Genomic DNA, 122,649 nt, shown 5'->3' with positions numbered 1-122,649 from the left:
GCTGACTGGCTACAGCCTTTTCAAGAGTTTTGGAGATAAAAGGGAGATTGGTTAAGTCGGCCGGGTCAAGACCCTTGGTGATGAGCAGACCGAGAGTGTGTCCTCGGTGTGTGAGGACATTGACAGATTGAAAGAGCCCAAGACAGTCCAGGAGCATGTTGAAGTCGATCACTGGGGGGGAGGAAGGCAAGTCAACATAAATTTTGAACTCACATAGGAGTAGGATTTTGTTAGTAGAAGTGCAGACAAAGGAGAGGAATTCTGAAAACTCGGCAATAAAAGCAATTATTCTTAGGTGGACGGCAGATAACAGCAAGGGTGAGGGACAGGGGAGAGGGGAGCTTGATGTTGAGAGGGGAGCTTGATTGCCTCATGTGATCCCATTCATGAACCATCATCTGTTTCATGTTTGTCCATAAGCTTTGAACCAACTTGCATCAGCAATATACAGAGATCCAACGTGTTTTAATTCCTTGCGATTATTTATGTTGAGCAGAGAGGATATCCCAGCACTTGTGATTAAATAAAAATGTCTTAGCTTGGTCAGGGATGCTGGAAGTGGACGTGCACAAAGCCCGGGCCAACAGTTTTCCTCACTCAGAACAATGTTCAAGTGCTTCCCTGGCCATCTCGATCACCAGATCTGAACCCCATTGAGCATTTGTGGGATGAGCTTGACCGACATGTGCCAATTAAGTCTCTAGGATGTGCTTGATTGTCGTCTGCCTTAACAACTAAGTTTTTTCACCAGTACATGTTCATTTTCATATATAAATAGAACACAATGGATTTAAAGCAGTTTTGGGTCAAATTCTGTCTATTAGCCCATGTAACTGACAACACAGGAAGTAATTACCCATATGTTATATATTGTTTGTTTAACTATTAAACTAATATTATCTGGTATGTATGTTAAACACATGTTTTATGAGGGGAATCTATTTGCAATTCACAATCATCACAAAGGTTCCCCTTCACAGCAATGCACAGCCTGCTTCTGAGTGACTGATTCAGTTGAAGACCTAGAGCAGAAGCAGTACATTAGAGTGTGCATTGAGATTACTTGGAGACAACTGTCTCCGTCGACTGTGTTTCAGGTTCTAGCAACAGAAGACAGTCTTCTTTACTTTGCTTGGACACTTGATGTGCCTTGTGGTTATTCCTTGAAATCAGAGGTTGGCACCCTGAGGCCTGTGGGACTCTATATATCAGTCCACCCTAGAGGGGTGATTAATTAGATAATGCAAAGACTGTTTAATGAATACAATGCAGTTTGATATCTATTACACTGATATAGGATGTTGTTAAAGAAGCCAGTTGTGTTTTATTTATTAAAACACAGCTGAGGATAGACTCATAATAGATCAGAAACATAGCAAGCTTGAATATTTGCAAACTCTTGTGGAATTGATTTCTGCTGAGTTGACACTAAATAGAATTTAAGACATGTTAATGTTCTACTATTATTATTATTATTATTATTATTATTATTATTATTTTATTATTATTATTATTATTATTATTATTATTATTATTATTATTATTTAAGTAATCCCTTGGGACCGATTTCTTTAATAATTATAATAATTATAAATTATTATTGATATGAATAATAATAATAATAATAATAATAATAATAATAAAGAACATTTATAGCCAAGGGTCCCATTAACTGAAACACAGAAACAAAAACCAATTCATGTCAACAAATTGTGAACAAGAACCTATTCTGAAGCACTGAACAAAAAGTGTGCGCCTACTGACACCTAGTGGACAGGAACAGTATAAAACATCTGACTTTAGTTTAATACTGAAAGTTTTAACACAGTTTAATTAAAGGGATGGGCAAAATGTTTAATCTTAAATAATTCTACACATTTTACTAGTTGTGGACTTATATTCATTATGTAAGAGAACTGTTAAATGTGTCACAATTAATGATGTAATTAGACCAATAAAGTAATTGAGAGCTCGGGTGGAACGAAAGCCAGAAGACACTGCGGCGCTCCAGGAAGTGAGTTTGACACCCTGCGGGCCTATTCACGACATGCTTTCAACCAGTAAAAAGTTTGGGCCCAAAAGACACAGCTGAGGGGAAATGACCTAGGAAGTGCAAGTGTAAACGATTTCCTGAGAGAAAGACGTGGTAACTGGGAACTTTCTTTAATGTAATGTAGTACTAGCTATCATGTTTTAAAATTAAAATGCACATTTGCTTTAAGTGCAGTGCAAAACAGGCAGCATTATTGTGTTAGCAACAAATACTGTAAGGAGTATGGGAAGCTGTGTTTAAATTAAAAAGCTTTCCTCATCCCTACATTGACAGAGAAGGTTTGAAGGTCACGCTGTCACATGATACACATAGAACGTGGAAGGCTCTTAGTCCAGCCATTACAACTCCAGACAAGATCAGGGTCAGCAAAATGCACATTTAGAAAATAAAAACAGCATGCAGCAACAAATCCCAAATATCATTAAAAAAAAGTAATTCAATTACATTTGAAGCTTCTTGCTCTTTAGGTTTTATTTGTTGGCTTTGATTGAGTTTATTATAAACCTGTTTTAGGATATGTTATTTTTAAAACAAAATTTATATGTGAGAAAAAACAATTGACATTAATTAATAGAGTACTACACAACTTGCTCCACCTGTATAATACTGGTATTCTCTAGCTACACAAGCTAGTGAGAACAAGGCAAAGAGATCCGTTGACATTATTAGCCCAAGTTCGTGTGACACAGTTGATGGTACAGTAACTGTTTTATAAAATTAAACTAACCACTATAGAAATTAACATTGCCTACGAGATCCTGGCATTATAGACCAAGTATATAGCCTATATTCATATAAAAAATAAAGGGTTAATTCTACTACTTTGAATATTGATCTGGCCTATGACAAGTGTAGCCAGCAGCTGCCAGATAAATGTATCTGTTCAGCCACTTTTCCTTTTGTAAACCCACACATTTCTCAGGATTATTGACGTTCTTTATCAAGCTATGTACTGCTAAAATGTGTGTACGTGCTGCCAGGCAGTCTTGACGTAAGATGAACTTGAAACAGGAACTATTCCGCTTTTGTTTTCAGTACCGCCGGGTCGACATTTATTGGCACCCCCGTCTCCTTTTGCACTTTTGGACTCGTAATCGCTATTATTTTCTTTAAGTTTAAAATGTTCCGTCTTTTAATATTACGTACCGGGAGTGTTTCGACATTGCAGCAAAGGCTATGCTGTTGTCGCTCGGATTTGAGTATTCACTTAAATTTAAAAAATACATCGTATTTTTCTAGAAGTTATTACCAGAATGCCAAGAAGGACTGCATAAACAATAATAATGTTTTCCAAAGTTATAAATGTAAAAGGTATTTGTCCACAACTCAGAAAACTGTTAGGATAGGGTGTGCATCTGGGTTTTGGGGCGACACGGCGACTTCAGGTAATTAATTATGCAACTGTCACTGCCTGTAAAGTCAGTAGTTAACACTTTTAGCTAATATTGTTTTTGAGATGAATTGCAAATTGCATTGTCATTCACAAAATTGATATTTTCAGTAGCATTTGCAATGCTTTACCCCAACAAACTGCTAAGCAGAACCTTTTAGTTTAACTGTACTAACAGTTTCTTCGACTCTGAGAGGGGACGATATTTATGCCAAAAATACATCTTGGTGGTGTCTAAAACCACCAACACGAAAGTGGATAAAAACTAATGACATTACTGTAATGTATGTTTTATATATTATATATATACTATATATTAATATATTATATATATTATATATATATATATATATATATATATATATATATTTTCACATTTTAATCACATTTTATTAATGCTAACATGGCTTTCACACAACAATACCAAAATCACACCAAAGCTTAAACGTTACTTTTACACAAGATTAAATAGAAACGTATGGTATTTGAGAACCTGTAGTTATAAAAATGCATCACAATAGTAAATTCCGTCGTTATATTCACGTTTTTAAAGCTCAATACTTGGAGAAGTTCTAGGACATCAAGGGTCAATTGCAACGAACTTGCGGAGTTACAGAGCTGCTTACTGAATTGCGTACCAGCTAGTAAATGTGGTTTTTCGTAAAGGTGTTTTTTTTTTTTTTTTTTTTTTTTTTTAACGAAAAACCTAAACATCATAATTATTCTATTTATTTTGATTTATTCATGCTTAAGTTTTAAATTGCCCCTTGCGTTTTTTAATCAAAGTGAGACCTCGACCCACCGCCAAACCTGTTTGGTGTATGCAGTCAAAACATTGAATACAATATTTATTTATTTAAAACAAAACAAAAAATGTATTGCACAGGATTGAAACCGGCACCCCCAGGGGCCGGTTTTTCCAAATTTTTAAAACAGTGATCGGGATTTTGTATTCCGATATATTTTGTTCCAGATTATCTTTTATCAGGATAGTTTTGATCAGTTTTTTTCAGAAAATGTCATTGCTGGATTACTAGTATCCACATTACACATAATTATGTTTAGGAAATTCGTTTTGTTTTTAAAGGAATGTCGATCACAAAATCTAGGATTACATAGTCCGGATCGCTTGATTCAGATTATATTTTGAAAAACCGGCCACAGCGCTAATCCGCTGTAGGGCCGAGACCCCTTAGTTACGAGTGTATCGATATTCATGTGTTGCGTCACCTACCAGGCCTGACCCCTACCCCATGCATTCTACATCCTACTAATATGTAGCATTGGCTACTAAAAGCATACTTTCACACAATTATACATATAGCCTGTTATATATAATAATTAAAAATATATTACTCATATATTAAATATTGCAGTTCCGTTCCATGTGGGTAATGCATAATTACCGTACGGCTTTAAATACATTTTCCATTATTTCACGATATTTGTAATAAATAATTTCAAACTTAATTGTAATATTTTGCCACTGGAAAAATTTTCCGCTGTGGAAGTGATTTGATCAATGTGGGAGTACCATTTTCTGTACTGTTATAATGTCACGAAACTCATTCCAACACTACATGAATATATTGCAATGCCAGTAATTATATCCCTTATATACAAAAAAAGAAAGAAAAATGCAAATAAATATGTCTTTCATATGTAAAATATAGGTACACGGTATGGGTTTGTGATTATGAATTGTTCAGTTACAAAAGTTGTCAATACATTTTGGGGTTTTTCAGATTTGTTCCTCTGGTACTATATACATCGTCAGTCTCGTACTTAGTATCCTCTAGAGGGCAGCAGCAATTGTTTTGGGTTCGTTGCAATTGAGATCATGTTTAGTACGCTGCTGTTGACTATCTTGGTATTAACTTGCGTACAAGTTTAGTACGCTGCTTTCAGTTCGTTGCAATTGACCCGGGTTGGTTTGGTATTATTATTATATAAGATAATTCTGTGCCCTGTAGAAAGCAGATCTTATCAAACCTGTTTCTCCACATTTTAGCTGTAAAGTGGGAAATACGACCCTGTATCAATGTTGTATCTGTTTATTTGATAGTGTATGATTGTTTGCGCCCATTGTTATATTATTTGAATAGTGAATGGAGGCTCTTATTCTGTTGTTTTTAGTCCCTCAGCTAGTGTTTGGTGGGAAGCTGGACTTCCTGGTGTTTGATTATCTATCAGAGATAACCATGTCACTACTCACAGCCTCAAAAGCCAAGTTTCCAGTAAGTAAATAACATGTAATGTGAAATAGTGTTCTATGATCAGTGTGCACTTTGTGTGCTGCCTATTTTTGTCTATGAGGATTGTAACATTCATAGGCAGTTTGGTGTAATGCTCAATAATACTAAACACTTTTTGTTGTTGCAGAACCTGGGGTATGCACCAGATTTTGTTCACACTGCAATGGCTCCATTCATTAAGGACATCCATAATAAAGGTATCAACATTGACATGATTCCACTGGAAAAGAATGACAGGGACAGTAGAAGGGAAAGCATCGATCCTTGTCATGTGTGGCAGGGTGGACCTCTAACCATTAAGACTGCTGCTGTTTTCTTCCCTATTGCCATTGCTTAGGAAAGCCACAAGATGGCGATTAGAAGACTGCCTTTGGAAGTACAAAACTGGGCAATGGACAGGGACTGTTTTGAGCTAGGAGTATCTGGTGATGCCTTACCGGGTACATTGTAAATTTGGATATTATAGGATTTGGATGTGCCCTTTCAGAAAAAATACTGAAGTTGTGGTATTTGCATAGGTTGTTCTGCCCCTGTGGCTAAAAGAAGGGTCTCCCTATGTTTAGGTATTCGTGTGGTCAGCAATGCTGGGGGGGTGAACCCTCACGCCTGTGCTGCTGCTCTGCAGGAGGTGGTGCGGAAAGCTGACCTCAACTTCAAGATCGCAGTTATAACTGGAGATGACCTGATGGCAAAGGTAGAGGAAGAATTATTGAATTTAATTATTGTTTCTGACTAAGTGATGGAAGTGATCGCTTTTTTTGGAATTACTGTTTTATTCATTATAGTTAATTTAAATTTAAAACTAAATGATCATTCAGTCGTTTCAAACCTCTGGTTTATAAGCTAACAATCTTCTAAAATTTGTAGTACACATGGTAAGAAAAGTGAACCCATTTTATTTAACATTCTTCCTTGTTTTTGGTGGCAATTGTTTATCTGTTTTAAATAAAAAAAAAAAAAAAAACATAAATGTTTGGGAATAAGAAAAGGCTGTTCAGCCCCTCAGGTTTTGTGATTTCTGGTACACCATTCCCCCCATACTAGGGAGATCTAATTCAATAGGTCCAGCGTTTTTTCATATGATTTTTTTTTTTTAATTTGTTTGATTATTAGAGGTTCTGTTAAGTAACACTGTCAGGTTGTTATTGATTGATAGTTATTGTGTAAACAAGAGACCACATTTTTGTGCCGAATAAATACAGTGGGGCTCTGTTTATCTGCGCTCTCGGGGGGATGGGGCGGCATAGGTCCATGGATGTGTGTCCACGGATAAATGAGGTGTCGTTGCGTGTGACTAGAATGAATGGATAGAAAAGAGAAACTAGTCAAAAAAATGAGTTTACTTTGACAGTGACACTCCTGGCATAAAACAAATTCTGTTACTGAAAAAAAAATACTTATAAAAAATAAATACTATAAATTACAAAATCATAAGACATTTTATGACGGGAATAAGCTATTAAGTCCATAAGAACTTACAATTTTCCTGTGAACAAAGCTGTGTGGCTAGCAGCTAGAAAAATCACAAGGTATTATCTCTATTTTATTCACACATTAATATTAAATAATGGTAGTTAAGTGTGGCTAGTTTTCAAACCAAAAATACAATTTTGTTATTATTATTATTTTGTTTTACCTTAAAAATAAACAAGGCAGCGTGTAATTTAAACTTCTTACAGTTCAACCAAATATGTACCAACAGAAGTGTTTTTTTTTCGTAAAAGCTATTTTTAAATAATTCACTGCTGCAAGTCCTTCTTTTAAACCAGTATTTTGTTTCATTGAGGCACACTGTGGTTGCTGGGCATCACTAATGGTGTGTTTACACTGGCAGTTTTTAGGACGGCTTTGGGAATTCTCAGGGTATTTTTTCTGCAGTGTAAACGCACATGGCTGACTCTCAGCTGTCCTAAAAACAGGCAACTAAAGGCTTGGCTCAGACGTGTGCAGATGCAGGTGGACGTCAAAGAAACAAAAGTGCAATATTTGAATATATAGGTGATACTTTTTATATATATTGTAGTGATCTCGGTTCTCACAGACAAGAGTATCACACAGGGTGAGGCAATCCACTCTGTTGGAGGGCGGGCGCGAACCCGGGACCTCTCGCACTAAAAGAGCCGGCTCTTTTGTACAGCGTTATTGGCACTATGCTTTAGTGCGAGATGTCCCGGGTTCAGGTTCACGCCCGCCCTCTGCTAGATGATATATATATATATATATATATATATAACATATATATATATATATATATATATATATATATATATATATATATATATATATACATATATACACACACACACACACACACACACACACACACACACACACACACACACACACACACACACACACACACACACACAGAGTACCAGTCAAAAGTTTGAGTACACTTGCTGGAAAATAGGAATTTTTTCACAATTGACAATGTTTTATGTCGTTTACATTTCTGTAGATACTTGAAAATGAAAACACGTTGCAATATACAAAACAAAACATAGAGTATCAAAGCAATGTTCAAGAAAATTGAAAATTGCCTCAAAATCTTGGATTCCTCAAAATAGCCACCCTTTGCCTTAATAACAGCCTCACAAACACGAGGCATTCGGTTAACAAGTTTCAGCACTAAATCGCCCGACATGTCTTCCCAGCTCTTCTGCAGCAATTCCCAGAGATGTAGGGCACTTGTGGGTAGCTTTGCTTTGATTCTTCTCTCCAGTTCGTATCATACAGGTTCTGTGGGATTGAGGTCCGGAGACTGGGCCAGGTCATTAGATTGAGTTGTCCTTCACTTTCCTTCTTCACCAGATAGTTCTTGCACAACTTTGAGGTGTGTTTCGGGTCATTTATCTTGCTGAAGAATGAAGGACTGCCCAACTAACCTTAATCCTGATGGAATGGCACGCCTCTGAAGTATGCTATGATAGCCATGCTGGTTGCGCTTGCCATGGACTTGGTAAAGATCACCAACTCTGTAACCAGCAAAGCAACCCCATGCTCCAAGCTAGACAATGGGAACCACACATGCAGAACTCATGCACTCACCCTCTCTGCGTCTTACAGATACTTGGCGGTTGGACATAAATATTTCAAATTTTGACTCATCGGTCCATAAGACCGACTTCCACTCCTCAAATGTCCAGTTTCTGTGTTTTTTGGCTCAGGCGAGTCTCTTCCTCTTATTCTGCACTCTTAACAATGGTTTCCTTGCAGCAAGTCTTCCAGTTAGGCCAGGTTCATACAATCTCCTCTGAACAGTTGATGTTGAAACATCTGTACTTTTAGTAGCAGTTAGCTGAGCTTGTATTTCAGGGGCAGTTAATCGTCAGTTTTGCAGACTTGTGACTCGAATGAACTTGTTCTCTGATTCCGAGGTCACCCTTGGCCTGCCTGACCTTGTTTGGTCCTCGTGAGTGCCAGTTTCTTCAAATTGTTTGATGTTCTTGGCCACAGCAATTACAGACACTTTCAAAGTTCTTGTGATTTGTCTTAAAGATTGACCTTCATTTCTTAAAGTAATTACAGACTGTCTTTTTTCTTTGCTTAACTGAGCGTATTTTGCCATTTTCTTCTCCCTTACATTCAGCAATGACAAACTTGTGCCTACGCTACCTATATTTATAGTAATCATGGACCCTCACTTGTTAACAATAATTGCTGACAAAAGGTTAATTCGGTAACATGCTAGTTAACTCAGAGAACATATAACAAAGACATTTTTATACTTAGGCCAGTGTTCTAACACCGTGTTATACGCATTTCGGACTTTTAACTGACTTGGGCTTCAGACTGATATCCCCTTGCTTTGGTTGACCATTTCATTGAAATTGACAAGATTTTATATTTTCATTTAAAAATTCAATTTTTGAATGTAATTCACTTATTATTATCAGTTTATATAAGTACACATCATATAATGAAATATTAAGTGTTTATAGACAAGTTTATACAGTTAAAAGCATAGATAATCATGAAAAACCTGATTTCAAGCAGGTGTACTCAAACTTTTGACTGGTACTATATACACACACACACACACACACACACACACACACATATATATATATATATATATATATATATATATATATATATATATATATATATATATATATATATATATATATATATACACACACACACACTGAGTGTACAAAACTTTAGGAACACCTGCTCTTTTCATGAAATAGACTGATGCGGTGAATCCAGGTGAATGATCCCTTATTGATATAACCTGTTAAATCCACTTAAATCAGTATCCATGAAGGGGAGACAGGTTAAAGAAGGATTTTTAAGCCTAGACACAATTGAGACAGGATTGTGTATGTGTGCCATTCAGAGGGTAAATGGGCAAGACAAAATATTTAAGTGCCTTTGAATGTGGTATGGTAGTATGTGTCAGGAGCGCCGGTTCGAGTGTGTCAAGAACTGCAGCGCTGCTGGGTTTTTCACGCTCCACAGTTTCCTGTGTGTATCAAGGTTGGTCCACCACCCAAAGGACATCCAGCCAGCGGCAGGCCAGCGGTTGAAAACAGCTCATTGATGAAAGATACCAAAGGAGGCTGACACGAATTGTGCAGAGCAACTGACGGGCTACAGTTAGTCAACTGACAGTCCAGTACAACATTGGTGCCGAAAGACCCATAAAAGAACGCACAACTCGTCAAACCTTGACACAAATGGGGTATGGCAGCTGACGACCTAGCAGAGTATCAGTTCTTTCAGCAGAACACAAGAAACTGCGGTTGCAGTGGGCTAAGGAACGAAAACACTGGACACTGGAGGATTGGGAAAACATTGCCTGGTCTGATGAATCCCAGTTCCTGCTGTTTCACGTTGATGAGAGGACTAGGGTATGTAGAAAACCACATGAGTACATGCATCCATCATGCTGCTTGTCAACATTGCAGGCTGGTGGTGGTGCTGTGATGGTGTGGGGTGTGTTTTCATGGCACACAGTGGAGCAACGTTTAAATGCCACAGGATATCTGAACATCATTGCCAGTCAGGTGCATTCCTTCATGGCAGCAGTGTATCCATCTGCTAATGGATTTTTTCAGCAGGATAATGCCCCATGCCACAAGACTAGGATTGTCCAGAAATGGTTCCACAAATATGACAGTGAATTCAGCTTACTGCAGTGGCCTGCCCAGTCACCAGATCTCAATTCAATTGAGCATCTGTGGAATGAGATGGAACAAGCTATTCGGAGTAGAGATCCACTACCCGCCAACTTGACACAACTGTAGGAAGCACTGGAGTCAACATGGGCCAGCATCCATATGGCAGGATTTTGACACCTTGTAGAGTCCATGCCCTGACGAATTGAGGCTGTTCTGAGGGCAAAAGGGGGTGCAACTCAATATTAGGAAGGTGTTCCTAATGTTTTGTATACTCAGTGTGTGTGTGTGTGTGTGTGTGTGTGTGTATATATATATATATATATATATATATATATATATATATATATATATATATATATATATATATATATATATATATATATATATAAAAAATACTTTCAAAAATACTTTTATACAAAAACTACCCTGGATTGTGTTTTTTCCAGTTATTTTATTGTGAACCACTTAATTATTGGTTTAGTTTCAAACATGCTTTAACACACCATCTTTTTGTTGTTTGTTTTTAATGTTATTTAAACACTTATTTTGATTGTACCCATGATTAGCTTAAAAACACAGAATAGTTTTTACAAATGTTTTTTGTTTGTTTGTTTGTTTGTTCTGACAACCGTGGCGTGAACTGGGGAGAGCAAGAAAGCAGAGCTTCCATAGCATTGTGGGGCGAAACTCAAATCCAGAGTCACTCCAACGGAAACACAAAATAAATACATATATTGAGAAATAGCGGCAGGTCTGGAGAAAGATGTTTGCATCCCCTTCTCTGCACTTTTTGATTATAGTTGATCTGTTACATAACTGTGTTTTTATTGTTATTATTATTATTATTATTATTATTATTATTATTATTATTATTATTTATTCATTTGCAGTAGTAGTATTTGTAACAAGGTTAATTTGAAAAAAAATGAAATTAAACTACATATTATATACAGTAAATGTTTCCTCTCCTGTATTCCTGTGGCTGTGTAGCCTATTTCAACTAAAAATAAAGGACTTATTCATCATAAAATTATGTATATACAGTGGTTTGCAGAAGTATTCACTCCCTACCAATAACGTCACATTTTGTTGAATTACAAATAACGTGTGCGCAGTTTTTCAAACAAACTTTTTTTTAATTCAAAGCTGTAGTGGTTAAATTGAACAGTGTTATATGAGGAGGTTAATTGTCAGCAAAACTTGCAAAGAAAATGTACAAAATTAAATTTACTGGTTGCATAAGTATTCAGCTCCTTAAGTCAGTACTTGGTAGAAGCACCTTTTGCAGAAACTACTGCTATGAGTCTTTTTAAATAGCTCTCTACTAGCTTTGCACAGTGGGATGGTGAAATTTTTGTCCATTCTTCATGGAAAAATTGCTCCAGTTCTGATAAGTTTGTTGGGTATTGTTGATGGACTGCAATTTTCAAGTTTCGCCATAAATTGTCGATTGGATTCAAATCAGGGCTTTGACTAGGCCACTCAAGAATGTTAATTTTCTTCTTGTTCAGCCACTCCTGTGTGGCTTTGGTGGAGTGGTTCGGGTCATTGTCCTGCTGAAATGTGAATTTCCTCTCCAAACTGAGCTGACTCAAACAGTTTCCTCAAAGAATCGCCTGTACTTTGCACCATCCATTATCCTCCCTATCCTGACAAGCTTCCCAGTCCCTGCTGAAGAGAAGCATCCCCATAACATGATGCTGCCAACACCATGCTTGACAGTTGGGATGGTGTTAACTGGGTGATGCGCAGTGTTGGGTTTGCGTCAATTTTTGTGTCATATACGTGCTTTAAGATGAAGCTTTTTGAGTATTGGCTTCTTTCTTGTCACCTGTCCATACAGGCCAGCTTTGTGTATGGACCGGCTTATTGTTGATGTGTGAACACTGACTCCCATCTCAGGCACACAACTTTGCAGATCTGTCAAGGTCATTGATGGTGACATACCAAACCAGTTTCCTGCTGGCCTGGCTGCTCAGTTTGGGAGGGTGACCTGATCTGGGTAGTGTTTGGGTAGTATGATGCATCTTCCACTTCTGAATGATGGACTTTATATACCTGAGGGAAATTATCTACACGTTAAGCCACTTTGAGTACGCACAGGCTTGAAACCATTTCACTAATTTTGTGATCTCTTAAACAAATCATTTGCACCTGGGCTGATTTAGGGATGCAGTTGCAAAGGAGTTGAATACTTATGCAACTGAGATTAATCTGTTTTTCTCTGTAAATCTTACTTAAATTTATATTCTATATGCATTTTTTGAACTATATCAATGTGGAGTAGTTTGTGTAGCTTCTACATGTGAAGTCTAATTTGAAAGCGTTGTGGAATACACTCAGGTCCCAACAAAATGTGAAAACTTTGCAGGGGGTTGAATACTTCTGCAAAACACTGTATATACAAGGTGAGATAATATTGGTGAAGAAACAGAGTAGTCATTTTGAAAAAAAGGGTCTTTATTATTACAGTAATAAACATCATGTATGGCAATTGTTATTTTAAAGCTTACTCCCGACTTTCTCTCCCGTTCTTTTGCCCTGAACACCCAACCCCGAGTGAGTAAAATTTGTAACTATATATACTGTTGTGCAGGGATTCAATTACTAATTAATTATTCACTTGAATCCCAGCACGTGAACTAATTTGAGCAACCCTTTGCTCACATACCAGTAAATACTTTAAATGTACGTGAAGTGATATTGCAATCCTCGTGCTACATAAACCCATTTATATCCCTGTGGCAGAGCAAAGCTCTGCCCTTTAGAAAATGGCAGGGATGAGGTTAAATTCCCCTACCTGCCTGGGTTCATTGTGTTCAGGTGGCTGGGGTTGATTAGATGATTAGTTTAATTAATGATCAATCAGCGCCCAGCCACCTGACATAAAAGGAGGCCTCTGCTTCTCATTTGAGAGGAGGGAGCTGAGGAAGCAGGTTGGTGGTTTTTTGTGGTTGAAATTTTGTTAATTCCAGTGAAGGCATTGCCCAGCCTGGAAACCTTTATTTTTGTGAGTGTATTTTTGCTCTATTTGTGTTTAAATTGCTTTGTTTTGGCCCTTGTGCCCTTTCATTTTTGTGTTTATAATAAAATAGTTATTTTTTTGAACTCCAGACTGTCTCTGGGCCTCTATCCACTCACCAGCCTGCCACATTTGGTGTCAAAAGTGGGATAGCGCCACCTCGAGGCTCAGAGCAGTATATATTTTTTTTTTGAAATTTTTGGTATTTTTTTTTTTTTTTTTTTTTAACATGGGAAAGAAGAGCAGACAGCGGCAAAGGCAGGACAAGCAGCAGCTGAAGAAATGTAAGCTGCTGCAGCCACCGCTGGAGGACCCGGCCAGCCTCTTCCCCTGGTGTTCCTGGTGTGGGAAGGAGGACCATCGTTGGCAGTCCTGCCCAGATGTGCCACCGGCAAACTGGTGTGGACGGTGTGAGGAGGATGGCCACAACTGGGCAGGATGCCCCTACAACCAGGTCCAGGAAGAGGTGCAGTGTTCACCCCGGGCATTAGGGGCCACCCCACTACCTCCAGCACCACCACCTTCACCACCGTCCCAGGAGATCTGGGACTGGTTGAGACCCCCTGAGGCAGACCTCCCCCACGATCTCCCCATAGTTATCAACACGCTGTGGCATCGAGATGGGGAGAGGTGGGAACAGTGGGAGGAACAACACCACCCAGTGTCCTTCCCAGAGGTTGCCCTCATGGCGGTTAATTACCTGGCAGTAGACATAGGAGATGCCCCGGTGACTCCAATAAAGAGGGGTGAACCGCCTTCCCGAGAGCCAGAGAGTGGTGAGCCGCCTTCCTGAGAGCCAGAGAGGGGTGAGGAGCTGCCGTCGCTCCCAGAGCCAGAGAGGGGTGAGGAGCTGCCGTCGCCCCCAGAGCCCGAGAGGGAGGAGGAGCCGCCGTCGCCCCCAGAGCCAGAGAGGGAGGAGGAGCCGCCGTCGCCCCCAGAGCCAGAGAGGGGAGGAGGAGCCGCCGTCGCCCCCAGAGCCAGAGAGGGAGGAGGAGCCGCCGTCGCTCCCAGAGCCAGAGAGGGAGGAGGAGCCGCCGTCGCCCCCAGAGCCCGAGAGGGAGGAGGAGCCGCCGTCGCCCCCAGAGCCCGAGAGGGAGGAGGAGCCGCCGTCGCCCCCAGAGCCCGAGAGGGAGGAGGAGCCGCCGTCGCTCCCAGAGCCCGAGAGGGAGGAGGAGCCGCCGTCGCCCCCAGAGCCCGAGAGGGAGGAGGAGCCGCCGTCGCCCCCAGAGCCCGAGAGGGAGGAGGAGCCGCCGAGCCCGTCGCCCCCAGAGCCCGAGAGGGAGGAGGAGCCGCCGTCGTCCCCAGAGCCCGAGAGGGAGGAGGAGCCGCCTTTTTGTTTTTTAGGCCTCCCGAGGGTCCGCTGCCGCCTTCTCCACTAGAGGGAGCCGGGCTGCCATCGCCGCCTCCGCCACCAGAGGGAGCCGGGCCGCCGTCGCCATACTACCTTGGAGATTCGGGGCCCCCTCAACCAAAGAAGGCTTGGGGGCTCCGACATCAACCCCGCCCACCACCACCCACCAAAACAGCCCACCCAAGGGACATAATTGGACTCTTGGGGGGGGGGGGGGGGGGGGAGGGGGGAGTTGGCCGATTGCGGCCGGTGTACGTTGTACATGGGGGGGGGTGTGTGGCAGAGCACAGCTTTGCCCTTTAGAAATTGGCAGGGATGGGGTTAAATTCCCCTACCTGCCTGGGTTCATTGTGTTCCGGTGGCTGGGGTTGATTAGATGATTAGTTTAATTAATGATCAATCAGCGCTCAGCCACCTGACATAAAAGGAGGCCTCTGCTTCTCATTTGAGAGGAGGGAGCTGAGGAAGCAGGTTGGTGGTTTTTTGTGGTTGAAATTTTGTTAAATCCAGTGAAGGCATTGCCCAGCCTGGAAACCATATTTTTGTAAGTGTTGTTTTGTTATCTTTCTATTTGTGTTTAAAGATCTTTATTTTGCCCTTGTGCGCTTTATTTTTGTGTTTATTTATAATAAAATTAGGATTTTTTGAACTGCAGTCTGTCTCTGGGCCTCTATCCACTCATCAGCCTGCCACAATCCCGTACAGCAATATCTATACACTAACATTAACACACCACATGGAACATATAACACAAAATACACACAGGGGCAGAGCACACTGCCACACTTAATCAAGGTGAAATCCTTCACATAACAATTGGGTCAGGAACAGCTATGTTGTGTCAAACATTGTCTAAACGAATAACCATTTTTCTTGTAGACTGCAAGATAAGTATATATTTTTTTAAGATGAGCCCCCACAATATGAACACGACACTGTATTGTTTGTTTGTAATACCATTCTGCCTCTTTGTGGTTTGGGGAGGGGAAAACTCATCATCCCTTCAGTGGTCGTTATGACGTCACCGAGCACGTATTATAATTTAGATGGTATGCACACGCATTCGGACCTAAGCCGGCTCAGGGCACAACCACTATGTGAAAAAATAATAAGAATCTGCGCAATCAACTGGACCTGAGTTTGCTTAGGTCCGAGGTGGTAGTGTAAATGCAGGATAAAGTAACTGCCCCAGGAGAACTAATTTTACAGAGTCCTTCTGTTCATACCAAGACAAGAATCCTCACATCTGTAGCACTGCTGTCTTCGGCGTCGGCTTCACAGGTTAGACTGAGGCATGTGTCTTTATATGTGTGTGTGTGTGCGTGTGTGTGTACATCGCTGGCATAAGTCTACTTTGGCAATAATATACTGTATTCCAGAGATAAAACTCGCCAGGGAGCCGTGGATGAACGAAGTGTGGATAAATGAGGTTCTACTGTATTCAGTGTAATTCTAATAACTTAAAATTTCTTAAGGCAGTTATTGTGAAAATACGATTATTGGCACACTCCTAGTCAACGTGGTGTGAGCAGGTTTAGACCCACACTTTCCTGACTAACACTGCACTCCAAATGACAGGCATTTTACTTGATGAGAAACTGGGGACCTCTTATGAAACATTCTTCTGATTATTCTGTGTTGGTTTCTTCCAGAAAGAATTGTTGAAAGAGACTGAAATTACTGATATGGAAAGCGGAAATCCGTTCCCAAATAACTTGCACAGTATGAATGCATATCTGGGGTAAGTCTGAATTAAAACTGTTTTGTAAGATATATTGTAGCAATGCAAGACTGTGGCAGCTGTGACAGTAATCTTTGTGAGAGCGATTGGGCAGCTTTTCAGAAAGACAGGGTTGCATTCAACCTGTAGTTGGTGTGGGTATGGCTTTGTTGTAAGCTAGGATTTATTCTGGGATATTTAACAGCAAATTCTTTATTGCATAACACAACACAGTTAATTACACAACACAAAAAAAGCTTTTCTTTTGTCTTCAAAAATTAAGGATCAATCAATTACAATCTGACAGTGGGATTTACAATAGAACCTGTCGTGATCAAATTAACTAAAACCGCTCATACTTTATCTGCAATTATTTGTGTTACTTTGTTTTAATCTGTTTGATATAAAATATTGATTTCATTTCCTGATTTTCACTTTGCTTGTTTCCATAGAAATGCATCCTCTCTGCAGTGAATTGTGGTATTGACAAAGAACTACTGCTAGTATGCATAACTCGGGCCGTGTGTTTTACATAACTTGTATAAATCTGTAAGTTAGTCCTACAGCCACAAGATGTCGATATAGCCTTCACAGTAAGCCACATACTGAGATATCATTAAACAATTATCCCACTACGTTGCCTTAATACGGGAGCGTCCTAGCCAATTAAAAAAAAGAATGAAAGTATATAAAGTCCTATGTTGGACTTTTTTTGTTTCAGTCTATAAGAAGCCCATAAGTGTTGCTTATCTTTGCATTAAAGACAAAAAAATCCATTCTCGGTTCTTGTGCATTGTATTTTGCTATTAAACATTAGCATCGTCGGTTGGTTAACCTGGTCTTCGTTCATGGATTGATGTTGCTGTGTGAAAATGTGTCCATATGAAGAAGCATTTCTTTCAGCCTCCACAAAATTGGTAACAACTGACAAATATATATATTTGCCTTTCTTGCTAAATTGGGAAATAGTTCTGGATTTTTCCAAAATTTGGTCAAGGAAATTCCACTACTGTTTTCTTTTGCTTATATCCTTCCATTTCTGATTTACAGTAAGCATCTTTTGATCATTTTAACTGGAGTGGTTACTTGGGCATCTTGAGGTTTCGTACTAAATTGCAGGTTAGTCATGCAGTTAGATAATTGATTCACAGATATTAGCTAAGGAGAGGTCGTGTGAAAAAACAGTAATTTGCTGGTTGGCAGTAAAAATGTCACTCAATGCAAAAATTAATTGCCATTGATTTGATACTCACTTGTAAAGATGAAGGCAAATGACAGAAAGGCAGCTGTTACTGTTGTGAAGTTAACATAAAAAACAAACACAAAAACATGTTAAAGGGAATTACTTGGATTTTCTGAGTATCTGCACAGCCTTGTCTTTTTACTTTTGATATGGTCAACTACATAGATAGGATCCAATTCATTTGGTTATATTGTGTTTTTAGTTCTGCCAGCTCAACAATATGAACAAGATGTTCTGTTCTAGAGTTTAGAAAGGCTCATTAAAACTCTGCTTTGGTCATGGGGTGGTGTGCCAATTTTAAGAAATAAAAATAACACTTAGTAATTCTAAGATATGTTTGAGAGTATAGGCATGGTCTAATAAAACCTAGGTTCATTTACAAAGATGTTTCGTATTATCCTAACCCAAGCTCAATTTGAAGGTACCAATATTATTAGATTTTTTTCTTGGAGTTCTTGCAAAAGTATAATGATCCTCACGTGGGCAAAGTGCTTTTTCAGAATCTACTGCTTTTCGACAGTGCAGTACATCTATTAAATGTGATCTTTCACTACTTAAGGGTGGCACATTTAGCTGATGGAGTGACTACCGGGTAGACTTTAAAAAACAAATACATTTATAGGTGTGATGGACTATTAATTTGTGTTATCTTTAAATGTCTTTAGTGCCATTCCTATCAAAAGAGCTTTGGACCTTGGGGCTGACATAGTCGTGACTGGTCGATGTGTGGATAGTGGAGTAGTGCTTGGACCACTCATGCATTCGGTATGCTGTCAGTACAGTCGAGACCTGCATGAATACCACATATTTGCTGCCTTGCCTCACAGCAAGCAATCTTCTCTAAAGTTCAAGTATGGTAGTTATATTGTTATGGTTAAATAAGGTTTCATGTTAAGACATGCCAGCAAACCATTTATATATATATATATATATATATTATATATATATATATATATATATATATATATATATATATATATATATATATATATAATATGTAGTTTTCATTTAAGACTGCACTAATGTGAAATATCAGATAATTTGTAATGCTTTACCTACACTCTGGTTTTGTTTTAATTATGTTGTTGTGTGCATGGTGTGATTTGTATTTTAAATGTTAGGATTTTAATGTTAACTGCATTTGGAATACTTCTGGTTAAATCGATTCTTTTGCAGTTAACAGCTGGTTGTGTTGAAACAAATCGGCTACATACATACCTGTAATTGCTTAAATAACCACGCTTTTTGCTGTTCTGTTTTGTGTAGATCTGCACAGCATTCCTTACCATACTCCTCCTTTCTTAAATTATTGAAATAAAACATCATGGTAAACTTTACTGTTAAGGCCATGTGCTCACAGTTGAGCTATAATTGTGATAACATTGTTATCCTCATGCCAGGAGCTTAGTCTGTTAGAATGATAACTCCTCATTAACAGGCCTGTGATGTTGGGTTCTCATTGCAGTTTGGCTGGAAGCAGAATGATTATGACCGCCTGGCGGCAGGAAGGTAAACAGTTCATTATTGATTCTATTTTTGGATATGCTTTCTCTTGAGAGCAAAATTTTTTCGGTGTTTCTAAAGGCCCAGTCACATGAGCAACTTTCACTGATGGCAGCAACAAAGACCTGGCTTGCCTTGTGTGACCGTAGTGAGTAACATGTTTCCCATGTTCCTGCTCTCAGTAGTAGCTAATATTATTTTTATAGTAGTGTAACATGGTATTAGAATAGGTGACGGAGACATAGTATTTAGATTTAGGATAAAAAAATAAAAAATAAAAAATTGAAATTGAAATAAAAATGACTTTTTATGGCATTCAAAGCATAACCACTATTTAAAAACAAACAAACAAACAAAAAAAACTACCTCCACATTTTATGCAATGGCTTGGTGTAGCAGGTCTCTGGAAAAGAAAATGTAATTAATTAAATTAAACCTAAATAGGTTGACAGCAGTCTTATCTCTTGTGTGACCACCACATTTCTAAGGCAGCATGTGTCTACAGTGCTCGTGTGAACAAAGCATACAAGTGAATAAAAAAGAACACATAGGATGAAGTATTATGGCAAGCAAAGAACATAATTGGTCTGAACAAAATGATCGAGGGAATTTGAGTATGACAGCAGTGGTATTGCTATATTACAGTACCACGAAGGATATTAAGACATACAAAATGTATCCGTATGTAAATGTATATGTGTCCTGAAGAAAAATACAACCCTAACAAATCCTAACAAAACAAGTCTGGCATTTAAATCCAACAATGCGCTTCTTTTATTATTCTTTTAACTGCACTTTAATGTTTTTTATATTGACTTAAAAAAAAAAACAACCCTGTCTTTTTATTTTGTTACTATATAATAGTGAAATACTGTATGTAGTCGCATGGGGTAGATCCATACATTCTGTAGCTTATCTAGTCCACATAGAGTGGTGCATTTTGGTGCAGTAGAACCTCAGTTATGAACACCACACTTGCAGTACAAACTGCCCAGTCAACCAAACACACCATCTCCTGGCTACTGTAAAAAGAGTATTTTTGGCTTTATTATTATAATATTATTCCTCATTGTAAAGGTGTAATCCTTTTGTTAAAACAGTACCCCTTAAATCTACTGTAAACACTCATTGCTTATGTCCCTTACTTCGTGTTTCTACCGTATTACCATAGAACAAGCTATGGGGAACACAATGACACAAGAACAAATTGTCCACAGAGGATCAGTTTAAGATCATTACACATGACTGTGTTAAATTAAATGCTGAATAAATGACCTTAGGTCTTAAACACACAGCTTTATATCATTGTTATTTATTTATGTATTTGTTTATTTATAGTCTTGCAGGTCACCTGATTGAGTGTGGAGCTCAGTGCACTGGAGGGATTTTCACAGATTGGTACAAGGTGCCAGACTGGTATGAGATTCTTTTGATATTGTACATAAAGACATGCAGTACCGCATACACCAGACCACTGCCCTCTAGTGGCACTGTGGGGGTGGGGGGTGGGGGTTAATAACATCATGTAACAAATTTTTATTTATTTTTTGTTCCTGGGTAGTAAGTGTTATTTCCTAATTGCTTATGCCTCAAAAGTATAGAAAATGGCTATTATTCCCCACAAACTTTGCTTTTGTGACCAGGACAGTGATATTTCAAAATATCACTATTTCCAATGGGAAAAAGGGCAAATGTGTGTCTTTTCGTTCACATAAAGTCAGAAAAAAACAACATATAAATCCAAATTAACATGTATTTATACTAAAGGAATACAAACATGACTACAGATTTAGAAGTGTAGTTTTTCGAGATTTACGATTATACTGTAAATACAGTATAATCGTAAATCTCGGAAAACTACTCACTTCTAAAACTACAGTATAATCGTAAATCTCGGAAAACTACTCACTTCTAAATCTTTTGTAGTCATGTTTGTATTACTGTAGTATAAATACATGTTAATTTGGATTCATATGTTGTTTTTTTCTGACTTTATGTGAACGAAAAGACACACATTTGCCCGTTTTCCCATTGGAAATAGTGATATTTTGAAATATCACTGTCCTGGTCACAAAAGCAAAGTTTGTGGGGAGTAATGCCATTTTCTCTACTTTTGAGGCATAAGCAATTAGGAAATAACACTTACTACCCAGGAACAAAAATTGTGTTACATAGTGTCATCTATGGCTGTGATGTTGAGCTAGATTAAAATCGATTTGGTAATTCACTTTTATGTTTGTCTATTTTTATTTTGTTTCCTTATAGTATTACTGAAGTAATAATTTACAAAGCCCTACATGTGCTTCCAGTTAAATGGAATGGCCTCAGGGGTTAGGAAGCTAATGTTTGGATCAGTGCTGCCTTTGTCCCCAGTACAACAACAGCAACATTGCACTCATATAGTGCCTTTCAAGGCCAGGTCTTCTCAACGTGCTGAACACATTTGAGCAGAGCAATATGTTTAAAAATGAATAGTTTAAAATTATTAAGGCACTTTTGTATTTGTTAGTTAGCTATGCACAACCTTAAGGCAATGTACCAAGAAAGGCCTTTTCAAAAACATATGTTTTAAACAAGATTTTAAAATAGGGACAGACTGCTTGTCTAACCAAAGATGGCAAGGAATTCCTAAAGCTACGGGCTGGGCAAGAGACTGTCCTTTTACCACTGGTACGCATTTTAAACCTGGGAAGTCACAACAGACTAATAGTTCCTTGATATATTAATGGAGCGAGAGCATATATGTAAGGAGTAGGATCCTAAAATCAGCTCTAAATCATACCAGAAGCCCTTGTGACAAGGTCAAAACCCGGGTGGTACGATTATATTTCCAAGGCTTAGTTAACACTTCCAGCAGCATTTTGAATAATCTGAACATGTGATAAAACTTTATAGGTAAACCAGCTCATTGCAGTATTCAATCCTAGAAGAAACAATAGCATGTATAAGTCTGTGTCAGGCAGAGCGAGACGGGACCTGAGCTTGGCTATATGTCTAAGATTAAAATAGATAACTTTAGCGATGTTCTGAACATCACTCAGGATAAAACGTAACAACAAAAAACATCAGTCTAAATAAAACTTGATGGCCACTGGTGCAATAAAACAATTCTGAACCAGTGGCCCTACCTCATTGACCCCTGAGCAAGTGCCTGAAACACTACCTCTGCCAAGAGTAACCAAGACCACCTATGTGGCGGGGGAGAGAGCCCCCCCCCCCCCCCAAACCCCTCTCTTGCTCTTACATCTCTTACCAAAGACCCCTAATAATCACCTCCTAACCTATAGTGGAGGATAACCTCTCAAGTGCGTACATCTGTGCATGTTGTGCCACATTTGACTTTTGAAAACATCTAGAATCTGAAGCGCGAAACTAATCTGTGTTCAATAATAAAATAACGTTGCTGAAGAGATTGATCATGGCGGATAAATGGTTAGAGCTGTTACACGACAGATTACTGTAACTTAAAAGTTAAAAACTAGAGAGAAGATGTGGTAGCTAAATGCACCAGCAGACACACTCACTCGCAGCAGACACAGAGTGTAATCCAATCACTCAGGCAGTCTGCATACAACAAGGGCTCTGCCCATTTCCAGATTGTTACGTGCCTGCATCCAAGCTTGCTTGACCACTGAATGCTTGTGATTACAAAAATACAGATTTCTAGTTTTATAAAGTGTCTTTCATTCTCTTAATTTGTTTTCTTAGGGACAATATAGGCTTTCCAATTGTTGAGTGCTCTTCTGATGGAACATTTATCTTGTCCAAGCCACCAAAGACGGGAGGTCTTGTGTCCTTTGGTACTGTAGCTGAGCAATTGGTGTACGAAATTGGAGACCCCTGTCATTACCTTCTGCCTGATGTCACATGTGACTTTTCTGAGGCAACTATTACTGAAGTTCCAGGTCAGTGGTTCTAAGTTCCTGGTGAATTGTACACGTCACATACCTATGCACTTCATAGATGTAATGGTCATACTGCACACGTCACATACCTATGCACTTCATAGATATAGTGATCATACTGTACAGGGACCTATGCACTTCATAGATATAGTGATCATACTGTACAGGTACCTATGCACTTCATAGATATAGTGGTCATACTGTACAGGTACCTATGCACTTCATAGATATAGTGATCATACTGTACAGGTACCCATGCACTTCATAGATATAGTGGTCATGCTGTACAGGTACCTATGCACTTCATAGATATAGTGGTCATACTGTACAGGTACCTATGCACTTCATAGATATAGTGGTCATACTGTACAGGTACCTATACACTTCATAGATATAGTGATCATACTGTACAGGTACCTATGCACTTCATAGATATAGTGGTCATGCTGTACAGGTACCTATGCACTTCATAGATATAGTGGTCATACTGTACAGGTACCTATGCACTTCATAGATATAGTGGTCATACTGTACAGGTACCTATACACTTCATAGATATAGTGATCATACTGTACAGGTACCTATGCACTTCATAGTTTTACATATCTAGAGAACCGCTTATGGAATTGTGATTATGACTTGGTAAAACATTCTTCAGCAACTTAGTTTTTATTATTTTACTGGAATGGAAATAAATATATATTTTTATAGGGTTTATTTGTACAATATCAGATATAATTTTCTAACTAGGTATATTCATAGAAAAACCTGAATGTGCTATGCAAGTGAGGACAAAGACATTTAGGTGTTAGAAAACAGCAGGAAATAATTTGTACAACAAGTTCAGGTCAAATGTAAATAGGCTATTAATCATGATTTAATAGCTATGACAATGTATGTAACCACCGTCCAAGTGACCTCTTATAGTATTATTTTTTCTGAGCAAAATAAACATTTTTTTCTGGGGTTTTTAACAACAAGCATTATGGGCCAAAAAAAATTATGGGCCAGACAATAACATATGCCGATAATGTTTTTTTTTTTTTTTTGGGGGGGGGGGGGAATAAAGTAAAGTAACCCAAGAAAAATGATCAAATATTTTCTATGGTTTTTTTTTGTGTGTGTTATTTGTATTTAAATTTTACCACAAACAATGTAACTAATTAAATGCATTTTTAAATTACATTTTATACGAGCAGGAAAGTTTTTAAAATTGTATTTATAACACTAACAATTTTAAACAATACAGCCTAACCTATACATTATTAGACTCATTGTCAATAAAAAATCATTTAAAAAGTACAGTTTGAGTATTATTAATACAGTATCTAATAGAAGTATACAGTATTTATCATAGAACTGTTAATTCCTTTATGACATTGAACTGGTGCAGGTCATTTCCAGTCATTAATTAAAGGATCAGTGCTTTGATGTTAAGTAACTACGCCGTGAGCCAGAAGCGAAATCAAGTTTTCACAATAAATCTCTTTTGTGCTACTAATTTGATTGTGCTTCTGTAGGGTTGCAAGAATCGAATTAGCCTACTTAACCATCCAGTTTGATAGATATCTTTTGTTTTTACAATTGCATCTGTTGACATTTACTACCTTCTTTTCAGGTATTAAGTATGGTTACATTTAATTTACCACATTGCTGACCCAAAGAAAAACGTTATTCAGATTGAAAAAACATAATCTGCCTTTTTTTTATGTTTTCCCCTTTTCTACAAAGAAGGTATTGCTTTTACACGCCAAGCAGCACCGCACAATAACTGCGGTATACAGTGACCTGCCTCGAGATACTGCAAGTTTACCGTGGTACCAGGGACATTTTCCATGGAACCCAGTGTACTTTTAAGTATATCACAACCACATTATATAGCCTTCATATACAGTACAATAAGCAGTGAAATACTAATGGGATATATGGAACAGTGCCTGACCTGCACCTGACCTGTCTTGCTAATGAACTCCAAGGCACATTTGAACTTGGAGTGAACTTTACCATGAAGTTCAAATATTTTCTCCTAGTAAAAGTACACCAGATGGAAAGTGTGCTTAACTCTGTTTGTAAACATCAGGGTCACTGCACTTGACATGTACACACCACTGTAGGAAATGATAAGATAGGTCTTCCAGTTGACAATATTTATTTTAGAGCCTTAAATATCATATTAAATAATGATTAAAGAAGGAAAACTTGCGCTTTAGATCTTTTACTGGTGCTTGTGTCTTTAGTCTTTATTGACTTTCTGAAGGAGTTATCTGTGTGGCTGATGATTTTTTTTAAAAAAACCTGTTAATGTTATACTTCAGGAATCATTACAAAAGTAAGCTACAGTACATTTGGTGATCTGAAATAGTCCTCAGTGGACAGTCATCCTCCAAAAAGAAAAAACACGCACACACACACACACACACAGTATCTGTCCCACTCAAAGTTCAAAGCCAGAGCATACTTTCCCAGGAATGAAACTTCAGCTACAGAAGCTGATATAGTACATGAGGCTTACGTTTAAACTTCAAATACCTGTTATATTCAGCATACAGAAATTCATTTTAGGGTATAGATTTTCAGCTTCGACAAGAAGAGCAGGAGCTGCTCTTCAGTTCTAATTGTCTGCCATATACTCACGTAATGTAGGTAAAATCAGCCAAAGTGTCTTTTAATAGTAGTAAACATCAGCACCAGCTAAGGCACAGTTGTGTTTTACCAGCAAAACTGAAGGAAACTTGTTTCCAAAATCGCAGACCACTGTATGTCTATGTAGACACTTTGGCCTATCTTGCCTAGGTTACATATCTCTATAGCAGGGAACTACAACAGAACAGAAGCTCCGTAACTCAGATGAAAACACTAATACAGACAAAACACACACACACTATTGAGGCTGTGAAATTAGAGCCAATCAAAATAATTGCAATCATTGTAAAAAGTTAATATGGGCCACAGAGAAACTTTATAGGGACACCCTTCCACTCTGCAAATAAGTTATAATTTAACGACCTGAAGTGTGACACAAACAACAGAGCATACTGTACTGTTAAACCCAGAGTTCAGCACCAAAATCAGTAACCAGGATCAGAAGAGCAGTATCGTTTGTTGTACGAGTTGTGGATCATGCTGCTGCAGAAACAGCCTGAGATTTCCTTGGATTTATTAACTTGGCTAGTGCCACCTATGCCGGCTTGTTGGGAAGTAATTTTCAAATCTGAAGTAGTGTCTGTAATTCTACGGTATGTGGATAAGCAAGTGTAAAATGCAGAAAAAGCTAAGGAGCTAAGTAGCTAAGCTACTTTTTTGACTCAACCTTTTATTTAACATCAGGTATCTGTCCCATATTATTGGTTGCTTCTGCAGTACAGAGCAGTCGAAATCAATTGAAACCATCAGTGCAAGTACATAATCGGTCCAACTTTTTACAAGAGCTTTCTGCCTGTATGTGATTGCAAGTAGCAATGTGATAAAGCACAATGGAGAACTTTGAGAGAGGTAGCGTTGCATCTAAAAACTGCAAAATGACAGGATGGTTTTTGCAGTTTCAGAATGCCACTTGGATATATGCTAGCCAATTTATTAACTGGAAGCCGTTTCCACGTTTTACAGATGTTGAAGGTGGAGCAGTAAAGGTTCAGGGTGCAAAAGGCTCCTCTCCCTCAAGTGACTATAAGGTATGTTTAAAATATACAATGCTGAACTGCTTAAAAAATAATGTACCGTAACACAGGCAACAGAGGTCTGGGCTTATATAGTGAGATTGCTACCTTGTAGCTTAGAGAAATGTTTACAGGTTTTCTTTTAGAAGTAAATTATTGTCTCCACATTTTTTTTTTTTTTGTGATTTTTGTTTCTTAGTAGCAGTAAATAATTACCCTTTTAAATTGCTTGCTATGTGATAAAAAGCACTTTTCCTTAATTTTCCTTTGAGGTGAACACACACTAGACATTTTCATACAAAATAATGTTCTTGACACAAGGATTTAAACTATTGAAGGAGACATTTTCCCTTACTTTGTGCCGCGCTGTTTAAACAAACTTCCACGAAGAAGCAGATATTTCATTAGTTTCTTGCAATGCTAATTTCTTGTGTCTATTTGAAGGTTTGCGCCACATATCTGGATGGATATAGAGCCACTGCTGTGTGTCCTGTGGGAGGACCAAGAGCTGTAGAGAAGGCAAGACGGACAGCGAAAAGCATTTTAAAAAGGTTCCCACTTGGCATTAATGCTATAATGTGTTATTTTTCCATTGTGAATTTTCCTCGCTTGGGGTCCTGAACACATTATATATATATATATGTATATATATATATATATATATATATATATATATATATATATATATATATATATATATATATATATATATATATATTTTTTTTGTTTGTTTGTTTTTTACTATTTATATATCTATGTATTTTACTATTTATAGGTATGTGTTTGGGTAAAATGAACATTTTTGTTTTATTCTATAAACCTCTGACAACATTTCTCCCAAATTCCAAATAAAAATATTGTCATTTAGAGCATTTATTTGCAGAAAATGACAACTGGTCAAAATAACAAAAAAGATGCAGTGTTGTCAGACCTCGAATAATGCAAAGAAAATAAGTTCATATTCATTTTTAAACAACACAATACTAATGTTTTAATTTAGGAAGAGTTCAGAAATCAATATTTGGTGGAATAACCCTGATTTCCAATCACGCTTTCATGCGTCTTGGCATGCTGTCCGCCAGTCTTTCACATTTTTGTTGGGTGACTTTATGCCACTCCTGGCGCAAAAATTCAAGCAGCTCGGCTTTGTTTGATGGCTTGTGACCATCCATCTTCCTCTTGATCACATTCCAGAGGTTTTCAATGGGGTTCAGATCTGGAGATTGGGCTGGCCATAACAGGGTCTTGATCTGGTGGTCCTCCATCCACACCTTGATTGACATGGCTGTGTGGCATGGAGCATTGTCCTGCTGGAAAAACCAATCCTCAGAGTTGGGGAACATTGTCAGAGCAGAAAGAAGCAAGTTTTCTTCCAGGACAACCTTGTACTTGGCTTGATTCATGCGCCCTTCACAAAGACAAATCTGCCCGATTCCAGCCTTGCTGAAGCACCCCCAGAGGAGTCCAATTTTCAGCTTTGCCCAACACCTGGTCGTCTAATGGTTAGACGGAGACCTGGAGAGGCCTACAAGCCACAGTGTCTCGCACCCACTGTGAAATGTGGTGGAGGATCGGTGATGATCTGGGGGTGCTTCAGCAAGGCTGGAATCGGGCAGCTTTGGCATGAATCAAGCCAAGTACAAGGTTGTCCTGGAAGAAAACTTGCTTCCTTCTGCTCTGACAATGTTCGCCAACTCTGAGGATTGGTTTTTCCAGCAGGACAATGCTCCATGCCACACAGCCAGGTCAATCAAGGTGTGGATGGAGGACCACCAGATCAAGACCCTGTCATGGCCAGCCCAATCTCCAGACCTGAACCCCATTGAAAACCTCTGGAATGTGATCAAGAGGAAGATGGATGGTCACAAGCCATCAAACAAAGCCGAGCTGCTTGAATTTTTGCGCCAGGAGTGGCATAAAGTCACCCAACATCAATGTGAAAGACTGGTGGAGAGCATGCCAAGACGCATGAAAGCTGTGATTGAAAATCAGGGTTATTCCACCAAATATTGATTTCTGAACTCTTCCTAAGTTAAAACATTAGTATTGTGTTGTTTAAAAATGAATATGAACTTATTTTCTTTGCATTATTCGAGGTCTGACAACACTGCATCTTTTTTGTTATTTTGACCAGTTGTCATTTTCTGCAAATAAATGCTCTAAATGACAATATTTTTATTTGGAATTTGGGAGAAATGTTGTCAGTAGTTTATAGAATAAAACAAAAATGTTCATTTTACCCAAACACATACCTATAAATAGTAAAACCAGAGAAACTGATAATTTTGCAGTGGTCTCAATTTTTTCCAGAGCTGTGTGTGTGTGTGTATGTATATATATATATATATATATATATATATATATATATATATATATATATATATATATATATATATATATATATATATATATAGACACACACATATACATACAGTGCCTATAGAAAATCTACACCCCTATTCAAAATTTTCACCTTTTTGTTGCCTTATAGCCTGGAATTAAAATAGTTTTTTTTTTCTACACATCCTACCCCACAACTTCCAAGTGAAAAAAAATATTCTAGAAAGTGGTAGAAAATTAATTAAAAATAAAATCTGAAATATCTAGGTCGGATAAGTGCCCATCCCCCTTGTAATAGCAATCCTAAATTAGCTCACAATCAAAATCACACACCAAGTGGCCTCCACCTGTGTTAAATTGTAGTGATTCACATGATTTCAGGATAAATTCAGCAGTTCCTGCCGTCCCTCCAAACTGGATGACCGAGCAAGGAGACTGGTCAGAGAGGCTACCAAGAGGCCAATGGCAACTTTGCAAGAGCTACCAAGACTGGTCAAAGTGTGCATGTGACAACAATATTATAAGCACTCCACAAATCTGGCCTGTATGGTAGGGTGGCAAGAAGGAAGCCATTACTCAAGAAAGCCACCTTGAATCCTGTTTGAAGTATGCAAAAAAACACTTGAGATTCTATAGCCATGTGGCAAAAAGTTTTGAGGTCTGATGAAACTAAAATTTAACTTTTTGGCCTAAATGTAAAGCATTATGTTTGGCGCAAAACCACAACAACGCATCACCCAAAGAACACCATCGCTACTGTGAAGCATGGTGGTGGCAGTATCATGTTATGGGGATGTTTCTCATCAGCAGGGACTGGGGCACTTGTCAGATAGAAGGGGAAATAAATGGAGCTAAGTACAGAGAAGCCCTTCAGGAAAACCTGCTTCCCTCTGCAAGAAAGCTGAAACTGGAACGGAAGTTCACCTTTCAGCATGACAATGACCCAAAGCACATTGCCAAAGCTACACTGGAGTGGCTAAGGAACAAAAAGGTAAATGTCCTTGAATGGCCCAGTCAGAGCCCTGACCTAAATCAAATTGAAAATTTGTGGCATAACTTGAAGATTGCTGTCCATCATAGCTCCCCAAGGAACTTGACAGAGCTTGAACAGTTTTGTAAAGAAGAATGGTCAGATATTGCCAAATCTAGGTGTGCAAAGTTGGTAGAGACCTATCCCAACAAACTCACAGCTGTAATTGCTGCCAAAGGTGCTTCTACCAAGTATTAACCCAGGGGGGTGGAGACTTGTCCAGTTATGGTCTTTCAGTTTTGTATTTTTATTATATCATTTTTTTTCTCAATAAAAACTTTTTCCCCTTACATTTGTGGAGTACGGTGTGTAGATGTGTAGGTGTAAAAAAATCCTCATTTAAATGCATGAAACTCTGAGGCACTGACACAACAAAATGTGAAAAAAGTTCAAGGGGGTGTAGACTTTCTGTAGGCACTGTATAAAAAGTGCGTGTTTATGTGGAAATTAATTTATAATTCTGAAAACTTTTACATTGTTAATGTGTAATTGTTTTACTTTTATTTACCCATAAATGCTAAAGTGAAGCCCTTTTCTAAGTGTTGTGCTTGAAATGTGTATTACCATATTTAACTACTTGTTAAAATGATTGTTGCATAGCAGAATGTTTTTCATTTTTCTGTTGAATTGTTCTGTGGTTTTGTTGGGGAATCAAGTTTTCAGTGGATTCATAGCATAAACTGTGGATTAGTTAATCAGCAGTATGTCTGCCCCGCACTCCCCTTCTCTTCAAAGCCACACAGCCACTTTTAGTTAGATTTGTAGAATTAATCCGTTAAAAGCTAAATGGGTGACATCACAGAAAGGTTTTAACGTATCATCATCCTGTTGTTAAGAACAAAGTGAAAAATAAACTAGGCACATCAGGAGGTAGCATTACACACACAAGATTATCCATATGCTCAACTGCAACAGTGCACAAGGAGTTATGCAGTGGTTGATTTTCTGATTTCTGTACGAATTTAATTAAGCTCATGTTGACACTGATCACATCTAGGCTCATTTTGGGCTGGTAACAATTGATTGCCAGTCATGCCTCTGTGACTAATCGGACCTGTTTTAAAGGTTTCAAAAAGGGCTAACCGTAACAGCGACATTCCCTTGTGGTGTAGCTGAAGGTTTTTGTTGTTTTCCCTATGTAGGACTCGCAGGATATTCAAGCAGCTTGGACTTGATGACTTCACTGCTGTAAATGTGCAGATTCTTGGTTCTGAGGATACCTACGGTCCACATGCTAAGAATATGGCTGGTGTACGTACTGTACCGTTAACATAATCCATAAGCCAATGATGACTTACCTTCTAATTTTAAATATGTTCTTACTGTTTGGATATTTCTGCAGAACGGTTGCCAAGATTGCTAGCCCACATCTCTTGTACTTGTGATTTGAATTTATGACACATGAACAATACAATGTGATTGTTATTACCTCTGTCTATTTATAATATCATGACAACAGGGACCACGAGAAGCAGTGATATGGCTGGCTGTACATCATAGCCAGAAACAGGCCTTGGAATTGTTTGCAAGGGAAATTGCTCCTGCTGGCACAGGAATGGGTGAGTTTGAAAATAATCAGTAAGGCTTGTACTCTACTGGTAGCTATCCATTGTAACAGGGGAGACAGAATTCAGTTATTGGTTCAACAAGTTTGTTCACTTCTCTGTTAGATTTGTATTGCCTATCAAATTATTTTTTTTAAGATAATTTTTTCTTATTGCAATTCAATTCAAGGAACATATATAAAAGTGAGGGTTAACGGTCACACACCCACACAAAATCCAGATCTTAATAACTCCTAGAAGTACATGTGGTAACAAGCTGTTTCAAACTAGTGGGAAACAGGGGATGATAGTCTATACTCGCTTTCAAAAATCATTCAAGTTGACATTTCTTATACGCTGTTTAATAACCTTGTCAGCTGAACTGTTACTACAGGCGTTGCCAGTAATTTGACAGTGGTGAACGTGTTATTTTATACTGCATCTTTAAAGTAGCCTGTTTAATTACTTCCATTTAGGAGAATGGATTTTCTCAGAACTTATTTTGTCATGCTCGTGAAAGGCTTTGGATAAAAAAAGTGGATTATGGCGCACATATTTTAAACTTGTTAATATTGGCAGTGGCGATTCTAGGACAGGAGGGCACAAAGGATGGCAACCTAATATTGTGATTTTAATTCGACTTTGTCTTGAGGTCAAGAAATGAAAACCTTTGTTACCATTTCCGGAATATAAGTAACAAATCCCATGTTGACAATGTTGTTTTTTTTTTTTTTTTTTTTGCTTATTACATTTTACATAAGGCAATACATTTTTAATTGGTGCATACTAGATTAAACTGGCTGGCAATTTCTTTGCATGTTCTCATAACTGCAACTGTCATAACTACCTGCCTATGAAATGCATTGCTCAAGTTTGCGTTGTGAAATAGCTTGTACAGTATGTTTTAAATTGTTTGGTCGATGGAGTTGAGAGGTCGTGGAATGGTCAAAGATAGTACATTATTTCAAAAGAATGTTATTCGTGACCTCCAGAGCACAATGCTGTGCCCACATTGGTAAACTTCTGACTTATAAACCTTAATGTGCAACAGCATTGCAAAACAGCTGATACCAAAATACTTACTATTCCTCTTAACATTTTTGTCAAAGAAAACTTCTGCTGTTAACCTAATTCCCTTTCAAGTATGAATTGTAACCATTACCGTGTGGGTATTTACCCCCGGGTGACCTAAAACCTGAATATTGATGTACCAAAGCTGCTCAGTGATCGTGTGATGCAGTCATGCCCCACTCCCGCAGGTACATAAAGACTGATCGCAAATCTCAGCGCCATTTTTCCTTTTCCTTGTTGTTTCTGACTGTATAATGTTTTGCAAATTATTGTGTTGTACACTTAATTATGCAATATTACATTAATGCTATATTAATATTTCTAATTACACGTATATTGTGCACTATAGCCTGTTGCTTGTTATGTCCAGCTGCGGCCTTGTGCCCCAGTTGAAGCCAGCAGCTTGAGTTGCTCCTTCCCAGGGATCCAGCAACGTAAATTGGCAGACTTTCTGCTCTCCCCCCAGGCTGTATAGCTCCTGCTGGAGTTTTTATTTCCATTTTGGCTTTTAGCTAAAATACAATGGGTTAGCACACATGTAAAGTAGTGAGCCTAAAGTGAACAGTTATAACTTAAGTGGCTCATGCTGACAGATTTATTCCATTCAAACAGTTGTAATTCATCAAGATGCATTTTTTGTGTTAGTGAATCAATAAATCAAATGAACACATCAATTGAATTTATTCACTAAACTGAATGAATCAAATGAATCCAGTCAGTAAAAAGAATTGAACTGCACATCACTAGTTTTCAGGCCAGAAAAAGAGGTTTAAATAGTGCACCTATCAGTGGTTAAAGCCTGGTGTCCAAACAAAATAATTATTGCTTGTTTTAATGTGCACAATACAGTTATCACTCTTTAGTAAATACGGGTTGAATGAAGCTCATCTGATTGTTCAGAGCGGGGTGCCTCCTTTAAAAACATCGTCATGCATTACCATACAAATCACATATTCATTCTGATTACCATAGTATGGCGCAATAAAATTAGTGTGGCCCATAGATTTGCACAATAATGAATAAAATTGCAATAGTAAATCATTAAAGTGCACAGTAATTGCAATTATCGTGCACCGTAAAGTTTAGCGCTGTTTTATAAATTAGGCCCAATAGGTTTATTTTATTTATGTAATTGCTATTACTGTGTGTTGTTGAGAGAGCTTTTTCTCGTGTGTGTTTCTGTTTTATTACAGACTACGCGCAGGCACAGCAGCACTGCGCAGGACCAAGAATCTTGCTTCGGTTGTGATTGATTGCAATCTCTTCCACAATATCTTCATGCTGTTTTGGTGACAGCTTTAGCTTCACCATTACAAAGGCTGTTATTGCCATGAAGCTAAATGATCGTTCTCCAATTTTGATTGGAGATAACAAGCAGTCTAGAGTCGGAGGACATCAGCTTATGGGCAGGGACATAGCAGGTCAGCAGGTTGAGGAGGTACTCTGGTGTGATGAAGGGAATTGTAGGTGAACAGGAGAGTTTTGAAAGTAATCCTGAACTTTACAGGTAGCCAGTGCATCTGGGCAAGACAGTTATGTGATCACGTGTTTTACATCTGGTAAGGATCCTGGCAGCAGCATTCTGAACTAGCTTCAGTCAGTTTATGGTGCGTACTGGGAGACCACCATATAGAGAGTTGCAGTAGTTGAGTCGAGAGGAGACAAATGCATGAAGGCAGCTGCAGACAATTTCCGAGGTTTGGGGCAGCTATATTGAGATTCTTAAGTTGATTCTACTAGGAGTTCAGATTTGCTAGTGTTCTGCTGAAGAAAACTGGCAGATATGCAGGCCTCGATGTCTTGAACGTAAGCCGAGAGCTGGACCATGGCAGAAGGGCATCCAGGATCAACATTTAAGTAGAGTTGGGTGTCGTCAGCATAGAAGTGAAACATGAGACTGTGTTGGCGGATGAGGTGACCTAAGGGAAGCATGTAGATGTCGAAGAGAAAGATCCCAAGAACAGATTCTTGGGGGGACACCAGAAGTGACTGGGTTTGCGACACAACTGCATCCAGCATAGAAAACAGACTGCAAGCGTCTGGATAGGTAAGAGGACATCCAGGAGAGACAGGTTGCAGAGATCCCAGCATACTTCTGAAGGCGGTCAAGAAGAATGGTATGATCTATGGTGTCAAAAGTAGCTGTTAGGTCAGAAGATCATTCACAATCCGGAGTAGAGCAGTTTTAGTACTGTGATGTGGTCGGAAGCCAGACTGTAGAGATTCAAGCAGATTGTTATCCATGATTTGTCCCTTAAATTTGATGCTTGGAACAATATTAATCATACTGGCGCTGGCCTACCCCTCCCAGGCGTTCCACTCTTGAAATGCACATTGCCAAAATCTAGAAAACTATAGTACAATGATGGTATGATGTCATCAAAATTCTAAAAAAAGAACATTCAATTCAGGGTGACATACTTTTAACAGACTCATTGCTGTCAGCAATCACACAGTGCTTGGAAGCAGTCAAAAAGACAAACCAAATGCTTTGGTATATAGCCAGAAGGGTAGAATACAAATACAAGGAGGTTATAATGAGGAGATAGACTTAGGAAAGAGGGGAGGAGGCACTTTTTTACACAGAGTGATGATTGTAGTTATGTTGTTGAGGCAGAATCACTTGGATCCTTAAGATCTAACTTGACAGTTCTGAGATCAGCTAGGAACCGGATGAGCTTAGATGGGTCAAATGGCCGTGTCACTGTGCTTTGTCTATCTGGCCTTGTTTTGCCAGACTCGGTCATAAAGCCCGTTGTCAAGTGTATAACAGTTTTAATTAAAATAAAATAAAAAAACATTTTATAAACAGACTCTCAGTACAAGATTGTGTATTGACCTTAGTTTGACTTGAAAATGGCCGAAGTTTGACTCCAGAGTGACAGCTGGTTAATGTTGATTCTGGTTTCAGCAATTATCTGTGTCTATAAATATTTTGACAGAAAGCGTCGCAAGTTCATATTCAGTGCTATCTAGGCAAATACACACAGTCGAAATATGATTTACTGCTCACTTATTGCTGACACAGTTAAAGGAACAGTACTGGGAAGAATAATGTTCTTACCTACTATTGTGCTGTGAACCTGGGTATGACTACTGTGTATTGAAGAAGCAGAGATGCTGAATAGTAATAGGGGTCTATCGTTTCCTTTTACCCACAGGGGTTAGGGTGTTCATGCCCGTTACCTGCTTTATGTTATCCCACCTACTGGATGATGCCACATGTGTAACCAAGTTCTTCCTTATCCAATTGGTGGTCACTGCCTAAGGCTGGTCTTGGACAAGGAACAGGATGTCCTGGTTTAAAAAGAAAAATGCTGAAACATTTATTTTCTATGTGATGTTGGGACAATTAACCTTTTTTTTGTTCCTTCAGCAGTACTGATTACCTACATGGGAATGTACTTAGGAGCCACCTCTTAATTCTGTTTCCATCGTGTAGCGATTGTGTCATCAATACTTACTGAATTTAATCAAACTTAGCTTGTCTGAAGACAGCTGTCATGAAATCCAGCAAGGGTCATAAAATCAATGTGTTTTCTTGGATTTTTTAACTTTAGGAACTGACTATAGCTGTGTTTTGAATCATTATTTATTACATTGTGCATGCATATTATTTCAGCGGTGGTTTTAATAATAAGCCATCAATATTTTAGGCTTTAGGTTACAATGACATCCAAGCCTTCTTTCTTTAAACAGCACCCGGACTAACTGGAATAGTTGGCGGACGTCCAAGAGTGTAAGTAGTCATTTAAAGTTTAGTTAGCATGTAGCAGTTTGTCTTTTGAGATCTTTATTTTGTACTACTATGCTGTTAATGATCTTGTAGGTTTTTCTAGCCTCCTAGGCCTGGTGATGACTGTATATTAGACCTTGTTCACAATGGTTCCTTGGTTAAACAGGAAAAAAGGAAGACCCTCATCGTGATTTTATAAGGGGTAATGGTCATGTTTGGCTTAAATATGTCCTAACATATTCTTTCCTTGATGACACAATATTTTTTTTTAAAGGTAAATAAATGTATTTAATATTGAATGTCTAAAACCCATTGATCTGTGAACCAGTTTGTAACACCCCTGTCTTTCATCTTTAGGTCCCCAGTGCTGAAACCATTCTTTTTCTTGTATCCTAAAACAAATCTGAAGGTAAAGTATTTATAACTAGCCTGAAACCCCAGACATATCAGGCATATTTCTGCTTGGTCCCTGTCTTCCCTCTTACAGTAAGTGCTGCTGCTCAAGTGTAGTGAAGAAATATGTACAGTGAAAGTCATTAATATTTAATAGTCACTACAACATTAAAACTGTTTTGTTATTTTCAAGCACAGATGACTTCAATTAACCAATAATATATGCTGGTATGTTAGTGGTTAAATCTCAACACAAACAAAATCTGAATGACATGAACCTAAGGGCTTAAACAAAATGTAACAATTACCTGTTTGATGCAAGAATAGTTTTGTCTCCTCTGGGATATTAAGTACATACATTTTACAGTAATAAATAATGTAGCACACAATCCAGAATAAAACATGTAAAAATGTCACCAATTGTAATTCTTTGAAGTAGAAGTAAACATATTGCAATATTTCTACATCACATTTTTGTAATCATGTTGCAAGGAAAATGGGGCAAACATGCTTTTTTGTTTTTTGTTTTATTGTTGAACAGTGTCAAGACATTTAGTTTAAAAGATTACTTCAAGAGGAAGTAATCAAATGGGAAAGTATTGATTTACATTTGACTGTCTTCAAAGCTTTACCTTACACCCTGAACGCTTGAGCTGGTCCCCAGGGGAAACAGAGACACATCAGACAGAGGGCAGAGATGCCTTTCAGTACCGTTGAAGAAACTAAGTTGTGCCTGGACCAAGAAGAAGAAGCACCTTTAGTGTCTCTTTTTCACATCAAAATTATGCAGGCACAAACCTAAAACCTTATGTGACAATGTGGCACAGTAGGTTATTGAACTTGTTGCTTGCCCCTGGAGGCCAGAGTTATAATCAGACCTTGATGTTTGACAACAGCACAGTTGTTCACATCACAAAACCACCAAATGATTCAGCACATCAGCATGTTTTCAGGGAAAGACTCATATCTTAAGAATCCTAGTGTATTATTCAATACGTACTATATAGTCTGTGTACTATGAATACTATATTTTCTTACTAACTCTTGTGAGCAACAATTTGCATATTGCTGATATTGTGGGACACAAAAGGGGATATATATATATATATATATATATATATATATATATATATATATATATATATATATATATATATATATATATATATATATATATATATATATATGTGTGTAAAATCAGTATTCAATCTGGCGCCTCGGCTCTTATTTTAAATTGATCAAAATGACTAGCGGCGCTTAAGAGATCGGCCGTTATACGAGGGCGACCTTTATTAATAATACTACGATTTTCAAAAGCTGCAATATTTTATTACATGATTTATGACATTTTAGAAGTGTCGCGGTTGTTTATTTCCTGTAATACAGTAGCCTACCTGTATGTAGCAGTGTGTGTGACTAACCTACTTTGACTACAGTCGCCACTACGATTTCTCACTGTAGATCGGGGATTGCAAGCTGCACACACTACACAGGATATCTTGTTGCGGACTGCGCCTATTTTCATTGCAGAATCGTAGACATCATTCGGGATAATCGTGGACTCAAGAGAGGAGGCGATCTCTGTTGTCTGTGCATTGTTTTGCACAGAAAAAAAGAAGAATTGGCTTAATAGACGTGGCCAGTACAGACTGATGATGCAACTCGAGTCGAGTTGCATCCAAAATAATAAAAACTAATCTGTTAAAAAAGCATAACACTCGCTCGTAGTACAAAATATTTATTGGATTAAAAGATTGGCGTGGGAGATTGGCTGTCAAGCAATCTTCATCAGAATACCAAGTTCTAATTAATAATTTGAAGGCTTTTTAAACTAATAAATATTTTGTACTGCGAGCGAGTGTTGCGCTTTTGAACAGACTAGAATACAACTTTAATAGTAGACTACTACAAGTTTGTTATAGGTTTATATATGCAAAAGCGTAATCTACATTCACTCTATTTCTCACACACACAGATGTGCACCCCTTCTCCTTGCATTTTGAATAAATTAGCAATCCAAGCATACAGTGGGGGTTTGAAAGGGATGTCGCATACAAGTGACGTAGAAATTGATTGCCATGAGAACACACACTACCACACATAGTATCTGCTTCAACATTAACAAGTTATAACAATTATTTACTTACCAGGTACCTTCAATGAGCAATCATGATAGGAAATGTCACTTATGTCAAAGAGGGGCACAGCCTTTCTCTTTGCCGCTATGATTGCTAGCTTGTCCTATTGGCTGCTGGCAGCATTCGTCAAGAAATCTGCATGAATTGCTTTGTCGGGGACTAAAGTTTTCTGACGTTAGAAATTTGTCGGGACGTCATAAGAGCGTCAGGGGATCGCAGAAGCTATTAACGGGGCATCTTAGACACTCTCTTATCGACTATTTTGTCCCCGACAACCTCATTTTGTCCCAGGTTTTAAGAAATTAGTCGCCGACTCCTCAGCTCGTCGGCGATCAGCAAAAATCGTACAGTGTAAGCCCGACATTATCGAGAGCCTATCAGGTGGGAGTTGGAAGGTCGGGAGATTGTATTGGTTGTTAAGGGGCGGGATAATGCTGGTGTGGCAGTTCAGTCCAAGAGTGTGGCGTAGATGTTTTTCTGCACCAAAAATTACCTCAGAATATCAGCTTGATTTCTGTAAAAACTCAATATATCCTTCAACTCAAACAAACCGTATCACTTCTTCCCCTGTAATGACAAACAAAATCATCAAGACCAATAACCATAAATGTGCAATCTTAGCAGAGCTCAGTTTTGTCAATGTGTAATCTGGTGGAAATCTGCCGCTACTACGCATCAGAAGGGTACATGTGATTCATATAATGGATAGGCGTGGAGACTGAACTGAATAGAATGGTAATAAGACATGTATTCTTAACTGCTGGAGCCGTAACAGGAGTCAAGGAATTCTAATTGTTAAAAGGCTACAATACGACTTAAATAACTTGTGTTTTCCTTGCAGGTGGATATTAATATAAACGGAGTGCATGCAGAAACATTTCAAGAGGATGTCCTGTGTATAGATGATGCAGTTACTCCTTCCTTGCCAGAGAACGTGGAGAGTGACATCAAAGGTATATTTCATGCATTACTTGCATAACTCAGTCAGGTTTAGATGGCACCCCATTTAGCCTGCCACATCAAACAAATGTTATACCTTCTTCCAGTAAATCTAGTGAAATTCCCTTTACACGCTGTCCTATGTATTCTAGTAGAGTTACTGGACAAGTGTTTTTTTTCCTTATAAAAGTTTCCCATAGTAAAACATAGTGTAGTTAAGCATTGTACAACCCAGAGTGAACATTTATATAAGGGATAGTATACACGCGTGGTGTGTTATGTTACAGTTAATTGTTCATTTTGAGAGTATTCCAGTTCAGAATTTGATAATGCCAATAATCCTAGTTATATCAGCAACAGTACGATTATAACTAAATGGTGAATTGTGTTCCTGTTAAAGTTAGTAATTGGTTAATTTTAAGATTATCCAGCCCATATTTGGTAATGCTAAATATACATAGTAAATTCTTCCAGCTAGTGATCCTAGTTATATCAACAACAGTAAGATTAACTAAATATAAAATGTAACTACACATTCTTTCAAATCCACTCTACGGTAAGGCTTTTTTTTTTAATGCAGACATCTGATTACACTGTGTAACAATTTTTTATTTTTTTATTTTTTTTGTTCCTGGGTAGTAAGTGTTATTTCCTAATTGCTTATGGCTATTATTCCCCACAAACTTTGCTTTTGTGACCAGGACAGTGATATTTAAAAATATCACTATTTCCAATGGGAAAACGGGCAAATGTGTGTCTCTTCGTTCACATAAAGTAAGAAAAAAACATAATTGACAGTATAATTGTAAATCTCGAAAAACTACTCACTTCTAAATCTTTTGTAGTCATTTTTGTATTACTTTAGTATAAATACATGTTAATTTGGATGCATATGTTGTTTTTTTCTGACTTTATTAATCTGAAGAAAGGGGGTCCAGAGAGAGAGGTTTTATTCAAGAAAACACATACTCCTTAAGAGCCTTCAGTTATGTGGACAAATCACTAGCAAGTATGTGCTGTGAGATACTAGCCCTGAATGAAAAGATGTCTATGTCCTATGTCTCAGGAGTGTGACAGTCTTGCAGACCCATCGCTCTATTTGATTTACATTTTACACCCCACTAGGGTGTTAGAAGTCTCTTTTTTTTAAATTTCACTCCAGATTTAAACAGAAACCGTTTAACCCATTGTGTAGGTGAGCTCAATACATACTCAGTAAAATGAAGGGGAAAAGCAGCACAGTGTTTTATAACACCAATCTATTGAAAGCTGTAATAAAAAAATAATACCTGTGGTGTTGTGACATTTGGAAATGACTTTTGAACAGGTACGTTTATTCTTGATCCCATCATTTTAACCTTTCAACGCTAAACTATACCTAAATAATAAAATAATAAATAGTATCCAATAAAAGTAAGTTATACTGGCAGGTCTGTAGGTATTGGCACCCTGTGGTTTCAGATAATCAAGTAACAATTTGGCCACCGTGAATGTATTACTAATTAATAAGAAACATTTAATGAATAAACTATTTTCAATACATATTTTGTGCTTGTAGTAAAAATAAATCAATAAATATTTAATTTTTTTCACTGGCCACTTTTTTTTTTTAGTCAACTACTAATGACAAGCTTACTATCTAACAAATGTTTTGTGATGCTGATCCATTATGAAAGGCGCTATATAAAATAGATTGATTGATTTAGTTTTAGTAATACATTCAGGCTGGCCAAATTGTTGCTTGATTATCTGAAACCACAGATCTCTAATACGTATGGACGCGAACGCTGTGAGCCAATCGGGGATCCAGTAAACTAGTTTAACACTTCAAAAAGTAATATAAAGTATTAACCAAAGTGCCAACACACCTTCAGTGTGACTTTATTATTATTTGACGCGGCCTCCTTTGACTTTATTACAGCTTCTAAAAGACTTTTAGCATGCATGTACAAGCCTTTTGCATAAGTCTGGGGGATATCTGTAGCTATGTTTTACAAAACTGTACTTAAGTTGCTGTGTACCCTCTTCAGTTTGATGCAGCAGTGTTCGTTCGTATTCATGACTAACCTTGATGTTTCCATCACCACATTCTTTGAAAGCTAGTATTGGCAATATGAGCAAAATACTAGTAGACCGGAGGTGTCAGTTGTTACGAGCACCAACATACGGGCACACCAGAGATCAGGTTGCTGCAACAGCAGCTTGTCAGTTTAATTTAAATTGTCTTCATATATTGGTCTGATCTGCAGAAACATTCACTGCCTACACTGTACAGCTGTGACCAAATGTTTCGCATCACCTAGAATTTTAGGATTGAGACACAATAATTAAAAAAATAAATAAATAAAAAATCATATAATGAACGAAACTACAAAATTATATCGCAAAAGTTACCAGAATCCATAATGGTGGTATTTTATGTTAGATTTCGAAATAGCATGTTTTTCAATTTCAGTTTTACATTAAGTATATGGAAAACTACTAAGCGGTATGTAGTTCATTATATAATATAATATCTTTATTTTTATATAGAGCCTTTCATAGTAGACCACCATCACAAAGGTAGACTGTGAACTGTGCATTATATGCAGAGTCACTTACACCAGGACATTGATTTAATATCTCATCCGCAGGATGGAGCACAAGGAAGTTAAGTGACTTGCTCAGGGTCAGTCAGTGGCAGAGGTGGAATTTGAACCGGTGACCTTCTGTATACAAGCCCTGGACCACACTGCCTCATAATATGTTAACGTAACATTATTAAGCAGATTTAATTCGACTTTATGAAGCAAAATTTGTTAATTCTGTAAGGTGATGCACAACTTTTGGCAGTAAGGTGATGCACAACTTTTGGTAGGTGCTGCCTCTGCTGGCCTTAATCTTAACTGCTGAAACTGGTCTGACTCCTGTCCTAACCAAAAATGTACTTTCTTTTTGTAACTGGAAGAGCAAAATAAAAACATACAGTGCCCCCCCTTTATAATTCTGTAGTCTGGAGCCATAGTTAAGATTTGTGACATATTTGTATTCTGTCTTATAATGAGAGTAGTGTTACAGTAATGCATTACGAAGCAAATGGGAGCCATGACCATACCACCTTATAACCTGTTGCACAGTATAAAGGACAACTTAATAAAGTGGGAGCACTGTATATCAGTATAATGAGAGTGGCTAATCTCCCAAGCTTAAAAGTAGCCTATTTTTAAACAATGCAATTAAAGGAGATGCCGTTAGAATTACCAACAATCAATTCAAATTGATTTTGAGGTCAGACTAGGATGTTTTAAACACAGGTACAATTTATAAATGATCTTTTTGGGTTATGAGTGTGACGTCGATATACAGATTGAGCATGTCATGCTTACAAACCAAAAGGACTTGATGAGGCATGACTCATTCTACACCAGTTAAAGTGGACTATGCAGTGCTGGATTTATACTACAATTCATAACTCCCTCAGATTGCTTTGGAAACGACGGAACCCAGCAATGCCTACTGCTGCAACACACAGCATCGAACTAGATTTATTTGAATCTATTGGCATCAGCCTCAGACTCCCATATTGCCTAAACAAGACCTTTAGTTAGCTTTGCTATAGATACTGGATCTCTGGGTTACCTTAACATGCAGTTGCATTAATATACAGTACACACACTTTGCAAAAAATAGGTAACACTTTAAATAACGGCAGCAAATTGAACTTCAATAGAGTTTCATAGGATTGCATAAGAGTAACACATCTGAATAACATATGTGTTCTAGTCCTGGAGATCATATAAGATATATATATATATATATATATATATATATATATATCTATATATATATATAATATATATAAATAATATTTGCAGCCATTATTTTAAAGTGTAATAGAGTTAACAAACATCCCCTGTTCACAGTACCTACATAATGTGTGACAGTTACTAGTTCATAATTACCTGGGTTACATAATTCAGTCTGACTAATTTAGGTGTATTTCATGTTCCAAATTTCATAGACATGAGTATGACATATGTAAATCAGTCTCACCCGTAGAAATATCTTAGCTTTAATACTACAATAGCTTCTTTAAAATGGACACATCAAAAATTATGTTTGCTAGCCTAAAACAGGCTGATCTACACGTTATACCATTCATAAATTGTATTTGAAACCACCTCCAAATTAATTATGAAACCTAAATGCTGAAGAAAAAAGAAAAGAAAAAAAAGTACATATATATAAGAAATACTAAGGTAATCCCTCTATTCTCATTCAGATCTGCCAAGTGGTCCTCACAAATACAAATTAGAAGAGCTTGCCTATACCAGGAGTGGTGACAAGGGTGACACAGCAAATATTGGTGAGTTGTCTTGTTTGGAATGTGATTCATTTTAAATCTTTTTGTTTGCTTGTTTTGGTAATCTAGACGGAAACCACATCCTGGGTTTTATTCAGAATACTAAAGCTTGGTCTGTCTTGTGCAAGCAAGTTCTGAGTCTGAATAAAATGCAGGAAAAAGAACAAACATGAAATTCATTGGAGGGGATGTGGATTATTTAATGTGCATTCAGTTCAGTAAATTCCACTTATTTTAGGATTTAGGACCACATAGCAAATTATCCACTCCAAGGTAAATGTATAATATGGACATTTCGCCACAGTGGAAGGTCCGAGCACCTTCTTTTACAGAACATTTATACCTCTTTTCCTTTGTACCACCGAGCCTCGCTGGGGCCATACCAAGCTCTCGCGGTTTGGTTACTGAGAGCCTGGTTGTTTTTCCACTGCAGAGCCGAGCCACGCTACTCCATGACGTACATGTTGGCTATATTATTTATTTGTATACGTAATTATTTATTTTGATGAACTTTTAAGTTATTCTCCCGTTAGTTTTAAACTGACAAGGCATGAATTACACCATTGAAAGGTGAAGTAGTACTAAATTGATGCTGGTGTCAAGAGTTAAGGCCTGTACACCCAACAAAAAAAAAAAGAAAACTTACTTTTGATACAGGCCGTTCACACTGCCTGTGATGTGTTGGGCAACACTGAAGCAATGCAAAAAAAACATAGGATTGGTGTCTATTTTTGCGTTTTTGTTATGCAGCAGCTAGGAAACTGACCAATGAGGAACAGTTTCCCTTGCGCGCTTTCAGTAAACAGTGGCAGAAGAAAAGATCATTCTTGCCATATCAAAATAGCTGGTGCTGTACAATAAAGGACACAAAAATTATAAAGACACGGAAATGAGTGCTAACAGTTGGCAGTCCATTTCCAGGGGACTGGATGTGGCTAGTGTGTGTGGTTTCTTTACCTTTACTGAAATAAGTATTCTGAAAAGCCATTATGTATTCATTTTAATTAGCTGTATAAAAGGACAATCATACATGTGATTTTTTTCCAACTGATCCAATTTGATTCTTTGCATGAGCTTGGGGAACTATGTTCCTTACTGTGGTTAGTTAACATATCACCTAACCTTGTCTGGGAATTTGACCCTGTGTCTGGGAATGCAGAAACACCTACCATGTTCCCAATTGGAATACTGCTTCTAGGTAACAATTTCATGCCATGCAAAGCACAGAACAATCAAACAGTGCAGGATTAGAAATGACAATGAACTTTGGTTGGACAGGTTACTTATAAAATAATACACTCATCTGTTGTAGTATGTTCTTTGTAATAATACAAAACATACAGGGACAACCTTGTTTCAGTTGAAAGTTTACTGTTTCTAATGCAATTCAAAACACTTATTGGTACTTCCTGAACTAGTCGGTACTTGGTCCTTGGTTGCATATCACCTTTGTTTTTAAGTCAGTCTGGCTACATCCAGTGTCTCTCCCCCAAAAAAGAGATTTTTTTTTTTCTTGTTCTCATTTATCTACCAAGTAATGTGACCTGAATAAGTAATTGAGTTTCTTTGTGTTTTACTTTTCCTTCAGTTTAACTACTGGTAAATGTAAATTGATGTTTCTTTTTAATACCAGTAACATCTTTGTTTCATTGTCTCGTCAACTGTTTGAAACAGATGCAATATCCATTCAAATCTGTTACCAATAATTCCTCAGAAATAGTCCTTCCAATCATGAAGATAGTTTGCAGGCATTCACAGCACATGGTCATTATTTTAACACAATTTAGCTTCAGGTAATATAACCGTACTGCTTCTGATTTTAGCCTCTGTAACAAGCCTTCCTTTCATAAAAACTGGTGCAAGTTTTCCTATAATCACTGTTGCTAGACTGTGGAGAGAGTCACCCTCAATAAGCTATTTTGGCAGTGTTCAGAAGGCAATGATATTTGTTTCTGAAAAAAAATGTTAACCTAGGACTTTGCTTCTGTCTGGCAATCAGTTTTTTTTTTTTAATATTGATACTATCAGTACTGATTGTGTAATTACCTTTCATCTTAACACTAAATAAAAATATGGTTTTGACATCGTAGCCAGATAAAACCTTGAATGTTTTGTAGTGTTGGTACAATTAAATGCTGCTGCAAAAAGGAGAGAGAGTCTTAGATGTACACACACGAAAAAAATAAATGCACACCAACATGCCGAGTTACTGCACAGAATTTCAGGCGTCGTACTATTTCTCTTAAAATAACTATGTGACAGTGAGGACTGTATCTGTAATCCTTTCTGTAGGTGTTGTAGCACGTCACCCTCTGTACTACCCATACTTAAAGAAAGCTCTGACAGCGCAGGCTGTGGAGGAATATTTCCAGCATCTCATACAGAAAGATGACACTGGAACACCCACAGTCAGAAGGTAAGTTTTAAAACATATATTATTTTATTACGTGTGGAGAAGGATGTTCTTTTTTTTTTTTTTTTAAATCAGTCCCGGGATTTTATTTATTGAGACTGTTGCATTTGAAAGGTTGAATTTGTTGAAAATACAGTGACTGGTGGAATAATTCCCTATGCTGTAATTTAAGACACATTTTAACACTTCCGGTTGAGGGAGCATCCCTAAAGCATGGATAGATTGGAGATTCTTTCCTCCCCCGACCCTGATACAAAGGAGACGTTCTTGTCTCTCGTGTAATCCCAGATATCAGATTTTACAAATACAGATTAAGACTGTCCCTGAAGATTTATGGACAAGTAATTTAACGTATTTGAGCTACTTCCCTAGCTAACAGTAAAACTGGGTACAATTAAGATATCACTCAAAAACAGGTGATGTATAAAAGGGGCATTATCTAAATTGAAACACATTTGAAAATATCATAAAGATTTATTTGGTCAATCTGTTCACATGTTGCAAAGTCCTGAATTCTTTGACTTAACTAACTGGCTCTTGATGTTTTCACAGGTACGAGCTTCCTGGAATCAATGGCCTAAACTTTGTTTTAAGAAATTCTTTGGGCGGTGGAGGGGTGGCCTCTCTTCGGAGTGACCCGCAGGTAAAAAAAAAAAAAAAAAAAAAAAAAAAAACAGCTTCATCCTCTTTTGCTTCTCTTTCGAAGAACATGCTGAATGATCCCTTGAATACGGTCCCTTTTGTAAAATAACAGTATTACAAATACTGTACTGTTATATACACTCAATAAGGCCTAGATGGCTTTTGCAGCTAAACAGCTGGACAATAGTCTTACAGTACCTGTTTTCTGCTTAGCTAACCAAGCCAAACAAGGTGGGTGTTCGATATGGTTGACATTCAGTTTTTCTTCAGTACCTCTGCGCAGCCACACAGGCCTGTTTGAAATGATCAGAAACAAAATAATAAATTGTAAATTGTTACAAAGTTCTCACAGTGAATAGCTGAGAACAACAGTTGCATCCTAATGCACCGTCAGCAGATTTGAATAATTTTTCAATGAAATACGAAAGTTGGTTAAAAATGTATTGCTCTTAAATGTGAGTGGTTTACTATGGTATTCTGTGCACTCCTTAAAAATAAACACTGACAGTAAATGAGCTAGAAAGGCATGGGGTTATATTGCAGTTACTTTTGGTGTGTATCAGCTTTTTTCAAAACAGGGTAAAAGGAAATCAACTTTCAGTGATACATCCTGAAAGAAATGTGCTGTATGTGTGCTTTTACTGTATATCACCTAGTTACATGTTTTCACAAGAGCTGAAACCTAGATAATACTGTCAAACTTTCCATGGTTACTGGTGATTTGATCTAGTCTTGTGATCGTATAAATTTAGTCATACTGTAATGCCCATGTTGTTTTTTGTTTTTAAAACCACTTTAAAGAGAGCTTACAACTCATGTCAAATAACTTTAAATTTGCACCACATTTACTTGGAGTGCTTCCCAAAATCAGTTTGCTTTATTAATATTGTTACTGCCCCTGGTTTGGTTTTGTTAGAATCTTTTGGTTCTTAGTCCTTTTTTTTTTTTTTTTTTTTTTTTTTTTTACAATATGCAAATTTAAAAATACAACACAACAGATAAACTGCTGGTACCTTTGCTGACTTTTGAGGGCAGGTAATGAAACAGGATGGCTACATCCTGAGCAGGTAATTGCAGCTAGACCACAGAAGTAAGTTTGAACTACAACACATCAAGTCATTAGGTACTAGGAAACAGCTGTAACCTATTTTTATTTATAGAGTTGTCTTTGAGATATCTGCATGCTAGTCTTTTGCGGGTAGACCACAGAAGTAAGTTTGAACTGCAACACATTAAGTCATTAGGTACTAGGAAACAGCTGTAACCTTTATTTTATTTATAAAGTTGTCTTAGAAATGTCTGCATGCTAGTCTTACAAAAAATTAAGTATACAAATAAAATAGTAATATCTCCAGCAGAAGAAAGTGGGAATCAGTGATTTAATAGTTCTCCAGTAGTAAAACTGGTATCCATTGAATTATACAGTGTATATTTCCCCCCACACAGGTGACCACTACTACTAATGAACGAACTAGCAGTGTTTCTTTTTAACATTTGCTTTATTAACATTTTTTGGGTGGGGAAAACTACACGTGTTCTGGATAATTTCCTCGTCACTCAAGAGCCTCTGCTATTTAATTGCCATCAGTCTACACTGCCAAACATCCCACGGAGGGGATGTGACAGGTCATTTCTTCAAAAATATATGTTGCTTATTGTTTTTCTAACATTCTGCTCTTCCATAAAATTCTGCCTGTCTTCTGCGGATAAGTTTAAATCTGCAGGCCATTGTTGTTTGTTTTGCTATTGAACGTGTTTTGTCGTGTTCATGTACTGCTGGTAGAGTTTGTTTTAAAAAAAATCAGATTAACAATGTTATCCTCAAACGTATTATACATTGCGTCACCACCGTGTGCAATAAGACTGTAAAACACTGAAGTTTTATAGAAAAATGATCACTCGATGCGTTATAATAATTATCATGTTTTAGTAGTGTTGAGAAATGAGTCCCAAGTGCAGTTCAGCTGAAAATTCACACTAATTCATTCATGTTTCTTTTTCCCCAGGGCAAGGCATATGGACAGATGCTTTTGGATTTCAAGATAAAATACGTACCTGACTTGAAGTCACTCATAGACTAAGTTAAAGAACTGGTAAATGCAACCTGAATTATGGTACTGTAGTCCATGTTTATAATTCTATGGTGTCTTCAATATATGCTCTGCCAACTGACTGCATTATCATCATTTGACCCTGTGTTTGTTTAAATGGGTTTGATATTTTTTATTTTTAAAACATACACATAGTTTTATTGTGTTTCCAATGGAATGCATATTAGGTCCAGCGCCTGAAAACTACAAATATCTCAACATATATTGGATAAAGGGGCTGAGGGTGTTTTAGTGTAGTGTTTCTTTAAAACAAAATTTTGAATTAATAGGAAATGTTTGATGCAATCTAAGTGAAACCAGTAAATACTAGTGAAAACTATTGATAATTAACTTTTTATGTAAAGTGTTTGTTTATTTCTATACAATAGCTTTGAGAGATTTAACATTTTTTTATTTTTACTACGACTACTTACTCTAAGAAAATGTCTCCCATTCTCGGGTCTGTTATTTGTATTTAGTGGAATGGTGTAACCAGTTTAATAAATGTTTCTGTATTACCTAGTGTGCTATGCGATGAGTAACTTTGAAAGTGTGATTAATTCAGTTGTTTTTTTGCCGTGTTTTGTTGCGTTCATGTACTGCTGGTAGAGTTTGTTTTTAAAAATAGAGGTGTGGCAAAGTGGTTTGTAGTGCTCCGGTGTATAGGTGAGTTGAGGTGCTCCAACAAAGGACAAACACGAAGTCTACCGGTCAGATTTCTTTTAATGCCCTTTTTAATCCGGGTTTCAAATAATAAAGCTGGCTCTACCCAGCAATGGGTATTGCCAGTGAAAACTGGACCCAAAATAATAAAGCTGGTTCTACCCAGCAATGGGTATTACCAGCTACAAAACAAAGGGGTTGCAGTCCCGAAACAATAAACACAAAAACACGTCTCCAAACTGGGTGCTCTGGTGCAGGTGCGGTGCTCTGAGTGCTGGTGCTCGTGCGCGTTCAGGTCCGGGCTTCTTGCTGCAGCTCCAGCTTCGTATCAGCCGTCTGGTAAAACAAACACAATACTCCTCAATGAACCCACACTTCATTCAAGATTCCGTCCTTGTCTCCTCCCATTAACCACAACAAAGGAGCCGATTACGGCGTCACGTCCCCCTAAAGTACCCTAAGCCCCGCCCCCTCCGATAGCTAGTTCAATCACATCTCCTCCAATTCATGACTGAAACTTCGCTCACCGTACTAGGGCGATGACTCCAGGTACCGTAACGCCGCCCTCTTCCTGAATGGCCGGCTCCCGACTGTCCCCAGGATGAACTGCTCAACCATTCAGTAGGAAGCCCGCAGCTCCTGTTGTACAGTGCCCTCACTGGTCGAGAAGGAGATTTTTGATTCGGATTCATTCGCTCTCCGTCACATATCCCACCGCTCAGAGTGGAGCCGAAGGAACACTCGGCTGAATCTACCTTACCCATTACACCCCCCTCCCGGGAAAAGTAATCCACATTTTGATGATCTTTCCCTGCACGGTGTGTCATGAAATACATGAAGGGTTGCAGCGCCAGATACCACCGAGTTATCCGGGCGTTGCTATCCTTCATCGTGCTTAACCATCTGAGTGGGGCGTGGTCAGTGACGAGATTGAATGAATGACCCAAGAGGTAATAGCGTAAGGTCTGAGTGGCCCATTTAATGGCCAGACATTCCTTTTCTATGACGGAGTAGTTGCGCTCCCGAGGGAGCATTTTCTTGCTTATGTAGAGGATGGGGTGTTCTACTCCGTCGACCTGCTGGGACAAGACCGCCCCCAGACCAACATCCGAAGCGTCGGTGTGGAGGAGGAATTCCTTATCAAAATCTGGTGTGATCAGGGCGGGGGCTCGGCAGAGTCGTTGCTTAATGGTATCAAAGGCCCCCTGACATTCCCCTGTCCATTTAATTAAATTTGGTGCGCTCTTTTTAGTGAGGTTCACTAGAGGGTTTACCACTGTGGCGTACTCGGGGATGAATCGACGGTAATAACCGGCCAACCCCAAGAGAGACCTCACCTGGGACTTGGTTTTCGGGATTGCCGCGTCCATCAAAGCCTGGACTTTGGTGGCGACGGGTTTCACCTGCCCATGTCCCATAATAAATCCCAAATATTGTGTTTCTTCTTTGGCAAAGGCACATTTACCCAAGTTAGCTGTCAGCCGGGCTACCCTCAGAGACTGCAAGACGGCTGCGACCCTAGCCAAATGCTCCCGCCAGGTGGAGCTGTAAATCACCACATCATCAATATACGCTGCTGCATATTCATGATGTGGGCGTAAAACCTGGTCCATCAGTCTCTGAAAGGCAGCAGGCAAACCATGTAGCCCAAACGGCATGGTTGTGAAATGAAACAAACCATCAGGGGTAGAAAATGCCGTTTTCTCACGTGATCTGCGGGTTAATGGGATCTGCCAGTATCCCTTCGTCAGGTCCAAAGTCGAGATGAACCTCGCTGTTCCCAGTCTGTCTAGAAGCTCGTCGACCCGAGGCATGGGATATGCATCGAACTTGGCAATAGCGTTCACCTTGCGGAAATCAACGCAGAAGCGGTTGGTGCCGTCCTTTTTGGCGACTATCACAATCGGACTGCACCACTCGCTCCTGGAAGGCTCAATCACCCCAAGCTCGAGCATCGCCCGCACCTCTTTGCGAACGCCACTTCGTAGACTTTCTGGGATCCGGTAAGGTCTCTCTCGAACCGTGACACCTGGGGGAGAGATAATGTCATATTCAACGAGATTAGTTCTGCTGGGCACATCAGAAAAAATATCCCTGAACTCCTCAATTAACCTACGCAGATCTCTCTGCTGATCTGGGAGTAACTGTTCCCCCATCGGAATGTTCTGTATGCTAGGAGCCTCTATACAGGGTCCAAAATCATCCTCTACCTCACCTGGGGCTATAAATAAGGCATCCCTTGCCTGCCAGGGCTTTAATAAATTGACATGGTAAATTTCCCGTTCATTACGGCGATCGGGCTGCCGAATTTCATAATTAACTTTCCCTATAGCCCGAATCACCTCATATGGCCCCTGCCATTTAGCATATAGCTTCGATTCCGACGTGGGAAGAAGCAGCATTACCTTGTCTCCTGGCCGAAAGGTCCGAATCCGTGCATTTTTGTTGTAATGCTGCTGTTGTCGGTGCTGTGCCGATTTTAGATTGTCCTGGGCCAAACGACCGACCAAATCCAGGCGATCACGGAGTAGGAGCACATGCTGCACTACATTTTTGGACGAGCCTTTGTGCTCCTCCCACCCCTCTCTCAACAGATCGAGGATACCGCGAGGTTGTCGGCCGTACAGGAGCTCAAAGGGGGAGAACCCTGTTGAACTCTGCGGCACCTCTCTCACTGCAAAAAGGAGGTAGGGGAGAAGCGATGCCCAATGTTTTTGCTCTTGATTCACAAATCGTCTCAGCATCTGTTTTAATGTTTGATTAAAACGTTCCACCAAACCGTCCGATTGTGGGTGATAAACAGACGTCCTGATGGGACGTATTTTTAATATTTTATACACCTGCTGTAGCGTTTGAGACAGAAAGTTAGTCCCATGGTCAGTCAGTATTTCTTTGGGGATCCCTACTCTCGACATAATCTGTACTAGTTCTTTGGCTATTGCAGCGGCACTAGTGGACCTCAATGGAACTGCCTCTGGGTATCGCGTTGCATAATCCACCACTACTAATATATGCGTATACCCAGAGTCAGAAGGTAGCAAAGGGCCAACTATGTCCATTGCAATGCGCTCAAAGGGAGTGGAAATAATTGGCAGTGGGACCAAAGGAGCGGGGCGCACTCGACCCGGCGCTATTCGCTGGCAGTCTGGGCATGTGGCTACATATTTCGACACTTCATTATGAAGTCCTACCCAATAAAATCGAGCCAATATGCGTTCCCTCGTCTTGTCGGCTCCCAAGTGTCCTGCAAAGGGGATGTCATGCGCCAGCTTCATGACCTCAGGCCGACACGACGGGGGAACCATCAATTGTGTTACAGGCTGTCCTGTGCCCGTGGCAGGGTTTACCCTATACAGTAATTGCCCCTTGATAATGAAGTGCGGATATACCAGCGCCCCAGCGCCTTCAACATCCTTACCTTCAATAGACCGGACCTGTTCCCAAGCGTGCACCAGTGTGGGGTCGTTTTTCTGGTCCCACACTAGGTCCGCGCTTGAGCCCCACATGTCCGGTACATTGAGAGGGGCTGGAGTAGCATCTGCCCGGGATGGCCCAGTAACCTCGCCCCCTCGGTCACACTGCGTACCGACTCCCTTTGAGTGGCGTTTGATACCATCTGCGCTCTCTCCCACCAGTCCCCAGCCTCGTTTTAGAGATGCACCTTCCCATTTTTCGATCCGTCTCTCTCTCTTTGTTTTCCTAGGACGAAAAAGAGAATTAAACAGGTCGGCTTGCAGGGGAAAAATATCACCAATCGTTTCCCCTGCTCTGTCTGCCACGGTTACGTGTGTGGTTGGGACTGCCTTTTGGAGCAATTGTCGATACTGTGGCCAGTCCCGACCCAGGATTACGGGATGCGGCAGCCTTTCCACCACCCCCACTATGAGGTGGCGTTGTGTCGAGCCTATCGACACGTATGCTTTTAGGGTGGGATATGTCGCCGTGTCTCCATGGATACAGGAGATCGCCACCTTGCCTTGTGGCTGCCACGACATACCGCCTAAGAGAGACGTTTGAATTAAGGTCTGTGCACACCCTGAGTCCACTAAAGCATGGGTACTCACATTACCAACCACTACATCAATAATACAAGGCCCCTCCTGACCCTTTCCCCGTACCTTACCTGCCTCAGATGCCAGATAACAGGTCGCCACGTTGCACTCCATTGCCGCGGGGCACAAGCGGGCGATGTGTCCAGGCTCATGACATCTGAAACAGACGATTGGGGCAGAAGGCACTGGGGTTAGCTGTCTGTCCCGCTGCTGATACTGCAGCGGGTCGGGGGCAGTAAATCTACCCCAGCTGGGGGCCAACCGCTGTCTCCATGGTAGGGAGGTGGGCCGGCCCATTGGGGCTGGTGATCTGGGAGGTCTGGTTCCCAACTGGAGAGACGAGGGCACTGATCCGCGGGTGATGGGCGCGCTGAGAGGGGTCAGTAGTCCGGTCTTTACGGAGACCAGGGAGTCCTCATAATCCTCCGCAAGTCTGACGGCGGCCTCCAAGGTGGTCGGATTGTGGCGCCGTATCCATCCCTGGGTCTCGGCGCCGACCACATGGCAGAACTGCTCCAGGACGATGGCTTCCCCCATTTGCTGACCCGTTTTTTCTGCCGGGCTGAGCCAGTGCACCATGTGGTCACAAAGTTTTTGCGCGACCACCCTGGGGCGGGTCTCCCGTGGCCTCCGATACTCCCGGAACCGCAGCCGATGTGTCTCCCCCGTGATATTGAGGCGTCGGAGGATGGCCTGTTTGACCAGGTCGTACTGGCTAGCCTCCTCATTGGTCATGGCCTGATATGCTGCCTGAGCCTCACTGATCAGACAGGGACCCAGTTGGCTGGCCCAGTATTCCTTCGGCCATGATGCAGTGGTGGCCAACCGCTCGAAGGCAACCAAGTACGCCTCCGGGTCATCCTCCGCAGTCATCTTTTGCGCCCGTGTATTGAGAGGTGCCATCACGGGTACTGCTGGAGTTCGGGGTGCGTTTCCAAGACCGACCCTCTCGATCAGCGCCGTGAATCTCTCCTCCCTCTGTCTATCCTCCGTCTCCCGTCTGTGCTCCAGTGCCTGTAGCAGCGTGGTTAGCGCAGCCATGTCCATGGCTCCCGTTTCTGACACCAATTGTGGCAAAGTGGTTTGTAGTGCTCCGGTGTATAGGTGAGTTGAGGTGCTCCAACAAAGGACAAACACGAAGTCTACCGGTCAGGTTTCTTTTAATGCCCTTTTTAATCCGGGTTTCAAATAATAAAGCTGGCTCTACCCAGCAATGGGTATTGCCAGTGAAAACTGGACCCAAAATAATAAAGCTGGTTCTACCCAGCAATGGGTATTACCAGCTACAAAACAAAGGGGTTGCAGTCCCGAAACAATAAACACAAAAACACGTCTCCAAACTGGGTGCTCTGGTGCAGGTGCGGTGCTTTGAGTGCTGGTGCTCGTGCGCGTTCATGTCCGGGCTTCTTGCTGCAGCTCCAGCTTCGTATCAGCCGTCTGGTAAAACAAACACAATACTCCTCAATGAACTCACACGTCATTCAAAATTCCATCCTTGTCTCCTCCCATTAACCACAACAAAGGCGCCGATTACAGCGTCACGTCCCCCTAAAGTACCCTAAGCCCCGCCCCCTCCGATAGCTAGTTCAATCACGTCTCCTCCAATTCATGACTGAAACTTCGCTCACCGTACTAGGGCGATGACTCCAGGTACCGTAACGCCGCCCTCTTCCTGAATGGCCGGCTCCCGACTGTCCCCAGGATGAACTGCCCAACCATTCAGTAGGAAGCCCGCAGCTCCTGTTGTACAGTGCCCTCACTGGTCGAGAGGGAGATTTTTGATTCGGATTCATTCGCTCTCCGTCACAAGAGGTTAACAATTTTATCCTCAAATGTATTCATTGTGCCATCAGTATCTGCAATAAGACTGTAAAACACTGAAGTTTATGTATTAAAAAAAATAAATAAAATCATTCTCCATTAGTGCTGGGAGAAATATCTGAATATTCAAACAATATATTTTTTTTTATTCGGATACAAAAAACAGATGTTCGTAAAAAAAAAAAAATAAAAAAATAAAAAAATACCTTGCACTTATTTATTGCCTCAACAGAAGTTGCACGACAGTTAAAAATAACTAAATAAATGAAAAAGAGCTCTGTGTGGGATTTAATATGTGTGTGTGTGTTTGTGTGTGTGTGTGTATATATATATAAAAAAAACACAGGATCAACACAGGAGCTTGAGCCTATTAAAAGCTTGACAGCAAAAATAAACAAACCAGATTATGTGCGTGCACGCATAGTGATCTCTATGGAAAGCCATCTGGGTCAAAAAAAGCATTGTGTTTTAGAGTGAGCCTTCTTTCTCATGGGACAGAACAAAGGCAATGCTGTGCCGAACTTGCTGGATATGTTGTGTATTGATTTTAATATAGAGTGTATATATTAAATATTTTTCTCTTTCATCCATTTATAAAAAGAGAAACAAAATGTTCGGTAAAACCTCCCCCCCCCCCCCCCAGACAAAAGAACATTGCAACAAAGACGGTGTTATAACAAATAACCACTTTTTTTGTTGTTATTTTGTAATATAATGTAAAAAAGTGTTCTAATTATATTCCTCTAAACAAATAACATTCTGTAACTACCAGTAGCCATTGTTTACTGCTTTCTTTAGGAAAAAGCTTAACCCCCAAGATCTCTTTTGTAAACTAATATGATCAGAAGAGCATTACACCTCAGTGTAATTATAGGCTGTGGTAAGAACTTCAGCTCCAAAATACCTTTAATTGTATGCAGTCTTAGATACATTAATGTAAAAAATGAATTTCCAGAGATTGATTACACATTGAAATTCTTGTAACAGTCCTACTAAAGGTTTCACATTAAAGAGGGCAGCAATGTATGTTCAGGATGTAGCCACCCTGTTTCATTACCTGCCATCTAAAGTCATGTAGTTGCTTGAGCTTGCACTTTGCTTAGAGCATTAAACATTGACAAATATGTCAAGTGGAATTACTACAGTGTAATGCTTGTGCATTAATTCTGTACACAACGCAGTAGGCATTACCTGCAGTATATTTAAAACGGATCAACAATCTGTGTTGATTTTCCAATAGGGACCCTGAGTGTACAGTGTAATGTTGCATGTCAAGTATGAAATGTAGCCATTACCGTATGGGTGTTTACATCGTAAAGACCACAAACCTGAATAGATTATACCAATGCTGCGCATTAGTGACTATGACGCAGTCGGGCCGGCCCCAAGGGAATAAGAAGACCAGCACAGATACCAGCATCATTTTTTCTTTGACAGGACTAAACCTTATGGGACAGATGAGTACAGTACATGGCAGCTAAACAGGACGTGCTTATGTGGGACGACCGCTTTTTGTTTAAGTGCGAGCATGGTGAATTTAATTTATTTATTTATTTATTAGCAGAAACATGAATACAACTGCCGAACTCAGCTTAGACTGAGATTGCTTTTAGTTTCTGCCACAGTATCTCCTGCTGTCTTGATGACTCCTTGCAGCATCATTACGAAGGCTTCTTAAGACTCTAACAGCAGGCTTCCCTCAGTGTTGTATACGCTTAGACTGTTTGGGTTTGTCAGAAGTTATATAGGTGGGCATCCCTATATACTGCTTCTTGCGGTAACGCGAACCGTGTGGACCTGTAGGTCACCGACCCGGTGCAAGTCATCGCAAGTGTACCATACAGAGGGTACCGTACCGACCCGGCACTAAGGTACCGAACCGCGGTTCCATCCCCGTACAATAACGTTCCGACCCAATTCCGACATGCCATGGAAGTTTTTCACTCAACTTCTGAAAGAGACTCAGTGAGACAAACAAAGTCGAAACGAACAAAGTTTATTACTCAAGGCTTGCAAACCTAAGAACACACTCAACACACACAGTGTTAGGAAACCGAGCAATGTTCTGACTACACAGAGCCAGTAAGCATAATATATACCTTGTAACCTACAGTTATTGTGAGCCAATCACAGAAGCTTAACTCAGTATACATTGGATAGCAACAACTTGGAAGATTAAGATGAGACCAATCATATGCAACAATAACAACTTATCTAAATTGAAAGCATCCTAAAATCATTTCTTAATCTAAGTTGGTGACATTTCTGAGAACTGTCACGGATGCAGCTTGCGGTTGCTAAATAAAGAGAACTTCCTCTTTCTTGCTAGTAGTATCTTTCCACCCCTTATATAGGCCACTTGCCCTGCAACAAGAAAGAGGAAGTATGTACAATAACAATTACCAGTACATGATACATTATTATTATATGATACCTAAATCTTATAACCCGTAATAGCATTTAAACCTGAGCATGCAAATCCTAAACAATCATAGCTGTAGCAACATTGTAATTTAGTACCATCCCTGGTCCAGTACCAGAGGACGGCTTGGGTCTTGACCCGCCCTGTTAGTTTTTTACAGTACTGTACACTGCGTCTGCCCTGTTGCATTACTGTACAGCGCCATTGCTGCCTAAGCAGATGCGTCCAGTCTGGGCTTGGGCGCTGTGTAGAATATGGAGGTGGTGGTGTAACCCGCATTGCTACAGGCACCGAACTGTTGGCAGCTTTGGTATAATCTATTCAGATTCAGGGTCTTTAGGAGGTAAACACCTATATGGTAATGGTTACATTTCTGTTTCAGGGAACCAGGGTTATGATAATAATCTAACAATGTCCTATTTATTCAAAGAGACAAAGCTACTTGTAGACAATATTTTGCTGACAAAGAAGGTTTTATTCTTGTCTTAAGACCTTTGGGCAATTGTCTGTGAACATCGAAGGTTTCTAGTGTAGAACAGTAGGTATTCTGACTTTCTTCCAGACCTGGGAAGTGTAGTTATACTTAAATGACACTGAGAAAGACTTCTAGTTGTAACATAGTCACAAATTGTTGGGAAACACTCCTGTAAACATATTTAAACTGAATTAAAAACATAAACCCAACAAACTCCATGAAATCATGCTTTTCTAAGTCACTTTGAGTATCACCAAGTGTATGAAAATGTGTTACAAAAGCAGTTACAAAAAGGAATATGGTCTTAGATCCTTGTTAAATTCAGGTCTAACAATGGGCAAGGACCTAGGCCAGTGCAATAATCAGCTGTGGTAAAAACTTTAACTGGTTACAACTTTAAGTTTGTATCCAACCTAATCAAATCCTGACGACTCCAATTGCCCAGAGGGTACTTCCTAAAGGTTTCATATTACTGAAGGTACTTCATGCTTCATCATTGGTCCTAGGAAAAATGTTCTTGAACCACTAAACCTGACCCCAACCTGTCTCATGCAAAAATATCCAGTTTATCCCCCCCCCCCCCCCCCCCCCCCCCCCCGCACATATTTACATGATTTGATTTTTCTTTTTACTATTTTAAACAAATGGATATGGAATGTATTTTACTAAAATGTAGATGTGTTGTTAACCAGCTTCTAGCCAATGCAAAAAAGCATTATAAAGCACAATTTATCAGGCAAAATACACAACATTTAAGGAAAATACATAATTGTTTTCCTTGAAGGACCAAAATTACGTCCAGGAGGTATACAAGTAACATGAAAAAAAATACATGACGATTATTTTTTGAAGTTGCATCCTTTTTACAATTTTATCAAAAAAAAAAAAAAAAATACAATGTATCTTATGCAAAATTCAGCACGGTGCACAAGTGTTCATCACCGACTTCAGTACTTTGTTCACATCTTCTCTATATAAATCAAGCCTACCTCATTTGGTGGGAAACCAGGTTCTTTATTATTTGGAGCTGAAATGCTGCTTGCTAGATCCATTTATTACCAGTGGCAAGCTGTAGCCTTGGTCATGTGGAGATCTTCAGGCAAACCTTTTGTAAAGAGTGAACGCAGAGAGAGAAAAAAGAATGCTATGTCAGATTTTTAACAAAGATAAATGCCTAGGCATCCATCACTGCAGTGAAAGTCCACAGCAAGTGGAAGCCCTGCAGGTCAGCAGTGAATCCTCCCAGCTGCTAAAGGTTGTTAGCCCCAAGCTGAGAGCATTGTTGTCTGGACTGCTGATCTTTTTGTCAGCACTGATGGTTAATCTCCAACATTAAAAGGAGGAACAAAACACTAAGATGTGTCTAATTTCACTAAGCTCTTGCATGCAAGGTACTTGCATAATTTCTCTGAATATGATCACCATAATTAGGAGTAACAGAAGCAGCTATAGAGTGGTGGCTAAATAAAAGCTTTTCCTTGTCAAATCTTCCAACAGTCACCAAAGTTCTTCTGTAGCTGTATTGAAAAGGGTGAAATACATTTTAGGCTGCAATAATTAACATTGTGTATGATACATATGTACAGTATGATAATATGGCAATGCACTTTTGTCTTTTTAATGCTGATTTGTGAAGGATTTGAAGTTAAGCTAAGCAGTGCATTGCAGGGTAGGAGCAAATGACAAGAAACAGTTCACAGGTTTGAATCTCACTTCTGATTTGCTGGATCACTCACTCGTCCTTAAGCCACAAAATAGGCGTTATCAATACCGCCCCTGGAAAGTAAACAAGATGTCCTCTCAAGTATGCTCTACTTGGTACATGACAGTTTTTTTTTAAAATATATCTTCATATTTTTTTTTTTTTTTTTAAAGAACAGTATTATGAATTGGCCCACTGGGTCATGCATGACTGAATAAACAGTGAATCAAACACAATCCTCAGGGTATGTGTTAAAGGAAAGCCTAGTCCATATTTGAAAAAGTCTACCCATAGCTGATGAGTTAGGACAGAGACATTAATGTGCAAACTTTTTTTTTTTTTTTTTTTCAGAGATTGATTGGCCCTTTGGAATGTTTGTAAGTGAAACACAATGGTTCATTCATTTTTAGGCTCCCTCTGAGGAGATTGGAATGACAGAGATCTACTACATAATTACTCAAAACCAGCCATTTGGACAGAGATATATAATGTACAATTTGTGTTTTACTGTGACAACATTTTTAGTATTTTTTTTTATTTTTTACATTATAACAGTAAGCTAACCAGTGAATCAGGGGTTTGCTTGGTTTCGCTGAGGCTTTTCATAAACTGCATCATGTTTGAGAATGGAGGAAAATAAAGGTTACCAAAAATGTAAGGCTCTTCACGCCCAGTACAGAGCATTAAACAAAACAAAACATAAGGGACATTGTATGCTTTAGTACAGTGCAATATACTGATAAATGTAACTTCAATTACTAAATTATTTATTGGATCCTAAATGTATACAAGTGGGGAATCACAACTTCTTGAATTAATACAAAATGTGATTAAGCTTTTCACATACAATTGTTTAAAATTATAATATATAATATGTTGCTTTAAAAGTTAACAAAAACCCTTACCCGTTGTTTCATATGCTTTAGATTATATGGAACTGTACTCTATTGAAAATCACACTTTAAAACCTGATAAAGTAAGAAGTTTGCTGCATTCATATTTTGCTCAGAAAAAGGACTCAAAATTCAAGCACGCAGTATAATATTACGACTTCTAGAAGACAAAAAAATTGAAACCACCAAGAAAAGTCTTTTACTTCGTTTAAAAATAATATGTATCCTATAGTACCTTCTTTCAAAATGAGTTACTTAAAATAATACAATCTGTTTTTACCTTTTAACAGAATATCGTACTTGTGAAATATATATATAAACACAATTATTTCGTTACCAGATTCAGATAGAGGTGTGTATATTACCCATTTTTAACAATTAATGATAGCAATTATATGGTGATTTCAGAAAGTTTACCGTATATATAAAAATGATAGGGCAGCTGGCTCTTTGAGCTTATATATATATAAAATGTAGTTTCTTTCTTTCTTTATTTATTTATTTTAAGAATTTGCTTTTTTTTTTTTTTTTAATAATAAATGGTGCAAATGTCACCCTTAAATTTGTGATTTTCCGTCTATAGAGTTCCGACATTGCTAAAAAGAGAATTAGCGGACAGTATCCTTAAGATTATATTTGAATTAGTAAATGTAATATTAGGTTATACATCTCTATTATTATAATAGACACCGCTTTTGTTTCAGTATTATACAAATGTGACTTCCCGTAATATACTTATAATCAATATACTTAAAAACTATTATTAACCAATAATTATTTTGTCAGCATTTTTTTGTTTAAAATATTAAACAATAATTAATATAAAACTGTTTTACTATACTACGACTACCGGGCCGACTAAATAATAAGATGAATGTAGGCCATATGCTGCGAATACAATGATAGAACAATACAATAATATTATAAGGCCAATTAACCAAAAATGTTAAACCTAGATTAAAAACAAAAAAAAAAAAAAAAAAAAAAAAAAAACAGTGTAGTCTTAAATTAAATAAACAAACTAAATTATCTAATAAAATGCAAATACATTTTAATACTGGAAATAAAAGACCAGATAAGCTTTTCAAACAAAACTGTTCAGTTTCCCGAGATTAAATCCCAGACCACGTTCAAATGTGAAACTCAGTAGTGGCTACGTATTTTATCAAGCTAGCTGATTACTGCCATATGCCAACCGCGTGCCACCATAGTCAACCTATATGGTATTCCATCAGAGTTTCCATAGCTATAATTATATTTTCCGCAAAAAGCATACTCTCTCTCACACACGCGCATCAGCACAACGTTCTTATTATATTTTCCCCTCCATTTCATGCACTTTAACTACGGCATAGACTTGTTTTGTAGCTGGACATTATTTTAACATTTAAAATCACCATAAGCGTCAGTTTGAATCAAGAACCAAATAAAACAACAGAACACACAAAAAATAAAAGGGCCTCTCAAATGTGTGTGTGTGTGTGTGTGTGTGTATACACACACACACACACACACATTTGTTTTGCATGTGTTAACAGTTCATTTGGTTTCTTTTTAGGAAATAAACTTTGCACTAGGCTGCAGCAAAAAAAGTATGTGCGTGTTTATAGTTTTATGGTAATTAAAATGCTCACAAATGACGGACAGGCATCTAGACCCTTTTGAAAGTTACTAAGTCGTAATGACTATAGACGCTATTTAACTAATTTACAGTGCAAAACTAAAAACAGATGAGGGACGCACCGGCAGTGTAATTGAAGTTCGAACTAAACCTGAACCGTGCACATCACTTTGTAAATATTACAGTATTACTAATCTGCTGAAATGTAACGTAGGCAACAATTATTTTCATGGTAAAAAATAAAATAAAAAAAGTCAAGACTTGACTGCGCTCTTATGAAACGAAGCCAATAGGTACACAAGTCTCAAATAAGTTTCACATGAATGCACACCAGTATAGATAAGACAAGGTCAGATAACTTACTCGCTATTTGAACGCTAAAACATCTATTAACGGTAACAAATTATTTCATTGTCATTGTATGGGGCTCGCACCACTTTCAGTAATAAATAAAAAAACACGCTGATACAAGAATACACCCCAACTGAAATTGAAAGACCCAAGTCAAACTTGAGCACAAAGCTGCTGATCTGCTAAGCAGGCAGCGCCTGTGCAAACTGCGCACTCAAGTAACGTGAATGCATATTACGAGGGTCTCTCAAATTGACACACCGAGTTACATATTTAAATATGTTTACTGATTTATTTGCAAGTACATACTGAAAACGTCAACCCGAATGAAAACATTTACAATAGGCTATAGCAAAATAATGTATGCGTGTTAATAAGAAATGAGGTGTAAGCGGAAAACGTTTACTGAGATTTTAGAGGATCGTATTTTTAATTTTTAAAAAATCAAACGCTTTGTGTTGATGTTGTTCATTATTAAATACAGATGAGTAATGTAAATGCAGTATGCTATACAACAAAAGGTACAGCAGTCCTCCAGGCATGCTACGATAGAATCGATTATAAACATTGATACTCTTGCATGAACTACTCTTTTAAAAGACATTATATAATAATAAATGAAGCCTCTTTCTGCAGCCATAGTAAGCACTTAACTTCCCATAGTGAAATGCTACTATAAGGTTAGTGGGCTACATGTAAACAACAGCTTCTGTGGAAAGAACTAACGTTTCTCGTGACCCAAAAACAGTAGAGCCAATGAAGATTTCAGCACGTCTATGATGTCACCTGTCTCCTCCTTACCCGCTTAGGATAAAAGCAGATAATTAAGTACTAGAAACATATGCAACGGCAACCAAACATGCTTGACTCGTTAACGCTTCTCATTGAGAAGGTGTTCCTTTTCACCAACTTTAATTTGTTTTCTACTATCTCGACAGATAAAAATGCAAACTACTTTGACTGGACCTCTTTTCAAAGAGGCGATTTGTTAGAAGTGCCGCGTACTCTCTTTATTCACTTTGGCATTTACCTCGGAGACGATAAAGTTGCTCACCTGATGCCAGACATCCTGCCAGTGTTTACCAACGACGAGCGTCAGATTCAGGAAGTTGTGACGAACAAGAGACTTCTTCTGGGCGTACTTTCCAAAACTGCTAGTATACGAATTGACACTGTGGAAGATTTTGCCTATGGGTCCAGCATTATAGTGAACCACATGGACAACATCCTCAATACACAGCAACTTCCTAACGAAGAGGTAGCAAGAAGAGCGGAGAAACTTGTTGGAGCCACACCTTATAGTCTGCTTTGGAATAACTGTGAACATTTTGTCACATACTGCAGATATGGGCAGCCTGTGAGTTTGCAAACAGACAAGGTAAATCATTGCTATTTCTTTTGCAGGTGCAGTTTTTGGTACCTTAAAATGATTTGTGGTACTGCTTTGATTTTAATGCACTTCAAGATCCATATATAATGGTTAAAAGTCTATCGTAATATACTTACAAACAAAGCACGTCGGATAATATTGATCGCATCTCTAGCTACCTCAGCTCAGGTACGGACATGACCTTAGTCTGTCTGAATTCGTGAGTGCCAGTCAGGTTAAAGACATTTTAGTGATTGACACTGTTGCATACTGGAGGAGCTAAAACACTTCTGATTTTGCGGTGGTATGCAGATTATTTAAATGTATTTTTTTTCTACCCATAACGGTTTCTAGAACTTGACGGATTTCAAAAGAAATGTCCAGACAGTAATGGGATTATTTTAATTGGCCTTGCTGCCCCACAGTGTTACTTTGTTTCAGCAAGAGTTGAGTGAATTTTGCAGAGCTATTGGTAACCATGGCAGAGAGGGATTAAGCAAAGATTTTGGATTGCTTGTGTTGGATCACAAACTTTAACACCCTCGCCCCACTACTTTGTTGTAAACTAGGATTCTCTGGGCTGGAACAAGGGCTGTATTGAAACCCGCACACAATACCAAGTTATTTTTTGGTAGGGTTGCTTAGAAGCTGTAAAAGCTGACTCGCTAGATGCTTGCTTCCTCTCTTTCTCTCTTGTTTTTTCAAATTGTTCCGGAATAGGGGAGGGAAGGAAGAGAGGGTTCCTTCTCTCGGTTGACGTATATATATATATTATATATATATATATATATATATATATATATATATATTATTTTTTTGGAAAATTTTGGGCACCCTACTGGTACGTTGTATTGTAACATAATATGGTACAAAAACGTATGGTATACTTTATTTTGATTTGCATAAGACCTGTCAAAAGTATTCTTTTTTATAGTTGGACCTCGAACATGTTCCTAGTTTGGACTCGGAAAGTTGGATGGTACCAACATTGTTACTTTAAAAAAAAAAAAAAAAAAAAACTGTTAAAAAAAAAAAAAAAAAAAAATATTGGGGTCATTCAAGTTCTCTGTTAATGTACGATACGACCTCGATTACGATATGGTATGTTCGTTCACTACTTAGGAAGAAGGGGAAGGCCGTCCCCCCCCCCCCCAATCTGGAAGGTTACAATGGTGTAAAAATTTCTCTCTTTTTTTGTATGGAGAGTTGCAATGAAAGCCTCTTGTTTCTGTGTTCCATTCTTTACTTTCTGCTGAGAATTCCAGACTATTCGACATTCCTTCTCATTAAATCTGTTGCAACTAGGAACAGGAGAACTGTTCAGTTTTGTGAAAAAAAGGTGTTCAGACTTTTTTTGGGGGGGGGCAGACTAAACTAGCGTTATCTTTCCCTTGAATACCACACGTGATTGAGATTGAAAAGGCTTCAAATTGTTATCAAGTCCTACTAGTTCTGATTTCTTGAATGTCTTTTAAAAGTTTTTTTTTTTCACATTTTTCTTTGCAGTTCTGCAATGTTCTGAAAATGATCATCCAAGATCAGAGAAGTGTTATGCTGACGGCTATTTTGGGAATAATATCCATACTTTATCTTGGCCTGGCTCCTTCCACCACGCTGCCAACCATTCTCATCCCATTCACCCTGTGGATGGCCAGTTAACGTCTGCAAAAGACAAAACAATAACATAGTACTTATTGCTTAATATAAAGGGAGGGGGAGTGTTTTTATATGTTGTAGTAAGATGCACATTGAAATGACTTAAGCTTTCTATTTTTGAATACATATTTTATCTTACTGTGTAAGCCAATATAATGCATCTGCCAATGATTTTTTTTTTTTATACACAAGATGAATGGTTTATAGATTATATAAAATGTACTACAGGTATGTTAGTGTGTATTTGTATATAAATATATACATTGTAAACAGAAATTGTTTAACCCTGGTCTCTACAGTCAGTGTGTAAAATAAGTTCTTCATTGAACATGTCAAAGCAGTTCTGTTTTTAAATGTATATGTTGTAATACCTGAAAGTGTATTTGTGCTTAGTGTTCATGTCGTTTTATACTGTAGACGAAACTGCTCTTGTCGGTGACAAGCATTTTTTACTTATTCAATGCATGTGTGTAAGATGTACATGATAGTAAGCTTGACAGAGGTTTATGAGACACTCCTCTTTCACCAAACAGTAAACAGATCTTCTGTATGTACAGCGTTTGGTACTGGTGGTTCCTTCCAAAGTTTACACAAATGGAAGGGGCCTCCTTAACTATGGATCCCATATCTGTTTACTAAAGATTTTGGAATGCGCACCATTTTCAGAAGAAAAAAGTATATGATGATAAACGGGTGGGTGTCTGATTTTTAACTGTCACTTGAATTTTACTGGTTTTGTAACATTAAAACTTGTTTTATGCTTGTTTAAATGTTAAATTTGAGTGTTCTATTACTTTTGAAAAGGAACGTTTTGCTTTCTTTAGTTAGGACTGTTGTACTGTATTTAATCCTGTGGAGTTTTATTTTGTGCTGTTTTGGAAGGTTTAAGTTTGAGCTGCCAGTGGTGGGCAACACATACACATTAAACTAGAAACAAAGGGTCTTGTTCACACAACCTCAAAGACTGTTGAAGCTCATTTTGATTAATTGAATGAAGTTTGCACTTCAGAAAACCAACCTTTTGTAGAGAAGTGTATTCCATTTTTATAAAGCTGTTGAAATGTTTATGATCAACAAACAGTCTTCAGTCTTTCTTAAACAATTTTTCCATATAGGTTTGAAAATCATAGGACCATGAACATAAATGATAGGAACGTGCCTTTTAAAGACTTAGAATGTAACCCTTAAAGAAGAACCAAACACATTTTCTTTAAGCATCATACAATATACCCATCAAGGGATATAATACTTTAAATTAGTTAGACAAATATGTACAATATTCGCTCACATAAAAATGTATTATAGCTTTTTTTTTTTTTTTTTTTTTTTTTTTTTTTTTAAATGACAACATATATATGTCCAGGTGAGAAGTCTACAGAGGAACATATATCACATTATCAAGTCTTTATTTAACATTTTGATATTTTCTGTGTAGATGCTTTGACCTTAGTAGCAACTCTTCAGTTCTTGGTGTACCTGTCTTAGGCATATGTAACCCAGGCTACATTAGATTAAACAGTGTCTTTCTAAGCCACCACCATTTAGTGAACAGATATGACTCTGAAGTCTTACTGGAAATCCACAGTTGTGCACAAGATGCAGTTGTTTGTTACTTCTGTAAAGGCACTCCACTGATTACCCTGGGTTACATACAGTAGGTCTATATCATTCAACTGGAAGATAAGGGAAAAAAGATATATAGTAATTGCAATAAGGATCCCAGAATGGTTGCAAACATTACAATGGTATGGGTACAAAAAATGCTGAAAAAGTCATTTGAAGCTACTTCATTCTAAGTGAGGTGCACACAATTCTCAAGTTAGAATTCATACATTGAAGTAATTAGCTTTTTAAGCTTAATAATTTAAATAGATACATAAGAAAATGACAGTGCTATGTATTGCCATGTAGTGTATTAGATTTGTCAGTTAAGGGCTTGTGATGTTGATTTTAAAATGTATATAATTTCTTCTACATTGTAAGCAGTAAATGTAATTGAAACTTCTTATCTTTTTGAAAGATTTTTCAGAATGTTCTATTTAATCAGTAAAGCTTCTTTGTAGAAGTGTTGACACCGTAACCATAGCTGGCCACCTAAGGCTTCACACGCAACGATGACAGCTATCGTCAAGACCACAGCTTGTGAACAGTTTAAGATTACAAAGCATTCGATTCTTAGTAGCTTATGTACACTGGACCTTTGACTGGACACTAAGTCAGCTCTTTACCTGGTTTATTCACTATTTTATCAGACCCTGCTGATGCACACTTACAATGGATTATGTTTCCCCAGAAGAGCCATTTATAGCAACGGGTGTTCACTAGAGTCTTAAGTTTTAATACTGGTATGAAAATTCTTAAATCCAAAGCAGTTATTTTATTCACACCTGGAAGATTACTTGACATCATACTGGGTGCAGCTGTATAAATACATTGCATCAGGTTAAAGCTTTATTTTACTTGTGAGTCATTTGTGATGTTTGAATCAATATAGAGACTATATAGAGAATATAACTGTATTGTTCATGGACCAAAATACAATCTTTAATATATCTATTTGGTTCTTTAGTCAAAAATATCTTTACTATGTCCACTCTTGCAAGAATATAGTATGTTAAGACTTGATGTGTAAAAATCACTGATAGTTACTGTAGAGGGTTGTGATCCCATGTAAAGCCTAATTAGATTTTGTCAAAGTGCTTTGCAATCCTGTTATAATTTAATTATTTCAACAAGAAGAGCAGTCTAATGCCCAAATGAGGAACAGTTGTACAGGACCTCAACTTTGAAAAACTTAGTTTAGCCCAACAAATTACAGTACTGGTATGTCATTGAAAACCGTTACCTCTACTGCTTGGACAACAAATATTTGTTGTGCATATGTGGGTTTGTTTGGGGATTAGTACTGCCTTTCTAATTTAGAAACAACCTCAGTAATCCATTTATGTCAGTCCCCAATTCTTGTTATGTATATAGATAAAATGTGCAATTGAGAAGACTGAGAGTCTATAAACATTGAGAAGCAATATTTCTGTCTGAGTAAAATTAGCCCTATCTGTAGGTTATAGTAAAGGAGACTTGTCAAGGTTAGGTCATAGCTTGGTGGTCTGCTTAAGAGCCTCAGGGGTGTCTGCATTTCCCATACCACAAAACACCATTTACGATGAGCCCTTGTCTCCCTCTGGAAGCAGGTTCATTCATGTATTGACAAGAATGGATAATAAGGCATTCTCTTGTCTGGCACATAGCATGGCTCAGCACAGGAAAGTTATTAGGCTTCCAAGCTGGCTTGGGGTAGGGTTAGGGTTATTGTCGTTTTTTCCCAAAAGTTAAAACTGCTCCTGTTTGCACATGGTGTAACCAATCTACATGAAACTTGAGAGGTATCATCCTGTGTAGATTACAGTTCACATGCAAAAAAAAAAAAAGAATTGTGCTCCTGTCACTTCTTGGGAAGTGGTGAACCGATTCATCTGAAACTTTGCCTACGTCATCAGCAACCAAACCTGCTTCAAGTTTGTGAAGCAGAAGTTGCTGCGATAAATTTTACTATCAAAATGGCCGCCTCCAAATTCACCAAAACGCTCCCCAAACATGAAACTGCTTCTATTTGCACACTGTTTAACCAACTAACTCTTAACTTGGCAGGCATAATCCTGTGGACAATGGAATTCAAATATGCCAAAATGGTGTTCTTTTGTAAAACAAAATGGCCACCAGATGTACGTTTAGTTCTTAAATTTAAAACCGCTTCAGTTGAACACGGTTTAGTTGATTAACTCCAAAGATGATAAGCATCATCCCTGTGTCAATATATTTCTTTAAAAAACATATAAATCTTTGGTCAAATGTAAAACTAGCTTATAACACCTTACTGTGTGTAGATAGGGTCATGGTTACTATGGTGTTTAAAGTTCTAAAGCATCGTGAGATAATGAACTGATGTAATATTTTGAATTGAAACTGCCTCATAAAACTGATCTGTTGCTAACACTTGTGCTGCAATGATACAGCTTGCAACAATTTCCAACTGGTAATGAGCTTGGAAACCGTAAAACTGCCTGGCAGTTCTAGTTATTATTATTATTATTATTATTATTATTAGTAGTAGTAGTAGTCGTAGTAGTAGTTCATTTGGCAGATTCTTTATCCAAGGTGACTTATAGACACTAGAGTGTGTGAGCTATGCATCAGCTGCAGAGTCACTTACAATAACATCTCACCCAAAAGACGAAGCACAAGGAGGTTAATTACCTTGGTCAGGGTCACACAATGGGAAAATAATTTATAGGTGTTGAGGGCAGCAGTCCAGATAAGGTTTCGGGTCTGGGAGTAAAATGCAACATTACTATGAAGTCATGAGCAATCTCGATAAATACTGTGGTTGGGGTTTTCCATTTTAACTGCAATGTTACTTTGAACAACTGTACAACCATACGTGTGTTCTACAATGTTCTTTATCGGCTCAGTGCATTTTTTCGAGGTATCACACTGACTCTGCAGATTAATTATGTTATATTTTAACATCAAATTCTTAAACTCAGTGAACATTTAAAACTTCAATAACAAGCCATACAGTTACATAAAATTAGGAAATGGATTAATAAGTTATAAAACAGCTTTTGTAATATTATAGGCACCTTTTTTTTAGCGGTTGCCTCTGTCGATGGTTCCAATTGGATTTGTAGCTGGGCTAGGCTGTTGTGATTGGCTGCAAAGACAACAGGACTAGCCAGAGATTGGCTAATGTTTGTTGGGTTGTTTTTTCTTCTGTACAGAGTCCTAGTAACTGAAGACATTGTATTCTGGAAGATGTAGTAGTGGGCGTTTTATTATTATTTGTTTATTTAGCAGATACTGTTATCCAAGGCGACTTACAGATACTAGGGTGTGTGAACTATGCATCAGCTGCAGAGTCACTTACAACAATGTCTCACCAAAAAGACAGCACAAGGAGTGCCTTGCTCAAGGATACACAGTGAGTCAGTAAGTGAGCTGGGATTTGAACTGGGGACCGCCTGGTTACAAGCCCTTTTCTTTAACCACTGGACCACTGTGGCAAAGTGGCTTCAGTGCCCAGGTGTAGGAGTGATGGTGTGCTCAAGACAATGACAGACAACAAAGTACTGGTGAAATGAAGGTTTATTTTTATTTCACAGTCTGATGACAAAACAGTAAATAATAATGATAACAGGCAATATCTAATGGTTTACGTATTGCTCTGCTGCAATTTATTTAGGATTTTTTTTATAGCGCCACTCGCCACTAGGCATCGGAGCACTGTACAAAAGACTTTAAAAACTCTAGACCATTAATATAATTAAAAAGAAAAGACCATAATAGAAATAAAACATACAAATAAAATACATCTCATTGTTCTCTCTTAGCTTATTGAAATGCTCTTTTAAATAGCCAGGTTTTGAGTTGCTTCCTAAATTTCAAGAAGCAAGAGACTTTAGTTTCTACAGGCAACAAATTCCATAAAAAATATGCTCTAGCCTTGAAGATACGGCCTCCAAAATTAACGCTAGAAAATCTAGGAGGTGAAATACGATAAGAACTGATTTGAGAGCCTTACCCTTGTAGTATTTCTGACATTAAGAACAGCTTTAAGATAGACAGGACCTATTCCATTTAGGGTTTTATATACCATACAAAGGATTTTGAAATCTATTCTCTCTCGGACCGGGAGTCAATGCAGTTCACTCAAAACTGGATTAATATGGGAACACATGCCATATTTTGTATTCTGTGAAGTCTATTCACATGACAAGCTGGAAGACCTGAATAAAGAGTGTGTCATCAGCATACTAGTGGTACTGCAGTCCGCATGCCTGTAATCCACAGGTTGGCCCCGAAATAATAGTTCTAATATTTAAACACCCACACGTAACACAAGCATGGTCACAAGTCCACAGTGAGTGCTATAGTGCTTGTGGTGCAAATACAGTTAATTAATGTTTTCTGTGTTTGGTGCTGGCCTTTAGCGACAGTTCCGGATCGTGTTAGCCGTCTAACAACAGCAAACTAACAGTTTTTAGACGAGACAAAACAAACAAAACACTCCTGATTACAATGTGGGTCTCCTTCGAGTTTAGTGTTAATCATAACAAAGGAACAGATCACCTCGCTACGTCCTCTTATATACCGTCAATCATGACCCCTTGGTTAATGATTGCAGCCGCTCCTCCAATCCACGGCTGCCACATCGTTTCCCTGCCAGGTTGATGAATTAGTGTACCATAGCTCCACCCTCTTTCTAGATGGACGACTTCTGCCTAACAATGGGAATTAATTGTCTGGCCATCCAGTCCAGGGCACTGTGTTCCCTTTACACACTACCCTCACAGGTCGGGAGGGAGATTTCTCACCAAGAATCATTCTGTCTCTGTTACAAACACACAGCCTCCTATGGCAGGAGGGGAGGCAGACAAACTGTGCAGCAAAATCACTATGCATATTTTTACACATTAAATTTAAATTGAGTGTGTATTTCTGATTTTTTAATGCGTAAAAACGACAGGAACGCAGCTTATCTGAACCGCTGGTTGAGGGTCTTATTTTAAAGCCCTGAGATATGGGTCTTGAACTACATTAAAGTTGCCACGTTTGTTTAAGTTTGGCCAGTGAGCCTAGAACGCCTTAGTTACTACTACTGTATACATGCTGATCATCTAATCAACAATCACGGGAAGCAATGCATGCTTTGGGGAGCTTTTGGATCTTACATTGAAGCTATTGGGGTAAGGTCAAAGCAACCACGGCTCTATTGAATACCATTTTATCTTAATAAGCCTTCATGAATACTGCCATCAATTTGCATATCATTTATAAAAAGTTTAAATCCATTATTATACTGGAAACCCTCCCAGCTTAAACCCAGCAGGCTGCATGCAAAATGGACTCTGCTTAGGAGATAATTACTCTAAACTGTTTGCCATTGCTGCCACATCTCTGCAGCTGATCTATAGGCATTTGTGCTTAAATGTCTTCATTTACATAATGGATTAGCATTTTAATTATTTCCATCATCTTATCAATTAGTTCCTGCTAAGTTATGTTTATTTAAACATGTACATAAATATAGATAAAACTAATGTTTGAGGCAATTGGAGATCATGACATTTCACCACAGTTTCAAATTTGCATCACCCTTATGTTGATTATTTAGTCACACTGGCACTCCTACTCGGGTCCAGACCCAGGTCCTGGCCACCCGGGTCACAATCCCCCATAGTGTGAAACCACGTACCTGGGTCGTACCTGGGTTAACCTGGGTCCCAGTGACTCACCTCAGGATATGAGTTGACCCAGGTTTGAGTGAGACAAAATGCTTGACGGCCATTCATGAGCCGATGCAATAACAAACAGCCATGCATGCGTGAAGGTTTCACTTCCTCAAGGAACTTTTCTATATATTCTGTTTATCGATATTTTTGTTACTTGAGACACAGCATGAGTCAGATTGCAGCAATGATGTAGAAACATTTGCTCTAATCAACATTTAGGCCAATGGTTCAATCCATATAAGCTTGGATGGAAGTGTCAGTAACAACTGCTTCTGGGGCATTGATATGTGTATTGTGCACTTGCATCTGTCACCCAGGTCAACCGTGCTTTATCAAAAGCAGTGTGAAATTGCGTAGCCGACCTGCATGACACAGGGTACTGATCTAGGTAGGTTCTAACCCGGGTAGATCTGCCAGTGTGAAAGATTCTTTATTATAGCTGTTCAACAGAGTTTTTGTTGCAAGAAATTTGTCCTTTATAAAAGTTTACCATGTAAATTTGAGATTTACCATGCCTTTTCTGTGCTTCATCATGTTGGTCTTTTACAATATTTTACCATACTTATCAATGATTTACCAGCTTACCTGTGCTTTACCAAAACCCTTAAGATTACATTGCTATTATTAGGTAGTAACATATTAAACATCAGCATGCTTTAAAATAAACACAAACAAAATACAATGTGTTCAGTATTTTTCAATAGCCGAACACGAGAGAAGAAAAAAATAACCCCATCAAAAAGAATGAAGTTGCAGAAGATCATGGGTCAGATTTTCACAGCTATACATTTCAAATTGTTATGAGTACAATTGCTGGTCTTCTCTGAAATAAAATCTGCTAATGACAATTTCTAGTCCCTTATTTCTTAATGTAAAAAACAAGGTGCTGTGCATGTGTACAATGGGGGAGAGGAGGGGTGTTTAAAAATGTAATGTTATCTGCAACCCACCTTTAAATTCCAGTGGTCATGTAGAACTTGTTAAAACAAATCCCATATCAGACCACACTTCCAGCCTCCAGAATACAAATTTTCAGTTTTCTTTAATGTGTCTGTATTTCAAGTTCAGCTGTCAAAAATGTATAGGCACGACCCTTTACTTTACAAAACTTGTATTTAGAATGATAAATGTTTGTTTTTTCAAATGGAGAAGCAAGAAGATCTTCACCCAGCATGCCCAAAGCAGCAGGGAAAACAGAACCAATTATAAACATTTCAAATATCACAAAATATGAATTAAATAATACTGCTTTTGTTTTGTTTGTTTGTTTGTTTGTTTTTTAATTTAAAAAAAAAAAGTTTTATGGTTAGTTGTTTGTTTCAAAATTAGCAAAATGTCTAGGATCTAACCACATTTATGTGGAGTAAAAGCGAGGCATCAGAATGATCTCATCTGTGGGTTTTGGGAATTCAAATTTTTGGAACATAAAGCCTGTGTGAAAGTATTTTCTCATACCAAGCATGGTAGAAAAGTAAGCTGTTATAATATTTATTACCCACTGTTACCAACTTCAATGTGTATGAAATATGCAGTTGAATTTTAAAGTCCCTGCCAGAATAAACATCCCCATAACATGATACTGCCACCACCATGCTTCACAGTAGGGATGGTATTCTCTGGGTGATGCGCTGTGTTGGGTTTGCACCAAACATAATGCTTTGCATTTAGGCCAAAAAGTTCAATTTTAGTTTCGTCAGACCACAAAACTTTTCTCCTGTGCATACTTCAAACAGGATTCAAGGTGGGCTTTCCTGAGTAATGGCTTTCTAGCCACGCTACCACACAGGCCAGATTTGTGGAGTGCTTGGGATATTGTTGTCACGTGCACACTTTGACCAGTCTTGGCCATAAAAGCCTGTAGCTCTCGCAAAGTTGCCATTGGCCTCTTGGTAGCCTCTCTGATCAGTCTCCTTCTTGCTCGGTCATTAAGTTTGGAGGGATGGCCTGAGTTAGGCAGGGTCTTGGTGGTGCCATACACCTTCCACTTCTTAATAATTGTCTTGATCGTGCTCCAAGGGATATTCAAGCCTTTTTAAAACCCACCCCCTTATCTGTGCCTTTCAACAACTTTGTCTCAGAGTTCTTTTGAAAGCGCCTTGGGGCTCATGGTTGAGTCTTTGCTTTGAAATGCACTACCCAGCAAAGGGAACCTACAGGAACTGCTGAATTTATCCTGAAATCATGTGAATCGCTACAATTTAACACAGGTGGAGGCCACTTAACTTAAACTATCATAAGGGAGGTGGACACTTATCCAGCCAAGCTATTTCAGTTTTTATTTTTGATTAATTTTATACAAATTTCTTGAATGTTTTTTTTTTTACATGGAAGTTGTGGGGTAGGATGTGTAGATAAATGAAAAAATATATATTTTAATGCATTTTAATACTAGGCTATAAGACAACAAACAGTGAAGGCAGTTATTAGCAACCCTGATACACTTTTAGTTATTAATAACATTTTCCCATTTACACATATTTTCTATGTTTGCTTTACTCATTGTAAGGGCAATTGTAGCACATTATTGTGTAGTACTATTTAAGCGTAACTCTTTTTTTGTTTTACACATGTGTGAAGTAAAGAGTTCTATGTTTGAGTATTTCATATTTCTCCTGTTAATGTTTTAACACTGTAACATTTAAAACATGTATTTCAGCACCATATTTGTACAACTACGGTATATATCATAGTAATAATAATTTCCATGTAGCAGCAATGGTGCCAATATAACGGAAATGGTTTCAATATAACAGCAATAATTACAATGTAAGGGCGGTGATTTAGGTGTACATGTAGCTACGATCATCAAGTTACCGTCAAAAGACACAATAATAGTAATACAATCATTGTATATTAATTATATTATATTAACACTGTTCTCATTTTCAACCCCTCCTTTCTCTAAAAAGTCATGTGAACCAAAGTTCACAGGATCCTTGCTATGTACATTACAATACAATATGATACAAGTTTTATATGTATTAAAAAAGATGCTGTTTTATATATAAACTTTTTGTGTGATTACATCAACCTACGCCTACAATATATTTCCTCTGGGCAGCATGCCATTTTACCTATTTAGCTTAATTAATTTTCATATACAGGTGTGTGTGTTAACAATTTATTGAACAAAGACTATAGTGTTTTATTATAAGCCCTTGTATGAAAATACTAAGTATACAGTGGTTAGTTCAGTTATTTTCATTTAAATTTAAGCTATAATGAACATTTTAAATGTAATAGCCTTATTTAACTGTGCCATGCTTGGACTAAGCCTGGCTTCTCTGTTTCAAAAAATTCACCTGTACAAGCAGGTTTCAGATACCCTGTTTATTTGCAAAAGCTAGTGTTTTAATTAATATGGAACTCCACTGTAAGCGCTTTTCCAAATTCACCACATGAAGTCATTTTTTTTGGCTCAGAAACATCATCCCAATTGAAGTCACTAACTGTCTGATAAAAAAAAAAAAACTTGTACTGTAGACACTTATACTGTAGACTGTTTTTAATTTAAATGAAATGCTCGCTTCGGCTGCCAAGCTTTAAAGGCCTTGGATTCAAAACGGTTAATGACCAGCGAGTCTCGCTTTGACTGCCAAAAAGAACTTCTTCATGCCCAGTACTGCTTGTGCTTGTAATCAGCTGAAGAAGGGGTCACAGAATTAGTTATTTTCTTTCAGCAAGTTTACTCTATGCTAAAGTTGTCTAATACATTTTATGCTTTATTGTCTTACATTCAAACTTAACAGTTCCTCTGTTTTTTATTGCAGTAAAACCTTTATACAAATGAAACATTTATATTCTTTAGTTTAATTGATATTGTAATGTCTTAAAGACTTTTTGTTTAGTTGGAGAGAAACTGAACTAATTCTTAAATTGATTAAATTAAATGAGCATTCAATGTGTTTTAACAGTTTGTCTACAACATTCTCAATGTCAGGCACCTATTATAATAAACGTATAATATGTTTTTTTAAACAGTTTAACTTTAAACAACTCTATAATATATATTTCCAATTCAGATAATTCAATAATTTTATTTTATATATCTGGTATATGGTTCTTAATGATCAGTAACACTAAACTTGATAGTCCACTTACTGTATACTTTAGTTTCAAAAACAATACCACCTGGTGGGCACACTGCAACACAGTCTTTCTCATTTTACTCATATTTTTTTTTACCCAGTTTGAAATGCCTCATGTCACATCAACACTGCTATCTACTTATCAAAGAGGACTGAAGATTGTTAGGTGACCTGCATTGCAGCTGTCAAGTTTAACAACTATTTTCATGCACCTTTACTCAGAAACAGATGTTACCAAGATACTGAGACCTGGAGGCAGTTCCAGTCTTGAAAGTCAGTCTGGATTGATCACCTGACCATTAGTGGTGGTTAGTTCGCCATGAGGCAGAATAGCCCCAGATAACTTTTCTCCTGGCTTGCTCCCTATCAGTCCCCAACCAATAATTTTAAGCAGACACAGATGACATGTTTAATAATCTAAACAAAGATGGGTCCGAATAGCCTCATCCTTAAACTCCTCAACTCTTATGGGAATGTGTTCACTGTATTTTTTATTGTATCTAGTTAATAAGAGGGTCAATAATTCATCTAAGTAAACACCTGTTTCCAAACATTGTTTTGTTCAACCCTCAGTCTTTTGAAATGTCTACAATTCTTAAATTGTCTTTCTTGTTTCCAATATAATGTAAAGTCCAATATGTATTCCAGTGCAAAAAATTTGGTCCACTAAAGCTGGAAAGACCCAACTGGAAACATGTTGAAGATCTCCATCAACCATATATTGAATTCTTCTTTCATAGTAGTTTTTTTTTAACTTCAAGACTAAGGTAAAACTTTCAACTTGGATAATTTATTTGTAAGTTGACCCTGATTATTTTTTCCACTTGAGGGTTAACTGTGGAAGGTGTTACATCAGAAAACTAAAGATTAAAATTCTTTAGCAGCAAAACAAAACAAATAGGATTGGGTGAACTACTTCAGCTTTAACTGGCAAAAGGATTACCCATGCTCTAAAAGGAATAATTTTGCTTACTATGTTATGAAATAAACCCCTTGCTAATGAGCATGTGACTTCTTTGAAAAGAGTCTCTTATTTATTTTTTTACCAACAAAATTCACTCAGCCAAAATTCTTAAACATAATCCTATGAGGTAACTCTGTCTCCTCCCTGTATCCTGAGGATAAAAGCAGGTGGTGTACAAATGTTCCAGTATTCTAAAAAAATGGTTAATGTTTTCTTTCTCCTTAAAGGAAATTTGGAAACAAATAATCACCATGACTACATACAAAGATGAAAACGGCCACTGCTACGACTTGACTTCTTTCAAAAGAGGAGATTTGTTGGAGGTACCTCGTACTTTGTTCACCCATTTCGGTATTTATCTAGGGGACAATAAGGTGGCACACTTGATACCAGACATTCTCCCTGTGTTGACTAAAAACAGCAACAGGATTCAACAAATGGTGACCAATGACAGGCTTCTCATGGGCGTAATCTCAAAAATAGCCAGTGTAAGGGTTGACACTGTTGAGGATTTTGCATATGGGGCTGCCATTTTAACCAACCGTATGGACAAAGTCTGCAGTAAACCACCATTAAACAATGAAGAAGTGGCAAGAAGGGCTGAGAAATGTATAGGATCAATAGATTACAGTCTTCTGTGGAATAACTGTGAACATTTTGTGATGTACTGCAGATATGGCACTGCTGAAAGCTTCCAGACCATTCAGGTACAGTAAATTATTTAATGGGTTTATTTTTTTTTTTTTTATTCTTGTTGACAGTCTTTAAAAATAGTTTAGCTCAGAGATGTTAGTTTGCCAGTTTGGATTCATAATAAAGTTCAGTCAAAGAATCTCACAGCTTTTCATTAAAGATGCTATTTGTATTCAGCAAATCATTAAAAGACTGTTTTATGATGTTCTTGTAAACTGTTTTCCAAGAACTTCCAATACGACTTCAGAATGACTATCGGTGAACAGAGTAACAACAAGTGACTGTCGTCAATATAAAATTGGACAGGCCTTTTATTGTTTGATAACTTAATTTTTTTAATATTAGCATAACATGTCACAATATAAAATTTCTGGTTTAGACAGATCAGCAAAAACAAAAAGTGTTTTTTCAGCCACAATATAAATATTGGCAATCATTCAATACAAATGACATAATTATGGTAAAACTAAAAAAAAAAAAAAAAACCTAAATACTGTATCCTATAAGGTATTTGTGACTAACCATACCGCCAGGCTGGCAAAAGCAGTAAAATACTTGTTTTGCAGATCCTCTGGCAGTTTAGTGCTTCAGTTGTATTACATTTTTCAAATTGTTCACTGATGTTGTAAACTGTCAAGAATGCTTTTCTTTTTTGGAGTGGTAGTTTACCACAGTAAATGTGCACTGTGATTTAGTTTAGTTTCGTTCAGTTTTCCCGTGCTTCTTCAATAGCTATACTATGCATTTAACATACTTTACCTTGTTTCCGCTTTACCATTTGCTTCATCACACCTCTCTGGCCTTCACAATGCTTTCATGTGCTTTCCTGTACTTTACCATGCTTTCACTGTGATTCACAATGCTTTCATGTGCTTCATCATGCTTTCACTGTGCTTGATATGCTTTGCCTCTGGTAAAATTTTATAAACAAGGTGGCCATCTGTACTTAAAAAAATAAATCCCCTCTTAGCCCTCCTTACCAGAAACATGACAAGTGCAAAAAACAACCTTTTCTTTGAAATTGCACTTTATATAGATTGTACTTTGGCTATCCTTAGCACTTGCCATGCCATTCCTTGGTATGCTGATACTGCTCTTCAAAACAAAGTTATTTGTTTAAGTAATCACGGTTTTCACAGTTGGAATTTATTTTTTTGAGGCAGCAGTTTGAATGATCTGGCCTTGGTATACATCAAGCCTTAGTCTTTTGGACTATGAGCAGCTTGGAGCGGTAGAAGTGGAGCATCCTGGTTGTCCAATTAAACACCTTTAAAATATAATATGAATGTTAAGTATAAAATATGAATGTTAAGTATAATCGTGAATGTTAAGTATAAAATATGAATGCTACGTATAATCGTTGCACCTTCTGTCCTCATTTGTGATCTAACATTTATGAATCACTCCTCACATGGCCTTTCACTGTTAGTTAATTCAAAATTTAGCAGTTTCAATCTGACGACAACTGCTATTGCAAAACCAAGGACCACTGCATATTAAAGATGTGGCAAGCATCCAGGAAGACAGCCACTGCTTATTCAAGTGCAGTAAGAAGTGACATAGGATGTTTTTAAAGGTATGAGTGGATTTCATATGTTTTCTGTTAGTTCTTTAATAATAATATACACCTACAACATATAATTCCATCAAGGAGTACTGGTGAGGCATGTAACTACAGCCTTTTTTTTATCCAATTTTGGCATGTTTTGTTAATATTAATGAATTATGAATTATTTAAGTTTATCTAAATGGAACAATTTATGGTATTGGATATTGTAGTATTTTATTTAGAGAAGCAATGTATTGTCAACTTTGTCTTGTAATGACTTCTGTTACAAAGGGAGGTCAACTAAGAATGTATTGATAAGGACTTTTTTTGTGCTTATATTTGAAGACGGTCTTCTGACAATGGTGTACCTAAATAAAACACAATTCAGCTTACCTACAGCAGATAAGGTAGTCCATGATTTGTACTAATCCTTAAATGTTAAGTTATGTTAAAATCAGCCAACCACTGATGAAATATAACACAAACATTACATAAGTTAGCAAAACCAAAAAATGGATTAATGACAAACAAGGTAAAGTAATTTATACTGACAGTGACACATCCTTTCTAAACTATGTCAGCGAACTGAGTGCATTAAGGCATTAGTCTAACTGTATCTTTAACACATATGTCTGACTGAAGAGGTGCAGTGACAGAATGTGCCACCACCTGGAGACTTAACAACGCATCAGTCTGATGGGATCGGTGCTTTCATTTGTCCCAAGCTGCAGATAGTGCCACATGGCTACATTAGCACTGGAATACACAGGGGCAACAAATCACTGGTTAACATACTGTACTCTCATCTCAGGGAACAGCATTGCTGTTTGGGTGGTAAAGGGTCCCTAAACTATGCCAGAGAGACTATTACTCCTTATCAGTCCTTAACATGGGTGGATGTCAAAAAAAAAGTTCCATTAATCTTACCAGTCATGGACTTGCTATATGGGTCTCAAATGTGCAGTTCTGAAAGAAACACATTATAACAAACTTGCATTTTCATATTTGGTAATATGCTAAAGAAAATGTAACCCTTTAATTTATCTTGGACAGTGACATTTTTCTATTCCTTTCTACTCCTATAATCCTGTCATTAATCACTCAGCAGCTTTCCCTGTTGACCCCAAAGACACACATTGTTGTGTGAAACAGTAACATGCTGTAAGGCAAGCAAACTGAGAGCTTTTTTAAAATGTGTTTGTTTGAAATGTGTTTCTTTCAAAACTGCTCATTTCAGACATGTATAATGATTGGATTTTCTTTGCTGCAATTAATGCCTGTAAATACAGTATATGCTTCAGAAGAGAAAGACTAGTGTTACCGTTATTTAAAAGTTATATACCAGTTTACATGGTATAAGATGATGTTTTGTGCTTGTCACTTTATTAACAAATGGTCAAGGTTTAAGTATGTAAATAAACAGGAAATCAACAAGTTCTACTTTCTTATGTACTGTCGAGTGTACTCACATTCTCTTGACTTCCAGTCACCACGAACACCTTATAATCTATTATATTGGTATAGAGAGAGAACATGGTTGAGATTCCTCTTAAATGTGTTTTATTTGCAAGGTCGCTTCTTATAGTTTCTTGCTGAGGTTGTTTTAATGACATTTCTTCTTTTTTTGTCTATCAGCTCCAAGCCTTGATATCAGTGTCTTTCAATCTCTGTTCTTATTTATTTTTCCCATCCTTCCAAGTATTGTCAACATATAAAATAGCCAAGTTATTGATGTCTAATCTTGTTTAATTGCAATTCTGACATGGTTAATTGTGGTTTGCCATACAAGTGTTCAAGGGTTTATGTTTTTTTTCAGTGCTGATTTAGTGTACTGCTTTAGGGAAAGCTGTCCTCCTTTTAAAAATATGAGTATATGTGGTTGATTTACCTGGTCTCACCCAAAAAAGGTAGCAGTATTTACTGTATACCATCATTGCATCACACAACATTTTCACCAACAGTAAAGTTTCCCCTCGCAACGTAAAATTAATTTGGATATAGTTTGTATTATATATGTTCCTTATACTCTACAAGTAGAGCACACACTCTGTAAATTGGATTTCAGCCAATCAAAAGTTCCTGCGGAAGGGAGGCAACCAATCAGAATACAACAAATAAGCAACACTGGCAGAAATGATGCAAAGATTGCCAAACGTTGTATATATTTCTATAGTTTTTTTTTTTTTTTCTGATATAAATTAGTACTCCTAATGATCAATGGTAAAGTGACATTGCAATGCAGTTACACACACAGCTGCATTAACTTAGGGTTACAGAATAGTAGCATAATGACATTTGAAATACAACCCCAACAATTCCATACAGTAAGCAGAAACATTGTATTTGTCTCAACTGAATTATATTTAATATTTTGAAGTCACACTTTTCTGAATACTTTATATTTCAAAGTAGGCTCCTCGTCTGGGCAACTTGAAGGCATCAGGAGACATGTTTTCCTACTTAAAATTGATCCTAATTGATTGTTAGAAGTTATGGATGAACACTCCAGAGTAAAACTAACATTTTAAACTTTAATATTTGTTTTATGATACATTTTGTAAGAAGTTATAATGTTAATACTGCTTTAAAGTAGCCAGATATAGTTGTTATCTTGTGTGGATCTCTAGTCGTTATAGTTGTATGAACTACATTCAGTTGATCTAACAGTAGCCCCTTAGAGTGTTAAGTGAATTAATAAATATATATATATATATAATATATATATATATAAATATAGATATTAATATATATATAAAAAAACAAGGTTATGAAAATAAAACTTCCAACAGTCTGAAAAAAATATGTCAAATGACAAATGTCACATTGAGTGATTCAAATGAGATACAGCTATGTATGAATCCAATTTTAAGCCAACTTGAAAAGTCAGAACCATGTAACCCTGCAAACTAAAATAAACAGCCCCATCTAGTGGACATTTTCTAAAACTACAACACAGATTTAGCTGTCATGTCACTCATCAGACAGTTGAAAACAAACAATGTGGCAGGTCCTTTGTCTTTCCATGACTTTTCTCTTCCTGTCAACATTAACTATCTAACTAGGCAGATCCACAAGTTTTGAAGATGTTTTTGAGGATTTTTATTATCTAACAACCTACGCTAGTCTCACTACTGTATCAGTACTATATGGCAACATAATCCAGGACATTGTGTGTGCACCTATAATTCTAGGACATACATGTATGTTGGGCAATTTCTTTATCTTCCTTGGACATCCTGTAATTTCCAATTGTTCAGTTCAGAACAGGCAATGCATGTGTATCAGTTCATAGTAAGACTGTATTGTATTATGGGTAAGGGATAGGGTTAAAAATTCAATCTTTTTAACTAAGAGAAATGGACTTTCAGTAACTGCAGTGGATTCACTAAATTATTTTAAGAAGGCAGTTACTGGTAGGTACAATAGTAATTATGGTTCCACATACACTTAACATACACTTAACATTTTTAGGGGTTGGGTCAAGCAAGTACATACTGTAGCTTATCATCATCTTAGATCAATGTGGACAATAGAGCAGTGTTGCTGCTTTGCCCAATGTGATAGACATATTTTTTTCTTCAGAGAAACTTCTCAAAACATATAGCTCATATACATTGTTTTATCTTTTTTTTCAGTTCTGTGAAGCTGTGAGGACGATTTTTATCAGCAAGAAGAGCGTTCTTGTCACAGCTGCTCTCGGTCTGGCTTCTGTATTTTATTTGGGATTGGAACCTTACACTGCACTCCCAGCCTTCTTCATCCCATTCACTCTCTGGATGGCTTCCTAACTTCAACAGGAGGAAAACAAAACTGCATTACAATACTGTACCAGTACTCTTCTTAGCGTGTCAAATATAGTTTTGATCATAGCTATATCTGAACTTGCAGGGGATTATTGATACTATCCTGATTTACTGTTATATTCAAAAGAACATGGGACTTGTAGCTTAATAAAAAAAATAAAAGCCCTTTGGTATAAGAGACTTTAGAAAAATACACAATAAATAATGCAACCATTGCACAGGAACAAAGTGGTAAATCTGGCAGACTGTAATAATATTATATAATAATGATAATAATAATTTGAAAAAGCCTTATACTTTAATGTATGTCTATTAATTGATGTAATAAATATAAAAAAATGTATTTAAATGTAGTTGATTGTTCTTTTTTTTTAGACAAACTTTTCGGCATAATACAAAAGCAATAGCCACAATAGTTGTCTACTACACTTAGGGGTGTATGAAATATCTTTATCAGCCTAACCACATATACATGGAAGTGTTTCACTGTATACCAAATCTTTCTATAAAATGACAGTCAGTCCTCGGAGTGTATTCTGATGCATATTTTGTGCCTTTCTAAAAAAGTTAAAGGTATTAAAAAAAAAAAAAAAAAAAAAACTAAGGACATTCCATTTTTGACTTTTACTATTGAAACCAAAAGAATACGATATAATACTAATAATTGCTTCTCGGTCTTTTGGCTAAGATAAAGTGTAGTATCGCTTCTTGGTCTTTTGGCTAAGATAAAGTGTAGTATCGCTTCTTGGTCTTTTGGCTAAGATAAAGTGTAGTATCGCTTCTCGGTCTTTTGGAAATGATCAGTGGTTTGTTTAGCTGCTGACTGGAGAAGTCGAGGTAAAAGAAATGGAACAAGAACAGAGTTTTTTGATAATAAGGATAATAAAAGGATAATAAAAAATACTACTATTATTATTATTGATTATTAGCAGATGCCCTTATCCAGAACTACTTACAGTTGTTACAAATTATCACAGTACAAAGTATTGCATTATAAAATATCACATTACACAATATCATAATGCAGATAAGAGCAGATATGAATGCCCAATAAAATCATGTAACAACAAAATAAAGCACACAGTATGGTAACTTATAAGTAAGAGTGAATTCGACTAAATTAAGTTAAACCTTATAGAAACTATTTGCTTATATAAGTCTAGTAAGAACATGTAGTAAGTACGATAAATGGATGAGAATGATTTCAAATAAGAGCAATTACAGAAAACATGAGTACAGAAACCTATAAGAGTAAAATCAAATACAAGATATAGCAAATAGTTATAGGTAGCAGCAGTAGTTGAATGCAGCAAGGTATGTAGCAGTTCAGTGCAGGTACAAGCTGATGCAAGTACTGGTACAAGTGGGTGTCATATAGTCCAGTATATTCAAGAGTTGTGAGATTTAGAGATGCTGTCTGAACAAGTGTGTCTTGAGGAGATGCTGGAAGGTGGTGAGGGACTGAGCAGTCCTGATGTCTGTGGGTAGGTCGTTCCACCACCGAGGGGCGAGGGTGGAGAAGGGGCTGGGTCTGGAGGCGGGGGAGCAGGGTGGGGGGGTACAGCCAGTCTGCCTGAGGTGGAGGAGCAGAGGGGGTGAGAGGGCGTGTAGGGATAAATGATTGTCTGGAGATAGGAGGGAGCAGAAAGGTCAAGAAAACGATAGGTGATACTACTACTGCTACTACTACTACTACTACTAATAATAATAATAACAACAACTGTAGACAATGTTTAGTCAGTTACAGAAGTTCTAGCAATTTCAGTTTTAATTTCACAGTAAAACTTTCAATTTCTGGAATCAGGGCATGGCTTCCTATGATGGTCTGCCTTTCCAGATATTATCTAATGTGATCCCTATTTATGAGCTTTATGGTCATAGTCTAATTTTAAAGTGTTTAAGGTTATAGAGTACAGACACACAGACCTGCTATTTTTTGTATACGACACAAAGACATTAATTAAAATGACCAGACCCCAATGCTAAACAGTTATCATGCATAATAGAATAATTTTAACTTTGAAACGTCAACAAGAAACTCTCACTTTCCCTTGAACTAATACCCTGCCTTGTCTATACTGTATATCAGTGGTTTTCAACCTATGGTCTGCAGACCACTTGTGGTCTGTGAGTAAACTCCAGGTGGTCCGCAAACAACTCACAAAATTCAGTTTCGCAATTCATGAAAAAAAAAACAATTTCTACACAATCGCACATTAGGGGTTGTAGCATTCTGTGGCCCGTGGTCCAGACCACTCAGTGCTGTGATGTCACAGTGGTCCAGACCACTGTGACCACTCCATGGGACTCCTCGGACCACTAGAACCACTCAGCGCTATGATGTCACAGTGGTCCGGACCACTCACTTTACACTAATATAATTAATGTAAGTGTTTCTATATAATAATAATGGGCTTTGGACAACTCAAGCAGTTCTCATTCATTGTCCTTTGCTAAGCAGTGGTTCCTGGGACCACTTGCTGTGGCTGTTAGGCTATTTTATGTTTTCATAGTTTTATTATTCAGTTTCCTTTAGGTTAATTAGTTACATTGTCTCATACTTACGTTACACTAATTTAATGGCAAGGGTATATACAGTATCTAATCGGGGCTATTAAATAGTGTTTTTGGAGAACTGATTTTTCAGTTGTACTGTCAGGAATGTTCTTTCCATTGGGTAAATATGACCTTTTTTTTAAAAAAACCTTGGTGGTTATAAAAGGGTTATATTTCTGTCACAAAAGCTAAAAATAATAATGATGTTTAATATAGAACTGAAAGCCTGGCTTTAATGGGTTTATCATATTTGTATTATGATAGCCTTAAATAAATAAATAAATAAATAAATAAATAAATAAATAATAATAATAATAATAATAATAATAATAATAATAATAATAATAATAATAATAATAATAATAATGCTGTGCCGAATTTCCTGTGGAGTTTTATAGCTCCATGGGACCACTGGGACCACACAGGTGCTGTGACATCACAGTGGTCCGGACCACTCAGACCACTGGGACCACACTGTGACACAAGGTGACTAAACTTTTAGACCTCAGACTGGCTATTTTTTTACTGTATTGGTCATATTAATCAGGTTCAACGGTCGCGTTAGATTTTTTCATTTAACTGTTATGTTATACGTTTAAGATATGTATAGAATTGTATTGTTTTCTTTAACATTTTTTCTGCCATGCACTTAAATTTTGGTTTGTTTTTGCCTGTTGCATGAGATAACTGATGTGCTAAAAAAAAAAAAAAAAAAATGACAATCATTAGTGAGAAGAAAGAATCCTCGTGTGAATCGTCGTTGCAGTAAACCTAATTATTTCCTATTATTACAGACACCTGACTGTTAACAGAGGGTCTACAGAGCACCCATCCTGCCAGTTAAAAGAAAGACAAAAAAATGGGATGGAAGGAGGATAAAGAGGTGAGGGACAGGGAGGAGGAGTGCCGCCTAAGGGCCAGACATCCCCGGCGATGTAACAAGCCCTTGCCGGGGTGCCTCCTCTGCGACCAGGACCATCTGTTTGCCAACTGTCCCTTCCGCTGCCCCTACCAAGAGGGAGAGGAGGAACTTGCGCAGGAGAGGAAGGTGAGGAGGAGGCAGAGAAGGGGAAAGGGGAAGAGGACCACAGAGTACCCACAGCCCAAGTCTCCACCAGCAGGAGAAGAATGCCTGCTGGTGTTGCCTCCAGAGGGAGAGGAGCCATCTCCAGCACCAGAGGGAGAGGAGCCGTTGCTGCCGTCTCCAGCGCCAGAAGGAGAGGTCCCACCGCTGTCTCCAGAGCCGCACCAGTCCCCTGCAAGTGAGGGAGAGCCGCACCAGTCCCCTGCAAGTGAGGGAGAGCCGCACCAGTCCCCTGTAACAAGGGTAGACTACCCGCTGCTCTCACCTCCGTCGCCAGGAGATTACACGCCACCTCCACTGGCAGGCGCAGAGCAGCAGGAGCTGCCTCTGCCTCCTCCACCAGCAGAGGGTGAATGCCTGCTGGGTCCCCGTCCACCAGCAGAGGGTGAATGCCTGCTGGGTCCCCGTCCACCAGCAGAGGGTGAATGCCTGCTGGGTCCCTGTCCACCAGCAGAGGGTGAATGCCTGCTGGGTCCCTGTCCACCAGCAGAGGATGAATGCCTGCTGGTATCACTTCCCCCACCAGCAGAGGGTGAATGCCTGCTGGGTCCCTGTCCACCAGCAGAGGGTGAATGCCTGCTGGGTCCCTGTCCACCAGCAGAGGGTGAATGTCTGCTGGTATCACTTCCCCCACCAGCAGAGGATGAATGCCTGCTGGTATCACTTTCCCTACCAGCAGAGGATGAATGCCTGCTAGTATCACTTCCCCCACCCTCACGAGGAGAGGAGATGGAGCTGCCTCTGTCTCCATCACCATCAGGGGGAGAGGAGCAGGCGCTGCCTCTCCCTGTACAAGAAAGAGTACCAGGACTTCACTACATAGTCTGCTGAGGGGAGCACAGGGGAAAATGGCCGGGCCGCAGCAGCTACGAAGTGGGCCAGCACATCAGCTTGTCCTGACTCCCTGCCTCGCTTCACCCAAGGATGCCTGCCTCGCTTCGCCCAAGGATGCCTGCCTCGCTTCGCCCAAGGATGCCTGCCTGGCATTGCCTGGGGTTGCCTGCCGCTCCGCATCGCCTGGAGTTGCCCGCCACTCCGCATCACCTGGGGTCGCTGGGACTGCTTCGCCTGGGGTTGCTAGCCGCTCCGCATCGCCTGGGGCTGCCTGTTGCTCTGCATCGCAGTGGGAGGTACTGTGGCTAGAACCCCACAAAGGGGAACTGCCGGCCATGAAGAAGGGAGAGGAGGTCTGGAGACAACCAACCCCAGCAGCAGTTTTGCTGCCGGAGATCATGGGGGAGGTCAGGAGACCTGCTCCCACTGCAGCAGTTTTGCTGCCGGAGATCATTGGGGAGGTCAGGAGACATGCTCCCACTGCAGCATTTCCCCTTCCCCTGTGTATATTTTCTGTTATGTTGTGTGTTTAATGTTGGTGTATAGTCATTGGTACACGGGATATAAACGGGTCTGTGTAACACGAGTGTTTAAAATGTATATTTGTATTTAGGCACGAGGATTGCGAGCACAGGGGAATTACACTTTATTAATTCACGTGCAGTTGTACCAAGACTCCAATTGAATGATTGATTAGCAGTCGAGTCTTGGTACAGCTGCATAAAAACAACATGTTTTCACCCACTCGCGGTTGGGTGTTCAGTGAGTGGAGAACGGGAGAGAGAAGAGGATAAACTATTTACAACAATTGCTATTGCGTGCTGGTGGGACCAGCACGATACTTGTTTATTTAGAAACTCACCGTGTTTGTCAGTGTGTCTGTCCGTGCACCGTTTTGTTAAGTATAGTCCGTTTTTGTTTGTCTCTTTTATTTTGGCGTAGGGTGCCGTGTTTCTGTTTAAACCTTTTATTTACAATAAACCGGCGCAAGCAAGCGCCATCATCATTTCACATCATCTGTCTTTGTGATTTCATTCCTTCCTGGTTCTGACACCGCAGACTTCGGCCATCTCTGTGACACACTGCCATGCACAATAGTTTATTTCAGACCATAGTGCACTGTAAAGTTGCACTGCAGCTGAACTACAGATCTGAAGCTGCTTCACTGGTATGTGATAAAACAATATACGATTGTATATAGTTGAGTTTTAGGGTGTATGTTAATTAAATTGTATTTAATCTAATACAAATGTGCCTTAAATTGTGTGGAGTTGTGTTATCTTTATTGGGAAGTGACAGGGGTATCACAATACATTATAAGTGACATGCTACAATTTTTTTTTTTCAATTGCTATGGCAAAATTACCACTACTTTTATAACAGTTATCAAAAAAGGTATCACAAACAAGAAAACAGTTCACATATTTGCAAAACCAGTCACACATTTCACCTCTTAACATGCACAATGCAAAACCCTTAACAAGATCTATAACTCCCTGATACAATTACAATGCTAACACACGCAAGTCGTATCTGAGTGATTCAGCTAACAAAAATACCAAAACAGTTCACTATCCAAAACTATCCACACATTTCACTCGTTATCAGACAAGATACTAACCCCTTAACAAACTCTTCAGCTCTCTTGATAGAATTGCATTGCTAACACACAAGTTTCTAACTAGAGTGATTCATCCCCAAAATACAGGTATTCTCTACAGTTACCAACAAGCAACATTCATTTATTCAAACAAATAATCCACATCTGGAAACTCAATCATCACTTCTCAATAAACAGTTTTCACTTGTAAATGTTGTATAAAAGGCCTATAAGTTCCTCTTGCTACACGTTTCAGACATTGCGGAATTGAAATGGCTGCTGGTGAGTGTCAACAGGGGAGAGAGACAAGACAAGTGAGACCTCAGAGTATAAGACCTAAGCGTATACTTGATTCAAATGAAATGTGTGCAATAATAATTGATCATGTCATCAACCGGGGTGTGACAATGAAGGAAGTTGGAACAATGGTTCAGCCAGATGTCTCATGCTCAACTGTTGCTTCGATTATTTATACGTACCGCACTGAAAATTGGTAAGTAAAACTAATTCTACTTGTAAAAAGTTACCCAATTTCTACTTGAGTTACTGTGATACAACTGTGTATGGTGGGGGCTGAGGTCTCCGTTCATCAGACAACCAAGAGATGGCCATAATCCAGAAATCCAGACCAACATCAATGAGTGATCAAAAAGCATGGCCTCAGTATGAAAGACATTTGAGTGTCCTGGGAGAAACAGCGAAAGAGTAAAGTAATTGCATTACCAGTTAAAATCCTTGATAAAAAGAGTGAATGCCGTTTCAAAGCAATTGATAACGTCTTACTGTATACAATATCATATTGCATGGAAGTATAGGAATCATCATTTTAAAGGGTTACTATTCAGCAGTCACACATTGTTCAGACTTACACGGTACTCTAATACTACCTGAAGTGAAGATGACAGGATTCATATATGTGTCTGGATCAGATAGTAGGGTTGAGGTTTTAATGTAGGTGGTCTGTTGGTGACAATGCAATTGGAATTCATAGCTGATGTTCACTACTTTTTATTCATTTTTTTGTACTCAGGCAATTACAGTTATTTACAATTGTTTTGACACATTTTTTCGAAACACAGTACTCCTAACACAAAAAGTCAAACAGAGTTGTAAAATTCTGACCTTAAGACACATTTTATCATGTATACAAATGCAAAACTCAAGTCTTTAAGTACTATTGTCTTTCCTAACAACCTATTTCAGATGCTAATTGATAATCTGGCAAAATACTTAATTATCTGAGCATCTGGCAACAGTTAATGCTCATTGCTGCAAATGAACTTATCCATGTGAGAATGCAAGGAAGCTTAATTGATCATTACATCACTACATAAAACTCTGAGGAAACAGCAGCAGATTGTGACAAAATGGAGCAATTGGATGAAGTTGCTAGACATGGACATGGACGTGGACATGGACATGGACGTGGACATGGACATGGACATGGACGTGATCTACAGCAACGTGTGGTAGTCTCAAATGAAATTAGAGCAACAGTGATTGACCACATCGTAAAAAGAGGTTTGACAATGCCAGAAGCTGGTCGTGTTGTCCGGCCAAATTTGAAGAGGTCTGCTGTGTTTCAGAACTGAAAGGAAAGACGCGCCATATTCTTCCTGCAGAGCATGAGATGGCCATAGTGGACATGATGCTACAAAAAAATGACATTCGCCTAAAGAACACCCAGCAAATCATCATTGCAGATGTTAAAATGTTTGAAGGGGTTGATGCCATAAGTACAACCACTATTGGACGCATATTGAAAAGGCACCAAATAAATATGAAACAGATTTATTTGGTTCCTTTTCAAAGAAATGAGGAGAGAGTGAAAGCATTGCGATGTGAATACGTTGAGGTAAGTGTACAGTAATTTTGCTAGTACTACAATGATGATATGAACAGTGAGATGCTTTGTGGCTGAGAACTGTATGTCTTTGTGCATATTCTTTTGATATGTGGCCTGTTTTCTACATTACAGCAGGAGAGCTGTCAGCATTGTTCTGTGAATTGTGAAATGGCAGTAAATCACATGAATGAATCTTGTTTTTCAAAAAAGAATGGAGTTGGATGTAAGAGTTAACCACCATGAGTTCCTCTATGTTGACGAAACAGGCCTCAATCTGGCCAAACATCAGCACCATGGTCGGAACGTTACTGACCAGTGTGCAACAGTTGATGTATGTAACAATGTGTGTGGCCACATCACAAAATGGAGTTGTAGTACAAAATTCTATGCTAGGGCCATACAATTCAGACCATCTGGGACAATGTCAATTTCCATCATGCATTGGTAGTACGAACATGGTTTGCAGCACATCCAAACTTCAGCATGTTGTTCCTGCCATCATATCCCCCATTTCTCAACCCTATAGAAGATGTTTTTTAAGCCTGGAGGTGGAAGGTGAATGACTGCTGCCCTTACGAGCAAGCCACCCTCATCCAGACCATGGATGAGGCGTGTGGTGACATTACAGCTCAGCAGTGCCAGGGGTGGATAAGGCACTTCAAGAGATATTATCCACGGTGCCTGATTAGATGACATAAGATGTGACGTGGATTAAAAATCTGTGGCCTCATGCAGTAGTTAACTGATGAAATGATGTGGAATATCATACCAAATGCATATTGTATCTTAATTTTGTATATTTACAATACCTTAGGTTATTTTGTTCACTGTTAAAGATCACCTTTTTATTTGATTGAAACAAAAGATGCATGTTTTATGTTCATTTATTATTTTGTGTTCAATAATATTATTTGTTAAGGATTATTTCATGTTATTATGCTCAAATAATTAAAATGAAAATGTTGAACTATTTGATGTTTTGCACTGTTTATAGGATTCTGATACTGGAGTGAGTAGTTTGGGGTTTTGTGTTTAGCACTTTGAAACTGTTTTTCGAAAAAGGTGTCAAAGCAATTGTAAAAAAAAACAGTATAAGAACATATGAAAGTTTACAAATGAGAGGAAGCCATTTGGCCCATGTTACTCATTTGGTTGTTAGTAGATTATTGATCCCAGAATCTCATCAAGCAGCTTCTTGAAGGATCCCAGGGTGTCAGCTTCAACAACACCACTGGGAAGTTGGTTCCATACTCCCACAATTCTCCTTTATCTAATCTCTATTTATGACCCCTGGCCCTTGTTCCTTTTTTCATGCCGAAAAAGTCCCTTGGATCGACATTGTCAATACCTTACAATTTTGAATGTTTGAATCAGATCCGAGCTGGATGCCAGCATTCAACCTGTCAAATATATCTTAGTCGACATGGCAGGTTTCAACTTGTGCAAAGGGTGTCAGAGAGGTAGAAACATAATTGGACAGCGTGCCACTGTGGACACCCTGGGACAGCGCGGAGGAAACCTCACCATGTGTGCTGCTATAGGCCCTGATTGGGGTTGTGCTTGCTGTCCAGTCATTGGTCCATAAAACACTGACCAACTCCTTGCATTTCTTGACCTGCTTTGCGCTCAGCTTGTTCAACCCCATGTGGATAACCAAAGAAACAATGAAGGTGATGTTGCCATTGTATGGGACAATGTCAGTTTTCACCGTGCATGGCGGGTGCAGCTGTGGATTGCGGATGCTTTTTCATTAATTTTTCTTCCACCATACTCCACCTTCCTCAACCCAAATGAAGAGTTCTTCTCCTGTTGGAGAGGAATGGTAGTCACCCCTATGATGGGGTTACACTTCTCCAGGTCATGGAGGGTGTTTGTGATGACATCGGGGCAGAAGCTTGTCAAGGCGGATACATCACAGCAGGATTTTTTTTTTTTTTTTTACCATCGGTGCATTGCCAGAGAGAATATCCACAGTGATATTGATGAAATAATGTGGCCAGACAGAAATGAGAGACTCGGTCGTGATGACGCTGAATGATGTTTACACTATACATTCTTCATCAAAGTCTTTTCCTGTTATTTATTTCTTATATTGTATATCTAAATACAAAAAGAGGAACAAACTAATAAGAACACAACATTTAATAGTATTGATAGTTTTGCAAGCAATTTTGCTATCTTCAGTTACATCCTGTGATGTATTGACTTCAACATGTTTAAAAAACAGTAGTATTTTGTATGGGTTCAGTGGTTAATTGTAATGTCACCTTGTGTTAAATGTATTGATATGAGTATAACTTTGTGCAAGGTGTGTGAATGGATTTGACACATACACTTAATTTTGGAAATGTACGATGAGTTTTGCAAATGTGTGACGTGTTTTGATATTTGTGTTAACTGTTTTGACCATTATTTTGGGAGTACCCAACATTGTGCTTAAGCAACTGAGAAAAACGGTAACATATACTGTCAGATAGTTGAACAATACATACAAACATTATACAAGACAGAATAGTAAGCATTAAAGGAAATGAAATCCACAACTGTGCAACCAAAATAATTTTTTATAAATTAGGGCCTGAGTGTGCTAAAATGTCACCAGCAATCTTAAAAAGTGTGCAGAAATAATGTTTTGTATGATTACCCTCTTATATTTGGTCTTTGCTGTTTGTAAAACGACTAAATGATGTTAATTATTCCATTAGTTTGCTACTTTTACCAAGCAACTGGACACCAATGAGATCATTTTTTCATCTGCTTCCACTTGTTTCTGGCCTAATAGCCTTTTCCAAGAAACACAGGTCAGCTTTCCACAGGAGAAAAAAAAAAGCCCTGATGAAGGTATATCTGGTCTCAGTGCTGTGAAAATAATCATCCAACACCAGGTGGGGAAAGTAGCCTGGGGCTTGTTGATGTTTTTCTGGCTTGTGAACTCTGTGTGTGTTTATGTAAATGCAGAACTCAACCATCCTTCAGCAGGTTCTGAATTTGTGTGGCTGCTTCATTTACAACAAGTCTGCAGGCCATGGAAGGGTTTTTCAAAGTACCTGCCAGTCATAAATTCTCAGGATAATTTATTTGCACTGTAGAACAAATTGCTTGATAAATAATCCCCCTACCAAACACCCTAAGCTTAGACACAGTTGATCGCTCTGTAATCGTCCCTGGTAAGGGACATATATATATATAAGGGCAGGACTCGCCTCTGCCTCCGCCACTCTACCAAAGGCCCTGGGGTTGAGCAGCAGGAGCTGCCTCTGACTAAGCCACCTCCGGTGCCCGCCGAGAGCAGCAGGATGACTGCCTGGGGTTGCCGACCCACTCATCACCGGAAGGACGTGGGAGAGGAGCAGGACTGAAGGGGGCCAACCTCAGGCACGGCAAGGCGGCGGGAGGTCTCTGAGATATAATATATATATATATATATATATATATATATATATATATATATATATATATATATATATATGCTGAGAAAAAGTTTGTGAACTCCTTAGAATTTTCACAAATTTCAAACCTAAAATATTATTAGATCTTAATCTAAGTCCTAATAATAGATACAGATAACCTGATTAAACAAATGACACTAAACATGATACTTTTACAACATTTATTTTTCCACAAATGATTCAACATTCAAAAGTATGTGAACCTTTAGATTCAGTGACTTGTGGCACCCCTTGAGCAGCAATGACTTAAACTAAGCATTTCCTGTAACTGTTGGTCAGTCTCTCACATTGGTTTTGAGAAATTTTGGCCCATTCCTCCTACAGAACTGCTTTAACTCGGTGACATTTGAGGGCTTCCTTGCATGAACAGCTCGCTTCAGGTCCTGTCACAACATTTCGATGTAGTTTAAGTCCGGACTTTGACTAGGCCATTCTAAAATGCGAAATTTCTTCTTCTGCAGCCATTCTTTTGTAGATGTGCTTGTATGTTTAGGATCATTGTCTTGCTGGATGACCCACTTTCGGTTCAGCTTCAGCTCACGGACAAATATCCTGACATTTTCCTCTAGAATCTTTTGATATAATGCAGAACTCATGGTTGTGCCAATGATGGCAAGCTGTCCAGGTCCTGAGAAGCAAAGCATCCCCAAACCATCACACTCCCACCATCATGCTTGACGGTTGGGATTGAACGCAGTGTTTGTTTTTTTCCAAACATAACGTTTCTCATTGAGGCCAAAAAGATCTACCTTTGACTTGTCTGTCCAGAGAATATTATTCCAGAAGTCTTGTGGATCATCTATGTGCTCTTTGGCGAACTTCAGATGGGCAGCAATGTTGTTTTTAGAGAGTAGTGGTTTCCTCCTGGCTGTCCTTCCATGTAAACCATTCTTGTTCAGTCTTTTTCTGATAGTTGAGTCATGAACACTTACAATAGAGTGGCCTGCAGATCCTTGGATTTTACTATGGGGTTCTTTCTGACTTCCTTGATGATTTTCCGGTTTGTTCTTGGAGAGATTTTGATAGGACGACCGCTCCTGGGTAGAGTGACTGTGAAACTATTTTTCTCAGGTCCTCAGAGATTTCTTTTGGTCGTGGCATGACGTGTTGCCACACACCTGTATGGTGAAGACCAAACTCACAGTTTCTGATCTTTATATAAGGTGGGGCCTCCCAAACTCACCCCTGAAGATCTACCTAATTATTTAAACACCTGATTGTAATTATCCCCTTAATTGAGCTGATGAAACCAGGGGTTCACATACTTTTTCACATACCCTGAATCTTAATTACTCATTGTTTGTCTAATTCATACATCATTTTGTTTCAAAAGACATGGAATTGGTTAATATAAACCCTTTTGGATATATATGATTCTAGAAGGCTATGGAAATTCCATAGTTTTACCATGATAACTATCATTGGGGTTCACAAACTTTTTCTCAGCATATATATATATATATATATATATATATATATATATATATATATATATATATATATATATATATAATGCAGTCTGTCTATCTAGATCTAAGAATAACGTTTAAGTTGTTCGAAAACTAAAGAAAAAATTCACACTCTGAAGAGATTTCTCAGACATTTCTCATTTCTCTTTCAGAGAGTCCGATTGAGTTTATGAACGCACCTCTAATGTCGTTGTAATGTCATTCACTATATAGCTTATGATATAACGATCTACTGTTCCTTTCTGTTTAAACCTTCAGGCATCATGGTTTCTAAGCTATTTATCCATTTACTTTCTTGTATTCTTCTATACTGTACATTATCCCACTTTATTTTTTCTAAAACCACAAACTTTAGGTCATCCATGGTGTATCTGTTCTTTGTAAAGTGCTGAGCTATTGGTTCATTTACTTTTTTATTTCTTATATTTGATAGGTGGTTCTGTATTCTTTTATATAATGATGTACCTGTCTCTCCTACATATTTTATTGTTTTATATTTTATGCAAAATATACCTGTAACAACGATGGCTGTTTTTTGTAGTCATTTTCATCAGAACAGATTATTTTTATCCTTATGTACAGTCCATTAGGAATTGCTCTTTTAATATAGATAGGAGGTGCAGATGACATGTGTAGGTACTGATGCATATCAGTAGGTTTCGAGTAAAGATCTGTTTTAGTAGATCTTAAGTTTAACCAAGGTGTCTAATATTTATTTATTTATTTATTTATTTTAATCTGGGCAAACTAGGAAAAAAATATTTGTTGAAAATATCAATATAATAATGAGAGTGCGTGGTATCATGGATGATGTGTTATTTCATATAAAAGTGGACTAAATTTAACCCTAAAAAACAGTGATCATGCACCTATCCAGGTTATATCCAGGATATAACATCCTTATATATGCAATCTGTAATTGAGTTATCAGTTATAAATTAACTATATATAAATAAACAACACAAACATGTAAATGTCTTAAACAGGTAACTTTACTTTTGCAGGGCAGAATGTACTTCTCCTATGACAATAGCATTTTAATAAAACAAAGAACATATGCTATGAAGAATTATTGTTACCAGCAGGCATTAAAAGATTATTGAGCAACTTCTCAAGTGAAGTATACCAGATGGTTCCTGTAATGTTCTCAGTGTTGCTGCAGTAGAAGCTACAGTTAAATCTGTTTTTTGTAAGTTAAAATACAGTAATGATTTGGGGTTGGTTCATCATGGGTTGGATTTCTTTTGTAAGAGGTTTCTACTGTGTACAGAGAACCTGTTGTAAGCAAGAAGGCTAAAGGCTCAAGTGGATACAAAATGCCTTAGTGACTCATGGTTTAGGGGTCCATCAATATCTTGCAGACCAACTACAGGGCAGGGTTCTCGCCAGCACTGTTGAGCATAATGGGCCGCTACGTCAACCTGATCTCACAGCAAAAACGTTATCATGGTAACGCTTTCACTAGGCCACATAGCTCTGGAGCTACGGCAGAAACATTTGATAAAAAACACGAAACCAGGCTGGCAAATGCCCCTCAACCTTCAGCCAGCGTTGCGCCCACTGACACGAGGAATAAAAGAAAATGCCAGGTTGCTAAATGCAATAAAAACAGAACTTTTGATGTCTGCACCAGTTGTGAAAAGGCAGTCTGTGGCAAATGCACTGGTACACTTGAAAAGCGTGTTTTCTGAGTCTATTGTAATGAAAAATCTGTAACAGAACTCTGAAGAGACAAACAGAGCCTTTGAACTCTGTTTCACTCAAAGCACTTTCACGTTGCATAAGTTATGTTATATTTTAGTTTTATGCTATTTTTATAACTAGTTATTTATGTTTTATAATTTTATATGTTCATACAGCTTTCTACATGTGTTTACACAGAAGTTTATTGCGTAAAGTCTATTTTACTACAGTTTTTCATGTTTAGGTATATGTGATCGTTTTGAAAAAAAAATAAGAAAAAAGAATCAATGTAAATACAGAGTTTCTACTGTGAACATGTTATGTACAATGGTCATTAATAAAAACATTTAGTTGTATCTGATTGATTGTTTTTCATTTTCATATCGAAGCCGTTTTAAAATGGAGCCGCACATTTTGTGGGTGCAGAGGTTGTATGTAATCCAAAATCTCAGCGGTTTTAGTGTTAAAAAAAAACCTTTAGAAAACCTAATATTTATGCTATTTTTCAAAGAAGACTAAAAACAGAACTAATTATATCCACATAATCGTAGGCCATTTTAATGTTTTGAAAGGTAAAAACAGGTTTCTTAGTCGGACAGAAACGATAAGACTATGGCAAAAATCTAGTTTCCTCTCAGTGGAATGGCGTACATGCTAGGGAGTACATCAACCTGCTACGCAGACTCTGCATCTACCTACTTTCATCCATAGATATGGAATATTATCCTGACAACTACTTCCACAAAGCGGAAGCTTGTGCATGAGTTGTCTTGGCTCGCCTGCAGGGGGTTGCGAGGATTTCCATTTCCTTCCACTACCACGCTGTGAAAAATTCATGGAGAGAACACTTGCGGGATATCCCATAGGCAAATAAAAAAAAAAAAAAAACAAGAGCAAAAAAGGCTAAAATACTAAATATAAAAAGAGACAACAAAACACCCAGTATGTTTTAAAATAACACAGAAAGTTGTAGACTGTATAGTTCAAATGCTATCAAAAGCTATCACTTAAGGTTGGATTTATATCCTTCTGTATCCTATGAATAGAAGAATTGTTTCACAGCTATTAACATTTATATTGCAGAAGAGTTCAAAGTCATTTTCTAGACATATGTCTGACAGTCCTTTGATAAATGGAAAACAAAAGCTGAAGGGTATTGTACATCTAGAGGTTATTGACTGTCAATTTAACCAACGAGACATTTATACTGCTTTTATATTGTGTTTTATTATACCCAATTACTTTGATCTTAACCAATCAGGATGCAAGTATATTAGCCGATAAAAAGTACCAGGATTTCAAATTAATCAATCACAGCACAACCTTTCCGTGAAAGTTAAAAGAGGTTTGGTAGAAGCACAGAGTGAGGGCTACTTAAAACACAGCCTCCCTGCAGCCAACTCTGAGGAAGAAAAAAAAAAGTAGTCAAGGACCTCGCAGATAAATTCTCAACGAGATTAGTGAAAAAAAAAAAAGTATGCATCTATGCATTGTTACACAAAACAATCAATGTAGTGATGGTTTTCCAAAATGGTACACAGATGTATTTGGCATTATACTGTGTGACACAGCATTAAAGATGTATTATTTTGTATTTAAGTTGGGAAGGGATGGGTTTATTCCATCCCTGCTGAACCCACGTCTGGACTGTGACTGTGTCTTGATTGAATAATTGATCATCAATCTAGTCCCAGTCAGATGGCATAAAAGGAAGACAAAAGTGTTTGTTTCTTGGAGGAGTGGAAGAAGTGATTGGAAGGAGTGGATTCTGTTCTGTTTTGTTTAACCTTTTATTTTGACACCTGTGCCTTTTTCTATATTCATCTTCTGTTGTGTAATTGTTTAATAAATGCATGCAGTGCTTCCCATGCAGCTTCCTGACTCTGGTCTCATTATTGATGTTATCCTTTCACAACTGGTATAGTAATTAATTAAAATGTTATGTACCACTGTGTCAATTCTACCTTTAACTCTATATCAGAGAATATCACGTCACTTAAAAGTTAGATTTACCTTTTCATGAAATGTGCATGAATATATATATATATATATATATATATATATATATATATATATATATATATATATATATATATATATATATATATATATATCTCACACTACTGGTCAAAAGTTTTAGAACGCCCCCGTTTTTCCAGTTTTTATTGAAATTTAAGCAATTCAAGTCCAGTGAATGACCTGAAATGGTACAAAGGTAAGCGGTAAACTACCAGAGGTTAAAAAAAAAAGTTTAGGTTACCAAAAACTGAAAAAAATGTACTTTTCAGAGTTATACAAAAAGGCCTTTTTCAGGGAACAAGTAATGGGTTAACAACTTACAGCTGTTCTGCAGCAATGGAAGTAAATTAAGCCTTGAAAGTTGATGCTGACAATTCCTACAGGTGTCCCAACTTTTGTTGATTACTTACAAACCCTCTGTCTGTATAAAAGCAGTGTTGGAACAGACTGTGTTACTACACCCTCTTAAGCATTATTTGGACAGTGTTGTACTGCAGGAAGTAGTATATTGCTATCATAATGGCGAGAAAAAGGCAATTAACAAAGGAAGACAGACAGACCATTATAACCCTTAAAAGTGTAGGTCTTTCCTTTAGAAAAACTGCAAACAAAGCCAAGGTGTCAGTGAGTATAGTTTCCTACACCATCAAAAGGCACTTGGAAACTGGAGGAAACTCTGACAGGTAGAGGTCTGGCAGACCCAAAGCCACAACAGAATCAGAAGACAAGTTTCGGAGAGTCAACAGCTTGTGTGATAGGTGGCTCACAGGACAACAGCTTCAAGCACAGCTTAACACTGGTTGAAGTAAGCAAGTCTCAGTTTCAACTGTGAAGAGAAGACTTCGAGCTGCAGGTTTGACAGGTTGAGTGGCTGTAAGAAAGCCATTGCTAAGATGGCAAAATATGAAAAAGAGGCTTGCCTGGGCCATGAAGCACTGCCAGTGGACTACTGAAGACTGGAAGAAGGTCCTATGGACTGATGAATCAATTTGAAATCTTCGGCTCATCACGCAGGGTTTTTGTACGCCGTCGAGTAGGTGAAAGGATTGGGTGTGACCCCAACTGTCAAACATGGAGGAGGAAGCGTGATGGTGCAGGGCTCTTTTGCTGGATCCAGAGTTGGCAACTTGCACAGAGTGAGTGGCACCCTGAACCAACGGCTACCACAGCATTTTGCAGCGTCATGCAATACCCTCTGGTATACGCCTAGTTAGTCAGGAGTCCATCCTACAGCAAGATACTGACCCAAAACATACCTCCAGGCTATGTCAGAAGTACATTAGAAGAAAAGAACAAGATGGTAGACTACAAATAATGGAATGGCCAGCACAGTCCCCAGACTTAAACCCTGTTGAGCTGGTTTGGGATGAACTGGACAGAAGGGTGAGAGCAAAGCAACCTACAAGTGCAACACATTTGTGGGAACCTCTGCAACAGTGTTGGGAGGAACTTTCTGAACAATATTTGATTTCCATTGTAGAAAGAATGCCACGAGTATGTTCGGCTGTTATATCTGCAAAAGCTGTCTACTTTGTTGAGTCAAAAATTTAGATTAAATTTTGTTAAACAAAACGATTCCATTTCTTTTTTTATCTCCAATTGTTTATTTGTTCTATGCTTTAATTTCAAAGTACATTGAGACATTAAACTGCGTAAATTTCAATAAAAACTGGAAAAATGGAGGTGTTCTAAAACTTTTGACCGGTAGTGTGTGTGTGCATAGTCATATGTATATATATATATATATATATATATATATATATATATATATATATATATATATATTATACCATTTCTTTAGTATAGTTGTCTGAGCTGGAATAGCATGTCCTTCTTTTGTGGCAACAGCTAGCCAGTGTTAATAATCCTGATGATCATCCCTCCCTCCTTTGAAATGGTACTGTCAATCATACACTACTCACTTCTCCCTTCGGACAAAATATTCCCAACCATGCAAGATCCTTGAGTCAAGAACGCATTAAATGTGTTTTATCTTTTATTAGAATATATAGGATAAGTAATGCAGACACAAACAAACTTTAAATTCAGCTTGCAAACTTCTTTTAGGCTTAACATAGCATGTTGGCGGCTATTCAATTGATCTAAATAATTCAGAAATGTCCTTACAACATAACAGATATTTCAGCAAATAAAGAAAAGTTACAGGTGAGTAAAATAATTCACCAAAGCGGTGATTCAGGTGTGGAACTCACTTTTAAGCTGTATTAAAATTGTAAACATCAAGCATATTAGATACCAGAACATTTATCAGTCAAATACTGGTATCCCATAAAACTACACGTTCAATGATCAGCTAGAAAGGCTTTACGTTTTAGTTCAAATCATTCATCCCTGTTGTGTGTCAGACTTCACCCCCTCCTCCACAGCTTCCATCTGTTTTCCAGCTTTGTCTAAGGCGGAGTGCAGCCTCTCCACTATAGGCAAACTAAATTATGGGCAGGTGTACCTCGAAGGGCAAGGTCAAATATGCATTGAAAGTATCTACAACTAGTATTTGTTGACTAAGCTTTAATAAATATTATTCTTTCTATCGCATGAGTTATCCTGACTGAACCAATATCAGTGATCATTTTATTATTTCCGGTATCAGAATGAGTTCTGTTCTTGAGCTTACTTGTATTAACATTGGTGGCATTTAACATTGTTGTTGTGAATTTGCGTTGTGTAGGTATTGCTATTAGAACATAAGAACATAAGAAAGTTTACAAACGAGAGGAGGCCATTCGGCCCATCTTGCTCGTTTGGTTGTTAGTAGCTTATTGATCCCAGAATCTCATCAAGCAGCTTCTTGAAGGATCCCAGGGTGTCAGCTTCAACCACATTACTGGGGAGTTGATTCCAGACCCTCACAATTCTCTGTTTAAAAAAAGTGCCTCCTATTTTCTGTTCTGAATGTCCCTTTGTCTAATCTCCATTTGTGACCCCTGGTCCTTGTTTCTTTTTTCAGGCTGACACTGTCAATACCTTTTAGAATTTTGAATGCTTGAATTAGGTCGCCATGTAGTCTTCTTTGTTCAAGACTGAACAGATTCAATTCTTTTAGCCTGTCTGCATATGACATGCCTTTTAAGCCCAGAATAATTCTGGTTGCTCTTCTTTGCACTCTTTCTAGAGCAGCAATATCTTTTTATAGCGAGGTGACCAGAACTGCACAAAATATTCAAGATGAGGTCTTACTAGTGCATTGTACAGTTTTAACATTACTTCCCTTGATTTAAATTAGACACTTTTCACAATGTGCCCGAGCATCTTGTTAGCCTTTTTTATAGCTTCCCCACATTGTCTAGATGAAGACATTTCTGAGTCAACAAAAACTCCTAGGTCTTTTTCATAGATTCCTTCTCCAATTTCAGTATCTCCCGTATGATATTTATAATGTACATTTTTACTTCCTGCGTGCAGTACCTTACACTTTTCTCTATTAAAAGTAATTTGCCATGTGTCTGCCCAGTTCTGAATCTTGTCTAGATCATTTTGAATGACCTTTGCTGCTGCAACAGTGTTTGCCACTCCTCCTACTTTTGTGTCATTTGCAAATTTAACAAGTTTGCTTACTATACCAGAATCTAAATCATTAATGTAGATTAGGAATAGCAGAGGACCTAATACTGATCCCTGTGGTACACCACTGGTTACCACACTCCATTCTGAGGTTTTTCCTCTAATCAGTACTTTCTGTTTTCTACATGTTAACCACTCCCTAATCCATGTACATGTGTTTCCTTGAATCCCAACTGCGTTCAGTTTGAGAATTAATCTTTTGTGCGGGACTTTGTCAAAAGCTTTCTGGAAATCTAAATAAACCATATCATATGCTTTGCAATTATCCATTATCGATGTTGCAACCTCAAAAAAATCAAACAAGTTAGTTAGACATGATCTCCCTTTCCTAAAACCATGTTGACTGTCTCCCAGGACCCTGTTACCATATAGGTAATGTTCCATTTTGGATCTTATTATAGTTTCCATAAGTTTGCATATAATAGAAGTCAAGCTTACTGGTCTGTAGTTACCTGGTTCAGTTTTGTTTCCCTTTTTGTGGATCGGTATTACATTTGCAATTTTCCAGTCTGTTGGTACCACCCCTGTGTCAAGAGACTGCTGCATGATCTTGGTTAGCGGTTTGTAAATTACTTCTTTCATTTCTTTGAGTACTACTGGGAGGATCTCATCCAGCCCAGGGGATTTGTTTATTTTAAGAGCTCCTAGTCCCTTTAACGCTTCTGCCTCAGTTATGCTAAAGTTATTTAAAACTGGATAGGAACTGGATGACATGTGGAGCATGTTGTCAGTATCTTCCTTTGTAAAAGCTTGTGAAAAGTAATCATTTAATATATTTGCTTTTTTTTTTCTTCATCTACGATTTTGCCATTTGTATCTCTTAAACATTTAATCTCCTCTTTGAATGTTCGCTTGCTGTTGTAATATTGGAAAAACATTTTGGAATTGGTTTTAGCTCCCTTAGCAATGTTTATTTCTATTTCTCTCTTGGCCTTTCTAACTTCCTTTTTGACTTGCGTTTGCAGTTCTGTGTACTCTTTCTGAGTACTTTCTTTTTGGTCCTTTTTTAATGCTCTGTAAAGTGCCTTTTTTTGCTGAATATTTTTTTTAAATTGATCTATTAAAACATTTTGGCAATTTAGTTTTACATTTAGATTTGTCTACTTTAGGGATGTAATTGTTTTGTGCCTCTAGTACTACATTTTTGAAGAACAACCATCCTTCTTCTGTGGGTGTTTTCTCTATTTTACTCCAATCTACTTCTGTTAGTCTCTGTTTCATACCTTCATAGTTTGCTTTTCTAAAATTGTAAACCTTAGCTTTAGTCATTACTTTTGGGGATTTAAAAAACACTTCAAATGAGACCATGTTGTGGTCTGAGTTTGCCAGTGGTTCTCTGACCTCTGTTTTAGTTATTCTATCTTTGTTATTTGAAAAGACTAAATCAAGGCATGCCTCCCCTCTAGTCGGTGCCTTGACAAATTGTGTTAGGAAGCAGTCATTTGTCATTTCCACCATTTCTATTTCATCCTTCGTGCTACCCACCGGGTTTTCCCATTTTATATGGGGGAAGTTGAAATCCCCCATTAGTATGGCTTCTCCTTTGCTACACGCATTTCTAATGTCATTGTATAACAGATTATTTTGCTCACCATCTGAATCTGGCGGTCTATAGCATGCTCCTATTATTATGCCCTTTGAATTTTTGTCCGTTATTCTGACCCATATTGATTCGGCTTTATTTTCTTTGTCCAGGTTTAACACCTGGGCTTCAAGACTGTTTCTTATGTATAGCGCTACCCCTCCTCCTCTTCTGTCCTGCCTGTCTTTCCTATACAGTGTATACCCACAAATATTATATTCGTCCCCATCACTCTCAGACAACCAAGTTTCTGTAACACCTATCACATCATAGTTACTTGTTAGTGCAGTAGCTTCAAGTTCTAGAATTTTGTTTCTGATACTTCTAGCATTTAGATAAATACATTTAATGGTTGTCTTACCTGAGTTGTTGTTCTTGTTTTGATGCGGTCTCCCTTCTGTTTTTTGTTGATTTCTCCCCCCTTCCTTTCTAGTTTAAATGCTTCTGAACCTGCTTGAGGATCTTTTCTCCAAGTAGACTGGTTCCCTTGTTATTTAAGTGCAGTCCATCCCGTCTATACAGATAGTCCTCGTTGTAGAATGTGGTCCAATGATCAAGATAGGTGAAGCCTTCCCGTGTGCATCACGTCTTCAGCCATGCGTTTTGATTAATTATTTCCAGCTGTCCATATGGTCCTTTGCAAGGTGCCGGTAGTATACCAGAAAATACCACAGTTTTGGTTTTCTCTTTTAATTTCCTTCCTAGCTCTCTGAATTTGTTTTGCAGGGATTTTGGTCTGTCTCTTCCAATGTTGTTTGTACCGATGTGGACGACTACTACCGGGTCGTCTCCTGTTCGTTCTAGGAGCCTGTCCACGTTCTCAGTGATGTGCTTGACCGAGGCTCCCGGAAGGCAGCACACTGTTGTAGTAAGGGGGTCCAAACTGCTAATTGAACTTGCTGTGTTTCTCAATATGGAGTCCCCAACAATCATGGCCTCCCTTCTTTTTGCTGTCTGGTCACCACTGTCAATAGGGTCCTGGATGTTGTTCCTTTCATTCTCTTGTTGTTGGTTCTGCTCATCAAAATTCTGAAGTGACTCAAATTTGTTGGTTGTTTTGATTTCTGGTGGTTGTGTTTGACGAAGTTTCTTTTTTTCCCTGCTTCTGACTACCTGAACCCAGCTGTTCTGACCTTCTATCTCCCTGGTGGCTTTCAGTCTGTTAGGGGTGATGCAGACTTCCATGAATTGTGGGTGTGCCAGTTCCTCAAGATCCTGTTGCTGTCGCACTTCTTCCAGCTCCATTTCTAGCATACTTACTAGTTTATGCAAGTCCTGGATCGTGCTGCACTTTACGCACACTTGGTTTAGCTCCGCTGGGTTTTCTCGGATTTCCCACATCAAGCAGGTGTCACAGATTACTGGCTTGAAGACCATGTTGAGGGTTTTTTTTTTTTTTTTTTTAAGTTTTAAGTTTAGTTTCTTCTGCAGCTGTCAGCCTGTGTTCAAACTGCTTCTAAACTGCTCTGTACTTTTCCACGCCTGTACTTCTCCCACTGGCTGTCGCTTCCACTCGCTGTCGCTGGGAAGACTGCCTCGTTTAACTGAGTTGTTCTGCTGTGCTGTTGGCTCCTCCCCTCGCCCGTGTCTCAGAACGCCGCTGAATTTGAATCAGCTGCTCTGAGTTTCAGCTTGTTTGTTATCAGAAAAACACACTCGGCTGTTTGACTTTGAGCTGCTGCTGTGTTTCCCCAATGTCCTGTGTTTTCTGATTAAAGCAATTAACTATTGCTGTTTGTGGTCTTTTACCAGGGCCCAATATACACAAGATCTCAACCTTAGGGGGTTAAACAAAAAGTTAAGATATTTCTTACAGGCTGTGTATAAGCTTTGTAAACCTAATATAATTTAAAATATGCAATGTGAACACACCTGCAAGGGAAATAATATGCTTATGTCCTGTGTGTTATTGAAATCTGAAAACACAACACTCTGACAATCAAATTAAGTCATGCATCTCAATAATTATCTTTTCTCCATAGCAAGTGTGTATATGCAGTCACGTTGAAGGATATGGGGTTTGAAGTGTTGATGTGACAGAGAGCACTTAACAGAGGTTTGGGGTCAAGGAGTATCGGTAAGATATCAAAGGAAAGTTTACCTCTCACATTGACTGAACTCAATTTCCACTCATACTGCACTTTCACATTCTCTACCCTGCCGAGCGTTCATTCGAAATAATAATACTGAAATAAAGTCCTTTGATAAGTCCATCATCATGGTTTAGCTTCAAAGCTATCACATTTGAATGCTTGGATCTTTTTGTACAAAACAGCACTGCAGGGATTGTGCAGAACATATTTTAAGCACCAAGGCAATAGACTGGGATGTACATTAGAGTGGCTGTGATGAGATAATGGAATAAAATAAAATAGTAATTTCCCATTTATTAGGGAGATAAAGCCTCTGTGCAAATGTATTGTGCAATGACTCATTTTAACAACATAATTCCCAGGCTATCATCATTACTTTAAAACATTTTTTTTTTCTTTTTATTCTTAATGGAAGCCTCTTCAAATTGAACAGTTTACATGTGCTATTTAAATAAATGTTGATTTTAAAGTGACTGTAAGGATGGATAAGAAGCATCTGCATTAAGATATTTGTAGGTTATTTTTTTAGCTTTTAGTTTTTTCCTTACCAATTCCTGATTTTTGAAATCCATCTGATTTCTCTTTCTTAAATATTAAGATAATTATCTTTTTCCTTATACAGTATCTTCCTCATTCTGACAAGCCATGAAATAAATAATTAATGTACCCCCTTCCCTTAAACCCACTAAATTATGTATTATAATGTAGATTAATTATGTTTGAATACAATATAAATGAATTTGCTCCAATAATAATAACATACACATGTGATGACTTTCTTTTCCTCCAAATTCAGTAACCAATTAATTTGCAAATACAGAATATACATGAATGTTTACATTCAAAGAAGGTTTCTTAACTGGTTAAACTATGGAAGAAAAAACATAAAAACAGACAGCAGGTGAAGAGAGAATGCGTGATGAGACCTCAAGTATATTAAGTTAAGAAAAAGTTGGTCATTTAAAACTGTGAAAGTAGGACATAAGTAAGGCCTTTTGTAAATCGCGATTTCATGGGCTGTGCGGAAGACGTGAAATTAGCCCAATATTGCGATTTTTACAATATTCTTAAGAAATAATAATAAAAAAATCAGAATTATTTGTATTTCATACAAAAAAAACCCAAAACAAAACAAAACTGTACAGCTCTGCTGTGTGCCTGCGTGTACTCTTCACCATGCACACAGTGCTGTGCAGTAATTGTTATGTGACTATGCAATCTAGACGGGAAATTAAAATATTACACACTGTAAACAAAAAATGAATGTCTCTAAAAAGGTTAAATCCAGTGGAAGTTTCTCACAGCAATGGATGTAAGCTCTTCTATACGTCCTACAATGTTACAGTAGATCACTACTGAGAATTGGCTGGCATTAGATTTAATTCACCGAAAGAGAAAGGCAGAAATCCAGAGCAGCACTGTGACTGCTTTACTTACAAAAGTCCACTGAAAACCATGAAGCATGAAACATATTAAATGTTGACCTGCCAGAGGCATTTGTTTGTGCAAATATCCCTCTTGAAAAATAGAACAAACCAACCAAATCAAATGCCTAGAATTTAAAACTGTATGCCCATGTCTCGTACAGATGGAGGGTGAGTGCACCCGATACAGAATAGACTGCCACTCACCATCTGTCAAAACAAGACCTAGATCCTGCTCCCAAAGAAATCTCAGTCCAGATCGTGAAGTTCAGCGCAAGGCTGATTAATTGGTAAATATTTTTGATATTGATATTATACGGAAAGAGAGTAAGAGACAATGGACGGGTGGGTGTGCAGCTTTAGAGGTAGGATAGACTTCAAAGTCGGCGTTCCGACAACTTAACCATTTATAAAAAACATCTAACTAACATATGCCTTTCTCTCAAAATAACTAATACAACACTAAACAAAAAAAACAGACAAAAAACAAAGCAAATCTTTTTTGGGGGGGGGGGGGGGGGGGGGGGGGGGGGGTTGTGGTGGAACTGTGCACACTAGACAACTTATAAATGCGTAAATGTGACTGTGGCAAACTCGGAACTACATTTCTGGGACATCTGATCAAAGGATGAAAATACATCACCAAGATATTAATCTTTTTAATAAAACAATAAATAACTTTGTCTAAGGAGAAAAAAATACTTTGGTGATGAAGATAGGGATGCACTGAAAAAGGTATAATAATCTCAGGAGTGTTCATTTTAAACAAGTTTATAGGTGCAGCAAGCGAGAGAGGCAAAGCAGACCAACCTGTCAAATCCTGCCAAGGAATGAAATTACATTTAAATACATTCGTAATGATAAGGGTCACTTAGACACCCAAGCGTGAAGCTACTAGTTGCTGTGCTACTTCAAATGAAAATGCATGCAAGGAATACTTCAAGATAGCAAATATTATTAGGAAATAAGACAATCTTGAGCAAATTAGGTTTGCCAAATTGTTCCAAAATTGGCACAGTATGCTTCAATGATGTCTATGTTGTCTGCTTAATTAATAATAAAAAACAATGAATAATTAATAAGAGAAAGGTGTATTTTTTGTTGAACATCTCTTTCTACTGGATTATAACATTTGACACACTATAGGAGTAAGAGTTTTCGTGAACATTTTTATTTTTTCACATGTCCCATTCTTTATCCACTGTGACTTAATTTTAATGGTCATAAATTGTGTTTTGCTCACACATACTAAGAAAAAAAAAAAAAAAACATTCCAACATGCTACAGTACTTCAATGAATTTTGTTTTTAGTGACAACTAAGACAAAGCTGCAATGTGTATGAGAGTCTCACAGCTTGAAAATGTCATTTCTGATAGATCTTTAATGTACTGTAGTAACACTATGTCTTTAAAATAAAATACTTTTTAAAAACCATTTCGTAGCTGGAAGATAATGTATCTTTACGGCAAAACTAACTGACAACAGTGACACTTCTATTTTCATTTCCTCCAATGAAAAGTACATTTAGGATATTTCGTCACTTGTTCCATTTCAATTGCGAAGGCTGAGAGCTGATGAACCCACCAAACAATAGAGCCCATTAGTACATCTTTGGGAAAATGCACCCATATTTTGTATTACTTTTCAAACTCCTGTTTGATTTCAATAAACACTATCTCTTAGTTAGCTTTCTATTCTTCATAGACAATGCATTTAATAATCTGTGCATTGGTCTGACTGAAAGCACTATATAATGTTTTATGAGAATAAGCAATAGACCAAGAATAAAAAAAAAAAAAATCTTAATCAAACCCTTAATCTAAAAGAATTGGAGAAACTCAGCAGAAAAATAAGATCTGTTTCAAATGTATGTGTTCAAAAGACACAACATGTAATCTACTAGACATGTGTAAGCTGTGTGAGTTTTGTGCAATAAATGGAATGCAGAATGATCTTAATGACTTTACAAGGGGCACAATAGTGGGTATTAGGACTGCTGATACTGTGAGGCATTTTGAGTTGCCATAGACACAGTTTTTAAGATCCCGTAGTGCTCACGCATCAATGCCATTTTCATGAAGCAGTGCAAAAAACATGCATTATCCTTGAAGACAACAGTGGAGGTATAGAAAACAATGGATTATGCACCACCTTACAACAAAAAGAAAAATGTTGCTGCAGATTTCAACACTCCCATGAGTACTTTGTCAACCATACTGAAAAACCAGGATGCAATAATACAGGCATCTTTACTCTGACTGGAAAACAGCAGTCAAAGACATTTTTTCCATGCAGCAATACAGTACACCACAGTTTGAGTTGCATCCTTTAGTCGTTGGGGACTGGTGCGACTCTTCTTCAGTTGCTGGGGACTGATGTGGCACTCCCATGATCACTGGGGATGGGTGCAGCTCTTCTCTGGGCCCTGGCATGGATGTGCCAACTCCCTGTGGATCTGGAGTAGGCATAGCTCCTCCTGATGGGACAGGGTGGTGGTATCTCTCCCTTCTCTGCAGTCAGATAAGTGCACACCAGGGCTGAAATGTCTGAGAGGGATGCTGGACAGTATTGTTTTTCCCAGGCCTCTCATTGCTCCCCATCTCTGACCCCAAACAGATTGATCACCATCGGGAGGTCCTCCTGGAAGTTTCCCTCAGGGTCCATCAACCAGTTTCGTATCTTCCTGGGTGCTTGTGCTTCCCCCTTGTAGACACTGGAAGCTTGGGCTCCTCCCTCATGGGCACCGGAGCTTTTCTGGCTTCTTCTCCTTCTTCCTGGGCAGACTGCTCCTCCCCTTTTTCCTCTTTGGTGCCGATGGCAGATGGGACCTGTGCATGATGCCCCACACGGGGGAGTGCCCTGTCTCAGCACAGGCGAATCACCACTCTTCCCCTCTTTGGCAGGTGAGGCAGGTGTCCTGGTCCAGGAATTTCGATAGGAGCAGCTGGTTTACAATCGCACTTTTAATGTAAAATGTTGCAGTTAACAACCTAACTCTTCTATATGTAGACAAATACAGTCAGCACTCCAACCCTATAGAATTTTGACTTCAGTGACAGATAAAGGAGTGTGATGCATATCTGATTATTTCATTTTAGCCCATTCCAACCCTTGTCCGTTTTTCAGGGAACACAAAAAAGATACAATGTCAAAAATACATCTCTGAAAAGACTATGTTTTAAAATACGTAGGCTTCCATTTAGATGTACTGTATTGGTTTTGTTGGTGCAATACTATATTTTCAACAAAAGTATTTTAATTCAGAACGATGTGATTCTGAAAACATCACTTTCCAAAAGAGATGACATGCTGATTGTAATACAGTATATACTTTTAAATCTGATACGTATTGTAGCAGTATGTAAAATTCCCCGCTAATGACGCAACAGCAAAATTAAATCAAAATGTTACCCATGCACAGAACTACATGCAACGTAAAAGGTAATGCAATTTAGCAAAAGATAAAAAAATGACAGTTTCCAGAATTAAAACAATATCCAAAGTCAGTATTCAAAATTGCAAAACATAGTGCTCGATAAGGCCCTAATGTCACCATTCACTAGCAAATGAAAATGCACAAAAACAACTAGAGATCACAGATTAAAAAAAAAAAAAAACACATCACAGTATCCAAACTATTTAGTGATTAACTGTTACATTACCATGCCTTGTCTTGTTCATTTTATTTTAGCTGAATTTTTGTCAGGTGAAACTGGAGGAAGCGCTGTGTAACTGAACTGACTGATTTGGAATGCAAATTATATTCAAATAACTTGTAGAGATGGACTTTGTATCAAAAACTGGTGACGGAGTCGGAAATTGTGTATGACGGGTAAGTGCATTCATTTGTTATATATATATATATATATATATATATATATATATATATATATATATATATATATATATATATACACACACACACACACACACACACACACACACACACACACACACACACACACTACCGGTCAAAAGTTTTAGAACACCCCCATTTTTCCAGTTTTTATTGAAATTTAAGCAGTTCAGGTCCAGTGAATAAACTGAAATGGTACAAAGGTAAGCGATAAACTACCAGAGGTTAAAAAAAAAGTTTAGGTTACCAAAAACTGAAAAATAATTTACATTTCAAAGTTATACAAAAAGACCTTTTTCAGGGAACAAGTAATGGGTTAACAACTTACAGCTGTTCTGCAGCAATGGAAGTAAATTAAGCCTTGAAAGTTGATGCTAACAATTCCTACAGGTGTCCCAACTTTTGTTGATTACTTACAAACCCTCTGTCTGTATAAAAGCAGTGTTGGAACAGACTGTGTTACTACACCCTCTTAAGCATTATTTGGACAGTATTGTACTGCAGGAAGTAGTATATTGCTATCATAATGGCGAGAAAAAGGCAATTAACAAAGGAAGACAGACAGACCATTATAACCCTTAAAAGTGTAGGACTTTCCCTTAGAGAAATTGCAAAGAAAGCCAAGGTGTCAGTGAGTACAGTTTCCTACACCATCAAAAGGCACTTGGAAACTGGAGGAAACTCTGATAGGAAGAGGTCTGGCAGACCCAAAGCCACAACAGAATCAGAAGACAAGTTTCTGAGAGTCAACAGCTTCAAGCTTCACACAGCTTAACACTGGTTGAAGTAAGCAAGTCTCAGTTTCAACTGTGAAGAGAAGAATTTGAGCTGCAGGTTTGACAGGTCGAGGGCAGTAAGAAAGCCATTACTAAGATGGCAAAATAAGAAAAAGAGGCTTGCCTGGGCCATGAAGCACCGATGAATCAAAATTTGAAATCTTCGGTTCATCACGCAGGATTTTTGTATGCCGTCAAGTAGGCGAAGGGATGGTTCCTTGATGTGTGACACCACCAACTGTCAAACATGGAGGAGGAAGCGTGATGGTCTGGGGCTCTTTTGCTGGATCCAGAGTCGGCGACTTGCACAGAGTGAGTGGCACCCTGAACCAAAAAGGCTACCACAGCATTTTGCAGCGTCATGCAATACCCTCTGGTATATGCCTAGTTGGTCAGGGGTTCATCCTACAGCAAGATAATGACCGAAAACATACCTCCAGGCTATGTCATAACTACCTTAGAAGAAAAGAACAAGATGGTAGGCTTCAAATCATGGAATGGCCAGCACAGTCTCCAGACTTAAACCGCATCGAGCTGGTTTGGGATGAACTGGACAGAAGGGTGAAAGCAAAGCAACGCAACACATGCAACACATTTGTGGGAATTTCTGCAACAGTGTTGGGAAGAACTTTCCAAACAATATTTGATTTCCATTGTAGAAAGAATGCCACAAGTGTGTTGGCTGTTATATCTGCAAAAGGTGGCTACTTTGATGAGACAAAAATTTAGATTAAATTTTGTTAAACAAAACAATTCCATGATTTCCTTTTTATCTTCAATTGTTTATTTGTTCTATGCTTTAATTTCAGAGTATATTGAGACATTAAACTGCGTACATTTCAATAAAAACTGGAAAAATGGAGGTGTTCTAAAACTTTTGACTGGTAGTGTATATGAAAATGGGGATTCTTAATACAAGGGTGGTAGAATGTGACTGACGTGTATCTGGGTAATGGACATCCCAGTGCTGACTGTATTGCTTCCTGATGTATTTGTACCTTTTCATTTGAAAAAAAATCAGTGGATTTTGCTGTTTCCACTGAAAATGAAACCTCTTTCCAAAATCGGGCCCAATTTGTTTACCCATCAAATTGATTTTAACACCTCTGTCTGGGTGTGTTATTGAGAACAGTGGTCTTATTTTGGTATTGATGACATTTTCATCAATAATTATTCATGCTTTTGTTCAGAAAGTACGTTGTATTACCTTTTAAAATAATTAAGACCAGGGCAGTTTTAAATTTCATGAAGCTGTTTGTTACTTCTTTTAAAAAATAAAATGTGTTCAAGGGAAACCCCAAATGTCAAACTTAAATACAGTATATAAATAGAACAGGAATAATTATTTATAAAAGTAAATATTGCAAAATCTTAATAGTAGTTAAAAATTAAGACAAATAAGCGTGCCTCATTTGTAAAATAAATGGCACTATATTCTTGAACAGCAAGCTAGAACAGTTTCATGATCATGATATAAAAAAAATGAGTTAAGTCAGATAACAGTTACAGTATAGTTGTGGCATGGCCTACTTCCTTTGTTTGAGTTGTATACTGTATACCATGGCTCATGGCTTGTTCACTTTCACGAGTGAGTGACAGAAGTGGAGGCATGAGTGAGGTCGAAGAGATCAGTTTGGTTGTGTGTCCCACACTGTACTAAAAGTGAGTTTAACATATAAGTAGAAAGGGTTGTATCTTTTAATTCTTAAAAATAACAGCTTGGTCAAGTTTATTGTAAAATGTTACCAGTATATCAAAGCACCAAGAATGAGATGCAATCCCTTTTTTTTTTTTTTTTTAATTTCAACTAAAACACTTTGAAATGTCTGCAGTCAATTAATCCTCATGCAGCACACTGCTATGGCTTCTCAAAGATACATAAAAACAGCCACCAGTGATTTTGAATAAATATGTACTAATTCTGTTATGAATGTTGCAGTAGGGCATTTGCAATATGACCTGAATTCTCAAAGATAATTACTCTGAATCAGCACTGCACTCCTGACTGTTGTGGCTGTCTGACATTCTGCATTTTGGTCTCCGGAATGATGTATTTTCTTGCTGTTTTATTTCTTTTATCATTTTTATAGAAATGTAATGCAGCACCATTTTAAGCATCCAAACTAGATCTGGTACACAAATACCTACAAGATCAAGTCTTGAGAAATATCCTGGCTCCAGTAGTCATGGAAACACAAATATCATTTCAGATAACATGTTGAAGAAAAGGAACAAGTAATGACATGTCTAGTAAATCATTCGCTTAGAAGCTTAGGTTAGTTGAGGCTCAGCCAGTTTAAAAATGACACTAAAATCTCTCAGAATAAACGGTTCAGGAACTTTATTTGTAATTGTCCTTTCTGAATGCACAATTTGTCTACAGAAGAGAAATATAACTTTATCTAACTTTAATATTCAGACTTTCCAATCATCTCACAAAAATGTCAGAGAAACAATTGGAGATTAAGAAAACACAACACCAAATGATAACTTAGGTTGGGAGGTGAAGGATCCACAATAATTAGCCAAACTACAAAAATTACCATTTTAAAAACTCAGTAGCCACATATTAGAGAAACATTAGAAATACATATTTTTTCTGTTTATTTTATTTTAGAAGAAGAAAAACACTGGCAAGTCCTTGAATGTACCTGCTAGGAGAAAACAAGCTGAAATATTGACACATTAGACAGCATAGGAGCAAATCAATGCATAGGATGCCAGAGCTGGCTTGTGTCAAAAGGGCAAACAGAAAACTCAAAATCCTGTAGGATAAACAGAGATTAAGAGGGCAAGGCAAGCATGCTTTGTTTCCTAATTGAGAAAGGTTAAATTCCCTTTTCACAATATATATTTTTTTCAGAGCTTGGGAATGTAGTATAGATTAACATACAGGGAAAACTGTGTGGTTAGTGCTATGGCACAGCAATGTTTCCAAAAACTTATCTTTAATTCTGGAACACACAAAAATGATTCAGAAGGCAACTTTATTTTTATAAGAAGTCCAGTAGTCAATGTATGTGGTAATGATAAGACATGGGTTACTTAAGTAAGGCCTGAGGATATATATATATTTTTAATCCAAATTATTATTGAACTATATTTGCTATTTATTGTATTAACTTGAATTGGACCAATAGTCCGGCAATTGCATAAAACAGACAGACAAACCTACAAGTAAAGATGTAAAATAAGGCTTGTTCTAGACTTGGCAATATATTGTGCTAGACTTGGCAATACAATGTTTTTAGTGGTCACAACAAAACAAAGAAGGAAGTGCTTTGAAAGTCCAAAACAAATTAATTGTCCCTATAAGAATGACCACTGACCAGTTCAATACACACAAGGAAAAATAAAAATAAGTAAATAAATGATCACACAACTGCGTGTGAGTATTTTGCCTAGGTAGCCTTCAGATAAAATAAATAATAATAATAATAATAATAATAATAATAATAATAATAATAATAATAATAATAATAATAATAATGAAAGACAGTAGTAGAAAGACAAAACAATTAACAAGAGCACTGCTATTTGTTAATTAGTATTAATAGGTTAAGCAGTATTAATCAATAATAGCTTTTTGTATTTGTAATATGGCAGTTGCGCACAGATCAGAGGCACAGTACTTTTACTTTGCGCAGTATTTTTATGGGATAGTTATCGGATTGTACTTCCAGTATTATTTTTACACTAAAAGAGTCAAGGAAAAAAATATAGTTTTAGTCAAACCATGACCCAGGACTTGTGTTCAGCGCCAGACGACTGTGGTTGTTGATTTCTCTTCAAAAGATTTTAGAACCATGGAATCTACATGAAATCTCAGGAGTCGGTTTAATCCCCAGAGAAAGTGCAGCTGTAGATATCCATTTTAAATTAATTTACAGGATGCATAATGTTTCTGAATCAGTCCACGAATGATTATACTGGTACTAATGAAGTCGAAAGTTCAGGTAAGCCTTTTCTTCTCCTTTCACAAATTTAACCCTCCTATTATGTTCGGAATTTAGATACATCTGTTATGCTTTGGGTCATATTTAGAAAGATTGAATGTTTTTATTTGCAAAGATTTTACTCTTTTATGCTCTTTTAGTCCAGGAGCTGTGATAAAATGTCTTTGACTGGAAGCCTCTCATTTTGGAATGTCTTTACTAGTGAGATGCTGTTGCAATACTGATAGAAAAAATTAGGCTCTGCTTTGTAGATATATATTGTTTGTTTTTTTGTTCATAAATATCTCCAGACAGGTGCAGCCATTTCCAGAAATAATAATACACATATAATAAATAAAATAACAAAAAGAAATTTGTTTTATTCCTGCACACAAATCTACATAGATAAATGCCACGGGTCACAGTGACCTTAAACATCTTATTTGTATACTGTACATGACCTGTTCTAAAAAAAAAATAAACATCTTGAAGGTTCTGTTTTCTGTGTATAAGTTCATGACCCCAGAAGTCATAAAATATTATACAGAAAATTAAAAGAAAAATAGCATTTAAGCTAATTGGAAACTAGTTTGTTTTTATTTGTTTGTCTGGGTTGCAGAGTGGTTAGCACTGCTGCCTCTCAGTGCCAGTGGCCTGGGTTCAAATCTGGCTTAGGGGGTCTGTCTGTGTAGAGTTTGCATGTTCTCCCCCATGTTCGTGTGGGTTTTCTCTGGGTACTCTGGTTTCCTCCCAAAGACATGCTGGTCAAAATTGCCGTTTGTGTGTGTGGTGCACTGTGATGGACTGCCATAACATCCTGGGTGTATGCCTGTCTTAAGCGTTGTGTTAGGCTCACTGTGACCCTGTAAAGGATTAAGCAGTTATTGATAATGGATGTTTGTGTTGCCTGCTTGAACTGCAAACATTTTGTGTTAGCCTCTCCTGTCTCTGGGACATTTTTTGAAAGAGTAAGGGGAAGAAAAAACTGACTGTCACATCCCCTCCCTGATGAGAAAAAACAAAACTTGGATGGCAGACAACTTGGACAGCAGGGCACCCTAGAATCCCAGGAACTCCTGTCCGTCACTGTCTTCAGCAAATATGTCCATCACTTTTTTCCTTTCATTTGCCTCCAGCTGTCGCAGTAGGAAGACGTTGTTTCACATTTGACACGTGGACAGTCCTTAGATCCTTGCCTGTGTCTTCCCCAAGTACTTTGATAGGGTATTCCACTCTGGGGCAAGTTTGGCACTGAACTGTTTGAATGGTTTTGATAAAGCATGAGTACGGAGCCACACTCGGTCCATGGGACGGTACTCTGCTTCCTGTTGTTGTATAGTTCTTTTCTGTTGTTGAATAGTTCCTTTCAGCTTCATTTAAGGTGTGGCTCGCATACGGCAGTACTTACTCTGTCTCAAGGCTTGGCTGTTGAACAAGCATTACTCCTAGTCCCACATTGCTGGCATCTGTGTACATGATCAATGGTAAGTAAACTTTAGGGTGTCTTAGAACAGGAGGAGAAATAAGTAGGGTTTTAAGAGTTTCAAAAGCAAGTTGACATTTCTGAGACCAAGTGAATTTTGAGCCCTTTTTTTGAGAGCGTTCAAAAGGTTCGGCCACAGTGCAGTGAATGAGAAAATTTGCTTTTAACCCTGTGCAAGGACAGGACTTTCTTTTACTCATACTCATGTTTACAGTTTTTCTTTCTCCAGTTGTTGTCCTAGACAGACAATTTCTTTAACTGTGGTCACTTCCTCAGAGCTGGCTTGTTAGGTAAGGATTTAGGTTTTTGAGGATGAGTTTTACTATTTCTTTTTCCTCCAAAGCAGGTTTCCAGTTCCGGTAGAGAGCTTGGTAGGTGAACATAAAATCTCTAACGCTGTCATTCTCGCCTTGCATGCGAGTTCTTACTCTTTCAGAGAGTTTGTCGACATAATCTTCAGAAAGAAATGCAGATAGAAAGCGGGATTGAAATTCTTGCCAGCTCTTTACATGGTCTCGAGTAACCTCCCACTAATCCCGAGCAGTGCTGTAGAACACACTTCTAAAGGTGATGAGGGCCTCAATGTCAGACAAGGGTTGTAGGTCTAGAAAGTCATGACATTTTTCAAGGTACAAAAGAGGATCACCATCATCTTTAGGTCCACCAAATTATGGAAAATGCAATTTAATGGGATAGTGTCTCTCTTTGTATCAGAACACATCCTCCACATGAGGAGAGGAAACATGTTTGTTGTCCATCATCAGGCATTGGAAGTCGGGCTTGGAATTCCATTTTTAGAACATAAGAACATAAGAAAGTTTACAAACGAGAGGAGGTCATTCGGCCCATCTTGCTCGTTTGGTTGTTAGTAGCTTATTGATCCCAGAATCTCATCAAGCAGCTTCTTGAAGGATCCCAGGGTGTCAGCTTCAATAACATTACTGGGGAGTTGATTCCAGACCCTCACAATTCTCTTTTAAAAAAGTGCCTCCTATTTTCTGTTCTGAATGCCCCTTTGTCTAATCTCCATTTGTGACCCCTGGACCTTGTTTCTTTTTTCAGGCTGAAAAAGTCCCTTGGGTCAACACAGTCAATACCTTTTAGAATTTTGAATGCATGAATTAGGTCGCCACATAGTCTTCTTTGTTCAAGACTGAACAGATTCAATTCTTTTAGCCTGTCTGCATATGACATGCCTTTTAAGCCCGGAATAATTCTGGTCGCTCTTCTTTGCACTCTTTCGAGAGCAGCAATATCTTTTTATAGTGAGGTGACCAGAACTGCACACAATATTCAAGATGAGGTCTTACTAGTGCATTGTACAGTTTTAACATTACTTCCCTTGATTTAAATTCGACACTTTTCACAATGTGCCCGAGCATCTTGTTAGCCTTTTTTATAGCTTCCCCACATTGTCTAGATGAAGACATTTCTGAGTCAACAAAAACTCCTAGGTCTTTTTCATAGATTCCTTCTCCAATTTCAGTATCTCCCATATGATATTTATAATGTACATTTTTTATTTCCTGCGTGCAGTACCTTACACTTTTCTCTATTAAATGTCATTTGCCATGTGTCTGCCCAGTTCTGAATCTTGTCTAGATCATTTTGAATGACCTTTGCTGCTGCAACAGTGTTTGCCACTCCTCCTACTTTTGTGTCATCTGCAAATTTAACAAGTTTGCTTACTATACCAGAATCTAAATCATTAATGTAGATTAGGAATAGCAGAGGACCTAATACTGATCCCTGTGGTACACCACTGGTTACCACACTCCATTCTGAGGTTTTTCCTCTAATCAGTACTTTCTGTTTTCTACATGTTAACCACTCTCTAATCCATGTACATGTGTTTCCTTGAATCCCAACTGCGTTCAGTTTGAGAATTAATCTTTTGTGCGGGACTTTGTCAAAAGCTTTCTGGAAATCTAAATAAACCATGTCATATGCTTTGCAATTATCCATTATCGATGTTGCATCCTCAAAAAAATCAAGCAAGTTAGTTAGACACGATCTCCCTTTCCTAAAACCATGTTGACTGTCTCCCAGGACCCTGTTACCATA

At 38.0% G+C, this 122,649-nt stretch overlaps 2 protein-coding genes and 1 long non-coding RNA gene across 5 annotated transcripts; 2 read left to right on the top strand and 1 right to left on the bottom strand.

Moving 5' to 3' along the window:
* Positions 1 to 3,068: 3,068 nt before the first annotated feature.
* Positions 3,069 to 68,217, top strand: LOC121322973 (lecithin retinol acyltransferase-like). Of its 3 annotated transcripts, none has more exons than XM_041263651.1 (21): positions 3,069 to 3,438; positions 5,580 to 5,680; positions 5,826 to 5,895; positions 6,262 to 6,392; positions 16,850 to 16,938; positions 18,826 to 18,925; positions 19,626 to 19,669; positions 21,002 to 21,079; positions 23,372 to 23,568; positions 27,175 to 27,239; positions 27,669 to 27,775; positions 31,737 to 31,845; positions 32,054 to 32,153; positions 36,909 to 36,948; positions 37,303 to 37,354; positions 40,318 to 40,429; positions 44,677 to 44,760; positions 47,050 to 47,173; positions 47,723 to 47,813; positions 49,819 to 49,905; positions 66,778 to 66,865. In XM_041263651.1, exons 1-20 carry the CDS (start codon positions 3,174 to 3,176, stop codon positions 49,891 to 49,893), a joined length of 2,034 nt encoding a protein of 677 aa, XP_041119585.1. In that variant the 5' UTR covers positions 3,069 to 3,173; the 3' UTR covers positions 49,894 to 49,905; positions 66,778 to 66,865. The 3 variants fall into 3 exon arrangements, with proteins under 3 accessions (XP_041119585.1, XP_041119575.1, XP_041119592.1); XM_041263641.1 differs by having other exon boundaries at positions 49,819 to 49,926; positions 66,778 to 66,863; XM_041263658.1 differs by lacking the exons at positions 3,069 to 3,438; positions 5,580 to 5,680; positions 5,826 to 5,895; ... (15 more) ...; positions 47,723 to 47,813; positions 49,819 to 49,905 and adding an exon at positions 62,925 to 65,280 and having other exon boundaries at positions 66,778 to 68,217.
* On the bottom strand, positions 58,597 to 65,038 carry LOC121322987. The gene is made up of 3 exons (XR_005951109.1): positions 64,957 to 65,038; positions 60,325 to 60,440; positions 58,597 to 58,802 (listed from the first exon to the last, which is right to left on the bottom strand). It is a non-coding gene; the product is annotated as an uncharacterized LOC121322987 (long non-coding RNA).
* Positions 68,218 to 79,429: 11,212 nt separating the features above from the next.
* LOC121300150 (lecithin retinol acyltransferase-like) lies at positions 79,430 to 85,553 on the top strand. The gene is made up of 2 exons (XM_041228641.1): positions 79,430 to 79,975; positions 85,146 to 85,553. The coding sequence occupies exons 1-2, from the start codon at positions 79,475 to 79,477 to the stop codon at positions 85,296 to 85,298; spliced, it is 654 nt and encodes a 217-aa protein (XP_041084575.1). The 5' UTR covers positions 79,430 to 79,474; the 3' UTR covers positions 85,299 to 85,553.
* The last annotated feature ends 37,096 nt before the right edge of the window (positions 85,554 to 122,649 follow it).

The sequence above is a fragment of the Polyodon spathula genome, chromosome 1 (genome assembly GCF_017654505.1).
Source record: "Polyodon spathula isolate WHYD16114869_AA chromosome 1, ASM1765450v1, whole genome shotgun sequence".
NCBI classification, from domain to species: domain Eukaryota; kingdom Metazoa; phylum Chordata; class Actinopteri; order Acipenseriformes; family Polyodontidae; genus Polyodon; species Polyodon spathula.
This window is presented reverse-complemented; position numbering and strand designations above follow the sequence as displayed.

Excerpts from the sequence above, each read along its gene's own strand:
- LOC121322973 (XM_041263651.1), top strand. The coding sequence starts at position 3,174 with ATGTTCCGTCTTTTAATATTACGTACCGGGAGTGTTTCGACATTGCAG. Across the intron at positions 5,896-6,261 it reads TAAGGACATCCATAATAAAG|GTATTCGTGTGGTCAGCAAT; the intron begins GTATCAACATTG and ends CCCTATGTTTAG. Across the intron at positions 6,393-16,849 it reads GAGATGACCTGATGGCAAAG|AAAGAATTGTTGAAAGAGAC; the intron begins GTAGAGGAAGAA and ends GGTTTCTTCCAG.
- LOC121300150 (XM_041228641.1), top strand. The coding sequence starts at position 79,475 with ATGTTTTCTTTCTCCTTAAAGGAAATTTGGAAACAAATAATCACCATG. Across the intron at positions 79,976-85,145 it reads AAAGCTTCCAGACCATTCAG|TTCTGTGAAGCTGTGAGGAC; the intron begins GTACAGTAAATT and ends CTTTTTTTTCAG.